Source organism: Lonchura striata, chromosome 3 (genome assembly GCF_046129695.1).
Source record: "Lonchura striata isolate bLonStr1 chromosome 3, bLonStr1.mat, whole genome shotgun sequence".
Lineage (NCBI taxonomy): Eukaryota > Metazoa > Chordata > Aves > Passeriformes > Estrildidae > Lonchura > Lonchura striata.
In genome coordinates, this window is record NC_134605.1 from 42,566,451 (window position 1) to 42,708,270 (window position 141,820).

General features: G+C 42.7%; 7 protein-coding genes and 1 long non-coding RNA gene across 11 annotated transcripts in view; 4 read left to right on the plus strand and 4 right to left on the minus strand.

The window, feature by feature from the left end:
* Positions 1 to 15,470: 15,470 nt before the first annotated feature.
* On the minus strand, positions 15,471 to 22,361 carry PSMB1 (proteasome 20S subunit beta 1). The gene is made up of 6 exons (XM_021527204.3): positions 22,193 to 22,361; positions 20,851 to 20,958; positions 19,331 to 19,412; positions 18,755 to 18,884; positions 17,082 to 17,188; positions 15,471 to 15,747 (listed from the first exon to the last, which is right to left on the minus strand). Exons 1-6 carry the CDS (start codon positions 22,294 to 22,296, stop codon positions 15,562 to 15,564), a joined length of 717 nt encoding a protein of 238 aa, XP_021382879.1. The 5' UTR covers positions 22,297 to 22,361; the 3' UTR covers positions 15,471 to 15,561.
* Positions 22,362 to 24,173: 1,812 nt separating this feature from the next.
* TBP (TATA-box binding protein) lies at positions 24,174 to 33,858 on the plus strand. Its single transcript, XM_021527165.2, has 8 exons — positions 24,174 to 24,269; positions 25,849 to 26,085; positions 26,752 to 27,083; positions 28,148 to 28,235; positions 30,177 to 30,268; positions 31,425 to 31,592; positions 31,887 to 31,981; positions 33,194 to 33,858. The coding sequence occupies exons 2-8, from the start codon at positions 26,032 to 26,034 to the stop codon at positions 33,271 to 33,273; spliced, it is 909 nt and encodes a 302-aa protein (XP_021382840.1). The 5' UTR covers positions 24,174 to 24,269; positions 25,849 to 26,031; the 3' UTR covers positions 33,274 to 33,858.
* On the minus strand, positions 33,080 to 40,367 carry PDCD2 (programmed cell death 2). 2 transcript variants are annotated; one of them, XM_021527164.3, is made up of 6 exons: positions 40,031 to 40,367; positions 39,708 to 39,959; positions 39,166 to 39,294; positions 38,006 to 38,121; positions 36,674 to 36,790; positions 33,080 to 36,149 (listed from the first exon to the last, which is right to left on the minus strand). In XM_021527164.3, the coding sequence occupies exons 1-6, from the start codon at positions 40,329 to 40,331 to the stop codon at positions 35,985 to 35,987; spliced, it is 1,080 nt and encodes a 359-aa protein (XP_021382839.1). In that variant the 5' UTR covers positions 40,332 to 40,367; the 3' UTR covers positions 33,080 to 35,984. The 2 variants fall into 2 exon arrangements, with proteins under 2 accessions (XP_021382839.1, XP_021382838.1); XM_021527163.3 differs by having other exon boundaries at positions 39,166 to 39,342.
* Positions 40,368 to 40,577: 210 nt separating this feature from the next.
* GNPAT (glyceronephosphate O-acyltransferase) lies at positions 40,578 to 60,448 on the minus strand. 2 transcript variants are annotated; one of them, XM_021527159.3, is made up of 16 exons: positions 60,212 to 60,448; positions 56,715 to 56,906; positions 54,189 to 54,365; positions 53,210 to 53,339; positions 50,920 to 51,047; positions 50,419 to 50,494; positions 49,669 to 49,820; positions 49,448 to 49,578; positions 48,553 to 48,776; positions 46,107 to 46,352; positions 45,619 to 45,698; positions 43,784 to 43,924; positions 42,769 to 42,868; positions 42,582 to 42,675; positions 41,551 to 41,612; positions 40,578 to 41,258 (listed from the first exon to the last, which is right to left on the minus strand). In XM_021527159.3, exons 1-16 carry the CDS (start codon positions 60,446 to 60,448, stop codon positions 41,215 to 41,217), a joined length of 2,214 nt encoding a protein of 737 aa, XP_021382834.3. In that variant the 3' UTR covers positions 40,578 to 41,214. The 2 variants fall into 2 exon arrangements, with proteins under 2 accessions (XP_021382834.3, XP_021382835.2); XM_021527160.3 differs by having other exon boundaries at positions 56,715 to 56,903; positions 60,212 to 60,312.
* Positions 60,436 to 67,050, plus strand: FSAF1 (40S small subunit processome assembly factor 1). Its single transcript, XM_021527162.2, has 7 exons — positions 60,436 to 60,570; positions 60,729 to 61,006; positions 63,057 to 63,113; positions 64,155 to 64,250; positions 64,947 to 65,033; positions 66,030 to 66,082; positions 66,715 to 67,050. The coding sequence occupies exons 1-7, from the start codon at positions 60,447 to 60,449 to the stop codon at positions 66,842 to 66,844; spliced, it is 825 nt and encodes a 274-aa protein (XP_021382837.1). The 5' UTR covers positions 60,436 to 60,446; the 3' UTR covers positions 66,845 to 67,050.
* A 3,119-nt stretch (positions 67,051 to 70,169) lies between these two features.
* On the minus strand, positions 70,170 to 110,341 carry TRIM67 (tripartite motif containing 67). 2 transcript variants are annotated; one of them, XM_021527157.2, is made up of 10 exons: positions 109,397 to 110,341; positions 104,157 to 104,252; positions 100,210 to 100,332; positions 98,852 to 98,962; positions 96,504 to 96,663; positions 88,893 to 89,038; positions 85,945 to 86,083; positions 84,017 to 84,320; positions 77,095 to 77,257; positions 70,170 to 76,111 (listed from the first exon to the last, which is right to left on the minus strand). In XM_021527157.2, exons 1-10 carry the CDS (start codon positions 110,306 to 110,308, stop codon positions 76,046 to 76,048), a joined length of 2,220 nt encoding a protein of 739 aa, XP_021382832.1. In that variant the 5' UTR covers positions 110,309 to 110,341; the 3' UTR covers positions 70,170 to 76,045. The 2 variants fall into 2 exon arrangements, with proteins under 2 accessions (XP_021382832.1, XP_021382833.1); XM_021527158.2 differs by having other exon boundaries at positions 96,510 to 96,663; positions 109,397 to 110,323.
* LOC144246058 (uncharacterized) lies at positions 109,770 to 114,133 on the plus strand. Its single transcript, XR_013339709.1, has 2 exons — positions 109,770 to 109,883; positions 113,659 to 114,133. It is a non-coding gene; the product is annotated as an uncharacterized LOC144246058 (long non-coding RNA).
* A 23,295-nt stretch (positions 114,134 to 137,428) lies between these two features.
* Positions 137,429 to 141,820, plus strand: part of FAM89A (family with sequence similarity 89 member A) — a 6,129-nt gene continuing 1,737 nt past the window's right edge. The window contains exons 1-2 of the mRNA XM_021527203.3: positions 137,429 to 137,683; positions 141,571 to 141,820. The exon at positions 141,571 to 141,820 is cut by the window's right edge and continues 1,737 nt beyond it. Of these exons, the coding sequence (XP_021382878.1) occupies positions 137,429 to 137,683; positions 141,571 to 141,729 (414 nt within the window). The 3' untranslated portion in view covers positions 141,730 to 141,820. The remainder of the gene's footprint in view (positions 137,684 to 141,570) is intronic.

Genomic DNA, 141,820 nt, shown 5'->3' on the forward strand with positions numbered 1-141,820 from the left:
GTGTTTCTTTGTGTTTATAATTGATACTATACAGGAAGAGATAACATTCTCTGTGTGTTTTGACCTTGCTGTTTCATTGTTTCAGGTGAAGTCCATTAGCATTTTTACTGTGAGAAGTGGTGAAAAACTTGTTGCCTATGTTTGTCACAATGTTGCATACCGCTGCTGTGGCTCAGTTAGAGTCTGTGTGCTCAGTCTCCCGTTTCTCAAAGATCACCTCTGCCTTTAAGCATCTTTGTGCAGCTCTTTGTGCAGTTCCCGTGCGGCTGGGCTGGGAAGGGCGGGCAAGTGCCGGGCCGTGCCCTGGTCCTGCGGAACGTGCCGGGCTTGCCCGAGCCACGAGCAGTGCCTGGCAATGCAGAGGGAGCGGAGGGAACGGGCAGCTCCTCCCGGCCTCTCCTGCAGGAGTGAGCGCCAAACGCCTGAAACTCTGCCGTGCCAGGTGGAAGCACGCAAGGACAAATTCGTGTGATGCTGCGCCACGGGGACAGCTTGCCAGGAAAGCCAGCGCACGTCGCCTGAGGCTGGGCATAAACCTCTGCCTTCCTCTTGTCGGGAAGGAGTGCAGCTGTGAGTTCAGGGGCCCCGGGGCAGAGCCCTGTGCCAGCTGTGAGTTCAGGAGCCCCGGAGCGGAGCCCTGTGCCAGCTGTGTGCCAGCTGCGTGCCCGGAGCCGGGCGTGCTGCCGCCTGCGAACACCCCGGCCCAAACCTCTCCCTGGAGCTGGCCCCAGGCTATGCCACGCGTCTGGCTGCCAGTGCCTGCCCCACATCCCCCCCGCCCTGCTGTGCAGCAATTATTTATTTCTCACCTGAGAGCCTTAACGAACTAATTACATTCTAACTGATGGGATGATTTTTTTTTTTTTTTTTTTTTAAAGAAGGTGAGTGCGCAAGGATCATCTCCCCAGCTAGGCAGGCGTGCACTCATCCTCTGTGGAGCGTCCAGCATATTGAAGAGTCAGAGTTGTGTTGGGCTTAGCTGAGAAATGTGATTGAAAGCACACAGCAGCTATGTTCCCAGCCCAGTTGATTTTTTATGGTTCCCATCCCCAGCAGAGGACAATAGCTTCTGTTGCTTGTACAATCCATGAGAAGCTGGTGTTTGAGAGTACACTCCCAACACTTCAGTTTTGTTTTTCTGTTTGGGTTTTATTTTACTGTCATTAGGATTTTAGCTCTTTTTTGTTGTTATTTTGCTTTCCTTAATTGCTTTCTCCCCTCCTCCACATTTCATTCTTTTGGTATAGGACTGCCACTCACCAGCTGTTCACAATTCCTTCACCCCGTCTGTTTTTCAGTACCACACCACCACGACATAGACTCAAAGGATATTTCATTCCTTGCAGGAGGTTTTCCACACCCACTGAATGCATTTGATAAAAATACTTTTCTCTCTCTTTCCTACCTTGGAGAAAAGATAATATATCCATACTACTCACAAAATTCTTGAATGGTTTTAGATCCTTGAATGACTTATTTTTCTCTCTTCTTGATGGAACAAGCTTAGCCACAAAGTGAGTACGCACTAAGTACTTTTCAACAAATTTTTGCTAATCCCCTCATAAATCTGATGTCTAATTCCCTGCTCTTTCCATTTTTCTTTGTGTAATAGAATTTTTCCTAGGCTGAAGCATGCCCAAAAATCAGCACATTCACACATATCAGCAAATGGTACCAAAAAGAGGAAACTGGGATGACATTGTGAAGCAATCAGTTACAGCAGAGCTGTCTGCTGAAGGGAGAAGAGGTATCACTGGGCAATGTGCAGAGCATAGTAATTCCCACTGTTGCTAATGGGAGAAGAGGCTGCTGAACTCCTCTCAGGAATGTAGTTTCAATTTCTAATTGAGTTATTTGTTCACTTGTTAAAGAACTCATCTCTTAGGACAGTGACTCTCTAAGACAATAATAGTGGCTGCATGCAGCCACCAGGGAATTCATTGCAGCCACAAGACAAAAACTTGCACTGGTGTTTCTGTTGTTTTTATTTTAGCCGTCAAAACCACCATCAATTTATTGTGATCATATGTCACAGCTGCTTGTCTGAGAGTTGCTGCTTAGTCCCTCTCTCTTTTAGGCTCTTGGAGTGCCCAAGGTGAAGTTTATTGGACCACATGAACTCATCTGCAAAGCCATTCTAACACACTTCACGTGTGTTCTATCCCACATTGGCATTGTGTCTCTCATGCTTGGAGGAGCACGGACAGACTGCAGGGTGCTCTGTGGCTCCAGAGGAAGGGGGGACACATGACACTGACAGCTCATGTTTGCTCTCAGGGCAGGTGTCTGTCAGTCCCTGCTTGCAAGTGACCAGTGCCTTCTTCTCTCTAAGTTCCCTGTCCCTGGTTTGCATGTTCCAGGCACATCCTTTGCCTGTGGAGCAACCTCACAGGTATCAAAACAGCCCCAAAGCCTGTATTTCTAAGGAAACAGCCATGCCAGACTGTGTGTAAAAAAATACGCTAATCCAAGGGTCTCTCACAGCGAGACCAACTCAGGCATAATTCACTTCAAAAAAAGATCCTACTGATGAGATGGCTTTTCTTTTACTGCTGATGGACAACGACACAATTAAACACATGATACAAACATGTTTTCCAAAGGAAAATTTGCAAAATTTCACAAAAAAGAAGCACATTATTATTATTAGTTTTACTATTTTCTTGGTTTTTCCTTTGGTCCTTGGAGAAGCCAGTGCACAAGGACAATCAGGAGCATATTTCTGTGATGGAAACTGAAGGGCAATATCTTCTCTGTTTTATTGCGCAGTGTACTATGCTGTTCCCTTACCATATCTGTTCCTCACATTAAACAGTTTTCTCTCCTTTAAATGTTCGTTTTTGGTTTTTTTGGGTTTTTTTTTAATTATTTACCAGCATAACATCAAACCCTCTGTTTTAACAGCCTCTATCTAAAGCCCAGCTCTAGAGAAAGCATTTGCTTGTATGGCTTAACAAAGGACTTAAATGTGTTTCAAGATCTGTAAAAAATAACTCAAAAGAGCAAAAGTAACTCAAGAACTTTGGCTTTAAGGAAACACATTGACTATGGACAAATATTAGTAATTTCCTAACAGTGAGATAAGAAGGTATTGACTTGCTACTGTATGACAGCAGCTTGCAAAAGGAAAACAGGGAACCTCTGAAATTCCTGAGACATGACCAAGCAGTAAGTTGCAAACACTTCTTACAAAAACTGCAGCCCAGGTGAAGTGAGGCATCCAGGAAAGGCTGCAGCTGAGTTGAATAAATGTTGATGAGGGAAAGTCAACAACAACCTGGGTAGGCCAGAAACAGCAGTGGGAAATGGATACTGCTTCTGGGTTTGGGGTTTTTCACAGGGGGAAGCTGGATGAGACTCCCTGTAGAAGAGGTGAAGGCTCAGAACCAGTGGAGCTTGGATAAGGAGATGTCAAAGGCTGGCATCTGGATTGCTGTGTTTTAGGGGGAGAATTTGATCTTTTGTGCACTGTGAACTCTTTCAGTGTTTGGGCAGATAGTCCAGGTGCATGTGCACGATCCGTGTAGGGTGTTTGCAGGGGGCTGGATGAGCTCTCCCTGCACAAACCTGCAGTGCAGCATGCAAGATGTATCTGTTGCTGCTTGAACCTCAGTTGGTCCTTGCCATGAATGCTGGGGAGTCCCCAGGGTAGATGGGGTGACGATACCCAGGTCTGCAGCATCTGCAGTGGCCAGTAGAGGTTACTGTCTTGCCTGTGGGTTATGAAATGCTCACAGTACACCAGAAGAAGGCTTCTGAGAAAGAGAGGTGCTGCATTTGTGGCAGATATCCTTGTTTGCTGGTGATGAAGGAGCATGCTGCCAGCACCAGGCTGCTGTGCGGGCCTCCAGCTGCTGACAGAGCCCCTATTCCACTGCCTGGTAGGTGGTACATGTCTGCAAAATGCATAAGTGGCTTAAGTCCCTCAAAGTCTCACTTGCTCCTCCTTGATGTGTAGAGGCTGAGTTCAAGAGATCCAGAAAGATACCTGGGGCCAGATGGAACTTTGTGCCCAGACCCTCCCCAGGGATAAGGAAGGCAGGCCTTCCTTCTCCTTTACTCTCTCAAGCAAAACAAAAAACAGGGATTACTCTTTTTTAAGGGTCATGTGTGTTAAGACAGCCAGCCTAGTTGTGTCTGACACTGTAAATAAGGCTAAAGAAATTTAGAACCTTCTAAGATGAGGCAGCAGCTAAGCATATGTTTTATTTTGTTTTGTTTTTTGGGTTTTTTTCTCAAATCATTACTTTGTTTTTATTTTTTTTTTTTTAATAAAGGAGCCAGTTTTCTCCAAATCACAATCTCTTTCAGTTCACATCCTTCCCCCACCGCAAACAGAATGTAATAGAATTAAGCTGGGTCAAAACACCTTTGTGAAGCTTCCAAAAATACCACTGAGAACCCACGTCTTCTAGAGCAAGTCACTTTAAGACTGAGATGTGTATCTGTTTTGTGGGATGATGTGGGCTAGTATTTGATGGTGGATGCATCCCAGACCACAGAACTGCAGATTCAGAATCTCCCACTAAGCAAGTCCACCTTTATCCAGAATAGTTTCTTCTTTCAGCAGTGAAAGCAGCTTACATACTGTGAAACTGCTGAAGGAAACCCAAAATCTTGAAGGTTTTTTTCCCCTACTAATACTTCAGTTCCAAAATGCACCAAGCCAACAGCAGCATAAGGGCACTGAGCAGTACCATGTGGTTGCAATATAGGGCATTTTCAGCTCTGGCATGATCTCCTCTGTTTCAGAAAGGATAAAGTTTTCTGATATTTTAAGCTCAAATCTGATTTTACTAGATCTGTTTATCTTGAATTCACTGTTTAGCACCTATTTCTAGTAGCTGTGCAGGAGAAACCAATGTGCAAAATAATCGTGTATGCTGGCTAACACTGGGCACAAGGGAGAGGCATGGCAGCTTGCTTCTGAGCTTATCCAAATCCTTTTCTCTCCAAGAAGTGCCAGTGGTCAAAGCTGGGCTTCTTCCAGGTGAGGAGGGCACTGGGCTATGGACCAGCTCTGCCAATTCCCCAGGGCTCATCTGCACAAGCAAAAGGGCTGCAGCAAGCATGCCCTTTCACACGAGGGAGGGAGCTGGGGGGTGCAGCCTCAGTGCTTGTCAATCCATAGCCATGCAACAATATTTTATGCTTCTCTGGCAGATTTGATATGATCAGCTTTGTTTTCAAGTACTGCTGTGGAGATTTGTCATCAATTTCTCCATCGCATCCTCACTCTGCCCTCCTCCCCTCCCTGCCCTCTGCCCCCTTATCGGTGCCCCTCCACCTTCCCCCTGCTCAATCGCACTCGACAACACATTCTGAATTTTCCATATCTATTTTTTTTTTCTTTTCCCCCTCTTTTGTCTTCTGGTAACAGCGTTTGGCATTTCCCGGACAGCCCGTACTCCATAAGGCCTCAGTGTCTGAATACGAGGACGGCTTGAACGTTGCCTGCTGAGACTGAAGAAGAACTTGAGTTAAAATAATCCTCTCTTTTGTTCCGCTTGGGTTGCTTTTTGTTTGCCTGACAGATGTTCGGCCCCTGTGCGTGTGCAAGGAGCGGCTCCTTGGCCGGGCCCTCTGATCCGCCAGCTTATTGATTTCTGCCTATCTGTGCGGCTTGTCTCCAGCCCTTACAGATGCGAGGGCTGGGGTGGCAGCCCCTCTCCTTCTCACACAAATAGGGCAATCCTCTATTGTCAGGGGGCCAGCGGAAGAGAGCGAGCCTCACTCCCTCTTGAGCCATTGTGACAAATTCAGGCGGGTTTTGGGGGGCAGAGGGGAGATTAGGCACGAAGCACGGGTGCTGCGTTCTGACAGCTTGTGACGCTACTGCACAGGTGCTTGAGGAAACGGAAGGAAGGAAGCGGCCCGAGGGCATGAAGGCCTCGGAGCTCTGCGCTGTGCCTGTGTGTTATCTCAGTTCATATATCAGTCATTTTGCTGGGGAACGTAAGGATCAAAATTGTGGCTAGGGAACATGTTGGAAACTATAGTTTTGCTCTGCTCCTCCTAAATGGCCTTGCTGTCCACTGCTCCAAGTTTCACTGACTGGACTAACCGTGCACTGCGTGCAAGACTTCCATCTTGCAGTTAATGGCCTTGTAAGCCACATGCAATAGTCTTCTTCTGTCTTGCTTTGCTTGTTTTGTTTTGTTTTTTGACTTGATTTTCTGCCTCCTGAGAAGTGGTGTCAGGGTGCTCTGCAAGAGAAGCACGCTGCAGACCTGCATCCACATTTTGGTATACAGTTGCAGGCTCTCTTTGCTGCTGACAGCAGCTTGGCTTTTGTTTAACCCTTGACATAAGCCTGCCAAGGTCTGACCTGTCACCAGCTCTAGTGCTCTGGATGGAGTGTGGAAAAGGAGGCAGTTGTGTAGCACTCAGCTGTCTCTCCTCGTTAAGCCCATGTCCTGGAAAGCAGTCGTTGTGCATGCTGCCCACCACATCCCTGTGACAGCAGCTCTTCCCTGGTATCTGTGATGCACATGTGTGGAGAATGCACTCACACAGAACACCCCTTTCTCTGGGGTTGTGGCAAAGGCCATAAGAGCAGCTCCAGGGTGTGTATCTCCCACCCTGCCAACCTTTTGCAGCTACAGTGGGCTTGCTGTCTGCAGAGCAGCTATTCTACTCTGTGCCAAGTTGCTCTGCCTTGTCTTCCCTCTCTCTGAAGCACATAATTTTTTGCTGTGCATATCAGAATCTCCGGAGCTATGACTCTGTGGTGGCCAGGAATGGCACATCCTTTGGCTTCACTGATGCTACCAGGCACTATGTTGTCATTTACTGCCATGGTAGCTGGGTACCAATTTATTGAAAACTACCTAGCTATGTATTAATGACCGGCTGCTTGGCAGAATATTTTACCTCACAGAAACAAATATAGACACGTTAAGTGTTGCTCTTTGCTCACAAGGGTTGGGGTAGCTCAGTTTGGACTTGTTAAGGCAAAATTTCCACTCTGACATGTTGTGGTCTGTTGGATCTCACTGAGAGGCTGTCAAGAGCTGACAGAGGTACTTCACATGCTGTCAAGTGATTTATACTAACATGAAAAACAGGCAGATAGTTTTGAGCCTGTGATGGCCTGTGCTGCAGCTCCAGCTATGTTATAGTTACCAGATCTGAGACAGAAACCACAGCATGGTGCCTCAGTCCTTGGTGGATGATTCCCACCAACAGCTTACTGGGACAGGGCTCAGTGAGAGCTGATGGCAAAGGAGGTGGCTCTGTGAATAATGACTAGCAGTAGGCTGGGAAGAGAGACTTGGACAGTGTATATGGGGCAGAACAGATGTTCCACACAGTCACATGTGGCCCTGCTGCCCACAGCCCTCTCAGTGTACTACAGCATCACAGGGGTCCCTTTCACTCTCATGAGCAACAAGAACAAAGTGTCCTCTCATCATCGGCTCAGGTCTTGAGATTTACTTTTATGATCTGTGTGTCATGCAGTCCAAGAGGGGTGTGTTTATGGGTCTTTAATTTAGGGAAAATAACTTTGACAAGCCACGGTGAATTCTGGAGCTAGCAACTTTCATTACTCTCTTCGTCTTAGATCCTCATTGACAGATATTTAAAAATAAGGCAAAGTGGCTCATTTGGAAAAAAGAGCTTTGTAAAATGCTCTCTGGTTCGACAAGCAGGACCTTGCCATGCCTGTGGGACCTTCTCTTTGATGTTTCTTTCAGCATCAGCAGAAGAGGATTGTAACCACTGAGAACTGCTCAATGCACACTCTGCAAAGGAAATTTTAACTCGGAAGCATCACCCAAACACTCCATTGATTGGATTGTGTCCTAGTGACATTTAAGGTGTTGGCCTCAACATACTGAAAACAAGTGAGACCTTGCCTGTAGCAAGTTGTGGGGATGGCCAGACTCCTAGTTCAAACCAGGAGGGACAGCATGTGATGTATGAACTGGTACCCAAGGGAAGAGGAAGAGACAAAATTCTAACATCCATATCCCTTGATCCTCTGCAGGGATCACACCTGCAAGTCAGGGTGTCGTGTGTGAAAAATTTCCTCTGGCTTTCAGATAGGAAATGCCTTGTGGGTGAAGGTGGATCAATGAATACAGCCCTGTGTATCAGCTGGTATCTGTAGGACAATGTAATGCACTGCCTGGAACAAGTGATTTTATATATGTCATTTTTGCAAAGGCCATGCTATAACTCTCTGTAGGCTCTGTTGGGCCAATAATACAGTGGGAACTATGTACAGCAATTGTATTTCAGAGATGGTACCTGAAACCCAACCTGTGCCCATACTGAGTGTTAGAATGGGAAAAATCAGTACTTGGATTAATTCCCTTTCACTTGTTTCTACTTTACTCTCACCGCCCTTCCCCTCGCTCCACAGCCTGTGGGTGATATTGTTGTTTGCAGAGCTGTGTGCGAGCTGCATACAGTGACTTTTCTTTAATAGCAGTTCTTTGAAATTCTGCTGCTCTTGCAATGGGCGTTGAGCGCAGTTGCGTCACTGTTGTGATGGTCTGTCAAGCCATCTAATTGGTTTGTCTCATTAAAACTTACAATTGGCATTTACAAGGCAGCAGTCCTGTAGTCCAACACTGTAGCTGGAGCCACACTGGCTGACCAAGTGCTTGCACGTGGGTTTGGGATGTGGATGGAAAACTGTGTTTCTTGTGAATTCATCCCACAGCCCCTAAGATAAATCTTGAATGTATCAGACCACCTCTGATTTCACCTTCTCTGTAGTGAGACTAACTGGAGGAATTCACTTAAAGTCAATAGCTGGCTTTTAATCTCCAGTTCGGTGCCAAGACTGCTGGGATCTCAAACAGGACATTCAAGGACCATCCATGAATTGCTGTTGGATAACTTGGCCTGTTAGATGTTCTTTTGTTGGCAAGTGTTTGAGGAAGAAATGGTGCGAGAAAAGGGCAGATTTGTGTAGCCTCTGATATAAACTAAATTCTTGGAGTAGCTCCAAAATGCATTTTGGCTTTGAATGGAAACATTTCTGAAAACAACCCTCTACCTGTGCAGGTCAAAATATTAGTTAAAACACTGCAAATACATTATCTTATGAGAAGTCTATTTTTTATTTTATTTTTAATCTGAGCCAACTAGTCAAAAGGACCTCACTTACTTCAGAAGTCTGATTCATTGTCCTTTTTTAATTTGAATTGCAATGATGACTTCTGGCAGCATAGTTAAATTTATCTGAGAGCATGAATTAGTGTTCAGAGCTCTAGGTTTGTGCAGAGGATGAATATCAATGTAGCTTTTCTGCTAACACTGGGCTTAAACTAAACCATCAGAACCTCCTGTTAAATGTTTGTCCAGGAGTTTTACAGATTAAATTTAGGCATGTGAATCCAGCACATAGATACTGCTTTGGCCACTGTAACTTCCCAGCTCCTTGGAAAAGAGCATCTTGTCTGCTTGGTGCTTTGCTGTGTTTGATGGAAAGCATCCCTTTGATAGAGAAGCATCTTAACAGAAGTGAAGGACACCACAGCCACTGACTTTAACGGCTGTAGAACCAAACAAAATACATTGAGTGGTTTAGATGTAACAGCCGGCACTGAATCAAGAGTCTCTCTATTCAAGGCTGTAATCTCAACAGCTCTGCACTGAGAGGCTGGAAAAATGAGGAGGAAATGAGGTCCCCCGTTTCCTCTGGAAATGCTTTTGTCTGCAATTGAGCTATGTACCAGCTGAAAACACTTTGCATCGCCCTTTAAAATGTTTTCACTTTAAATTTTGCAGGTTAGCTCAGGGTAAGTACTTCTCATTACTTTTGAGAAAAGCCATAAAAACCTAGACTTTGTGACTTATTTTAAATCAGAGAATGAAAACATATTGCATGGCTCTTCCAAAGACAAATTGTCTTTAATTTTTAAAAATCTATATTTTAAAAGTACGCTGCCTATCTAATAGTCATTAATCAAGCCATCCCCTGTGCTAATAAGATGGAGGCAGGGAATGGAATGCCATTCCAGCTCAGGCAGCTGTTGTGCATGTCAACCAGTTTCAAAACGCTTGGCAAAAGTTGTAAATGCAGTTCTAATGAGATCGGCTTGTCTGCAACTAGCAAACACATACCAGCCGCACCAAAATGTTTGTTTGCCGTGGGACTAAGCGGAGATTGTATTAACTGTTCTGCTTTCAAGGGCACATGTCAAGAAAAGTTCAGATCAAGCACAAGGCAGTGACACTGGAATGCAGCTTTCTCCAGAATGGTCACTTATATAAACCCTGAAAAAAAGCCTCCACCTCAGTTCCTGTGTTTGTCGTGTGTGGGGGGTGTTTTCCCATCACGACTCTTGACTTTCTGGTATCACAGTGCACGAGATTCTCTGCAAAGGCTGCATAAGCAAGCTACAAACAGAAGTGTGTTTCCTACTGGGATGTTTGTGGATGGGCTCCTGGTAGGGGACCAACTTCCAAGGCATTCTACAGCATCTCTCATCTGCCAGGCACCCCCAGCTGCTTATGCCTCCATCAGCTGCCCAGGATGGAGTGGAGATGCTCAGGGGCTGAGCCACCCCAGGGCTCCAGCATAGGAGTGTAGCCTTAAAAGAGCAATGACCAGCTCAACCCTCCACCCAGCCTGACTACCAAGCTCATCACAGCCAGTTCCACAAAGCCTGGTTAAACAGAGGATTGATCCAGAGGGGCTGCAATCCTGTTCAGCTAAGCCACCTCAGTGGGCCAGGCACTGTGGGTGTCACATACCCACATCTGGGTGGGCACCTAGGTGAATCAGCACATTGGTGACTTCTTGTAGAACCATCAAGGAGATCACCAAACCTGTGCAGCTGCACAAAGCTAAGCAACGTATGTTTCAGAGAAGCCAAGTCTCAGGAAAGTCAATAGCACTTTACCTCAACCATCTATGTAACACCGCAAACTTTGACACCTTGTTCCCTTTCCTCAGCACAAAAGGGAATCCTGTTTTTTGACTTTCCTTTTATGGTTCTTTGAGCTAAAGTACAAAGGACTGGTTAAATTTCTGGTACCGTGACTACTCTCTTGCCAGTAGCCCTTTAATCTGTGTCTTGTGCCAAAGAATATTAATTATTGTACGATGCAGTGAAGTCCATCCCTACCCCCACTTGAGCCTCTGAAATGAACAGTGAAGATGAACTTTGCCAGCAACTGTTAGGAAAGGAGCCAAGAACAGCTTAACAGGAAAGATACTCAGGATTTTTTGTTTTTTCTGCTAAACCATGTTTTTGCAATTATGAATACTTTGTTGAAATTGCTTGGAAAAGGAAGTACACAGAAAATGGTCCATACAATTAAACTAACTACATATTAGTGTTGAAAGAATATAAAACTGGTCTCACTCTGTTGCACTCACACAGACAAAACCCCTTCTCAGAAGGAACTTGGCTTGAGAAGAGAGATTTGGAGACAAATCTTAGTTAACTTCAGGCCCATGTGCCTTATTGTCTGGTTTACGACTGCCCCAAATGGCCTAAAAGCAAAGGACATTCACACTAAACAAAAGCAAGGGCTGAAAGAAAGAGAGGAGAGGAATTTGAAAGCTGTCATTTCCAAATCCCTTCTACTCAAAAGTTGATTCCTGACTTTCCATAAGGAACCCTGAATAAGGCAGCAGTTACTTTATACTCCTAAAAACTATCTTCAACTAGACTGGAGAGAAGGACTACTTTATTCTGCTTGGATTCACGTGAATGCTGCTTTAATCAGACCCCACTTGCTTCTGCCACCTTTCCCCAAGTTTAGATTTATAAAATCCTGAATTTCTAAACATAGAGAAAAACATTGCCAAAACAGCTTTCTAGGATGCATGAGCACAGGGTATCAAAAAAGGTTTATCAAATGTCAAAAATTACAACTTTGTCCCCTTAAGTTAATAAATACTTAAGAATATAAAGGAGTAAGATGCAGTAGGACCACTTCAAACTACTGTACTTCATATAATGTTTTATAATTTCCATTTAAATGTTTTTTTCTAGTCAGCAGCCTGGTCCTGGCTCCCATCACACTAAGGCATACATAGTGTTACAGACATATCACAGTGTAAAAGAAAACACATCACCCTACAATGAGAAAGCTTTGTACTTGGTTTATATAACAACATCTTATGAGTCAACCTCAAGAAAATCTTGTTTTTAGTTAAAATAAAATTAAACTTATTAAGCTTAATAAACTTAAACTGACTGATATAGTGAACTAAGCTTTTAGAAGCACATATGCAATATTTATGTCCTTCAAGCACTTTCACTTTCCATAGTAACAAGCCCCCTCTTTGGTACATAAAATGGATTGAATGTATAAACAATGTTGCTGAAAACACGTCCAAAAATCAGTAAAGAAAACTTTGCTTTACAAATCCATTTTTTTTAAGTCTGTGACTTTGTACAGTCCCTTACACAAGCAAAGGTACACAGCCATTTGGCTGAGATCAAAATAAAGCCTCCCATCTTCTCAACCAACAGTACCCCAAAGCGCATTACAGGGGGACACTGGGAAGTGTGTATGGCTATTTCCACCCGCCCCGCGGGGAATTGTGCCGAGACCTGCGAGAGCAAGTAGCTATTGCCACCTTAGGGCAGCCCTTAGTACTGCTGCAGGTGAAGCAGAGCTGCCTGCTCCTGCTCCTGTTGTACACCCTTACAACTGGAAGTGCTCGCTCCAAGGTTATTCCAATCCTGCAGCGCAACCCTCTCTCAAAAGGTACACACGTTTAAAATCAATAAAAGGTTTTCGAGATGAACATTTTCGCTCTCTCTCCTTTCTCTTACATGAAATTGTATTAAAGATGTCTAATCCCCATCCAAGTTTAGATCTCCACACCCAGCCCTTTGCTTCTAGCACCTCTAAGTGGCGTTGTTACAATTGTTTTGCCTAGCTACACCTCTGTAGCCAGCCTAGACAGTTCTGTAAACACGTAAGGCTCAAAATGCTTCATAAACTGTCAATTTGGGCTGTAGACACAGTGCTAGATGAACACTAAGCTGATTTACACATGTGAAGTACAGGCATGGAACTAAGGAGAGCTGCAGACAGTCAGGGCCTTCCCACCTTTCATCCTGAGGTGATGACAATCTTCACAAACCAAGCTAGGGAATGTGGTGGATCAAAAAAAAAAAAAAAAAAAAAAGCCTTTAATCCATAATATACATCTGACATTCGGGATGTTTTAATATGAATAAGCAAGTAACTTCTAGCTGAGCAGCCTGTGAATGCTTTTGTACTAACACATCTCCTGTCACTCCTGCAACTCCTCACTCAGAGCACAAGCAGTGATGGCATCAGGGTAGGGCATAAGTGCAAAGTTAAAAATGTGGGAAACAAGCCTCCCCATCTCAGTGGTTCCAAACCGATCCACAAAGGGAGTGGACACAGTGCTACATTATTTGATGAAAGAAACTTGGTATTTTCAGTCCAATGGGCCTGTGAAAAAGCTTCCTTTCCTGCTGTTTCTTCAGCTAGATGTAATTGGCAGGGAAATCTGAAAAGGAGACAAAATGGCCATCTCACATCGGTGCAAGTGCAGCAACAGGATGGCACAGAGTCAAAACAGGTACCTGCTCTTATACCTCTTCTGAGACTGCAAATGACACCTGAAAATTCTAATTACCTTGTGCTTCTCCTGAAAGAACTTACAGAGGCAAGCCTAGCCACATCAAATTGAAGACAGGAATTCCTAAAATCTGTCAACACGCATTTATTTTGGATGTAAAATCCACCCTTAAATATAAGAGCAGCCAAATTTATCAAAACTTTTGAGTTAAATTACTGCAACTCTCCTATATGACTAGCATCCTACAAGAACCTTGAATTAGTTAATGTAGAAATTAGATAGCTCCCCTTGTTTGCTGCTCTTCACTGTTTAGACCTTATATATTGCAAACAGACCTGTCCAAAAGGCAGGCATGCAAATTTGTTACCCTCTCCTGCTTTTCTTTGCAACTGAAACACTATTTAGTTTCAGTAGATATCAACCGTTTTCCATAAAACCCCAATAGCCTATTGTAAAATGCTTGAGCAATTCAGCATAAATCTGGTATCAAAGACAGGTGATTTTCAGGTGCTTTAACTTAATTTTACAGATGTAACAGAGCAGGTATTTAATTCGGTATTGCTGATTTGTATTTTAAATAGGCACAAGCTTTCTGTTTCTTAGAATTATTGCATTGTGTGCCATTTGCTCAGTACACAGCATACAGCTACAGTCATTTATACAATCAACCTTGTCCAGCTGAGATGACTTTTGCAAATATTAAAACATTCCCTTAAGACACCTGAACACTCCTGGAAGTTCTGACTTGCGTGGCCAAGTGACTTCAGCCACAGCGTTACTCAGACTGAGGCACTGTGTGCCTTTCTTAAAGCCCAACTACCCAGGAAGGAGCTGCTCCCTCCCTACCCGGCCCAACACTGGCACCCAGTGGTCGCGGGCCTTCACAAACACCTCGGGAGAGCTGGTGCATTTTCTGGACACAGTCTGTTTAAAAGCACTAGTTGTTCCATTACTGATGTTCAAAATGCTACCCACTATCTAAACCATCTACAAAGCCTTAGACTGTCCTCTCTGGTCAAGACCATCCAGAGCTTAAGAATAAAGCACTGCACCCAAAATGCTGCACTGAAATCAGCCAGTCACATCCAAACGAGAGACAATGTTACAGTAGGGTCAAGCAAGTCAGAAAAATTGTTATTTTAAGCAACTAGTATGCCACTTGAAGCAACGAGATATTTTGTATGTCCATTTTTAAAGAGCTACAGACTGAGAAAGGACTCTTGGACAAGAGAAAACTATCTTGCCCTTGATGATGCAGCTCTGTTTTTCTGAAGGTCCCAATACTGAAGCCAGTTTCCAGGACTGTGATACAGCACATCAAACAAACTACACTTGATGCAATTTCCCAAGAATCAAAGGCAGCAGTAGGCCTAACAAAGGACCCAGGCATTAAAAGGCACTCAGGAATCTCCATTCGAAGTTATTTTCCATCAGTAGCCACAAAGGGACAATGCTTCAAATTCAGGGCATTAACCAAACAGAAACATGCAGAGGTGAGCCCAGATGCAGAGTCCAGGACTAAACTTTGAAAGACTCCATTTAACATTCTTCCCTCTAACATAGTGATACTGGTTTCAGATGACCAATAGAGTCTTTGCAAATACGTACACCAAGTCAAATGTCAGGAAAGCCAAGCTATGGAAGTGTAGAGAAGGCAGTATGAACAGAGCAAATGTTTTACTCGCTAAATCAAGACTGAACTGAAAGAATTATCAGAATAGTTTGTGAGCCTAAATTTTAATACTCCCCCATAGTTCAGCATAAGGGATTGTGAGAAGGGGATTATACTTCCATTAGAATTAGCCTTATTGATAGATTAAGATATGATGAAGGAAACTGCCTTGTAACTTTAAGCTGCTTCCTCACCATGAACTGCTCTGGTTTCTAGAAAAAACAACTTCTAGCAAAGACAGAAAACACTCAGCACCACAGTAGCTGAACTTCTTGAAAAAGATTTAATTGGACAAATGTCTTCATTACACAGGTAAATTGTACATCACAGATAAGTTGCTTACACATGAACTGATTTAGTCTTTTCGTAACTGGATAGTTTGCTCTTTAATTCCATCTTTTGTGACAATGCAAATCTTTAGTGCATCCCCAGTGTACACATCTCTCTCGGCAGCAGAAATGAAGACATCCTTAACCAGCTGCAAAGCCTTTTCCAGGGTCAGAGGTACACGCTCCACATTTTGCATGTTCTTGAAGCCAATCTAAGAAAAGATGGAAAAGTATTTTATCCATCTATGAAAACTGATTCAGTCTCTGCACTAGAATAAACAGATTTAGATTAATTTAAAAGAAGAAAAGGCCCATCTATTTTAAAAACGCCAAAGCTGAAAAATCATTCCTCTACATAGTTTACAGTTAAGAGCTTTACCAATACCAATCTCTGAGAAAATTACCTAGAAGCAGATCCAATATACAGCCAGCATAGCTCCTCCTGCTCATTCATCATGGACAAGATCACAATGAACATTTGGATCTCATCTAACTCTTACACACAAGGTTGGCAGTACCAGAACTGCACGAGTGTTTTTTTCTCTGGTCACTTGCAGTTAGGAACATTTCTTAAAAGCAAACATTCCCTGAGATACCTAGACTTCCAAACTAAGTCTGTATTGGAGCATACTTGGTCCTACCAAATAGCATTAAGTTAGCTCATAAATACAGGTGTCAAGCATCAGAACAGGTAAAGGGAGTCCCATGTTTTGCCTGAAACCCATAAGCAGTAAAAAATTACTTATGACAACTTGGTTTTTGCAGAACATATTTCCTTCAGTTTAAGGAAAAAAAAAAAGAAAAACAAGGAAATATTCTATTCCTTTCTCATCTGGTAAGAGTCAAGAATGCTTACCACTTTTCTAAGCACAAATGCTGTGTTGGCATCAGGTTCAAGTGACTAAATACCAGCACCAATAAAAAAAACTTAAAATGAGTAAGATATGCTTTGGTATTTCTCCCATTCCATTATTAACAGCTTCAACTAAATATGAAAATATTCTTCAAGTACTTCAGACAGATTTAACTGAATGAGTTTTCAGCAGTTTTATGAAAGAACACTCTTACTAAAAAATGGTATCTGAGTGGTATAAAACTGAAGACTTAAACAAGGGTATGTTAAATGATAAAATGTATGTATTAATTCTATCTTCTTAATTTGGTATTATTTCATACTAAGTAACAGGCACATTTATGTTATCAGCCAAGAAAAAACTCACAAAACCCAGAAAAAAAACCCATCCAAACAACTTCTAGGATAAACATAACTCCCCAATTAAAACATTTCTGTCTTCCTAACAGGCACTGCAAATACAAATAATGTATTAAAAACCTGAACAGATGTCAAAGCAAAACTGATTTCCCCTGAGAAAGTAAAGCCACATAATTTATAAATGTATGGACTACCAGAGCCTACCTTGGTAATAGATTTAAAACGTCTCTCAAAAGTAATATTCTCCAGAAGTAAAGCTATGTCACAATTGAATGTCAGAAGTCTTTACTGAGATAAGGAAAAAACCAAACCAAAACAAAAGCCAACAATAACCTGGTTATCCAGCAAAGGCTGCAACATTGCACTTGCTGATCCACCTGCTTTGAAACTCTCTCTCTCATAGGAGCCCACTGGATCAAAGCTATAAACTGCTCCTTTCCCTGAAAAAAAAAAAAAAAAAAAAAAAAGAATTAGTATTTAATCACAATTCAGAAAGCTACCCAATACTGACAAGCATCTTCAACAAAACCATCTCTCTGGATAAGCAGTTATCTGGAACACTTCAGATTCCAGTAAACCTTTTCCAAACACTGAGTATGTTCAGATGATGCTTTTTACAGAAGATTCACTATGGCTGCAGCCTGGTACAATATCCAAAGTTATTGTCTTTATTTAAGCCACAACCATGCTTCAACAGATGTTTCCTACAGTACTTACCACAGAAAAAATGCTGATCAGAGTAATCAAAGCAGAAAAATTAACTAGAGTGTAGTGCTGCACAAACAGCCACAGGGGTTCAAGGCAAACACAAACAAGCAGCTCAGACATCGTTCCTGAATGATACGTTTCTTGAATTACCTCCAGAAAGCATGCCTGGATGCCTCTGCATTGAGCTCCCAGAACCATGGATGATGCTCTGGTCTCTTGCACACTTCCCTCTGAAGCCAGACCAGGTGGTGCAAAGCTTACTGGCTTGCACCAACACCAGAGGTACAGACACTGTAGCTCTGAAGCATCAGGGTTTGACTAGGACATGCCAGTCAGAATGCAGCAGCTGGCCAAGCACAGCCTTTCTGTTCAGACAGGCTGCATCCAATTCAATTAAATGGCCAGTGCCCTTGGCAGCAGAGCACAGGAGCTGAACAGCTCTGAGAAAGCCAGCCATATCAACAATCAATCTTGCTGGACCCTAATTTAGTCCATGCGAGCAAACCTACACCCTGATTCTTATCAGCTACTACAGCACCCTTATAATCTGACATTTACCATTATGCAGGGCAGACTAATCCCCTGCCAGATCCCACAACTCAGAGACATGTCTTAGCAAGACTGTGAAAGCAGTGTAACTTACTGGTAAAAACAAACTGCAAGGAATGGCTAAAATTATCCAAACAGGACCACCTCTGAGCTCCTTCACAAAGCCATACAACACAGTATTTCAGCAACTCAACCAAATCACTGGGCAGGAACCCAGTAAGTTTTGGAAGGGCTGTACATTAAACTGCAGCTTCTGTGTAGAAGTCATTATTTTCATTAGAGATTAGTTAACATTTAGAAATAACTTTGCAGAAACCTGTCTCTGAAGTAAGTCTTCATAGTAAATATTCTTTACCACACTCACAGGTCTGAGTGAAGCATACAATTTTACTGGTGACATCTACTTTAAAGATGTAATTAAAAAATCCAGCAAAACAGTTGTAAAATTTTCCAGTCCAAAGTATGAATTATTTCACTTTAGAGATTTTATTTGTAATAAAATAATTATAACATAGCTTTTAGACTTTCAGACCTTCAGAAATAAAAAATCAAGTGAATAACAAAAACTAGGAAACAAGACAGATACACAGTATGTATTCAATCTAAGTACCATAATGCCTAAAGGCAGATGTTAGGAATAGCAACACAAACTTTGTTATTCAATCAGTACACCTGAGATGTAAAGGAATAGCTATCCACCCACAGAAATGCAGTCTCTCTTTTTCCTTTTTCTTTTTCTGAAGTCTTACCTTCTTCATCAAGTCCACCAATTATATTGTAAACGTAGTAGGGAAAGAAACGTCGGGAGTACAGGATAGTAGACAGCATTGCTGCAATAGCCCCTGTAGTCATGGTCTTGTTGTTGGAATGCTTGTACATCTGCCAGTGGTAGAGCACATCCAAGAAGAAAGTCAAACACTAAAGCTGACATTCAACCAGAATTACATTTCCTGTAAGCTTGCTACAGAAGAATCTGACACTAAGCAAAATTATTAACCAGCACAATTACTGAAAACACGCTGGTCTAAAAGGTAAAGCCTCTTTACAAGCCAAAGATTAACATATCTTCAAATTTTTGTAATTAATAGGTGTTGCCTCATTTACAATATCCTTTCCAGCTCTTCCATTCTATAAATTTGTGGTGTCACACTTAATAAGAACACAGCACCAATTTTCCCTGCCAGATCTTTCACTAGCAAAACAGTTATGATACAAACACTTAGGAAAAAACAGCAGAAAAGTTTTATATAAAACGTATTATAGTATTGGTCTCAAGTATAATATTAAGAATCTAAGTTTCTAAATACAGTAGCATTCGTAGTTACCTTTAATCTGGCTTCAATAATTTTAGTAAGTGTAAGGCAGTCTCCATGGAAACCAGTGCATCCAATGACAGTTCGTTCTGTTCTGAAAAACGTAAAATTTTGTTGCAATATTAGGCTTAGCATGAACTACAGCAATTTCTGATACAGCAGCTTATTATGAAAACACCAAATGTATTTTCAGTTTTTCTAGTGCTGTCAAAAACAGTTGTCTAAAATGTAGTAACAGATCTGTGGTGTATAAAAGGCACCTGCAACCTACATCTTGAAGAGGACTCAATAAATGCAGGACCACGCAGATGTCTTTCTTCAACTACTTCCTTCTTCAGCTCTCAGCAGGACTGACAAAAAGAAATTCTTCATTTCTTTATGCACTCCTGACTCCAGCTGTAGCAATTCAGTCTTACTAGAAGATCTGTTATACACTGGGGAGCCACAGATCCTATCACTCAGTCCAATTTTTACTCCATCAGACCAGAGGGCTGCATTAAGCTTGTACAATGGTTGCATGACATTTATGGTTTTGGTGGCTTCTCACAGCACAAACAGAAGTTACCTGGCTGCAGATGCACTACAGAAGCTTAGCTCTCTGCTCAGTTTTGAAATGTTTTATGAACACTAACCATGGGAACACACACTTGAAATTTTAATTGTAGGAAACAGAAAAGAGTCTAGAAATATTAATACACAGTGACCTACCCAAAGCAGTCATTCAGAAAATATCTTAAAACAAAATCTTCTCTCAGCCTGTCACTAGAATTACATAAAGCCATTGTGAGCAATATGTATACTGTACCAGACTAATCTCCATCTGGACAGTATCAGAGAATCAAATATGTAGTAATAACAAGTTAGCCAGGAGAAGCCAAGTTATTTTGACTTCATGTCATCAATCTAGAAAAATAAACAATAACCCACACAAAAAAAAAAAATATTTATGTAGTTGATGACAGCCTACAAGGCAAGCACCTGCTGCAGTAAAATGAACATAAATAACGTGTAGCTGTAAACCAAGAAGATGCTACCCAGGTGAGTCAAACTAAGCATAAAATGAGACTAGAAAGTTCAATTCTGGAACTACTAATAGGTTTACCTCCCCTAAAACAAACACCTCTCTAAGTGCCAGGTAGAGAGATACAGTACAACTGGCAGCAGTGGGCACACTTACATACCACCACCAGATCTCCTGATGAAGTAGAATGAGTTACCATATAATTAAGTTTTGCTATAGTTAAGTTAGGAATTCTTCTGATTATCCAGCCAAAAAACTCCATGTTTAAGTTTGTTTCATGCGAAAAATGTTCTGTTCTCACTTAGCTTCAAAAGCATGAAACAAGAAATCTGGCTATATTTACAACATCACATCACATCTTGCATTACAGCAAAGGTCACCACAACTCCAAAATCTACGGTGTTACTGTGCTTTTTCTTCTAAGAATTCTGCTTAAAGCAAGAGGCAGATGATATGGTCAGCAAAACAAAAGATTTTTCGTCTTTTTCAATCCTTGCAGATCTGGACTTACAGCTTGTAGCATTTTGGGCTGTCCCGGGAGTGAATTGAATAGCCTTCACTCAGACGCGTGTCAGAGGCAACGATACAAAAGTCTTCTCCAGCAATCGCCAGCACAGTCCTTAAAAAAAGAGTACGGGTAAATCATGGCCTTCAGCACAAGCATCTTCTCAAGTAACACAGAAACAAGCTAGATAGTAATTCTACACCCAGACTCATGTTCTGTCAAGTATCTTATTCTCCTTGCTATGTTTCCCACTATGCACATCCCTACTCAAGCCAAAAAGAAGAAGACACTAGACAGACTGAAGAAAATATATACATGTGGCCCTCTACTCTGATTTAAATTGTAAGGCAACTTGGTAAAACAGAGACTCTACACCAGGCAAGAACCAGACCAAATGGATGAGGTATTTTATATGCCTGATAAAACAAACAAAAATCCTTCTAAAACAAGCAAAGTACTGAGCAACTGTATCACTACACTTAAATAAACGTCACTTTTAAAATCTGGTGTTATTACTTGCCAACAACCAGTACTGTGATCACCACAGGTGTACTACCATTAAGTAACAAATTACTTAATTTAAAAAGCAGTAGTCATTATAAGAAAAAAAGCTTACCTGGCCAGATCATGCCACCAACTCAGGTGTGTTAAAACAGTGTTAAAACATCACTTGCCTTTAACAGTTTACAGCAACGTAGCATTCAACCCAGTAACACGTTTACCAGCAGCATGGTAAAAAGCAAAGGCCATAAACTAAAACACAAGAAATTCCACCTCAACATCAGAAAGAACTTCTTAACGTTGAGGGTGGCAGACCATTGGAATAGGCTGCCCAGGGAAGTCGTGCAGTCTCCCTCTCTGAAGACATTCAAAACCCACCCGGACACGTTCTGGTGTCACCTGCTCGAGGTGACCCTGCCTTATCAGGGGAGTTGGACTGGATGATCTCCAGAGCACCCATCCAGCCCTAACAACTCTGTTACAGGATTCCGTAACAGGACCATTACCTGGCTTTCCTAAGCCACTATAAAGAAACAACCCTGCGGGGAACAAAAGATGCGTACTTTAAGACCAGTCGAAGTTTAGGGAGCCCGAGCGTTCCAAAAGCCACACGGACAGGCAAGAACACCCCGAAAGGCTGCAAGGCCTCAAGGCAAGCCCAAGCCTAGCTCCTCCTTGTGCTGCCGCCCTCTCCCTACGAGGAGGAGACCGTGGGGGGAGGTAAACCCGCACTGGGCACCGAGGAGAAGCGGGAGTAAGGCGAGGCAGCGCCAACCCGGCGCGGCTCTCCGCTGGGCCCATGCCCGGGAGCGTGCCCGTCCCGCCCGCCGCCTCCCGCGCCGCTCACCCTCCGTTGAAGGTGTACGGCGAGAAGCGGTGGTGCTGCACGGGCGCCTCCAGCCCGTAGCCCGCCTCGGGCCGGGAGAGCCCGCGTCCCGCGGTGGGCAGCATCGCGGCCGCCGATCGCTGCTGTCTCACGGCGAAATGGCGGCACCGGAGGCGGAAGCGGAGCCGCCCTGGGCGGGGCGCGCAGCGCCGCCTCCTCTCGGTGCTCTGCCGGCCGGAGGGCGGCGGCGCCGCTGCGGAGCGGAGCCCGGCCCGTGCCGCCTGCGGCGCGGTGTGTGCCTGGGCCGGCAGCGCTTGGACGAGAGCCGTGCCCGCTCCTGGAAACACGCAGGCTGGTCGGGAGCACCAGTCGTGATTGGGCGGGTGGGCAGCAGCGTGGCTCCTGTTCTGTAGGGAGAGCGCCTTTGGAACCACCGTGAAGAGAGTGGGAATCAGAATCATCAGATGGCTGGAGTTGGAAAGGACGTCAAAGATCATCTATCCTGTCATGGGCAGGGACACCTTTCACTAGACCAAGCCGCTCAAAGATCCATCCTGCTTGAACACTTCCAGGGATGGGGCACCCACAACTTTCCTGGGCAACCTATGCCAGTACTGCACCACCCTCACAGCAAAGAACTGCCTCCTAATATGTAATCTAAACTCTCTCTCTTTCAGTTTGAGGCCATTCCCCCCTGTCCTACATGCTCTTGTGAAAAGTTCCTCTCCACCTTTGTAGTAGGTCACCCTGAAGCCTTCTCTTACCCAGGCTGAATAATCAAAATTATCTCAGCCTTTCCCTGTGCTTCATCCCTCTAAGCATCTTGGTGGCCCTCCTCTTGACTTGCTCCAACAGGTCCAGGTCTTTCTTGAGCTGGACACAGGACTCTAGATGGGGTCTCACCAGGTCCTCGAGGTGGGCCATGGGTTGTGGTGCCAGGCACCATGGCGCAACTGGAAACAAGTGGGAAGGGCTGGGATAGAAGCTCGAAGAGGTACTAGGGGAGAAGGACAGGGCGGGGACAGTGAGATGCAGGGGACACATGGTGCTCCTGAGGAAAAGTGTGTTGCCCTGCTCAGGAAGCACAGCTGTGGTGGCTGCAGTCTCCATGGGCACTGTGCAGACACAGCAGCAAGACCCGCAGGTGGCTGCACAGCAGTGTGGAACTCTGTACAGCTCCAGTGTGAGGAACCATAGCTCCTGTGAGGGCCTGGTGCACTGCCAGGGACCCCCACAGATCCACAGAATTTGGAAGGGACCACAAGGGGTCATCTGGAGCAACCTTTTTTGCTCAAGCACCTGACATACGGTTGTGTCCAGATGGTTCTTGAACATCTCCAGTGAGGGAGATTCCACAACCTCTCAGGACAATCTGCTCCAGTGCTTGGTCACCTGCACAGTGAAGAAGTTCTTCTTCATATGCAGGTGGAACTTCCTGTGCATCGGTATCTGCCCATTGCCTCTCGTCCTATTGCTTGGCACCACCAAGATGGGCCCAGATGAATCCTCTTCACACCCACCCTTTAAATATTTATTCACATTTATGAGGTCCCCTCTCAGTCGTGTCTTCTCAAGGCTGAACAGGTCCAGGTTCCTCCGCCTTTCTTCATAAGTGGATGCTCCAATCCTTTATCATCTCCGTAGTCCTCTGCTGCATCTGCTCCAGGAGCTCCATGTCTCTCCTGCCCTGAGGAGCCCAGAACAGGACACAGCACTCCAGACGCAGCCTCTCCAGGGCTGAGTAGAGGGGCAGGATCGACCTGCTGGCAATGCTCTTCCTAATGCACCCCAGGACAGCACTGGCCTTCTTGGCCACACGGCACTGCTGGCTCGGGGACAGCCTGTTTGCACCAGGAGCCCCAGGCCCTTCCCCACAGAGCTGCTTCCCCGCCGGCTGGCCCAGCCTGTGCTGGCGCCCGTGGTTACGCCTCTCCAGGTGCCTCTCCTGCCCTCGCCCTCGATAATTTCCGACGGTTCCTCCCTGCGAAGTCTTGTCCCGCCGGCGGCGGGAAGTGACGCGCCGGGCGCGCCGGTGGAGCGGGAGCGGGGGCGGGGCGCGGCCGGGCGCTGAGCGCGGCGGGAGCGGAGCGAGCCGCAGGTACCGAGTGCCCGCCCGGTACCGAGTGCCCGCCGCTCGCCCCTGCCCGCGGCCGGGCTGGTGGGGCGCGATGGTGTGGGGCAGGCCGGGCCTGGAGGGCGGGGACGATGCGCGGGCCGGGCTCGCTCCGCACCTCCGGGGCGGCCTGAGCCGCGGCCGGGGGAAGCGGAGGGGCTCCCGCGGCGCGGAGGCGGCGGCCGCCTTTCTCTCCCCGGCGCGGCTCGGGAGCGGGAGGCGGCCGAGGCGCCGGCCGCGGGATGGGCGCGGGCAGCGGCGGGGCCGGGGCCGGGGCCGGGTCGGGTGGGGAGCGAGGAGGGCTGGGGCGCGGGCAGGCTGTGGCCGCACGCCGAGCGCTGCTGCGTGGCTGGTGGCGAGCCCGAAAGGGCCCCCGGGGGTGGGTCGGGGCCTCCTCCGGGCTGTCTGCGGCTTCTGGACTCTGTTCCCTCGACCGAAACGTCGCCCGACGTTTGTAGTGGAGATCCGAGCAAGCCGCCTTTAGTGGGTAGAGGAGGGACTTCTGCGTAGACCGTGCCCTGGGTGCAGGTTTTTGTATGCCTGGTATCCAGCCTTTTTACTAAATAGCTGGGCTGTCGAGGAGTTGAGTTTGTTTCTTCCAGGATAATATTTAGGCCTCTAATGTTCCCACGTTGTAAAACCTGGGTGGTCTTCTTGATACCTTTGGTGATATCTTAAGGTCATGGGTGGAAAAAAGCAGACCTTTCTAGCTGCAGTGTAAATATTAATGTAGTTCTGAGTTCTCATATCTTAAAAAAAAGAGAGGCTGCATAGGCTGTCTTTGCATTTTGAGGTGGCCTACGTCTGGCCTGATGTATTTGATGACCTTGAGTATCTCTTAGCAATAGTTAAAAAACTTAAAAATTAATGGGATAATATTTTATATAATTGGTATAATAAAATTTAAATCATCCACTTCTGTTTATTTCCATAACAGAGCAACAGAAGTGTAGTTAGAAATGAAAGAAAACCATTGTATGTCTCACTTGCGTACTTGAAATTTGTTTTCACATATTTCTTTTTTCCTCACAAAATGTATGTCATTACAGTTTGAAATCTGTCAGTGCTTTGTTTTATGGAATTGGATGGAAGAGGTTTTCCTAGCTGTGATTTGAGCTGTGATGCTCTTCTCATAGAAGAAAAAAAGTCATTTTTGAAAGCACAAGCCTTAAAATAGCCAGGAAGAGACTACAAGCAATGTCAATTAGTAGCCAAGGGAATTAAATTCTAAAAAAATCAGTGCTTTTGCAGCTGAAGCGAAGCTTGGAGTAGAATGAGCATCAACAGCTTGAGCTGTTAGTGCAGGAAGGTTTGGTTAGATAGAGGCCTGCTCGTGTGAGTCAAGTGACCTGCCAGGGACTTCAGCAGAATCATACTGCAAAGTTTCTATGGAGTGTGCCTGAAAAAGGTTATTTTTATGGATTGTGCATGTGTGTGTGCGTGCGCGTGAATGTTCTTATATGTATTTGTACGTGGGTGTCTCTTATCTGAGTCAGCAGCTGATAGATTTGCTTTTGGGTTTGTGTTTAGATATTATTCTCAAGATATTACTTTTTTTTTCCAGGCTCAGGACAGTGTTGTAGATCCATATTTCTCTGAAGCTGATGTTTTCCTAATACTTTCAGCTTGGCTTTAAAAGCTACTTCGCTGGAATGTTTTAAACGGTTAAAAAACCTCTAGGATTTGAATTTTATTTAAATTAATTGAAGGAAATACTTCTGGCCTCACCAAAGAAATAACTGGAATCATGGATCAGAACAACAGTTTGCCACCCTACGCTCAAGGCTTAGCCTCCCCTCAGGTAAAAACGAATTATTTAAAATGTAACTGTGATCTGAATTTCCTTTATGAAAGTGCTTTCTCTTTCTTATATCTACCTTCACAATTTTTTTTTTGTTAACAGATCTGAAAAATTCTACTAGGTATCGAATAATACTAGTATAAAGCAGAATTTTGAAACCATTGATGTCTATATTCAGAAGTATAAGAAACACATGGTTTTTTATACACTGACTGTAAGAATATATGTGGGATTTCTTAATGGGGTTCCTCTTAAGTGGAAACATGACTGACAAGTTGGAAAGATTTAATTTAATTTAGGTGGTTGCTGCTTAAACTATGTACATAATGGATTATTGCTGGGCTATGAGTGCAGTGGGTACAGTGAGCACAGTTGGTGTTCAGGCAGTTTCAAGTTAAATTGTGGGTCAAAGTTGAGACACACTTGCAAGGTAGTGTGAGAAGCACATCATGTTCCCTAGATTCCTTTGGGTAGTACTTTATTCTGTAGAACAGCTGCATTTCTGAGGATTTTCTAATTTTAATGATTTACTACTATATGCTTCAGGTTTGATATGAGCAACTTGGCTAACATAGATTTATTTTTGACTCCTCCTGAAAACTTTGTCTCTTAAAAACAAAATGGAGTAATGGATCTGTGGCTTTTGTGTCTTGTTTTCTTCTGCAGGGTGCAATGACTCCAGGAATTCCAATTTTCAGCCCGATGATGCCATATGGCACAGGACTGACACCGCAGCCTGTCCAGAGCACCAACAGTCTGTCCATATTGGAGGAACAGCAGCGGCAGCAGCAGCAGCAGCAAGCAGCACAGCAATCCACGTCACAGCAAGCGACACAGGGAACATCTGGTCAAACCCCCCAGCTCTTCCATTCACAGACTCTTACCACAGCCCCTTTACCAGGAACCACACCTCTGTACTCCTCTCCAATGACTCCAATGACTCCCATAACTCCTGCAACACCAGCATCAGAGAGCTCTGGCATAGTGCCACAACTACAGTGAGTGCCCCATGTGTTAGTGCATCATGTCTTCTCTCAGACAGGCTTTTAAAGACTTAGGACCAAAGTCACATCGGGAATTAGGTACTGCATTTTGGTGGGAAGGGAGGTCCTGAGAACTTATGAGCCTCCTGTAGCAATATGAGTAATTTTTACTTTTATTTTTAGCTTAGCTTCATTACTAAACCACTTAGTAATATAAACAGTTTCTTAGTGATTTGTCAGTGGTCCATCTTTGGAGCATACCAATGGCAGGTTATATATGTCTTCATTTAACACCACTGTAATTTTTAACTTCTTGCACTTCAGGAGTTCAAGATGTTTCCTTTTCCAGTGCATGGCTAACAGTGAGTTTGTGAGAAGGTAGAAATTCCCAGAACTAGTTCTAAGTTCAGGTATGGAAGTATTTGCAGTGAACTTCAGTTTTAAAGAGACTACTTCAGAAATTCATGGAAGGGACGACGAGAAATGGATGATACCAAGAATTAAAAGAGTAGTTTCTCGTATTTTTCTTACTTTTTTTTTTCCCTCATTGAGGACCATTATATTTCAGGTTTTTCCCAGAAAATGAAATCTTTTATCTAGTAACTTTTAAAAACTTTCTGCAGACCTGCTATTCCATCACGTGGCAATGCATTTACCTCCTGGGTCATTCCCACTTAGTTTTGCACCCTCCTCCTTGAAGGGCATAGCAAGGAAAATTTCAGATGGTACTATCTCATTTTCTCCTGTTTCTAGCAGCTTTTGTGATTATGGTGAGGACTCTCAGCATCAGTAATTTTTCCTGCCAAACTGAAATAGAGATTCTTCTCATGGGATGCTTCTCATAATAGCTGACAGATAAGGAGGAATCAGCAATTATGCCTTAGGAGCTTCTGCCCTACAAAAGAGGTTCCTGAGCCAAAACATTGCTCAGTGCTCCTGTTAGTAGGAAAGATGCCATTCAAACTTGATTGGAGAAACAAAATAATAATAAAAAATAAAATTGATTAGGCTTGATTAAAAATGAAGAAGATGCATGAATTCCTCATTTTTTAAAATATATTTCTCTGATCTATCTTTAGGAATATTGTGTCCACAGTGAATCTTGGTTGCAAACTTGATCTAAAAACTATTGCACTTCGTGCCCGAAATGCTGAGTATAATCCCAAGGTAAGAGAAATGTATTAAGAGTTCATCCTATAACAGATGAATTAAAGGCACAGGTTGTGGCTGCAGGCTGCTGCAATAGACTGAAAAACCTACCTGCTATGTATGCAGTTTTATACTGTAGTTAAAAGGGAATTTTAATTAACTTAGGATGTTCAAATTAGTAAAAAGCATTTTTATGCTGAGGTAGCTGTGATGTGCACCAGGTTGTAAGTTGTTAGGTTTAGAAAAAAAGTAACCAACAGTGTAGTGTACTGGCTAAGCTTTTTGTGGTAGAGGTGGCCTCTGCTGCTGTTCATATGGGCATATTTGTTTGTAGTGTTCAGTGAGCTCTTTTTGCTTATTACTGTGAAACATCTGATGATGAAATCTTGTTCCGTATCTCCCAGCAAGGAGAAAGGAAAGAATTAAAATCTTGGTCTCCTGCTAGAGCTGTGGTTTCCTCCACCTAGCTGCCCCTCGAATTCTTACGGTCACAGGGCATTCGCTTATTTCTTTCATAGCCTCGCTTCCCTCTGTTCTCTCATGTTCTCCAGTACTTCTGCCATCTCATTGTTTCTGATGGCTGAGTTTGGTGGAACATTAAAATGAATAAAAACAAAATCAATTAAATTGATTTTTTTGCATACTGACTTCAAAGTTGCCTGCTGCTTCTTAATAGTAGTAGTGTTCTAAATAAGTGGTGTCTTTTTAGCTTGGGAAATCTGAACAACCGCAAAGGACCTGGAGCATTAAATAAAAAAAAAAAATAATGTTGCTTCATGTTTCTTTCGGGTGGCTCCTCTTGAAAATGTTGTCTTTGCAACAACAGTAGCTGGACACTTAATTAAGTTTAGATGTTGCATTGTTGAATTGGCTTGTCTTGGAAGGCTTCAGTTTTCCTGGGGTGTGTGTGTTTTTCTTGTTTTAGCATTTAATATTTTGCTGCAGTTGACCTGAACTCTGCTCTCAAAGGCTAAAGCACACATGCAGGCATATATGATAAATGACTTTTCTGGAAGTTTATACCAGTGATGCTGTTACATAATTGCCAGTAAAATATTAGCACAGCAAAAATTTGAGCATGCCTTGGTAACTCCTAATGTAGGGGGTAGATGGCTGTGTAAAACTTGTAGGCTAGAATAATCAATATGAAACACTTGTTTTCCATGGCAGAGGGATAGAAGGGTTATGTAACACACTCCTGACATTTAGTCAGTAGATACATCTATCAAAGAAAGCAGTTGCTTGGCTATATTATTTAAGTCATATTTTGACAAATGTACTGTTGGGTAGCCCACGCTACCGCCTTGGTTATGTCAGCAGAACAATTGTTGGGACTACAGGGTGAGCTGTTCCAAGTTAAATATAACAAAAAGGGGTTTTTCTGTGTGTGTGTGTGTGCCCACCTCTGTTTCCACTATCTCTTGCTTCAAGGAACTTAAGAATATTTGAAAATGTTTAATGAGAGTAAAAAGCTAGAGCTAATCAGGCTGCTGTGTCCTACAGTGGTAGCTGAGGTACTTCTGTTTACACAGGACTTTGATCTCCAGCTGTTCTGTTTGCTGGAAATGTAACACTGTCCATTTTTTTTTGGATAGTCTTCCATCCTCCATGTTGGAATTTTATAAGAGATAAAATTCCAACATATGGAAGAATTTTTTAAAATTTATTTTTAAAATTGTTTCTATTGCTCTGATGCAAATGTGTTATTTATATGTTGAATGTATAGTAATGAGAGATGAACAGGAACGCAGTGGTAAATACCCTTCCTGCCTGGCTGTACCTCTCAGTGGGTGTGCTCGAAGGTACTTATGGTTTGAGCGTGTCAAGTAAACTTTGAGTGATCTGTGTGTTTGACCTTAGTTTGCCTTGCACTGCAGTGTAACTTAGATGATGCAGGTTTGGTTTTAATGTAATGATGACAGCAGTATGTCACTAACAGTCTCAATGCTCACACTTCAGCGTTTTGCTGCTGTTATTATGAGAATAAGAGAACCACGTACTACTGCACTGATATTCAGCTCTGGAAAAATGGTGTGCACAGGAGCAAAAAGGTATGTTTAGGCATTATGAGGAAACTTATCTCAGGCTGTCTTTTCTCATGTACCATGATGCTTGTTTATATATACATATCAAAGCTATATGGGTACTACTAATCTTGCTTCACAGTAACCTCAGATTATACACAGATTTCTACAGAAAATGCCTGTTTATGATTGAAGGGACTTCCTAACTTAGGGGGAAATGGTAGTTCTATTTCTGAAGTGCTTTCATTCAGTCTGATAAACTGGTTTGCAGAGGTTATGATATTCATTTTTTGGCTTTGCAGTTACCTGCTTTTTCTAATAATTTTAAAAATTCAGCAACTATGCATTGGAACTGCTTGAACTGTAAGGATGGTGACAGAAGGATTTTGTATTTGAATAACCTCATCCATCACAACACGAGAGCTCCAAATCTCTGGTTCCTGTAGTCTGATCATGTAGTGATCATGTAGTTCTTAATGTGACCATTGAAGCACAAGAATTGAAAACTAAACATAAGCTGGTGGGCAGGAGAGAAATTCTGCTCTGAAGAAGTCTGGTAGGAATCCAAAAGGAATAAACTAATAAGCAGAGATGAATGAATAGATCTGTACAGGGAACCACTTTCTCTGCCTGGTGACACTTGAAATTCAAGTTGTCTTACTTTGCATTGGCAACAAACAGATTCTCAGCTGTTTACAAACCTGAAGCAAATGGAATTCTGCAACAGTGGGTAAGACTGTGCAGCTGTAATAAACCCATGTTTGAATGTCTGGGCTGAATCAAGCAGAAGATTTTGCCAGTTGACAGATTTTTATATAAATACGTATTTTCTAGCAATAGTAATTCAAGGTTGTTCTAAGATGAAAACTTAAGTAACAATGTCCCATTAGAGGGACTCCGGTCAATATTTTAAAAATGTAAAATGTATGGATTTATAATTTACAGTTTTATGTCTCATGAACAGTGAGTGCAATACTAATGCTGTCCAGAAGCCTATTACTAAAATTGGCATGAAAACCAGTCAGTGCTAGTTGTTAATTTTGGATGTAAAAGTTTTGCATGTGAACTCCCCTCTCCCTTCACACAGACTTTTTTCCTCAGTTAGGTATTTGTGGTTTAATGCTGTTTGCTTGAAGTAATACTTAACTGAGGCAGTAATATGAATATCTTTTTCTCACTTCAGTGAGGAGCAATCCAGACTGGCTGCAAGGAAGTATGCAAGAGTTGTTCAGAAACTAGGTTTTCCTGCAAAATTTTTGGATTTTAAAATTCAGAATATGGTGGGCAGCTGTGATGTGAAATTTCCCATCAGACTGGAAGGATTGGTACTCACACACCAGCAGTTCAGCAGGTAAAAAAAGGCATGCTTATGTTTCATTCTTGTTGCATACTATCTTAGAAGGTGACATCTGTTTAGATTATTCCCTTGCACCACAGGGAAACCTGCATCTTTGTTCCCATCTCTGCACTGCCTCAGGTGTAACTGAGGCTGCCCAATGTGAACCTGTCAAAATTATGTTCCCTGCTACACTCCCCAAGTTTCAGGAAAGTCTACATCTCTTCTGCCCAGTCCTAGACTGGGCCCAGAAGATAGGGTGGAAGATGGGTCTGCAAGCACATTTAAACACACTCTCTTCTCTTACAGCTACGAGCCGGAATTGTTTCCTGGCTTAATCTACAGAATGATTAAGCCAAGAATCGTTCTGCTTATTTTTGTTTCTGGAAAAGTGGTTTTAACTGGTAAGTGAAGACAGTATCTTACTCCAAGAGGTGAGATTTATACTGTATGACAGAGAACAGACAGGGATACGTAAGCTGCCAGGTACTTTTCCTTTAGAGGTGACAGTACTGAGAAAGGAGATTTAATAGAGTATTCCAGGGATGGCAATGTTAAGGAAACTTTCCTGTGCAGCCTAACAGCCACTCTGGCAGTCAGAGCCACACCAGCTGCAGCAGGACCAAAGCCTGTTTGCAATGGGCAGCTCCAGCAAAGCCAACAGGTGTCCTGCTTGACTCTACACACCTCACTCACACAGTCAGACCAGGTTTTCTTGAGGGCTCAGCACCAGGCTTTGTTATGCAAAGATTCAGCAGTTCAGGCCTTTTGCCTGGGTGTCCTTCACCTAAAGCTCAACCTGCAGCTCAGCACTGCCACTGCATACACAGCTACCTGCACTGTGTTCCTTAACAGATGGGAATGCACAAAGCAACAGCACATTTGGTTAGATCAAAGGAACAACCATAATGAAACACTAGTCAGGTATGCAGGTGCCCAAAAAGCTGTAAGAATGCTGGTGGATTTCTGGCACAATCTGAAAGACTGTTTCTGTGCTGAGCATGTGACTGAGCTAGCTTTTCTTTGGCAGCTTGGTTGCAGGCTGCTGCAATGCTCTATGATACAGCAGCCAAAGAAGGGGAGATAACTGAGCTCTAGGACCTCCTCAATCTTGGGTGCTCAACCTACTCCCTCCATTTTTTCTCATGCTGTGTCTTACTATGAAGAAGAAACCAACAAGACCCACAGACAGAAAAAGGATCATGTCCCTCCAGTGTGGGGAAATGCATTTCTCTGCAGTGGTCTCCATTGCCAGGCCTTCCTCCCCCTGATACTCTCTCAAAAAAAGCTCCACCAGTTAGGCTGTTCTGCACAAACATCCTACAGGCCTGTGCTTTGTTGTTGGGTCTCCTGTGGAAATCATGTATATGAAAATTACATTTGCAACCTAGCGTTGTCACAGAGATGCTAGTGAAAGTTCTAGCAGTTGTCAGATTAAACAGAGAAGGCTGGTAATGTAAGTTGTCTATGAAATGAGTTAAAAAGGATTGTAGAAATAGAGATTTGTGGAAACACATAGGTTTTATATAGAGTTGCATTCAAATACACATTCTAAAAGATAAAATTAAGTATTTGGCAAAAGGTACAAACTAATTTAATCCCTTCTCTTTTCCCAGGTGCTAAAGTACGAGCAGAAATCTATGAAGCATTTGAAAACATTTATCCTATTTTAAAGGGATTCAGAAAGACAACGTAACAGTTTCAACACATTTCAGAGAAATCAGGGGTATATTTTAAAAGGTATTGTGTATGGCACAGCAGTAACAAGAAACAGACTTCAAGTGCAACTGCAACACTAGGACTTGGACTATTTCCCAGTTAGTGCCTACTTCCCTGATGCTCAAGGGGAACTGTTTTCTTGAATATGTCTACTGAGTTACTGTGAGTTGCTTTACTGGGCTGTTCCTGGAGCAGCCCCTCCAACTTTTATTTATATTCTAGCTTTTAAATAGTTTTAATGCCAGTTCTATTAATAGAAAATCTGTAAGTTGGTTTAAAGACAAATGCAACTGTGTCACTCAGTGTATAAACCACTTTAATTGCCATGTATATATGTTTTAAGTTCCTTCCATAAGACCATGGTTTTTATAATTTTCAGAACTTAAGCTTTTAAATTTTTTCAATTTAAATTTCTTTGGTGCCAGACACATTCCCTCTTTCCAGTATTAAATAAGATAGAATAAATTTATTAATTAAAATGGCTCACTGTACATATATATATAATATATACCTTTCTTCTCTTCTTCAACTCCACATGTACAATAAACCCTGTTTATACAAATATGGGAACTGTCTTAATAAATTTTAAAATTACCCAGCTGGTAGGAATGAAATACATTGAATTACTTTTTTTATTTGATAGATTTTTTAATAGCAGATGCACTGCTGTAACTGACACGTTGTTTTGAGAGAATCTTAGCAGTGCTCTGCCTTGCATACCAGCAGTCACATCCTTGGCAATGTCTACCTTGAATATTTCCAATATGTTAAAGCAAAAGAGATGACTGGTTAAAGCAGCTTGTGTTTGAGTATGTGTTGCCTTATGTTCAACAGATGGGATTTAGGCAAGTCTTAAATAGCTGCACTTGAGTGAAACAGATCCCTGCTTAGCTTCTAGAATTTCTTTAAATTACTACCTTTGTATTTTACCAGCTGTGACAGCCTCACTATATTAGTGTTCCTGTAAAATGTCAAAGCCCTTTCAACTGGAGTCAGTATGTACATAATCTTCCTTCTGAACGATGCTTGAAGCCTAATAGGCTCAGAGCTAAAAATAAACTTTTTTTCTTCTTCAGTAAATTTCCAGGAATGATAACCTCTCTATGACTTGCATATTATTTCAAACAGCTTTTATCTGAAACTAACCCAAATGTGAACAATGGTTTCATTACTAAGTTGGTGTTTCATTCCAGACAAAATTAAGTTTTGGCTGGCTTTGATACTGCTCCATTTGCAAGTCCTGAGTGACTTTAATCTTCAGTCTTCTCTCTACACCAGTGTCTCTCCAGGTGTTTTAATTACTGGTTTCATGGATCTTACCAGAAAGATGCTGTTTATTAATGTAGCTGTGCATGATATACTCAAAACACTGTGTTGCCTTCAGTGCTGTGCCACTCTGTGCTGTGAGCTCATGCATGTTCCTGAGAGCTCTTGGCTATAACTGTATGGCTGTCCATGCTTTTGCAGGACCTAACTATTACCAACTTATGTGCAAAAATCTTCAACTCTTCAGAAATCTTGAAGTCTTAAGAAACCACAGGACAGTTTTCAACAAAATCAGTTGAGCTGTACTACAGTGACTTAAGACAGTTTGCTCCTTCACAACACAGACCAGAGCTTCAAACTACCCTGCTAGAAATTGTTCTGTGATAACAAAACCACTTCGAGGTACAGCATTCTCTGCCTGCTTATTTGAGTACTTTCAACATCTAAATGATTTCAAAAACCCCAGAGTCACAGATAAGCAGCCATGAATGGTTGGAGCCAGGTAAGGGAATATGTAACTGAAGTCAATTCCATAGGGAAATGCACAAAAGTCTTTTTTGCAAATACCACGGTAGCCATAGGAGTAGTTAAGCAGCTGTAAAGCTCAGCTTTATGGTTTCACTATTGTTTTGCTTCAGCTATATGGCAGTCATACAGGTGAAGAGTCCCTACAGAGGACACTTATTTTTAAACCTCACCAACCATGGCAGACTTAAAGCACAATTCAGCTGAAAATCTGCTGCTACAGGCACTGTGTTCTGGTAGGGCTGACTTTGTTTAAACTGCCTCTGCACCAGGTAATGGAGTTAAATTACTTCTGTATGGGGCTAATAGTTTTAAAGTCAGATAAAACACTTAATTTTTGTGCATTTTCTCTCAGATAACCACTCAATCAGAGCACATGACAAACTCTCAAGTTAGGTTTAGTGTACCTGTTGAGAAAGGGAAGCAGATTTAAATTCCACAGCAAAAGGCTATGCAGCTTTGTCTTAGCTGTCTCCTGTACAGCTCTTCAACATAAGCACTCAAATGGGTTTACAGTAGTCTGCTTTTCTTTGAACGAATGTTAATTTTTGAGTAGCCCAATGAAAATTCTGACAGACTACAATCTTTTTGAAGTTTTTGGAGTTCCGTTACCAACAAAAGTTGACTTCACCAATCCAAAGGTTTTTAATCTTTATTAAATAAACTTCCAGAAATGAGATTTGAAATTAAGCTTTCTGAACAAATTCATCTGGCTTCATCACCAGGTTGAAGTAAAAGCTCCTCTGGAGCACAAGGGAGGCTGTCAAGGTCTAGTTACAGCAGTTTTATCACTGTTACAAGATGCACAGTTATCAGTGACTTCAGTTCAAGCTACCTGTTTGCATAGTGCAGAGATGCAATGAAACAAATGAAGTATTCCATTTGGATGACACAACTTCACAAAGTACAGCCCATGGAATAGTCTTGTTTCCATATGAATTCTTCCAGGTATTCACTTCCCCCACCGCAGCTCTCGGCACAAGTATACACCACCAGTGTTCCCCAGTCAATGCTCTCTCCAAGGCTGTCAACCTGAAGGTGATTCAGGAGCTGTGGCATAATCTTCAAGGCAAACCAAGAGGTTTAGAAGCAGATTACAGACTTCTCCCCTCTCCCCACTTCTCCTCCTTAAAAACAGTCCTACGTTTGGTGTAAGAATTTATATTCTCTTACATCAACATCCCAGCTGAAGCTACTATGTATAGCTCAAATAAAACAAATTTGGAATTCTAAGTAAGTTTTATTTGGCCTTGTAAGATTTGCCTGATCTGTGAGCCTCCCACCGTTTGAAATTCCATTAGTAACTATGTTTTGCCTTTGCTTGACATTAAGTGTATTCACCATACATACACCTCTAGCATTCAAAGTTCCACAGCTGAATGCTTCCAGCCAAACTTTATTTATAATGCACATAATAAAGTGAAAAAGCACTTATAAGAGTAAATAAAGGTTCTGTACAATCATTTAGCATAATTAGTTCGTTGCAACTTCAACCTTCTTGCTCAAACTACAAAACAACACCCTATACAGTTAGATTTTGAGCTGGAAACACATTACCTGTGTTATTTTTAAATGATCTTACATACCTGGAATTCAAATATCCTTTTGGCACCACATACACAATTTGGGATATCTTTTTCTTCAGGCCTGTTTTCACCTGACACCCAGAGTGGACCTTCTCCTCCTCTGCAGTATCTAATTATCTGAAATACAGCAGAAATTTAAGTTCTCATGACTATCGTTTCATCTTGGTATAAAATAGGTGTTTAGTGACACAGTCAAAGCTGTAGATGGAGCAGAAAAAGGTCAGTTCTTTGAAGTAATAACCATGGCAAAATATTTGCAAATGTACCATTCTAAATAAGATAGGTTGCTTACATGACTTTTCTTAACTATGTGAATCATGCAAGTATTCATACCACATTTTTTCAGTGATCTGCAGTGATTTGTAATTCCCTAACCAAGGGTCCCAGAAAGCCCAGAAACCCAAGGTTGTGTATGCTACAGTCTTGAGACAGAGAAAAAGCACCTGGATAATTAGCACACAGACCTGCACAGAGTCAGGAATGCAATCCAGATCATTCTGTCTGCAGATCTGCATCTAAATACAAGCAGACTATCCTATTGTTCAAGAAGGTATTTTCAGACATATCCTTTGTTTTTCAATTACTAGCAAATCACACATTATCAGCAAAAGGACACTTGGACAGATCAGTCAGTACACAGATGGTCAGAGAGTGAGGCACATTCCTAAGGCAGAGAAGGGAATAGACTCAAAGTCTCCTACTTTCTGAGTGTGTACCTTAACCCCTCAGCTACCAGGCAAAATATGGAGAGAATTTCTTCTTCACCACTTTGATGGATTTAGGCTTGTGTCTTCTCTAAATGAAACCAGGGACCATGGTTTTGTTTGACATTGTAGCTTTTTAGCCTTCTGCAGTAATAAGAAATAGCATGGGGAGAAAATTTCTGTTTTAAATAGTAGAAATTCTAAAGCCATCTTTCAACCTTAAAAAAAGCCAAGCCACCCCCCAGTGCAGCTGGTGACAGTGACAGAGCTCTTCTCTGCAGTTTTTGTTCTGCTGGAAGGAAAGCCAACATGGCCACAGGCTGGGGAACAATGCAGTGGTTCCCCATGTCCTTTGGTTCGAACCACGTTGCAGGATGGTGGCTCTTCCACACTGTGGGGGATTCAGCACCCTTGTGCCACCTCATCCTGACCAGCAGCTGTTTAGGATGGATGAGCAGGTCCTAAACTCTTACTTCAGCATGAATGAAGTTCAGCATGTAAGGAAGATGAGTGTGGGTTAGGTGTGTGGAGGATGAAGAGGCATCCCCATTTTGAACTAGGTACAAAAGGCATTGAAATGCTGCAGGTGCAGCAGGATGCTATGTTCAAAGGCCATCCCATTTCTGACCTGCTCTGGTTCAGCAGCTGTTTGGTTTTTAAACATTCGGAAGATCTTTTCTTCTTCAGTCTCATGTTTTGCCATTGCTTCCAATGTCTTTTCATCTAAGGACTGAAATGCTTCATCTAAGCAAGAGAAAAATAACAGTAAAACTTACAGGCTGATACAAGATACTAAAAATTAAAAACAGTATTAGCATGTGTAAATTTATTTTGCTTCATAAGTCATTCCTGGCATAAATCTAAGATCTTTTTTCTTTTCCTGGCATGTTAAGATTTGGTCACACCCAGGTCCATATACTAGTTTTAGCTGCATTTTAAACACAGATGTCAGTACTGGAATACTGGAAAGGGAAGGAGTCAATCTACCAAAGTTCATGGCTCCCAGCAGGATCACTGAGATTACAGAACTTTCAGGATACGACATTTGAAAAAGGCCCGTGTGCTGCGCATGTGCCAGACTTCAGTTTTTAGCACTGAAGAGTGTATCTGTTACACTCCAACAACCACAACAACCACATCAACTGGGGGCATTAAACACTTGTGAGATAGCTTTGGACCACAGCAAGGGAGCACCAGGAAATCCAGCATCATTCCCTGGCACCACCACAAACTCTACACCCTGGGTGTGCTCAAAGACAGTGTGGTTGCAGCAAATCCATCATGAATTTAGGGGGAGCAGGGAGGAAGGAGCCTGCACTTCAACTGCTTCAAAGTCAGTTAAAATATCCTCAAACCAGTTTTCTGCTAGCACAGAGAAGGAAATTTTCTTTTCAATCAAGACAAATTGAACTAAGTCAAGCCAAGACAATCTAACAATCTCCCGATTTCAACAGTATCCAGCAGCAGATGCTCAATCCTATCCTTCTCACTTGATTTGTTCCTTACCTATTGGAAGCAGAAAGGGACACAGTGTAACTCCAAGCTATCTGCAGCAACAGCTGCTTCAACAGCTGGGGGGGGGGGGGGGGGCGGCAGGTGTCAGGTCTCTCCCATAAAAGCAACTTATGGGATGTCTGCAACAAACTAGCATTGCAAATGACTGCACATGTAGCTTTTTTTTCACCGGTAGTTTACAAGGAACGCTTAAAAATCACAGTATTTGATATTTTAAAGATGTGATAACAGGCATAACTGGGAAAAATTACAAGGCAGCACTTTATTTCTGACCTGCAGTGCCTGCAGCTCCAAGTTCCTCTTGTTCTTTTGTGTCCTTTGATGTATCTTCAGCTTCTTGTTCATCATCAGTGCTGTCAGCAGGAAATTCTGGTTCCTCAGGTTCTATCAAAATTTCATATTCTGGAAAAAGGAATTCATTATGCTCTGGAATTGCATCTGCCGAGTCATCTAGAAAACAGAAGAGATACCACTTCACAACGTCATCTTGTATTTCACGCCCTTCTCCCCAAAAGCTACACATCAAACTACATAGCAGAAACACTGCATGAGCAAGCTAGATTTACATCACTGCTAGACCTGACCTGAAGGTAAGAAACACTGTTATGTTAAGGACAGTGGAAAACTGCAACAGGAGTCCTGATGCTTTGAACCTCTGTAAATCCAAGTGGCGCAGAGGGCAGACCAAACAGTGCTAGCAGCAGCATTTAAGGACTCAAAAGCTGCGGCTCGGCAGCTCGGCGCAGCATTAACCACAGGCTGGCACGCGTGCCGGGATCGCCCGTTCCAGAGGCCCCCGATGGCCGCGGACCCACCTCCGGCGGCGTGCTGGTCGCAGGAGCGGCGGTGCCCGCGCCGCCAGTCCAGCGCCTGGTGCTCGGGCCCACAGTAGGCGGCGCGGCGGCAGCGCCCGCAGCAGCGCGGCCCCAGGCAGCCGCAGACGCGGCAGAGCGCGGCGCCGCTGCCCAGCCGCCGCGGGGGCGCGGGGGCCGGGCCCGGGGGCGGCTCCTCGGGGGGCGGCTCCTCGGGGTACGTGTCGTTCCGCCGCGGCAGCTGGCTCCGGAACACTGCGGGAGAGACGCGCCGGTCAGCGGGGCGGCGGCCCTCGGCCCGTCCCTCCCCCCGTGCCGCGCCTCACCGCGGAAGGGCCCGCGCGGGCCGGGCGGGCGGTAGCAGGCGGGGCTGCGGCAGGCGAACACGAAGAGGCTGCGGTGGAAGGCGTCGGGGCGGCCGGGCAGCGGCGCGTACAGCTGGAGCAGGAAGGCGCAGGGCTGCTGGCAGCGGCCGCAGCGCAGAGCGGCGGGGCCCGGCAGCCCGGCCTCGCCCAGCCACGCCGGCCGGCCCCCGACCTTGCTGGGGAAGTAGGTGCTGCGCAGCCGCCAGGCAGCGCCCGGGCCCTCCGCCGCCGCCGCGAAACCCAGCTCCACGCCGGGAGCCATGCCGCCTCCGCCGGCCGCCGGGCCCCGAGAGCGGCGGGCGTGCGCCGGCCCCGCCCGGCCCGGCCCCGCTCTCCCCGCCCCACCAGCCCCGTTCCGGGCTCAGCCCCGCCCCGGGCCCGGCTCCGCCTTGTAACGCGCCAGCACCGAGAGCACTGGGAAAAACAAAAATCCTGGAAGACAGGGCAGAACTCCGCCGCCTTACGGGACAGCGCAGTCAGCGGCGAGACGGGGGAGAGACGACAGACACGTAATCGACGGTGCTTTAATTCAGTGTTTAAATATAACATTCATTAAGTAATTAAAATAATGCCAAGCTGCCTTAAAAAAAAATCAACAAAACCAAAACCAACCTAAACACAAAATACCAAAACACAAAACCCGACACGTTTATCAGATCTAGTTATTGCCCAAGGTTTGATTTGTGCTCTTCATTCATGAGGGCCTTGCCTCACATTTAGAAAGCCAGCAACATTTTTTCCTAAATATTAATTTTAATAGCAAGTATTTTAATTCCCTGTTACATTTTCACATCCATGAAATATTTGAAACCAATCACATTCCTTGTTACAAGCCTAGAAAAATGTATTTAGGTAGCCATTGCTGTGCACATCTCTTTCAATCTTTAATAGAAAAAGAGACAATGTTTAATTTGTTTTAAAAAAACAAAACACAGTGAGAATGTACATACACATCTAAGCCCCTCAGCAGCAACTCCTAAGTGGTAATGGAGAGCTGTGCAGCTGAAGAAACACTTCTGTGCCTCCCACACTTGCAGGCTGGCTGGGCAAAGGGGGAACCTTGTCTGTTCCTATCCCTGCTCCAGCAGGGCAGTGGTCCATGTTCTCAGCGGAAGCTTACATCCACTCACAGAATCAGGGACCATTTAGAGTCGTGCAGCCACAGGTTTCTGTACAGGTATCCGAGCATCTAACAAAAGAAACCACATTTCTGATCAATATGTTGTAAACACCACGCTCATAAACTACTTACTTTAGTGCCCTCAGCCACTGGATTGCACAGTATGTGACATAAAGGAGGGAGATTCAAAGCTGCAGCTAATGATACCAGAAAAAGCACTGAAAAAAAATATTACTAAGATTTTTATGCAGTTAAGTCTATGGAATTACTAGTTAAAATGCACTACATCTAACATATAAATTACTTTGGACAATGCACATAACTTGAGAAGCTCTCTTCAAATTAACTAGAGAACACTTACCAAACATGTCCAGGATTTTACTAACAGCCTCTTGATTTACATTGTAAGTGAATCCATTGGGCCTACAATTACAAAAAAGAAGTTTACTCAACAAATATTTCCTATTCCAGTAATTTCTACACAAATAATCATAATTAAGCATTTTCATTATTACATAGTATTTTTCATCCTGCCAGCATACATATCAAACTTAAGGACATGTTAGACTTCTACTCAAGAACAGTCATGGTTTCTTAACCTTTTCTCTTGTTCAGAGTCCCCAAATTCCGTTGCACTCAATTTATTCCTTTTACTTGAAGGGGAATTTAGCTATAGACATTTATCTTAACCTATTCATGAACAGAGGCATAAGGAAATAGCTCAGGTCATCAGCTGCCAACTATGTGTTCTGTTGAGTGTTCTGTGAAACACTCAAGACACTGCAGGGACTTGTTTTACTGGGGACTTCCATGATCATACTTATAAACACAGTAATAAGTATCACCACACTAATTCTTTTGATAACAGAATAATGCACAATACAGCAACAAGTGCATTTTAATCTTAGGCCTGTAAACCATGAACTGTGTAAAAAGACTCGAATGATTAAGCTTTCAGTTAAATTCAGTTAAACTCATCTCAGCTTTGAGATGAGTTCAGTGCTGAATTCCCCAAAACTAGCAGTACTCCTAATTATTGCTTGCATTGCCTGACAAGGCTTACTGTAGCACACAAATAAGCAGTGCTGTTCTTTTCTTATCAGAGCCTTGGGAGGACAGTTGAAAACCAAAAGGTGAAGGGAATCAGAAGCAGCCTAATAGTAAGTTAATGAATTTTGTTGTTAGGTCCCACAGGAGTCTTTCCACTATGAGGCCATACCATTACACTTCCACATCATGTACAGAAAGAATTATTGGGTTTTCCCTATGACTCCAGTAAATCCAGTCAACCTCTGGTGCTCAGGCTGTTGGGGTTCTGCTGTTCTACTAGGAGCTCAGACATTAAGAATTGCCATTAAAATTTCTATACACCAGAAATCTAACGTTACTTACATTTTCTTCTTCTTCACTGCACCCAGTTGCACAAGAGCTGATAAGGCATTTTTCTGCATGTCAGAAGACAGCGCTTCATAACATTGTGTACTCCCTATAGAGAAGGTAGGAACACAATTAAAATTTTTATAATTTTCAATTAACAGGCTACTCTTGTAAAATCATATTGAGTAACAGCTGTACACACCCTTTTCGAGAAGTTGAAAAACAAAGTTGCGAACTCCGGGTATAAACTGCTTCTCAGTAAATGCTTCTTTCATTTCCTTTGAGAGGTATCTGAAAATTAACTAACACGTTCAAGAAGATGAGCATTCCTTTCTTTTAGATTGTCAGTTTGTAACGAGTTATAAACAGATGTGTCATTATACGTAATACTATTCCACTTTGAAAAGCATGGGAGAGGAACTCAAAAGGTATCATTGCATAGGGCATCTGAAAGTTTTATTATTGTTTTACACATAAGAGAATCCCAATATTAAAATAAGACTCCCTATTTCTGTAATAGCTACCTTAGACATTAATTTTACATTCTTGTTCTTACAACCAAAAACAGTTAAACTTTTTTAAAGCAGTACCTGTTTTGAAGATGAGAAAAAATGGACACATCAGTACAGTTCCACCCACCTCACACATTAGATCACTAACTACATTCCTCTATGTTAAACACTTACAGTCTCACCAATCCTATACTGACTTACCTGAGATTTTAGCCCTCTGGGTTTGTATGTATTACTTACTACAGGAATGTAAATGTTTAATCTTATTAAAACCTTGGAAAAACCCGAAGAATTTAAAGAGATATGGATAGAATTAATGACTCCTATAAAAGCTATCAGATAGGAGATGCAAACTCATTTCCACACCTGGCAGGACAACCCACATAAAATGAATTAAGCAAGAGCTCCTCATAAAAAAAAACAATGAACCTGGTACCAGCACACTCCCTCTGAATCTTATAAACCCACAATGAGCCGCCACATTACACAGTGAAGTAAAGTTACTGCCTTAGTAAATTGGACAAGTCTGAGCCAAAACCTAAAACTGGGATCCTTGGGGGAGGGTGGTGTTTAAGATTCATTACTGCTATTTCTTAAGTTTTGCATTTCTCAGCCTATTTACACAGAAGTATTATTTATAGCTCTCTTGCTTTCCCTGTAAAACACAGGAAAAAAAAAGAGATAATTTTCTGAAGGACAACATACCTGATAACCTTCCACAAAAGGTCTGAACATAGCTGACAAGAAAGACACTGTACCACTTCCTTTGTCAGTAGGGTAAATCTCCTGTTGACTTGTTTGAATGGCATCACATTTGGTGAGTAGAAAACATCCTTCCTCAAAATCCTGGGCAAGAAATGCATAACTAAAATTCTAACATTTACAGAAGTGCAGCTACCATTTCCCAGAAAATCAACAACAGAAACCACAATAGGGCACCACTTTCATTTCTGAACTCAGTTGCCAAGAGACTTGAACCAAAATTTTCCTGTGTCCCAGAAATACCCATATAAAAAGGCAGTGGGAACATGTTCCTAAACACAGTAGTTCCTCAATGCACAATAGACCTTGGCACAAAGAACGCGGCTGTAGCTGCTATTGCTACAGCCAGCCTGAGCTCCCTCAGGATTTTGCCAAAACAGGGTCAGGTTGTCCAGTTTGGGATTTTTTCCTGAGGGTGTTTTTTATTTTTATCTCTTTTTTAAACTAAGGGTTTGCCTTTATCTCACGTCCAGTGTTTGTAATAAATGATAATACAGATCACTCACCTGCCCAGAAAACAAATGGCCAAAAAGTTACGAAGTATGGAAATGTCAAGGTCAAAACCATTTAATGCCAATATAGGCAAAAGGGTGGAAGAAAGACATGACAGACAAATTAATGAATAAAGTGGTGAGTGGGTGGCTAAAAGATCCCTTAGCATCACAACAACTATTTCATCTGACTCCAGCAAAGTCAGTCATAGACAGCCCCCTTCCTCCTGCTCCCTGCTACTTTCTGTTATTTCAAGAAAGCTGCAAGAGGCAACAATTGTCAACAAATAAAACTTAAAAGTGCCAGTCAGCCTTTAAAAAATGCCCAATTCTCCTCTATATAAAAATTTATGAGATTTTAATACATTTGCAAGTCTTGAACATTCTTGTGAAAATTATACTTACCTCTTTTTTAATGCAGGAAAGATCATAACTATCACCGTCATATATTTGTCCTCAGCATTGATAAAAATAACATGCAATCAGTTTAAAATCCAATTAAAAACTACACATACCAATTTATATTTGCTGTGAGGCTGAACCAGTTTTTTTTTTTTTTTTTACTGATAAACTTGTTTTCACCTGCATTTCAAGCAGGCTGGACCAGAGCCAGCTCTGACCCAGCAGGTTTGTGTACAAGCTGACAGAGCAAGTCCTGCAGAGAGCCAAGGGCTGCTTGCAGTTTTCCCAGCTTGCCTGTATCCAGCTGTGCTAGGGGTGCACACAGGCACACTGAGCCTTGGAATAAGGCAGTGTGCAGGAACAATACTGGCTTTGTCTGAGTGATGGTAAAATGAAGGGAAAATCTTTTCAAGCAAAAAAGGATGCAAGTAAAGCTTCCAAAGACTCTAAGAGGGAAACTATTATGCCATTAGGAAAGCTCTCACTTCAAAAATCTTCACAGGCTGTATCCCTGACAGCATTTACACTTCATTGAAAAGATTGTTTTAACATGGATTTTCAGATCTGTGCTGGAAGACACTTAGCTTTATGCTAAAAAGCCAAACTTGTGCTACAGTTCATTTTAATAGTTCAGAATTGAACAATTTCATGATTTTTAATATTTTTTACTGGAATGAAGAAAAAAATTGCATTGGCAGCCTTATGGATTCAGACAATATTTTGCAATCAACATAATGACCGCCTTTGAAGCTCTCCCTCCCACTTACAGATCAAGGTGATATCCCTGTAGGTGTTTTTCACAATGCACTTTTTTGGGAGAGCCCTGGAATCATGCTATTTTAATTGGTTGCACTACAAGTATTTTTGTATAAGGGATGTTTTTACCTTCAATGAAATGCCAGGAAAGAAGATGAACTCATCAGAAAAAACATCTCTCAAGAAGTTGAAGCAGCTATAGACTTCCTCTGAAAAAATATTGTAAATGCAAGTGAGGAGCCACTTACTCCTTATTTAAGAGTACCTACTTCAAATAAAATATGGACTTGACATTTGAAGCATACATACAATGACAGAAATCCCAACAGAACAGCAAGTACTCAAAGCACTTGATTCCACTGTTAAGAAAAGAGCAGGGGTTTGCAGCTTCTCAGAACATGCATTAAATGCCACAATCAAATCCTACAAAAGGATCAAAGGGTAAACAAACAAAAAATAGGCAAGCAAAATATCCCCATGCTATCCCAACACATCCACCTTATCCCAAGTATAACAGTCTCAGAGAGCTCCCACTAGCAGTCACAGGAGCTTGATGCTTGTCTCCCAGCTGATGGCACAAGGAGCAAAGCCAGCAGCTTCTCAGAGCCCCAGCATACCTTTTCTGAAGCTGGGTGCCATCTGCAAGGTGACTGCCACCAGGGCCGGGCGCACAAAGACGTTCAGCAGCTGGTTCCTGTACGTGGCACACATGAGCACAGCCAGCGCGTGCCTGAAGACGATTTCCCCTACGGCTCCATCTTCTGCTCCCTTGTCATTCAGGACCACGTGGCCATCGACAAGGCGAGCGATGTTGGAATGCAGGGTGAGGCCAGACAGGACTGCTTTTTTGGCACACAGGTTATCTAGAAGGAAAAAACACCACTTAGGAAGTTGCAAAAGGGAGCATGACTCTATTAAAACAGCCTAAAATGCACCAGTATTTCAGACACTACGCCAAACTTTCAGTTAGAGAGATGTTCCAATATAATCCATACCAGGAATTGGCAAACTAGGCATAGTATGATATGGAGAGAACAAACTTCAGACATTTCTATAATTAAAACACTTTTAATTCTTCCAGTTACTAACAACTGCAAATGGCAATTGTTCCTTTGTCTCTGGAACAAATATTCTGAGCCTCCAAATAGAAAAAGGATATATCTGTTTGATGGAAACATTCATTAGTAAAGAAGTGGAGACTATATTTCTACTTAAGCATTTCCGACACTACAAGTTTTGAATCGGGGGTACAAGTCTTTTTAAACTTTTTCATCAACTCTCATACATAAGGAAGGCTTCATCCCAAATTAAATTTATAAAAATTATTAACATAAATATTGTTACATAACATACCTTCTCAATGAGAAACATTCCCTACATCAAATTGAAATCAATGTGACAAGCAAGCAATAAAAACTTCATACTGAACGCTTCAATACACTTTACATGTTCAGAGAGAGCACCACAGGCATATCAAATCACTATAGCCTCTGACAGAAAAAAACCCTTCATATTCCTTTCCTTTAAGAGAGATTTCATGTAGAGTCTCCTTGCATCTTATTTACTCTTTCAACCTACTTTATTTGAATTTTGCTCAAGCTCCCAAGTTTCTCAGTGCAATAGGAAGCAGAAGTCTGTGCAAGTAATTTTGCAGTTCCTGTTTTGAATATAAAATTTTGCAAATGTTCTGCCTGTAACAACCAACCAGCATGATAAGGGCAGAAATAACCAGCTGTTTGGAGACTGAAAAATGGAGAGCGTACATGCAGTTGCTGGCATCAACAAATTGGCCTTTAAAATTTATTTCTTCTTTCAAATTGACAATCCAAACCAAAACAACAAACCCAGTATGCAACTGATGCCTTGAGCACAGACAGCACACTCCAACAAAATCCACTCAGCTGTTTTCACTCCTCCATTTCATTACCATGCCTATTTGCTGTTCCCTGACTACATCACAACTCTACTAAATCAAATGCTTACTCCTTGTTGCTAAGAAAATAAACAAGCAAACCTCGATGTGGTATGTTTTTCAGTTTACTGTGTAGTAAGATCCTAAATGTTGTTTAAGTATTGCCATGAAATTCTTGCTTTTACCAGTCTGGCAGAAGCAGACCTTGCCTGCATTCCCTGTAGTGCCAATCCCTGAAAGAAGTATTTTTTTTTTCCAAAGGTGACAGAGTTCTTTTGTATCAGTAGCCTGCTCCTATTTCTTTATTGTAGTAGTGAGAGGGATCCTCGATTATACATAGGACTACAAAGCAAAGATCCTTGGTTAAAGTCTAAAGCAGAAAGGTAAATGTACTTGCATTACACAGTACTGTTCTTTGCTAGCTTTACCACTTACATCCTGAGGCTCTAAAATTGCCTGTGTCACTCTGGCTCACAGAAAGAAGTTTCAAACCAAGTTTGAAAGCACAATCAACATTTCACCAGCCAATATATGCACTATACATAAATACATACATACATATATATACACATATATATAAAAGGGGATGCGTATACAAGTACATAAATAAAACCACCAAAGTAGCCTTCCCTTCAAAAGTCAACATTGTTTCTGGAGATAAAGTGAAATTTAAAAATAAATAGACAACTGAGAGTTTTGATTTCCTCCACCCATTTGTTTCTGCTAGTTCTCTGCACCAGTAAAAACTTATACTGTAGTCAGTACCAAGCAGGAAATGTGGTATTACATGGAGTTAAGTGGTGCAGATCAGGCAACTACCTGTGACTTACACACAGTTCAGAAAGACAGATACTACACAAACCATAGTACTCTCATAAAATACCTTCTAATTTCCCCCTCACATGATAATTTCCCTCTCTTTATGATACAACAGTAAAATGTCTGTTCTGTTTCCACCTGTTTTTCAAAGTATTATCTTCAACAAGTTAAGTCAAAACTTGTCAGGTTTCAGCATGATTTTTAGCATATCCTGAAATCCACTTACAACTCTAAGAATTCTGTAAAGCTGTTACCATACATTCCTTCCACAGAAATATAACTTATCTTTCATAAGCAATAAGAGGAACAGAAGTAACACCTTCTCTGCATACCAGGCCATTCAATGAATCCTCCAAAAGTCTGTGTTAAGCCTTTAAGCCACAGAGTCTTTTCTATTAGAAGCTCAAATTCCATGGCTGGCAAATTCTGGAGCAGAACAGCAGCAACTAGCACCCATGGGCTCAAAACCATGTTTTCTATTTGCAGGAGCTCCATTTTATAAGCTACGTCACTGACAAATTCTTGGATATCCTCAGATGGCTTCTGGGGAAGATGCCTGAAAAAAACAACACAATTTAAGGTAAAGAGCTCAAAAAGTCCAATATAAACAACACCCCTCTTTACTTCTTTCGTATTGTTCCCAGATCTGTAACTTTACAGCACCTAACATCTGCAGAATGATTCTATGTGCAATGTCAAACAGAAGTATAGAGTGAAGCATCAGTAGCTGCATGACAGTACCTCAAGCACAGACCTCTGTACCGACACTGTACATATGCTGTCTTCAAACAAATTTCAAAAGCATTATGTGTTATAGAAAAATTGCAAAAGCAACACAATCCAGTCACAGCTACAGCTCTCCCTGATATATGGTCACTTAACAGCTTGCAGGAATAAGGCAAGAAGTGAGAGAAAGGTGAAAATTTTAAGTGGCAAAAGAACCACATTCTCAGAAAACAGAGTTTTGCCTGGTTCATGCATCTCCATTAAATTTTAAAGTGGCGTCTTCTTAACAAAGGTAAAGCCATAAGTAACAATTCATTTCAGAAACACCCAGTCACAAGCACAATAAGCCTCTGCTCAGACCAAATAGGCTCAGCAGTCTGAACAGTCAGATGGAAGGAGGTGAGAGAAAATGAAAACAAAGTACAAGAAACACCTTAGTTCACATAGGTGTAGACTAAACAAATGTTTTTCCTGTGCATACACCATGGAAAAATGTGGTACCTGGGGACCAAATTGTATGGGCACCGACTGATCCTCCCAGATGCCAAGGTTCTAAGGGATACTGGTTGGCCAACGTAGATATGTATGGTACCAAAATTGTCACTGAGGATTCTCCTGGCTTTTAACAGCCCCTGTGAAAACAGGAAGAGGAAAACTTAAATTCTGGTGCTACAGTAGGTGTATATATCCATTTATGTTCTGTTCTTAATGAATTTACATACAGATGTAGATTCTTTGGGCTTTGGGACTCCTAGGAGTTCATATGCATAGAGAGATTCTTCTAATATCCTCTCATAGCTGATGCTGATGGGAACAAGGTATGTGTCAAAGACTTCACGTTTGAAAAAGGGTTCCATCACAATGCTGAGAAGACCTGCCAATTGGGAAGAAAAGCATGAATCATCTGTCTCTTTCAGAGGGAGAAACAACTGCAATTTAACTTTGAAAAGGATATCTCTGCATTTTAGAAACTACTCTGAACAGGCGTGCACTCTGCCTGTTCTCTCTTCAAGCAAGCAAAAGCAAAAGACATTGCCCAAGCCTTAAAACAGAAGGTAAATGGAAGCAACACTCCTGCACAGCTGTTTGTGCTCTTTTCAGCAGCACTGCTCTGTGCTTGCACAGCATCTTCCTTCTAAAGATTCCCTGTTACTTTTACAGTTAGAACTACAATATTTCTCTGCTGGCCAGGGGATGCCCATTGTCTAGGAAGAAAATGGTGAAGAGTTATTGAATTTAATACACAGTGGGGCAAAGGGAGCAAAAGCAGTAGACTGCAAGTGAAAATGTATTGCTGTTCTTTGTATGACCTTGGAACCCAGGCATGGTGTTTTCCATGGTGTTTTCCAGGACAGACTTCCCTGATTTCCCTCTTGATTAACATCCCTTTCTATCCAAAGAACTTACAAAGCACATAGCCACTAATGAAAATGCTAATAATATTAGAAGTTCCAAATATTAAATAAACATACCAAATTTCGGAGTCAGAGTCTTGGCAGTGCGGCTTCTAGTCCCCTCAAGGAAAAATTCAATTGGGGCATAGCCACTCTTCAAAAGTAAAACAAACAAAAAGCTAGTCAGAGAAAACATTATTTATTTATTGCCCACAAACAGTTTTAAGTACTTCAAATGTAAGTTGGTTTTTTTAATGCAAGACAAACATATCTAACTTCAGTAATCTGTAACTTCAGTAATCTACATTCATCCATTGTTTAATTAATGAAAATACTGTGTCTGTCATGAGATATGGGCACACAATCCAAAGCAACTGATGAGCAGTAATTTATCACATAATAATAGAGTGCACACATGGTGCTCAGCTACAGCAAATCTGAGGTAAAAAGCACTTAATCAGATCATCATTTCATTGTGACTTTCAATCACACAGCCAAGACATCCTATATATGTCACAAGAGTTGTTCCAACAGAGTATTACTTAAGTATACACTTTGAGAGCTCAGCAAGTTATTTACCCTTAACATGGTTTTTACATATTCAGCAAACACTGCCCAGTAGAGTCTGTTCCCACCGAAGGAACGTCGCATAAAAAAGGCACCTGCCCTTCGTAGCAGCTCACCAACTATTTTCATTCCTAGGAAATCTGAAAAACAATCAAAGAAAAAACAAAACCATGCACACTAAATTTATTTAGTATATATCAGCCAGCAGAACCAACCACAAAATTTCTAGCAAGCTGACTACCAGAATACAGAAGATCTCTTTCAAGGATTTCTTTGTTGCCAAAACATTTATTTGCTTTCAAATTGTCTAGCAAGACCTATACAGACAAGAATGGCATAGCATAATATGCTTTTCATTTTTTTTAAGCTGCATTCTTAGAGCAGTTTATTTTCATAATTTAGATGGCCAGAGTTCAGCCATAATAAAGACTGAGTTTTTGAAGTACATTGTCTCACTCATCTTTACAAAAAAGTTCCTACTGAACATATTCCTGAAGACACAGAAATTAGGCAGCCAATTAAACTATATTATACCATCTATGATCCTGACTCATCATTTTGGGAGATGTACACCAAATCAGCTAAAATTATTTTATTGTTTTTCAGTTTTAAGCAATGATAGTCAATGCTTAACTTGTCAAAGGCAGGAAAAAACACTTAATGTTAACAAAGTTTTTATGGAAGCATTTAAAACAAATCCACTGGCAACATGCCATTCCAACCTCCTTGCCACCTAAATCCATGAAACACTGGAGAACAGATATTCACTCAAATTCACATTTCTAGTTGCAACACTGACAATGACTGCGCTGAAGATGTCACAGGTGTCAGAAACATCATCCCAACACCAGCTAGATTCCTGCTAACGTATGAGGGTGTACTGGCAGCTGTTTACCTTGCCTTAGCTAATCGCTACAGATCTATCTGTATGCTTGAAGCCAAGAGATAACTAACAAAGCAAAGGCACTTACCACCTATATCAGGATAGTCTCTCCACTCAGCACAAGAGTTAATTTGAGAGTGACTTTGTAAACCACATCTTGTGAACCTCTAACATGATATGCAGTTATGAAATACAGATACAACCATAGAGAACTGTATTTTCTCCAGAAGAATTTAAAATAATACACACTTGCAGGCAGCATCAAGCTAAAAGCCCCTAATTCTTTAGGAGAGCTTTGACCCTGAAGCACACAAAGCATTCAAAAAATGTTAATCATAAAAAAATCCTTGTAAGCTAAACTAATGGTACCTTAAGATACTATTTTGAGGTCCAAAACTCAAAAATACTCTAATCCAAGTCAACAAAGGATTACACCAACAACAACATGTGAGCAGATTCTGAACAATACACACAGGCAAACTGCAACACCTTGATCAAGGCAGCTGTGAAACATGGACATGTGAATGTAACTTGCATCATCCAGATGTAGCAAATGCAAAGACCAGGGAAATCTCATCTTCCATAGCAAGCACATTCTCACAACTTCTATTAGTCTTGCTAACTTTTTGATCGGAAAATCAGACTACAGTAAAGCAGAAGGTTCCAAGATCTCTGCTAGGTTACCTTATCTGTGCATATTACAGTGCTGCACCAGACCTGAGGTGTTTTTCTGCCTGCCTAGAAGACCTGTTTGATACTAGTGACTTCCAAGATCAGGTTTCTAAGTTAAGTGCTGACAGCATCCAGATTATCAAAAAGCACATTAACTTGGAAAACATTTACTGTTCAAGAGCTCAAGAATCATTTCCTACAAATATACTGTGGTATCATCTGCTTTACAACTAAGTATGCCCAAAATCCTGACCTCTGATATGCTATATCACTTCCCTGACAGCTCTGTTCTCAGCATGCCACAAAGTTCTGCCGATACTTCAATGGAATCAGTCACATCAGAAACAAGCATGAGGTGTCTGGTGCTTTGTATCTGGCTGCTGTGACTGCACTTTAAACTTCATGGAGCATCACAAAAAGTTCTGCACCCTCAGTAGCACCTGGCCAAATTTTCTTGCCTGTTACCAGGTTATGAAAGCAAACAGAAGTATTCTTCACAACCCTTATCTTTGCCCCAGCCTCAGGTCTACAGATGAAGTACTTCTGGGTGAACTTGCTTTGAAAAAAATTCACCTTTGGCAGGACTCAGCACCAACGAGAAGCTTTCAGACACTGTAAGCACCTTACCCAAGGAGGATTTAAAAGATATATTTGGAGCAGAAGTTAAACACAACTACTTAGAGTTCAGCTACCAGAGAATGCTACCAATTCTCTGAATCCCGAAAACATTGTTAAAAACATACTTGCCTATTCCTGCTGCAATGACAGGCAAGGCCAAGTCATACGTGTATAGCAAATAAGACAGCATCAAAAAGTCTACATAGCTTCGGTGGCTGGGCAGCAGCACCACGGGATGCTCCTGAATGGCATGTTGTAACTGAAAAAGAACAGTGCAAACAATATTGTCCCAATATTTACTGACTGTTGAAATTTGCAAATGTAGACCTGTACAGGGCTTAAGGAAAACACACCCCCATTTGCTTGAGAACTGTTTCTCTATCCACACAATCAATACCTCTTTCAGCACAGAATCCATTGGAAATTTGGAGCTGTTGTTTCCAGAGTAGCAACCTGAGGCTCACAAGCATCACAGGACTCAAAAACTAGGGGCACCCCATCATGGGATACTTTAATTCCAATCCCTTTTGATGGGGATGGGAAACCAAATTGGGGCTGTCAAGGTTGACATTGCTTAATTCCAGGGAAGGCCCTGCACCGTCCAGAACAGCAATATCCTGAAATGAAATAGGGGGACAATGGTTCCCAGAAACTGAGGAAGACCTAACACATCTCCTGCCTCAGAGGTGCAGAGTGTTTCACCACACTTAATATGAGGGTTTTGCTGAGCAGCCAGTCCACTCAGCCATGTAATATTACCCCCAATTCAGCTAAATGCATTATTATTTTATAATATCAGATAGAAAACACTCTCAGTGGCTGATCTAACATAATTACAGGCACATGGTATTCCTTACCATAGGAAGCATTTGGAAAATATAAAAAAAATCCTGATAGCTGTTCGCCTTTAAAACACTTACATATGATCTTTCCTCCCACATTTACTAAGAAATGCACTAATAAACAAAAGTAAGCACAAGTCAGTGCAGTCTTTTTTTTTTTTAAGAGGGTATTTTTCACATTCGTTATTTGTGATCAGAGCTCTTGTCCAAGTGACTGGTGTGAAAACATGAAAACATTTTAACTTTTTCCTCCCAACAGTACTCACTCTCTGCATTCCTTCTTCATTCACACAAACTCTCTGGAAAAGCTGTTTAAATATTTTGCTCAGAGTGAAGGCAAAAAATCTGACAGCTCCTAGTTGCATACGGTGGCCCATCTCATCAAGGATTTCTGTGGCTTCTTCTTGAATAATATCAGGTGATTCTCCCATTTCTTTTGCTAACTAAGAAGAAACAAAACAACAGTGACAAGTTGGTCTCTTTTCTTTGGCCATGCACACTGTTCTAATGTGCCACAGCTACTATGGGAGAACTACTGCAATAGTCCACAAGATTTTGTTTTATGTGGTAGGCATGGATCTAATCAATGTCTGGTGCCAGCCAACATGACAAAGCCAAGTTAAAGCTGCTCAAAAACCAAAATAACCTTAGATGTCAATGGCAGGGGAAGGACGTACAACAATCCTCCCCCCATATGAATGTTTTAACTTGCAACATATTCAGAGGATATTTAAGTTAAAAGAATATTTCCTATATTATCAGTCTGAGGAAGACAATGTGCTTTTTCTTTCAATAGTAAAATGAAGCCTATGTTTGTAGAGACAAAATGTAAATATTTTAAATGCATTTGGATTAGAGTTTACAAAGAACCTCAGCCGTATCACACTTCCATTTCTTTTGATATATTCCTTTGGCAATGGAGAGCTGAACTGCATACAAAGCACTATTTCTACTAACTATGCATATCAATGATTTTTCTTCTATTGCCATGCACATTCCCTTTTGAAGTTCCTCAAAACTGATTTACATAATGGCCATCCCTCCAATTTGGTATTTGAATCTAGAAATATTTAATTGAAAATTAAGCCTTTAACTATTATGGAATAAGGAATATGACTTTTACTCAACACAGAAGAGGAAAGGAAAGGCATGCCAGAAGAAAAAGCCTCCAAAAAAGCACAACTCTGTTTGGAAGCCAGTGCTGCTTACCTATTATTTCCATTTTGTGACATATAAGAAACTCCATCTCCTCCAATCTGTCTTCATATACCTCAATATTACATCTACTTGGTCAAATGTGTTTTCTTAAATGTATTACCAATTATCTTATGTACTTCCACATTAAGTTTAAACTGATTATTTTAGCTGCTTAAAGAAGCCAAAAATTGCTTCAACTGAAGTCTGTAAAAATCAGTCTTGCTTAGGAAGCCAAAGAATTCTTCTTGTTATTCAGCAGGAAGAGACTCTGTTCTCATTCACCAGCAAAAGGCTTACCATACAGTTCACTTGTGTGATTTAAGGGCAAATCCACTATGGAAATAAGAACTTCCCAAAATCAGAAATTAAAAACCCAGACCAGTTACATATAGCAATAGAAAACAAACTAATGACCTTTACTTCTCACGCTGAACTTTAGTAACTGCAACAATTTGGCACAAGAACAAATTCAAGTACGCCTGTGTGAAGCTGTGCAAACCCTCCCTGCCCAGGCGGGAGGGACCCTAATCGTAGAGTGCTGGGCACATTGCCCAGGACACTCTCAGTTTGAAACTTCCAGTAACGTCTCGTGCAAAGCTAGTAACCAGGCTGCAATGGCAGGTCTGCTAACTCTCTTCAACCACTTGATACAGCCAGAAAACAGCCATCAAAATAATCTTCTATCAAAAAAACCTTTCTTTTTCAGAAGAAAACATCACGCAAACATCTTTCTGTCAAATCCTCTGTAAAGTACTTTCTTTCAGTAAATTTTTTAGTGTCTCTAGATTTGAGATTTTTTTGGCTTTCATACTACTTAGCAATCCATAATGGAAACAGAACTACTTTGTGGTGTAGAATGACAGACTTTACTTTGTCACATTATAACACAGATCACAGCCATTAAAAGAAACAAATAGAAAAAATTTACAGTAGTCTGTCAGTCAGAACTAACCAAAACATCTCACATATTTCTACACACTTGCAATTATTTTTTATTGCTATTGAAATTAGTTACCCTGCTAACTAACACACACACACATATTTCAGGCATTTAAATACAGTGCAAAGTATCAGCCAGCCTAACCATAAAATACTTTATTTGTTATAAAGTAATAGGTGCCCTTCATGTTAGAACAAAAAATATGGTTACATCTTAAACGGTGTTTCTAATTCAAAGAATTATCTGTAAAATAGAACTCTCATTTTAGTGAAAGTAGAATTTAGGACTTGTTCATAAATGCATCATTAACCTATAAAATTCCTACAAGACACCCTCAAAGTACAAAAACGTCTGCTAAGAAGGAGAGTGCTAATGTCTTTCACAATGTTGTTCTGTGGTGAGAACAGCAGAGTATGAGGAGAAAGAGAAAAAAAGAAGAAGTCAGGCACACTGCATAAATTAATGAACCTGTCAGTTTTAGTGGCAACTCCAGTATTTTTTTTCCTGCCAAAAGAGTTATTTATTTACTGGACCATCTTCAAAACTACAAATTACCATTTTAACAAGGTCAGCAACAATCTCTTTTTCCCTGCTGCCACATGAAGGTTGGCTGTGTTCAGTCCACCTCATCTTAGAGCTCATTGTCCAGACTCACCTGCTTGATAACATACTGAACTTGCTCTGACCGGAGAACAGCACTTTTGATGGCGTTTGGCTTGCAAGGTGAAAGGCCCTTGTAGATCACCGGGGTGTAACATTTCATGGCATATCTCAAGTCACTGGACAACCGTCTTTCCTCCAAGATATCCTCAAACTCATCTCTTTTCTTCGATGTGAGCTCTTTCTGCTAGGAACATACAAATGAAGAATGAGACACTGTCTTGAGCTATTTGGTGACTGCTTGGCTAGAGCACCACAATAATGATATGTACTACTTCTGCAGCATTTGGGGCTTCTTAGCTTCAATAATGTCTGCATGCCACAGTCTGTGACTGCAGGAACCAATATTACCTGCTTGCAAGAGTGAGCCAGAAAGAAACTAAAAAACAAACTAAAAGGCAAAATAAACACACACACTCTCCCCCCACCAAAAAAAAAACCCTCACCCTAATTCCTTTAAATTGCAAAGATCCCCAAATCACCCTATGCCATATTACTTAATTCTACCTCCCCCCCTAAAATCCCCTCACCCTAATCCCTTCAACTGCAAAGATCTTCCAATTGCCCTATGCCACGTTACTTAATTCCACACAACAGGAAGAAACTGAGAGAAGACATGGGCTTTTAAAGCTAAAGTGCCTTGCCTCCAGCCTCTCCATGATTAATAAGGATTAACTAGAAGACCTTTGATTCCAACTCTCACAGCTTCATTAAGACAATGCCATGATTGACATTATAAAAACCCAGTCATCAACACACAGATAATAATCCTTGCTACTTAAAAGTTGCATCTGGAGCCTTGGTGACTTGTGGCTCTCACAAATCTTGGATGTAAGCTACAGCAAACATTACCAGGGAGGAGGCTGGTCTCACTGTCAGCCACATGATTGCAATATGGTGCACACACAGGTAAAAAGAGAGCACAGCCTCTGAGTAATTTTTCACTGCTAAGCAGGAAAAACACCAGGACATCAAGAACTAATTGCAGATCCATCCTGCTGCAAAAAATTCAGACAAAACTCTTCCCTTTGAGTCAGTAGACCCTTGCACTGGAGAGAGCTATCTCCTATTATCTCCTATATCACTACAGTTTGTATGAATGACCCCTCAGTCTTCCCAAGAGTGAAACTGTATTTCTCCAAGCTTCAAACCAGCAGCAACAGCCACCAGGTAAGACAAATGGAGTAAGCCTCTGTTAAATAAAAAATGTATTAGTTATGACCAAGCATATTTATTAGAAGATCTTAAAAATAAAAATGCTTATGTCTTCCTCCACAGTTCCATTTGAAAGGCAGCACTGGCAATCTTTTTATTCATTCCACCTCCTCTTTCTATATATGACCTCTGCAGAACCAAACTGATAATGAAGGATAAAACTTGCTTCACGAGCTCCTTCAATGACCTTTTCTGGTGCTGAGCAGAAAGCCTGGCCAGCAAACACAGGGGAAACACCAGCAACAGATAAACAAAATCCCCAGCAGTGGCAGCTGGGTTTTTGGGTTTTCAACCTTGGGAGAGGAAGTCGGGTTTCACTGCCAGCCAACCAGAACCACATCAGCAACACTGTCAGAGCAGCTGACATTTAGTAGAGAGTAAACCTTTAGCTCCTGTCCATTCAACACCATAAGAAAATTTGGTGGAACAAAACAAAACAACGCAAATCAGGAATATCTCCACTTAAGAATGACAAAAAAATCCTTCAAAGCCTCATCTGTATCAAAAGTCAAATTTGTTTTATTGGAGGACGCAAATCCCACTATAACATTTGACCTTCTCAAGTTCTTTTGCCCAAAACGACAGGCAAATTTTGAGATCATCCCTCTACTATAATCGCATTTAGTAATTTTATAACTTTTCTTTCCACAGCTGCAGTTCAACGAATTACCTCACAGTAACTGCAGAATAAAGCAGAAACTTTCAAAACTATTCCATACAGGTATTAAACCCAGACCTCTATTAATATAAAACTTTTAGGGGTTTTTGTCTTGTATGATTTAGCATTACAGCTTTCAACCTCTCTTCTTTCACAGCTTTCAATTGGTTAGTATTTTGCAAGAGCTGAGTAAGCTCTGTTAAGATGACTGAAAATAGTTTTTATCAGCCATCTGTTGCTGTTAGCACCTTATATCAAACTCCTTGATTAAAATAAAACAGAAATAAATCTCTTATGTTGTATAATGGCAAAAAATATAGCTCAGAGTAGTAGCAGAAAATATTACTTATCTCTAAGTATCACCAACTCAGATCAATATGTGACAAGTCATTGCTCACAAAATCTAAGCAACGTTTGTGTCAGTTACAAAAGTTCAAATCCTGCAATCTGCAACTACATGAAATCCAGACAAAGAAAGCCAGCACTCAGCACAGGCATTACCAGCCACATCAGCAGTCACCACACTGCTGCAGCTGTTCCCCAGTGCAACTCTGGTGATCAGTCTTGCAAGGGCCATGGCCCATTGAAAAATCACCTTTCTGCCTCTGCTCTTTGTCTGAGGTTTTCAGACTTGATGTGCAACTTATTTCTCTCCATGGAAATAGTTATTGTCACGCCTTGTTCTGAAGGAGCACTGAGGGAGCCTAACCACACACCTTACCAGACACTAAAGATTTGCAACTGTGCTGTTACACCTCACAGCCAACTTACTCTTCCAGCTTCATTTGCCAGCTGGTAGAGAATACACTTAGAAAACACACTGCTGGAAACCTGGACATCAGAAAATTCAGTGACATGTACTGGTACTGTGACAGTGGTGAAGCATGGAATTTTAACAGCTGGAGTCCGGAACTCCTCTGCTTCCATAAAAGTAGGATATGCAATGAAACACGGGGCTGGCTCCCTCTCTCCCTAATCCCCTCCTCCAAATGCTTGCAGAGAGGTGGGGTTTAGCACCCCACACCCAAACCTCCTTGTCTGAGACTGCCAAAGGAGCTGCAGGAAACGAACAAGGTCAATAAAGTAATTTTCACTATGTAACACGGGAAAACCCGCTTCGGCCACTCCATCCCCACGACAACCTCCCAGCGCTGAGCTCCCCGTGGCTGGCAGGAGCGGCTGCTGCGGGGCTGAAGCCGCGCGGAGCGCCCGGCGCCCGGACAGGTGCCACGGCAGGGAGCCGCCCCGGGACACTGCCTCCGTAAGGAAGAGACACTTCCACCTCCCCTACCCGCCGGGCCTGCCGCAGCGCTCCGAGGGGAGCCCGGCGCCCGCGCCGGGAGCTCTGCCTGTCGCGACCGACACGACAGACTGCGGGAGCAGCCGAGGCGGGAAGGGGAACCGGTGACGGGAAACGGCCCGGTCCCGCGGGGCCCGGGAAAGGCCGCGCCCCTCCCTCCGGAGCGCGGTTCCCTTTCGCCGGGGACACAAAGCGGGGCTAAGGGATGGAGGGGCAGACTGCGCCAAGCGCCGTCATTCCCCTCAGAGAGAGCGGCACCGCCGCGGCGCGGGCGAGGCGAGCACCCCCTTCCCGCGGCACCGCTCCCGCCGCCGCCTACCGAGTACATGGGCGACCCTCGCCGCGCCCGCCCGGCCGCCGCCGCCGCCGCCGTCGCCATGGTCCTGCGAGCTCCGCCGCGCCGCCCCGCGCCCCGCTCGCCCGCCCTACCCCGTCGCGCTGCCCGGCCGCCCGCCGCCGCCTCCCGCGGCGCCCATGGCCCCGCGCCGCCCCGGCCCGGCTGCCTGGTGCGGCGCGGCGGCGGAAGGCGGGGGCACCGCGCCGTGGGCGGCGCCATGCCGGGTGCGACGGGAGCCGCCGGGGGTCACACGTCGGCCCGCCCGCCCGCCGCGGCAGCCATGGGACCGCGGGAGCCGCGCCGCCGGCTGGAGGCGGTGCTCGGCGCCCTCTACGACCTGGGTGGGTGCGCGGGGCCGGGACGAGCGCTGCGCCGGCACCGCGGTCCTCCCCGGGGGCCGGGGAGGGAGGGGAATGGAGGGGAATGGAGGGGAATGGAGGGGAGGGGGCCGGGCGTGGGCGCTCTGGAGCGGAGCTGACCCGGCTTGTGCTTGGCACAGGTGAGGAGCCCGGCGGTGCGCGGCGCGCTGCACAGGACGGCGAAGCGAGAGCAGCGCCGCCGCCCGCGCACGACCGGGAGGAGGAAGAGGGGACACGGGAGCCGCAGCCGGCGGCGGGCGGGCGGCGCGGGGCCCGCGGCTTCTTCGGGGAGCTGCGGGCCGAGCTGAGCGCCGCCCCGCCGCCGCCCGCCGCCCCGCCCGCCGTGGAGGTCGTGGTGTTCCGCGGGAGGAGGCAGGAGCGGCGCGGCCCCTCGGCGGCGCCCGCCGGCGGAGCGCAGGTAGGGCCGGGACCACCGCCCCTTGCCGAGGGTGCGCGCCTGGGGCGGGAGCGCTCCCTGGCCGCGGCCGGCCCCCCAGTGTGTCCCTGTGCTGACACCACTGCCTGGAAACCCGGATGCTTTGGCGATCCGCGTGTTCACCTCGATGGCATCTGGTCCTGCTGATTCCCTGTGGGGCTGCTGGAAACGGGCAGGATGAAGCAGGGGAGGGGGCAGGACTTAAGACCAATTTTTTCAATTTCAGATCTCTGGATAAGAATTCTATGTTTGAAATAGGCGCATTTCAGCAAAATAAATTGATTTGCTGACATGCCTGATGTTACCGCAAGAAGTGAAAGAGATGGAAGGCCCAGGATTTTTGTGTGCTGCTCTGTTCCTGTCAGTAGCTGTGGATGTGTGGTGCCAAAACTTGCTTCTCTGGCATCGCAACAGCACTGGGCCGTTGACAAGCAGCATTTGTTCTTGGAGGATCGGTGTTGGGTAGTCAGTGGGAGAAGGCATGACAGCATTACACCTCAGTCTTCTAGTTTGGTTTGTTGCTGCTGAACTGCTTTGCACTACCAAAAACTGTAGCTGAGTTCCTTCAGCAGAGAGGTCTGGATAGGTTTGACTGGAAGCTGAGCAGAGCGGTTGATTGGTTTCCAAATTTTATAGCTTCACTGGTTGTTTTCAGTTGCCTTTGTGGCCATAGCATCCAAAGCCCATTCTAAACTAAGCTCTGATGGGCCGACATATGGCTGTCTTGAATTCAGAGAGACTTACTGATATTGGGGGGTTGATTGCTTGGAATTGGGGACTTAAGAGACTCAAGCAGTTGTTTGAATCCATAAACTTTTGTGCTTTTTCCAGCATGTTTTCTTCTACAATTGTTCTTAAGTTTTTTATAGCTGGAGTTTTTTACCTGAAAATACTGGTGCTATGCTTGTTAGCAAAATGTTCTAAAGATAACTGGCTTTATTTTGTGGTTGAAATTGCAATTCTCTGTAGAAGCCTTTGCAGAGCTGGGAGGAGTTTGGCTGTGGTGGATGCAGAGGGAAGCCCTGGTGTAACCCTTGGGCCTGAACCTGTGATTCACTGTGCCCTGAGGTCCTGGAGAGTGAAACAAAAATGCATGAAATCTATTTTAGTTCAGCTTTAACACTTATGTAGTACTCCTGTTTCTCTGAGTGAATTGTATCTTTGGGAGCAAATGGGGAAGGTGAACAGGGTAATCTCTTGAACAGATGGCCATTTGCCTGCCTGCATCAGCGTGCTTGGGAGTGGGCAGAGCGTCCACTCAGAGAGGTGGCTCAGCACATCTTCCCTGAAATCAGAAAGCAGACAGTCTAAAATAACCCTGGGAGATTTGTAACTGCTCCACAGTGTCCCATACGGGACACTCCTGTAGCAAGCAAGCATGGAACTCTCTCCCTGGGAATTTTGTGCTTCTTTTTCACTCTAGGATACAGTGTGTTTCCCCTGGAGAGTGCCTCTCCAAACTGAGAACTGCTGATGGAAGGTGTCTGTGTAAATCATGGAGTAGGGAAGATACAGTTTTCACTGAGCTCATTTTGAGCAAGTCCTTTCTTCAGCCTGCGCTAAGTGGGTTCTGCTGTTCACTGGCAGTGCACCCTTTGGAGCTGTTTCTCTGGCATTAGTGAAGCTGGATATAGACACTAATATATGTCCATGCAGTTATGAGGAATTAAGCTTATTTTACATATTGCCCCAGCTGTGAGTACATGCACTATTACCACTGCACTGTCTCAAACAAAATGACTTAAAATTTGTGAGCTATCCTACATTAACTGTTTTGTATGGAAGTACAAATATGAGTGATACATAGCTCACATGTGGCAGTTTTTCTCTTACTTACCTAGAAAAATGCCACTGAAACTATCTCTTTTAACAGCTCCTGGTAATAAAGCTAGAAAAAGATGCTGCTGGAAACCTGTGTATTACTCCATACAACTGACTTTGCATTTCACTGCTTTTCAAAAAGCTATTCCAGTCAGCATTTAAACTAGTGTTACTTGTCATATTAATTTGAAATGTTTTGTTTTGTTTATAGACCCAAATAGTGAATGAAGAGAAAAATGCAGTCAGACAAGAATTTAACTTCGAAAAGGTAAGTCAGTGGGATCAGACTAATGTCACTAGTTTAGTGTACAGTTATGTGTACATGTATGCTTCAGAAAGTTATGGTGGGACTGATGGGAAACCCTTCCAGAAATGCTTAAGTGAGGATTGTAGGTGAGGATTTCCTAACAGGAAATCTTTCTTGTAGCTGAGGATTTCCTAATAGGTAATTCTGGCTACATGCCACACCAAAGGAGGAATAGGCTGGCAGCAATCAGCTGCTCCATATGGAGAGAGGTGTGTTACAATTTCATGGCTTTCTTTCTGATCTTGCAATTTGAGGAGGATGCCTAAAGGTGCTTGAATTTCCATAATGTTTAGCATAGTTCTTTCAGCTCTATAGCGTTAAATCTCTGACATCTCATGTGGGAAGGAAAAAAAAAGTGTATTGGCATCTGTTCTTGAAACAACAAATGACTTTTTGCATTTGTCTTTTTATTTTCATCTGTTCTTATATGAGCATAACTAGGATTGGCCACCTTAGCTACTAATTTGTTTATGGATCTATGCAATTTATTTTATGTGCCTAATTGCTGCTCAGGGATGTGTTATGATCCAGTGGAATCTCTCTCTGGAGATTCAGCATGGAGCTGTCTACTGCTAAGAAGGGTGGGGATTTAATCACTGAATTGAAAAAGATTATGGATTCATTAGTGGTTTTGCCAAGGTACGCTCGTATAGTGTTAACCCTACCTATGTGTGTAGTCCAACCACCATCTGCTCATCCATGCTTCTCAGTGGTTAAGTGCTCATTTTCTACATGGAGGAAATCTGTTCCACATGTTACTTTATGTGAAATGAGGAGAATTGAAAGTTGTCACCCTGACAGCCCTCACCATCCAGAGATTTAGTTGGACAGTGGTTAACTGCTCTGCAGTATAGCTCTGAACTCAGTTTTATTTCATAGCACGCCAATTTCCAGTATTAGCCAGGATTTCCTCAGGTGTATGACTTTGTTGCACTCTGTCAGGCATTGCTTTACAACAGGTTGGACATTATGAAATGCCTGCAATTCTCTGCAATGTTCTAGGCTCGCCTGGAAGTGCACAAGTTTGGAATCACTGGCTACAAGAAGCAGGAGCAACGTGTTTGGGAACAGGAGCGTGCTATCATGCTGGGAGCCAAGGTAATTGTCCCTTGATTTGTGCTGGAGGTCACCCAGCCCTTACAGTGCAGAAAAGCAATAAACAATGTAAGGGACTTTGGTATTACCCTTCTAAAACACAAAATCCCCTGCCTTGACCCTTCTTCTACTTTATCCTTACTTTTACATCATCTGTTCTGTCTTATCTATTTTCTATAGCTGATTGGAAAATTGGTATGGTTGTGTTATAAGGAAAGTATTATAGATGAAATATGACTGATCAGGCTGAAAAACAACTAATTTTAAACAACAATTTACTAATTTTTAATCAGGCCATTCAAAAATAAATAATTGGAGAGTGGGGCTCACTTTTTAAATCTTCATTCTCATAGTGAGATAAAGATGGAGAAAAGTTTTTAGTTCATTATAACTAGTATAAAAGAAAAAAATGTTTTTGGTGTTTTTTAGGAAGTGGCTTGGGTTTTTTTGCTCAGAGTGTGTATGTAGACCTTATAGGACTGATAACATTATTCTCTCTCTCTGCTGTTCTCACTAAGAAAGAAACAATTTGTGACAACCTGATGTCTCTTAAGTCCATTCCTCTCACCCAAAAGGAAATTAGGATTTCTAATGTTCTGCCATAACCACGTGAAAAATGTTGTCTGTGCAAGTGTGTGAATAATTTTTTGACCTATTTGAAAATTTAATCAGCAGTATCCCTCCCAATCTTTTTTGCAGCCCCCCAAAAAGACGCATGTGAACTACAGGACTTACCAAGAGAAGCTGAAAGAGAAAAAAGCAGCGACAGATGCTGATAAGGAAAAGGTTTGTATGAAATTTTCTATAGAAAAAGGCAGTGTGTAGGAGCCAGCCCAAGAGCCTGACAGATAACGCCTCAGGTGCAAAGGAGTGCCCAGGCTTGACACCTGCTGCTCCCTGTGGATTGGCTTCCTGGCTCCTACAAGATTAATCTCATTGGTAAAAGCTGGTTGTGTGCAGTATGAAGGTGCAGAGTTAGACTTGTGTTGTGGTTGGTTTCACTGCCTCACCCTTCCAGGCTGATAGACTAATGACACAAAATCAGCAGTGTTTTTTTTTTTTATCCTTTCCTCTTAAGAGAAAACAGAATGGTCCCCAATTAAAGTTTGTTGCATGTTGTCTAACCACAGAGAGCCAGATCTTCAACTGCTTTTTTATCAGCACAATTCCATCTAGGATTCTACTCATTATTTAAAACAAGGGTGAGGCTTCTGTTGCATCCGTCCTCTAGCACAGCCCATTTGGCTCTAAGCCTACTCTCTGCCTCCCTATGGAGCCTTCCCATGTAGGTGGGAGCAGGCTGGTAGGGTTGATAATTGCTCTTTCTGTCAGTTTCCTGCCACCCTCTTTCCCAAGGACCTACTTCTCCTCCTCTGTCATGTGGCTCAAAGTGCATGACCAGTCACAGCTGAACCCTGTTATTTGACAGCTGCCCTCAGCTGGGTGACAGGATGCACCTGCCTGGTAGCAAGTCCATCTTCTGACCCTGGGATCTGTCACATACCCGAGAAGGAAGCCTCTCCTTTTGCACGTGGCAAGGACAGCACATTGGTTGTGAGTGGGCTGTACTTTCCATAAGGCATTAGGAAGGGCTCTTGGCGCTCCTGGCAGTGGCTCCATAATGTGTTGCATTACTTGTTCTGTCAGAAGGTCTCCCAGCTTGCTTTAAGTACCTGCTGCTCTGTGAAGCAAAAGCTATTTACTGAATGTTCTTTGTGCAGGTGGTTGTTTAACCAACGTGCTCTGTTCCTTTTTCATTAAAATATGCATCTTTAAAAACAGGAACATAAAGGTGATTCTATTAAGAAGAAGAGGAAGCAGAAAGAACAGGAGAGGTGAGGTGTTTTTACCATAGTCTCCCTAGTTTATCTCCCCTGTGTAACTGCACAGTCTTACTCCAGAAATCATGCACATCACAGCACAACAAAATTCTCCAGGTGCTGAGCTCCTCAACAAAAGGTGACACTGCTCTGTGCCTAGCAGTTCCAGAGGCTTCAGTTCCACAGCTTTACTTGAAAGTATGTCAGTTCTGCCCCAGTACGTCTCAAGGCTGCAGCTGGAGGTCAGAGGGATGAAAATCCCTGTGTGCAGACTCATGAGACACCACTTGCTCAGAGCATTTTCCCTAAGAAATCATTTCTGCAAAGCACAGGCTACAGTATACAGAGGCTTGAAAGTGAGCTGACATTTCCTAATCGTAGTGCAGCAGGTTCCCTCTGTACTCTGTCTTCCTTCTCTATCCAAAAATCTTCATGTTTCTAAACAGTTAAAAATGTAAAGCATGCTGTAATGTGCTGTTAGTGCTGCATGTCTATGAAGGAAAAATGGTCTGAAGTCTTTGCATGCTATGGTTTGATATTTCATAATACCAAACCCTGCATAGATAGGTGACTTTGTCACCATATTAAGTGTTTACATGTATTTCTGCTTTTTCTTTTAAGTTTTGTTTTTCCTCTTCCTGTTTCAGGAAGGCCAAAAGGAAGAAATCAGTGCCTAGCATTTGGCCTGCAGGACAAGTTGGAAAATTCAGAAATGGGACCTTGATTTTGCAAAGCCGTGACATAAAGAAAATTAAATCATCTAAAGTTAGCAAATGAACTTCATGGTACAGAGTGAAATGGACAATATGCATAAGAGAATTCACATTGCTACGAACACAGACTTCTGAGGCCTGTTGCCTATCCACTGTATCCTATTTTTTTAATATTATTTGTTATTATGGGATTTTTATGTACCATTCTGCCTTGGGATGGATATTAGAATTTACCATTTTATAAATAAAGATTCGAGTTCTTACTAAGAAGATTATACAGGCTATTTTTATTAGTCAATATGTGCTAAAGAAAACATTTATTTTTGTAGAATTGGCTTATTGGCTGTAAGTAAAATACTCATTTAATCCATAAATTAATGGATTAATACATATATCTTTCATTCAGAAGGAATTTGGAAAAAGCAGGATCTTACACTCTGAACTGGAAGTAGGTGTTCTCCACACATTTATTGGACATCTGTTTTTTTATCCTTATGGATTATTGGTGGATAGTGGAACTGCACAATAATTTTTCTGTCCTGCAAAACCTCTTAATGTTTCAAAATTACCTGCTTTGGAGTGAAAATAATACTTTTCTGAAGTTTTGTCCCAGGCAAGCATTACACATTCATATGTCTCTGTAGACATCTCCAAATAAGCACTTTGGAATAGTGGTTTGGTGGCTTGGTTGTTTGGTTTTTAAAAACAAAACCATGTAGGACTGAGCCAAATGAGTATGGACACTCAAAAGCTACTGGTTGTTCTGGTTAATCCATGTTTGTTTTGATTCCATGCTTCTTAAGGCTTTTCTATGAAATCTTTACCAAAACTGCTTTTTAGTGCTATTTGGATTTCAGCAGTCTGGTGTTTCTGGAACAACATTGATTGTCTTCTGTAGCTAAATATTTTATTTTGTTGCTTTTAAGGTCCATCCATAAGAAATGGCAATTGTTAGTAACACATCCAAAATGAAAGTTCAGTATTTTAGGGGGAGACAAAGATAAGGATAACTTAAATGACAGAATTTTTTCTGTGTTGTAAGGAGATGTGGAGCTTGTTGGAACAGCTCTGGCAGTGAAGGATGTGTACATGGTAAGGAAAACAGCCCTTACAGCAGAAACTTGTTTTAGGTGTACTGGTACCCTTGTGGGCTGGGAGCCTGAGCAAGGTGATCTGTGACCCCGCGGTCTGCCAAGCTTGCAGCACCATTGGGAGCTGCTCCCCTCCCAGGATGGGAAAGTGTTCTGGGATAGGGAGAACCACACTGTGGACAGGGATGCGTTCTGGCACGCTACTTCCCCCATACCTTACCTTACTTGCATGTCCTGGAGACATGTGTCTGCCAGCACAAAGAGGACCAAGAGGAAGGAGAGGGTTTGGAGGGATCAAGTGCTAGATAACAAGCAGAAGGGAGTGTTTCTGGAGCCATGTAGAATCAGAAGGGGTATGCAGAGTTTGGTTGCTAAATGCTATTATCACATTTCATAATTGCATAATTTGATTTCTTACTCAGTATTGATTGCAGATTCAGCCTGGAATTAAGATTCCTGTCTGGTTACAGACTTAATGACTTAACTTGACATTAGAGAAATGTCAAGTCAGGATGGCGTGTGAAGGTGTAGCCACTAAGAATTTAGCACAGAGCATTGGGACTTGTTGAGGCAACAGATGGGCTTTGGATGTTGTAAGAGAACCTGTATTTTACAATTCCTGATTAATCCTTGAGTTTAGTTTTTACTACTCACTTCTTGATAAAGTTTTGTTTGTCTCACTTGGCATATAATGTGGGACTTCATGTTCTACATCAGCTTTGGTAAGTTAAAATGTTCACTTTCCACCTCCACAGCTCCCAAAAGCTATTTGGGAGTGAAACTTAGAATGGAGTGTAACTTCTGCAGTCGAGCTTGTAAAATCTGTAAAAAGTTGAAAAAAAAATTAGTTCTTAAACTAAAATGCTGAAAACTGAAATGCCAAGTTGACAATGGAATGAGAAAGTTTTTGGGGGAAGGAAACGAAAAGTTTATTCAAAGTTTTGCATTTTCACACTTGTTTAATGTTTGTATGCACTATGAAAGGCTTCTGTTAATGGAGATAGGTTTGCTTTTTCAAATCATGTCTCCAAGGTGTTTTGAGCTGGGCATGCTACATTTCTTTTGGAATGCTATGCTTAGGTAAGCATGGTACTTTCAGTTCTGTTTTGTTACTAGATGCATCAACAACATTGGCAAACGAGTGTTGAGAACCCGTTGCACCTAGTGGTTCTGGGCTGACGTGTGTTGGTGATGAACAGAGTGCACAAGTGTACCAACAGCAAGCTGTGTTGGTTTTGGAGCACACATTGATATATGAAAGCCACTGTTGACTGAATAACATTGATTATGGGAAGAAGACAGCAGGGCACATCTTATTTTGCCCTTTGCCGTTGCATAGAGGAATGAGGTGTAAAGGAAGAACTCAAGGATGTCTCCCTGTCTGCTCTCTTTCTCATGCCTTTTGCTATTGCAGTTACCTTTATTCCCTGTTTCCCTGTGTGTTATTCCCTGTTTCCCTGTGTGTTAAGCCACATGTGATTATCTTATTTCCCAGTCAAACCCTTTGCCATAAAGGAGTTGATGACAAGATGTATTTTTTGCAGGAGGAAAAAAGAAAGGCTGTGATTGATGGTGTCTCCACACTGTTGTCTGTACTTTCTCCTGATTGTTTTGGCTGGGTTCCTGTTTCTTAACCCCGGCACTGCTGTCACTGTGTCAGAATGCTTTATTCTGCCTTACTGACAGATGTCTGTGAAGGTTGTGTAGCACTGTGAGTGCCTTTTTGCAGGGGCTGGGTGTGCAGCCTCTGAAGTGCTCTTGAGTCCCTCACAGGCCATCTGTTTGATAGAGGTGTGCAGCTCCAAGACTGTCGGTCATTTCAAACCATCTCACAAAGTCTATGTCGTCCCTGCCCTGACAAGCTTTCTGCTGCCCAGTCTTGTGCCCTTACCCAAAGGGCTTACCAGTGAGAACTTACTGATGCTATGGTTCTTTCCAGCCTCTGCTTATTCCAGTGTTAGAACCTTCTAGGGACTGGGTGATTTCCCAAAGTGTCTAAGGTGGGTTGAAGCTTTCCCAGGTGTTCTATAACCAACATGAGTCAGAGCTAGCAGAATGCTGCCGACAAAGAGAGGTGTTCCATGCCGCTGAATCAGGACATGGCTGAAATTGAGGCACAAATGGTAGCTCTAAGGAAGGACACTCTTGGCTTTCTCCATTTACTGGAGTATTGACTGTGAAGTAACAAAGCAGTATCAACAGTAGGAGATAGGCATGCAAACTGTATGAATGCCTCATCTAAGTAATCATAATTTGTAATAATAAATAGGGTATTGTAATAAATAGGGTGATACTGGATTTGTTGGCAATGTTATAAGAATTTATTTATAAACTGTAAACAGCATAAACTTATATGTCAGGTTTTCCAAAAGGGTAATAATAGTAATAATACACAAAGTTTTAGTTGGACCAAAAGACAAAAAGCAGTTTGTTTCTAATTCAAAAAATACAAACATTTGCTACAGGTACAAAATTATAAAAAGTTTGTATTTTCCTCTTGATCTGGTGAGAGACACATATAGCAGAGATGTGTATTTCACCAGCTGCAAATTCATATAAGCTATGGGAAACGATAGTAAATAAAAAAAATGTTGTAGTTAAGAGAACATAGAAACAACTTCTTGTCTTCCATTTGACCAGAATTGAACACCATTTTCTTATTCCTTTGCAGTATTTTAGTTGCCAACATTTAAATTAGTGTTACTCATGCTTCATATAACAATCAGAAAGAACAGCAGGTTTACCTCATGCATTTATTTTTAATATTCATCACATAATGTCTTCTCACCATGCTACCTAGGAAAGGTTAGTGTTTTTATTGACAACATTTAAGGGAGGTGGAGGATAAGGAATGCAATCAGGATCAAGGAATATTTCTATCTACTGCTTCACAAGATAATGTTAAAAATTCTCCAATTAGCATAAAAATATTTTTTTCATTAATTCTGCTTGGAACTGTTTGCAATAACAAATGTAACAAAAAGGTTTTTAACAGAGGGGAAGATGCTGCTGAGTGACTCTGTCAGTGAAACACACGTCTGTCTCCTGTATTGTGCAAAGATGCAGGAGCCCCACACATCTCTGAGGTTTGCATATGGGCTTCTTTCTGCACCTGAGAAGACCCAAGTGTGTCTTAATAATGATGGATTTGTGCTTCAGGCTGCTGCTCCACCTGGCTGTGTGTGTGCAGCATTCAGTGAGCTGGGCAGAGGAACCACCAGAAATGTTGTCATTAAAAACTAGAAGGAGCTCACTTTTTTTTTTCCTAAAAAAAATTAAAAGGACTCTCCATCTTTGCCTGGTAATTTCCAGTGACAAGTCCCCTTTACATTTGCAATGTGGTTGATCTGTAACTGTAATCTCACTTCCAAAGTTGATCTAGCCAAGATGTTTGGTGTTTTCATATTACCTTGCCTAGTTCAAAATTGAATTCTTGGTTTTGCTATTTAAAGCAGAATGCTGCAAAGCTGGTAAGGCCTAAGGTAAGGTCTAACAACTCTCCTTTCCTCATCTTTCTGTTTGTGACCAAAGGACGTACTAGATGGCACCAGAAAGTTGCTGTTCCCAGGTTGTGGAATTCTGCGTCCCTTCTCACAGGGATGGGTGGTCTGAATTGTGGTCCAGAAATGCACTACCTCTTCTTGGCAGTTGCAAACACAGTGTTTTTCATACACTGTGATGGTAGTGGTGGCAGCTTAGCCTTAATCTCATATCTCTTACCTTAAGAAGTATTATCATGTAAGGGAAAAAAAAAAAAGCCGCATCTCACATTTCTTCTTGCTCTAGAACAACTGGGAAACCAGAGTGTGGGGTGGTCTCTGCCATCTTTACTAGCTATGCTTTGAGGGGAAAAAAAAAAAACAACTTACACAGCACTACCACAGAACTCTATCACCAGTCAAGAACAAACTACAGCAATACACTATCATGGTGTTATTTACAACATGATGGAATGTTATGCATATAATAAATTACATTTAATACTTTTTCCTCTTAAACTCTGATAAATGTAAGCTCATGCTTATTTTATTTATTTTGTTCAGTCCAATATATTTTTCTCTATCTTAAGTGCATAGGCAAGTATAGGAGGTGACAGTGCTGTTTGCCCATCTTTTCTATGTTTTTAGAAGTCAAATTGCTTTCCAAATTTGTAATACATCACAGTATGTTACTGTCCTCACTGAGATTTATTTTATAGCACATACCTTTCCACAGCAGAAGGAGCAAGGGATTGTCAGCTACATGTGTGCTTATATTGACATAAAGTCTTACTAAGAGATCTTGTGAGCTCTTTTCAAGTTGATGAGGGAAAAGGAGGAAGTGGAATTTGTATAGCATTGCATGCCTTGGGAAATCTGACAGTGCTCCTGAACTTAATGGAAATTTGCAGAGGAAAGAGCCAGGAAGAAGGTTTACAAAAGGCTAAGGCTGGGGCTGCCAGGGGTAGGTGAAAACTGAGAGTCCTTTTTTGCTCTGCAGGACAGAAATTTCGACTGCTGTATTTATTTTGCAGCTGTTCAGAGGTTCCATACTGGTGTGTGCAGAAGTCAAGCTTTATTTGTTAATAAGGGGAGGTCCTGCTTGTGTTTTGGTGGGTTTTTTAAAATGTTAAGTCAATTTACAGCTACCTTATGTGGGCTCTTTAACATAGTGGATGGGATTTATCCCAGTGCAAGAGGCTTTGCTCTCCTGCTTATAAGAAGCAACCTGGCCTCTAGGAGCTGAAGAGTCTCATGACGGCAGCTTTGGGTGGGCCCAGGTGCCAAAGGAGCTTGGAGCCCCAGAGAGCTGCAGAAATACTCTGAGGGAACAAAAGGAAGAAGAGCACACTGGTCCCCTTGGGTATCTGTGCCACTCTTCTGTGCTCTGGGTTCTCCCTGAACAGTCAGCAGCACAGTTTCTGCAGGGACTAAGGGCTGACTCCCTCCTAAAGAAAGGATTTGGAGGAAATAAAAACTGGCATAAGAGATACTATAGATGAAGAATGTGCAAACTGCTGGGTTTATAATGAGATGGACCTTGGGGAAGTTGCCTGCAGACAAGGAAACTATCTCCAGCCTGACCAGAGCAGTGGGAGTGCCCCACCTCTCCCCACCTAATGCTGTTCCGCAAGGGGAGAATTCTGCTCTGCTTGTGTTCAGATTGCACCTGCATGCTCTGCTTAAATATTCATGTGTGGAGTTGTTAGTTTCCTAGAGTAATTTTAACTACTTAAGCATTATTTTTGTTAATCAAGCTATGAAGATGTATCCAGCTGAAGTCACAAGAGTGCACTCTATGAGGATAGTGGGTTTATTGCTACAGGCCATGCCAAATGTAAGTCCTTGATTGTGTACACAACCAGCACATGCAAACATTTTGTTTAGTTTTTTACCTAGGGTAAAGTAGTCTTACTAATGCAGGTAGCCTACTTCTAACTGTATTCCTTTTAATCAACTTGCATTTCTGCTAGGTTAAAAGACTATAATGGTAGCTACTCTACTTTTGTGAACGTTGGAATGCGTAGAGGGTAAAAACTGAGCTCTTTTACTCACTGTTCCTACCTACTCTCCATATATTCATTAGAAATCAATAACATGTCACTCAATGTGCTCTCCCAAAGATATAATACACCAGGAACCGACACCAAAGCAACTATGAAAATGAAAACTGAGTACTTCAAACACGTCTAAAACCCATTCAGAATTAATTTTAAACATCTGGCAATGGTTGAAGATTGGAAAGATGTAAATTCACTTGAGTTTCCTTTACAGAAGTTGGGAATAAAGACAAAGGTTCTGTCCCAAAAGAAACAGAAACAATGCTCTGTCTTTTTTAATACAAGTGAAAGTGGAGTGCCTTCCATAGTAAAATTATACTGGATGTTTCCCCATATAAAAAACTATGTGCAATTTATGTACAATATTTTCATACACTACTCTGACTGGCAATACTCAAAGCCAATGCTATGATTGCAACTGTTAGGTTCATAGAAGAGCACACAAGAAGAGGAAATTTGGGGTCTGGTAGCGTTCTAGCTGAGGTAGGTTAAGACAGACCTGCTAGTTAGAAAATCTTGCATGAGTTCATATGGTATTGAATGAAACCGAAGTTTTTAACACAGTTGGTCTCTGATAGTCTTTACAAAACCAAGATAAGCATAGCACAGTTATTCCATTGTCTACAAGTTTACTAATACAATCCATCCCAGACTCTAAAGGAAGTGCTGTTGCTTCCTCACTTAATAGCATATGTTATTTTTTTTTCCATCATTGATTTTATTTCCTGTTTCAGTCTTGATGTTGCTGAAGGTGCATTGCTGTCCTGCCGGAGAGGTGGGCTAAAGGATGCTTGGTTACAGGCAGCAGGATGGCAGACTGCTTTGTGTCTGTGCAATAGCCCAGTTCTGTTCTGGGCTGCCTTTCCCTTCCCACAATGGCTGTGAGGTGGGATGACCCATGGGAGAATTCTGGCTGTTTGCCACAGGGAAGCCTTGCCATCACTCAACACTACTTGAGTGATGTGCTCCAGACAGAGACCACAAGTGGGCCTGCAGCAGGATATTTGGGGGCTGGCAGGCTGCCTGAAGGCAGCCTGGGCTGTTTGTCCTGTGGCTGTGCTTTAATGCAAAGCAGTAAGCTGGATTTTGATTGTAATATTTGTTTTCAGGTTTAATAATTACATGCCTGATAAGAATATGCATGTGCGTATACGTATGCTTGAAGAGGAAAGTTTGTATAAGCAGCAGGATTTTAAAAAAGAAAACAGCACATTGATAGGATTTGAAAGTTTATGCTTTTCTTGTTTGATAGCACCACACTTCTGTAGGGTTAGAGTGACAAGAGTCCAAGAGGCCATGGGCTCACCAAGCCTGCTGCATCTCATCCTCACGCATTGCCACTATACACACACACACGCTCGCACACATTAACCAGGTTCAGAGGGAGTGAAGCACACAGGCAAAACAGTGTTTCATTTTCTGACAACTGCATGCAGGTGACAGTGCCATGGCTGTGAGAAAAGATCACTGTCAGTCAGATGCCAGTTGTCATGGCCAGCACCTGAAATGGCTGCTCATTTATGTGGGAGATGCCAGGCACAGGTCAAGTCTTGCAAAAGATTTATGTCCCAATCCAGAAAAATTCTTAGGGATGGGCTTTGCATTACTGCTATTAATCTCTTACAAGTGTTTCATTAGGATCAAGACACAGCTCACAGTAATCTAATAGAAAATTAAGGCTTCAGATCTCAAAGCTACATTGGAACTACAGCTGCACAGGTTTTATTAGGCTCAAGGCTGGAAATCAGCATTTCTCAATGTGGGAGACTTTGCATGTGCCATATTTAAATAAATCTCATATAATTTCTGACCAAAGTAATCTCCCATGCACTGTTTTTCAAGAGTTGTGCTGATAACCACAATCAGATCCTCTGTAGGATCTGCAGTGTCTCCGCAGTCCTGCCTAAATAACAAACACTAAATGCATCAAGGATGTTTTTCTTTCTACTTTCTGTACCTGAATTCTGCATATATCATGGTGTTAGCTAAAATGAGCCTAGCTATTTCATGGCAGCTGATCTTGTTCTCATTGCATATAATAAATTCTGCCACTGAATTCTAAGGGAACATTATCTTATATCTTACTGTAGTCTAGAGCTAGAAGGAATAATCCATGGTCATTTGAGCCCCTGCATGTAATTGGCAACCAGGAATTCTTGAGCATATAACTCCCGCTTCAGTTGTCAAAACATATGCCTTCTTTATTTAAGGACTTCAGGTGGCAAGGGAATCCAATTCATTTACTGCTCCAACATCCATTGTCCTAGAGTCTCACCCATTTTCCAGCATATTTAAGCACAAATCCAACCATGAGAGAGAAAATACACTCATTTAACCTTTTGCTTTACAGATGTGTTTGTGTGTGTGCACATGAGTGTACCTATGTATGCAATGCAGAGTAGATATGTTCAGGTACCCATCTGCAGTCGAGTGCCAGTCCAGTGGATGTGCTTGCTATGGCTGTTAAATTGAAAATGGAGTGTCCTAGCTCTAACCAGCTGATTATTCGGTGAGCAGCATGCTGCACAGTGTTTGAAGTCAAGGAAGAGGATGCTTTTTTACTGACTTACTGAGAAGTGCCAAAACACACTGAGAAAGCTTACAGAATCCAGCACAGTGTCAGATGGGGGCTTCATTAGTTGTTGGGCAACTTGGGCTGTTTTACAGATTGTGGCACCTCCAGTCCTGTGTGCAGGGTCACCTGCATGAAGAAGAAATAATGTTAGATTCAAAACTGAGACATCCTCAGCAAAGAGCATTTGTGAAGGCAAGTGCAGGCAAATGACATGGAAAGGGCTTCAGGACTGCAGGTCCAAGTTTAGATCTAGACTATTAATGGAGATGATATCTAGCCTTTGAAACAAACAAGTCTCCTTCCCCCTTCCCTCCTGAATGCTTTGGGACTGAGAAGCCAGGTGTCTGCGTCTTTTCCCAAATCTATCCACCAGTTGTAGGTATCCAGAAGTGCTGCTTGCTAGATACAAGGTGGATGGGATGTCTGCATGAGGGACCCCAAGTGCTTCAAGACAGAGGTCACATAGTGGAGCCCGTGTATGATGTTACACCCTAGCTGTCCTGGTCCTGCCTGACTTAACCTGACCTCCTTCAGTCCTCAGGCTCCTGGGTATTTCCACAGGTTCTCTCTACCACACCTAGTTTCTAGTCATAAGCAGTGGTCTTGAAGTAAAAATGCATTATATTTAAAGACAGTTCCTCCAAGAGGAAAACCTCTTGTACACAGAGCACAAGAATGATGAGCTGACTGTGCTCTGTTGTGCCAATTCTCTGACCTATGTTGCCTTTTCTCTTTTTACCACTGTGTTGCTCATACTTCAGCCATTTGCCAATGTTAATTATCTCCAAACATGAGATCTAGGAGGAATTAAGATGGTTTTTAGTCAAACTAGCAGGGGAGAATCTTAAGAGACACTTCTTTCTAAGTGGAGCATCACAGGGAAATCAGAGCAGGAATTAGTGCATGCAGGTACTTTCACTTGTTTTACAGCATTACTCTTCACATTGGTTAGGCAAGGCAGAAGGTCAAATGTAGTCCAAGTAGTGTGAGTAGCCTACACGTAAGCCTGAGAAGGAAAAGAGCCCCTCTCTGTACTGACTACCCATAGATGATGCTATCAGCTCCTTTAGTTGGAAAGGGTAAGTGGGGCTGGACTGCGGGAGATTTACCTGGACATTTCGATTGAGGCTCAATGCAGGCATGAAGATGCCCTCGATGTTTTCAAATGCTGGAGGCCCCTGCTGCTGCCCGTTTATGTAAAAGGTCAGGTTGTGCTTGTTCAGATCCAGGAGCACACCAACAGTGGCGCCCTTAGAAACTCCTCCTTCAGTCCTAAGGTACAAAGGGCACATTGTTGGTGAAGGCAGAGCACACTGTGCTGCTCTCTCTAGGACAAGCCAGCCTTACTAAGCAAAGAGAGCATGGAGCAGCACAGAGAAATTATTATCCCTGAGCCATTTGGTGATGACTGAGCCACACCTGTATCTGAAGCATACATACCACATCCTTGGGGGCTTAATGAAAGGATCCTAAACAGAAATTAGATCCACCTCTCCTGCAACTGCAATTTAAGAGGTGAAAATGGGGTCCAGAGCTAACAGCTAATGACAGACTGGGAGGTGAGCCAGTGGCGTCCTGGAGACATGGCACCTCTGAGTATCACTGTTACAGTGAAGTGATGCATGGCAGGAAAAGAAAAAGCAGGAAGCTGTTCTGCTAGGCATTCATTTCTGATCTATATGCCTGCTAACGACTCCAGAGAGAGACTTCCAGCTCAACTACTCCTCTTGGCATGCTCTAAGGGGACCCAGATTTCCAGAGCCCAGGGAACCAGCACAGGTAGAACAGACAGTGGTTTTGGGAAGGGAAGTTGGGACCAGTTAGGCCTAAGCGTAGCTTCTGATTGACAAGGTGCTCAGCTATAGGACCGGGAGCTGTCTCGAGTGTGCAGGCACAGTTATTAATACCAGGGATAATTGGTTGTGTCAGGAGCAGCTGCTGAGAGCGACTGCAGTGTCAGGGCTTGCCAGGACAGACTCAGCCAGCCATTACACGCTTGAGCGATTTAACATTAATGCACTTTGACTTGGGGGTTAGTCAAACTCAGTATTACTTTAAAGGACACTGAGCAAAAATACCCACTACATATGCAGATTGGCCACAGGCACTGCTACTCCACTGATATCATGGGGCTCTACGATGGATTTACAGCCTGACACAATTTGTTCAGGGTAAATCAGATTTCAAATAATTTGCAGTAGGAAAGGAAGCAGCTGTCTTTTGTCCCAGGTACTCGCCTCAGGCACACAGCATTCACAAGATTAATGGTATTTTATCATCAAATTTATCACAATAGGTAGGCAAAACGTAAAAAATAAAAAAGGAGAGGGGGACTGGAATATGATTAGGAAAAATACTTAGTGCAGGGTAAGAAATTTTCTTCTTGTCCACTAGGTGTCACAAACTCTTTTCCTTTAGAATAAATGTGGCACGTGGCACTTCAACTGAAGGTAGATTTAATGCTCTTCAAACAACAATAGTATAGCTAAGAATCATGGATTGACTCCGAGAGGTGTTAGATGTGAAAAATCGCTGTTCTCAGATGCTTTTTATTTGATTTCTGGTTCTGTAAGCATTAACAGGTTTCTCTCTGACCTCTTCTCCAAAACCACAAAATAAATAATTTTCTATCAAAACTTAAGATGCTTACCTGAGTATCTCACTATATAGACTGTTTTTATTGAAAGCCTTCAATCATAAAACTCACTATGAGATTGTGGGAAGCAACAATATTATGATTTGGAGCTATTTACAAGTAGATTAGGGTTTTTTCTCTGTTTAGGAACAGTTTTGCGTGTAGGACACCACATTTTAGATCCTGCTTAAAATGGATTCTATTACATCCTTTTAAATGGCATCCATTCTCTTAGGGAAACAGAAACAACAATATCACATTTTTGAGATGATGATGTTCTTTCCTATATGACAAGCGAATTTGTTTCTTGTGAGCTAATTAGCTGTGTGCTGCACAGTGACATGAGTGACTCCTCTGCAGCACCCAGGGACAGCCCCAGTGAAGAAGAGATAGATTCTGCCTGCAGATTCCATCCAGGCAAGGGCAGGACCCAGCTGAGGCCCCTACATGAACCCCAGGGGTGTGGGGGCAGAGCAGAAGGATAGGGACCTTTTCTCTTTGCTCCTGCCCCAAGTTCTGCAGGAATTCAGCAGGTAGATTGCCCCACTCCTACTCTGCCATCTCCCCACAGTGAGAAACTGGCTCTGGCAGGATTTAGGGAGGACAGAAGCAGGCAGGAGCTCTTCACCACACTGCTACAAGGGAGGCTAGACTTCTCGGGCTGAACAGTTGCTCTTACTCAGCATCCCATGCTTCCTTGGGAACAGTACTTTGAGGACTCCAGCACTTTTTGGACTATTTTCCTGGTTGCTTTCTCTAGGAGGAGAGCTGGGAGAGTCTGTTTTATGAGAAAACTTATGCAATACATTTCCTCACTCTTATGGACACCATTTAGACATCATTACAGGATAATTTTTCTAATAAATGCTTTTGTTGTGGTAAAAAAGCCAGATAGCTCAAGAGACTCAAAGTGATGTTGCTCCCTCCTGGAACACATCTGTGGCACCGCATAAAAACCTGCTCCTTTACTGTAATGCATTTTTAAGCTACTTAATGACACTTATACCACACAACCCAAGTAATCTTTCATGTAAAAGGAAAATTACAACTTTTTTGTTGCAATGTTCCTTTAATAAATACTTAGTATTTAAAGGACAATCCAATTCATGATATAGGCAACACTGTTTCATTTTTTCAAGCAAATAATTTGAACATTTTGATTTCTGCATGCAACACTAATTCCTGAGCGCAGAAGTGCTGTGCAGAAGCCTGGAAGGTCAGAGTATAGAAAGGGGAATTTGGCTACCACGAAAAATGCAGTTGCCTGTGGCAGTAGAGGCTGTTATTCCAAGATGCTGTCAGTAATAGCTTGGACAATGTGCAGAATATGATTGCATGAACTGGCTTGAGGAATTAAGAAAAATAGTTTCACTATTATTTAAAAATAAATATTAACAATTTATAAACAATTTAATAAATGGAATAATTAATTCAACTCTCCATTACAATACTTTGTGTTAGCTTTACAGCATCTTAAAAACTTTATGATATCTATTGCCAATGACAGCATTTTTCATCCAGTTGTAGCATTTTTGTATGATGAAAAAACCTGCTCTTGAGATATCTGAAGTCAACAGAGACTCTCCTGATTGCAAGGGACTTTTAAGACTAAAATACAAATACTCTAGATTTCAACTTTCTGTTATTTTTCTGTATAAAATATTTTGATATAAAATATTTAAAGGAGATCTACATCTCTTTTTTTCCATAGACATGTAGTGGCTGTATTGCCTGTAGCACCTGGTAGTCCTACTCTTGGGAACTCTGCCAAGGAATAGATCTATTGCATTGAATGTCAGTGCCTCTTGTTAATGGGCACTCAGCACCTCTCAGAATAGTTTAGATTAGAAGGGACCTTTAAAGGTCATCCAGTCCAACACCCATGCAAAAAGCAGGGACATCTTCAACTAGGTCAAGCTGCTCAGAAGCCCATCTAATCTGACCTTTAATGTTTCTAGAGATGGGGCATCCATCACCTCTCTGAGCAACCTGTTCCAGTGTTTCACCATCCTCATTGTAAAAAAAAATGCCTTCCTTATTTTTTACAATGAATTTATCCCCTTTCAGTTCAAAACTACCTCCCCTTGTCCTAGCACAATAAGCCCTGCTAAAAAGGCTATCCCCATCTTTCTTATAAACCTCCTCTAAGTACTGGAAGACCATGGTCAGATCCCCCTGGAGCTTTCTCTTCTCCAGGCTGAGCGTCTCCATCTCTCTCAGCCTTCCTTCAAAAGGAGCGATGTTCCATTCCTCTGACAACTTTTGCCCAGGATACAGTTGTCCTTTTGGGTTGCAAGTGCCCACTGACAGACCATGATCTGCCTCTCAGGCACCAATATCCCCAAGTTCTTCTTGGCAGGGGTGCTGTCAATCCCTTCACCCTCCATCCTGCCCTGACCCAGATGCAGGACTGTGTGCTTTGCTTTGTTGAAGCCCATGAGGTTCCCATGGCCCCACTTCTTGAACTTGTCCAGGTCTCCCTAGGTGGCATCTTGTCCCTCAGGTTTGTCAACCACACCACGCATCTTGGTGTTATCTGTGACCTTGCTGTAGGTGCAATTGATGCCATTCTCTATGACATTGATGAAGACAATAAATAGAACTGGCCCTGCTATGGACCCCTGAGGGACAGAACTTGTCACCAGCCTCCATCTGAACACGTAGCTGTTGACCACTACCCTCTGAATGAGACTATCCAACCAATTCCGTATCCATCAGACATCCAGCAAATCCACGTCTCCAATTTGGAGAGGATTTTGTGGGGGACCATATCAAGGGCCTTACAGAAGTGCAGATGGATGTTGCCCATAGCTCTTCTCTTGTCCACTGCTGTAGTCATTCCATCACAGAAGGACTTGCCCTTGGTAAAGCCGTGCTCACTGTCTTCAATTACCTCCCTGTCCTCCATGTGCTTTAGCATAGGATCTGTTCTATAATTTTCCCAGGCTCAGATTTTTGGGAACAACAAGACTTAAAGGTGCCTCCTAAACCTATATCTCTGCCCTAAAGTATTTTCTTAACCAGTTTCCTCAGCCTGTTCTCAAAAGGATCCCTATGTTTCTGGATGCATTGGAGTCACCTGTTCATGCCCCTTCCAGCATTACAGAAGTCATGCTCGATCAAATTTCGCATGCTGTGAGTGAAAGGAACAGAAAAGTCCTCTAAATGTGACAGGTCACACAAATTAGTCTTTCAAACTCTGTCTCAGGTTATCCTTGAAACTAGTCATTTATTAATAACTCTAATTTATTTTCATGAAGATTAGGAAGAAGGAAACTATTACTATGGTGTAACTTTCATCACAACAACATCCCAGAGGCTAAAAGTTGACAATGAATTTGCTTTGGATTGTGACCCTGTGCTGTCATGCACTTGTGTCCAGTGGGGGAAAACAAATAAGCAGCAATAACTGTTTCAACAAGAGTATTACAGCTAATGAGTTAAAAAACTGACCTAGTTGACTGTCACAGTTAAAAATATAATGCCTAGACCTAATTTCATTGAAGCGCATGTGATTTCATAAGACTACATGCCCTTTGCGAGTGTACTTCCCTTGAACAGATATTCCATGGATCTATCCATGCCTTGCACATGCCTTTGTGTTTTATCAGGTAAAAACTGGGAAACTATCATCAACAGAAAGCACTTTGTTCTCTTGATTAAGCAGGATGATTAGAAATCCTAAGTGTTTCCATTGCTTGTGTTTCCCAGAAAAAAGCTTTTGCTTAGCTTGTGTGTTGCTTGCCGGGAGGAGCATGCCGAGGACCAAATCCATAAAATAGGTTTCTGGGACAGTGGTGCACAGAATGGTTGCCAGCTTTTTTCCAGAAAACATAAGCTGTTCCACAGAGCATTAAAATTAATACAGCTTAACATTACTTCCGCCCTGAATCGGATCAAGATGTTAAAGGGACAGAGAATTTTTTGGTATATTTGTTATATTGATGTTATTTTACTCTATATTGTCTTAGGACATGATCTAAGGTCTTTGGACACATAGAAAACAGTCCAAGCAACTTCAGATAGCTTTTGATCCAGCTACGAGGTCTTTCCACCTGTCTGTAATGAACTGCAAAATCAAACCATGTTTCAAACAAAAATACCCAGCAATTGCAGTGTAGTTAAAGCATAGGTGTGCTGTAGAGTATAAGTGAATATTCAGTAGGAGACATTACAACCTTAGGATACAGTGCATGTTGACACAACATTATGACTTTAAGGAGAACTTGCATTTTGGTGTTTTAAAAATCACTATAAAACTTTGTTTAGATAGTTTGGTATAAGAGAATGAACACCTGAGAGTGGAAGACCTGCTGGGACAGAAAACTAAACAGAAGCTGATTAAAGCTCTGTCACAGACCTGCTACATATCCTTAGTCAGTCACTTTACTCATACATCAATCTCCCATTCTGATAGAACAAATATATGAATAGACCATTTTCCAAAATAAGCAAAGGACTTCAGATCCTTTTCAGAGGAGATCTTCTCAAGGGTCTCAGTACCCAGCTGACCTTCAGCTAAGGCTGATTCTCATGGGACACAGAAAGAGAGCAGTGCAGTTCTGCTCTGATACCTTCAAGCAAAGGTAACCATGTGTCCCCTGCACAGTCTGGCATCACTTCAATGAAACAGAAGCCAGCACTAGGCAGAGGTAACTATCCTGAGCACCGAAAGTCATGCAACCAGGTCAGCACAACACAGGATCTGTGCTGACAGTTGTTCTCTCTGTGTGATCCATCCCTGGAGGTACCTGTAGCTAGAACATGTCTCTCCACTGCTCAGTAGCATTCAGAACACAGAGCCTCTGAGCAGTGGGAGAGAAAGGCTGGGTAACAGTGGCTCGGGGCATTCTGAAATCCTCCTCTGTCTAAGCTGGCTGTACTAGTTGAGGTGCTTTTCAAATCTCTTCAGTACAATGGCGCAGTAGAATGAAAGTTGTCACTAAGTCCACACTGCCAAACAGTCCCTTGTATCAAGATCTGCCTCAGTGTGACCTACAGCAAAACTCTTAATAGCTGTCAGAACTGGAAACAAACACCTGCAGCCTAATTATTGTACTATCTGCAGCCAAGATTCCTGCTAATGAAGAGAATCAACCACCTTTCTCCCTCCAGCAATGCGAGAACTCCTGCATCTCATTGTGCTGTGCCCCTGTCTGCTGACGTGGGTGGGACATGCAATAATGGGTTTAAATCACAGCAGGGGGGATTTAGGCAAGAATTAAGGGAAAAGCTGATAACCATGAGGATAACAAACACCAACACAGACTGTTAAAAGAAGGAATATAGTAAGTACACTGAGCTGTGAGCTGGACTAGATGGCTTGCTGAGACACCTGCTTCTGATACAGGGCAGAAGAAATGTCTGTGAGGAGCAAAGCCCCAGGCAGCACTCACCGATTGGTGTGGGAATTGCAGTGCATGAACCAGCTGCGGTTGTTGTCCACGTACATGGCCCACGCCTTGTCGTCCTTGCCCAGCATCATGTCCTTGACCACGTTAATCCTGGCAATGCCAAAGGCCGGGTCCGGGTGGTTGTCGTAGCGGTCCACGTGCAGCTCCCAGTAATGCACGCCCTTGGAGAAGGCGGCGGTGCCCAGAACCACCCGGTCGTCATAGCTGTTGCAGGTGGCAGTCTGGTTGTCATTCGACAACACTATGTCTCTGTGAGCTGAGGAGGGGTCAAAGGTGAACCATGCCACTGGGAAATGGGAAAAGGAAAGGCAGGATTAGATCAGGAGGGGCTGTGCCCAAGAGTTGTCTGCTTTCCTTCAGAAAGAAGGATAGAATTCTGCCTTCGTAATAACTCCATTTATGAGTTTGTGGGCCCCAAGTTGGGTAACTCCTTGGGGGCTTCCCTGGCAGGGGAGACCCTCTTGGAGTAGTTCTGTGTCAGGAACAAGACATGCATTGGATTTTTTCATCTTCAGCTTCTGTTTATTGTTATCAAAACTTCAGCATGCTGTCTGTGCCCAGACATTGCATGTGTGAAAACAGCACAAAAATGGCGAACAACCTTGTGCTGTAAGGTCTTTTTAAGTCTAATCAAAAACTAAACTACCCAGTTAAGAAGTGACACCAAGATTATTTTCCTTTCTAACCCAACAACTGACCTCTAAAGACCCGCAATGCAGATTTTTCTACCCAATTACAAGATACCACCTAAACCCAAGAAGAAAGAGGAAGAAGAGCAGTGGAGAAAGGAATTCAAGACAACACCCTATATCCTCCATCTTGAACCCACCTATAACATACTAAAAATCCTAAAACCTAAATTTCTCACCCATGTGACATACTACACTACTATCTACAACCTCTACAATCTATTTCACACTTTTGTGGTTTCTAGTTTACTTTGAGGCTTTGGAAGTCTTCTCTATGAATGAGGGTCAAAGTCAGTGTTTTCCTGGGAGTCAGAGCACCTCAGGGCAGACGGGGATATTCCCCTTGCCCTGGGTTCCCACACCCATTGTACTCTGAGGTAATAAAGACCGTCTTTCCTTGTTACAGTAGGCAGCTACACAAGATTAATCTGAGCTGGTACCCTGCTGTTCTTCAGCTCAGAAGTGCTTTACATAATTTGCACTTGCTCCTCTGAAATTTAGCTGCTAAGGGTAGTGACATTCTGTCCACACACAGTAACAAGAGAGTGACAGAGGAGACAAAAGATGCTCCATGACATGGAGACTGCAGATGTAGGTGAATTGGTTCAGGACCACCTTTAATGGAAATGGAGATTTGTTGTGTCTATACTGGTTACGATTGACTTCACTAGTTTATCAAAGTGAAGGAGTTTTTATAAAAAAGGAAATAAAGGCCCCAAAAGCTCTTAAAGTATAAATATTTTATACTGGCCTATTTTGGCAACACAGCATAAAAGTGGAAGTGATAATAGCACGCACTTCTCAATTCATTACAATATCATTAATGAAGATGAACTTCCTGTAATGTCCATGTGGATGTCAAGTATAATTACAGAGGAACAAGCATGAGTTCCCATTTCTGTATTATCAAACCTTGCAGGGAAATTGAAGCAGCAGTGAAAAAAAAAGGCAAATCCCAAAGATATATGTAGAAAGGGAGACAGAGCAGAACAAAAAATGCCCCACAAGTTGCGTAACTGTATCTGTATGATAAAGAAAGTATCTTAGTTAGTTCCTAGACTTTTACAGCCGACTAAAATCACACAACTTGAAGCCTGAAGTGTTACTAATAATGGAAAATGCCAGTAGGTGTCAAATACATTAATGGGTGTAAAGGGATGAAAGTGTCCTGCCACTGAGACCTGCAGCTTTTCATTTAGAAAGTGGCAAACCCCAGCTCACCGTCCGACGTCTGTAGAATGACTGTCTTGCTGTAAGGACCGATGCCTGCGGAGTTGAAAGCTTTGACTCTGGCATTGTAAGTGCTGTTGAAATGAAGGCCGTCAATGGTGCAGAGGGTCTCCTTGCCAACATATACTTCCTAAACATTCCAAAAAAAATGAGAAAGAGAGAGAGAATGAGTGACATAATTTAACACAGTTAAGACTTCTAAATATAAGCCAAAAGTGAACAGCTTCTCTTTGCTTCCCAGGATGAATGAGTTATGCTTTTATAATAGGCAGCCACAGCATGGGAGACATCAAGGATGACTAGCACTGGACAAATTAAGGTGAAGTTGAAGCTAGAAGGGTAACGCAATAAAGGGTAACACAAAAAGATCTTCATGTTCCTCTTATCCTAAATATCTACTCCAAACCACTTTTTTTGGACAGTAGTTCCATTATCTGACATACTATGGCCACTATTTTATGTAAGACAAAAAAAGTGGGCATATAAGAATAAATAAAATCAAGAGCATTTTTGTTCTATTGGAAAGGTTCTCTCATGCCTAGGTTAAACTGTAATTTTGAAACATGAAAACACAAATCCAGCAGAAAATTAACCCCTAAAATTAGGATTGCATGCACCACATGATGAAACAGTATCTAGACTACAGAGACATCAAAAAGGTCTTCAAATATTTATCATAAAGCAAGTACTTCTGTAATGTGAAATATTTCAGAGGGAGGAACATCTAGGCAGAACAATGAAGAGGATCAGATTATGCAAGCTACAATGACCTGAAAGAAGCCTAGAAAATCCTGTCTTGGCAGCAGGTTGAAAGATAATTCCTTTCCACTTCTGATTCTGTAAAATCTGTAGGTTTATGGTAGGAAAGGCACCAAAGTGTTTAAACCTGTCACTAAGCAAACCACTCAGATCCCAGTTCAGTTAAGACTTTAGTAATGTCTAGGAATAGTTCTGATGGTTAAGGTTCTTTCATATTAAAAAAAAAGGATGTGATGAGTAAGAAAGGAATTGATTAAGTTTATAGCAGGACATGTGTTTGTCCTCTTTGCTACTTTGGTGGCTGCTACAAACAACAAAATCTATTGGGCCCTGAGTTAGCTGATGATTGTTCATGGAAATAAAGTTTTAACAGAATAACTTCATTTACCTCCATGTCATAAGAGATGCTGACTGTGAAAAGCTTTTTATTTGTTTCAAAACTCTTGCATTTTCTGATCCACTTCATGTTTACCACGGTTCACTGCTTTGGTTTATGCAAGTTGATGCTCCCTGCTTCTACAAAGATGTTCTTTAAATCCACCCATCAAATACTGATGAATTGCACTCAACGTCTTTGCTTTCAGTTATAGAATTCTCCGTTTAAAAGGTCAGCAAACTCTTATTGAAATGGCACTGCTGAGAATGAGTAAAACCCAGGATGTTTCTACCACAGCAAGCAGAACATTCCCTATAGAAGTTATCACCTAATATTTTTAAGGATTGAGATGGTTTTGTATCTTTTTCAATCCAAAACCTTAACATGGCACTGCTGGCAGTCCTAAAAACCTTTGTTAGTACCAAAACTCACCCACACAAATGAGCTTGGATACACACCAGCCTGAAATCTTGTTATTCACATGTCATGAATACCACTTTAAAAGGTTTATCCTGGATAAACTGGATAAAAGATACTGGAATTCTAACAACTTATTCTAACTCTTCATTCATCACACACTGATAAGCCTCTTACCTACTAACATTGACTATATTGGCAGCTCTCAGCAGCCATTCACAAAAGTATCTTTTCACAATTTCAGTAGCGGAAACCAGGCTCTTCAAATCTTTGTGAAATATTACTGGGACAAAGGAACTAAGGAGACCTTCCAAAAACCACAATGCCCTCTTCAAGATGCCCTGCCAATACTGCTGCCTCTTCTAATGAGGAGTGTCCACCAGGTACCTTTGCTGGCTATGGATGTAGTGGTTTGGCGGTTCCTTAGGTGGATCCATGCCAGGACATTTTTAGCTTGAGAAATCTTTAGGTTTCCAGGGAGGAGCCAATTTGCAGCTCCCGAAGAAATGCCATCACATGTTTTTGGCAAAATTCCCCATTTGTGAAGAGAGCAGCTATACTACACAATGATGTCCAGATGCTTTAGAGGCACCAGCCCCTAGGGAAAGCACTGGGCTGGCTTGGTCCTGAGCAACAGGAGCACGAAGCCTGCCTGAGGTGGAAGCCACAGCTTCTAGGAGGACATGGCTGGAAGAAAGCTGATTGAATATTTCTCTAATTTGTTAATCAGAATGTGTTGAAAAAGTATGGGAGCCCATAAGCACCCTGCACCTTCAACCAGGAGCATCACATTGTGGCATCACCCAGAGGATCTGGAAGGACAGCGCTTGGGAAGCCTTTCCATATTTATCAGTTCCATCACAGCGTGACAGTGGAAAAAGCTTCCACCAACCTAGTCTCATCCACTCCCAGGGGAAAGATTTAGAAATCCTGTATTCTTATGCAGGATCATATTTTTACTCAGAAAATCGGGAAAGACTGAGTTGCATTTCTGGGCCAAGAATGTCAGCTGTTGAAACAGGGTGAAATGCACAAATAAGAGTAGGGGCATCAAAGAAATTTCTGGTTTGTGCAATGAACTACTTCCAGCTTCTCGTATTCAGCAGGCTCATATGTGATTTTCTACTCTGGAACGCACTGGGCATATCTCAAGGCCCTCTTACCAAGAGCCCTGAGAATAACTTCAAACAAATTTCCTACCTAGGCCAGTGGTCCTTCTATTAAGCAGCATCTGTACTGCTTTCTCCACCAGCACAATCAAATTAGGGATGTTTTGACAACCTACATCTTCCCTACCCCTCTCCCCACCCTCAGACAGAAACAAATCCGTATCTGGAGGAAACTCACATACAAAGAAACACAAATAAATGCTGAATGAAATTCTCACTCGGAATTGGCCACCATCTCCATCATCAAGTTCCAAGATATAACCCTCCACTGGGTTATGGCTCAAAGGTGGCATCCTCCAGGCCAATGTCACACTGTTATTCCTGGTGCAACACTTCTCCAGCTGCAGTAATGGGACGGGTGGCACTGAAACAGGAACTGGGTACAGGTTAGTGTAGCTCTGCCCTACCCAATTAGTCTGTGTTGTGAGCAGTATGGCAACTGCTCACCTCCTTCCCCTTGCAGGGGAGACAGTGTTTGTTAGGAAGAGAGTCCCTTCTCTTCCTTGAAACAAAATGCAGTAAAATTACATAACAAAATGTGGTTGCCCAGTCAGACAAATAATTTCACTGAAATATGTAGACAGAAACATATCTGGACTTGATTGTCATGTCTCATAAGAACTAGAGTCTGGGGAATCCATGTGTGGTTTCCTTCCCAAGAGTCACTGTCTGGAAGACTTCTTTTTCACACCAGAGCACACACTGTCCCCAAAAGGAGGGGCAGGGGGTGTCTCAGGCCATAGGGTGGCATGGCAGAGGCAATACTGCCCAGTGTATTAACAAAGAACTTGGTTGTTAACAAGCAGAGCAGCCACTCCTCCCAACAGCCTGAACTCCAACAGCAGGAAAACAATTCTTCACTACAGTTGGGGGTTGCAGGGGGGGTGTTAAAAATCTAATTCACCCCTTCTTTTCCCCCTAGTTTTTCATCAAAAACACCTTGGATATGTAATCTTTATGTCAACCACACTTAAACTGTTCAAGTAAATTGCTCTGTTTGCAGACTTTATCTAAATCCCATGCTTCAGGTAGCAAAATGAACTTCTGCAACACAGGAGACTCCTCATGGAAATTACAAATGCAAATTTTTCTACAACATGCCTTTTCAGTGACTTGCTCAGAAGAAACACCGAGAGACTGTTTACCAGACCAGCATCTTAAAAATAAAAAGAAATAGAATAAAATATTCAGCTGCGTCTCTGTGGGAAAGAGACCTCTATCCAACCTCTTCTAAACAAAACTAAGCTCTCAGATTGCCACTCTTTGCTGGCAATTATAATTTTAACCTTTTCAACCTCTGAAAATTTAGTCTTCTGGATAGAGCTGGCATGCATCTTATGCACTGTTGAAACCATGCAGGTTAAGTAGGATGCAAGTTATGCACAAAGCCTGCCTGGTCTTCTGCCCAAGGCTAAATTTTACCATTCAATATCTCAAGATAATTTCTCCTGAGCTCAATCGTGCCTTAGAAGAAATTGAGTGCTCTGAGAATTCATTGGCTTAATAATATCAGTTTGCTCTTCTTTTATGTACTCTGCTTTGACCCTCTAGTTTATTTTCCTCCTTCTGTCTCCGTGAGAGCTAAGCCCTTGAGCTGTTCCTTTCATCCTATTTTATGTTTCTGGATAAAAGAGGACTGTTCATGTTCTGTGTACCAAGCAGACAGTGGGAAAATGGATGCTACTGTGTGACAGGGCTGAGGCTTCACCCCCACTTTGGAAGTGACTTGAAAGTCAACATCACACTTGTGATAAACAGCACAGAAGCTACCACAGCTTTCCGCTGGCATTATCCATCACCACAGTGAACGCAGATGGTTGGTAGCCCAGAAGAATGAAACAAAAGAGCTTTATAAATTAGCTCTTGAAGGTTTTTCTGTGAAAAGGAAGCCTTGTTCCTATTCCTTGATATTTAAGGATGATTCAGAGGGCGTCATAAATAAAAACCTGCTTGTTTTCTCACATGGAAAGTTCAGACTTTTCTCTAGGAGACACTGTGTTTGGAGAAGTCACAGAAATGTGACAAGAGTCAAAAACCTGAAAATGAGGAATTCAGAGGTAATGTCATTTCTTAGGTGAACCATTTTAAGTTTAGTTTTGTCTGTGTTTGTTAACCTATGTATTCCTGACTGATGAGCCTGGGAGAAGATAAGGCTCTATCTGCCATCCACACTCCTGACACTTTTGCTAGCTGGTTAGCCCTCTCAGGAGGCACTTGTTGGCCCTCTCCATTTCTGAGACTCCTCGTAGCAAGACTGGATGAAAACCTAATACCTGAAGTTTATAACATGCAAAATAGACAATGCCCATTCACTTCTGAATAAAAACTAGCCTTTTCAACCTCAAAAAACAAACCTCCTAACTCCTAGGAACACTCATAGAAGGCTTTCAGGAACTGTTCATGTTCAGCACAATGCTGAAAAAAAGAGCAGAATTTTTTGGGGAGGGTATGTCTTTTACAATTCCCTATTAACTATGTAAACAGGAATGCTGTCTAGGAATAAAATATGTTTTCATGCAGTAGAGTGCTGTTGTTCCCACTTCCCAGTGGAAGAGTGAATTTTGGCCCAATGTGTGAGAGTCTCACATATTATGGGGAATTGCCTTGGCTCCTTTAATGTGCTGCTGGATATTCAGGGCTTTGTGAGTAATCCATATCAGCCTCCTGCTCTCTTTGATCCACCCTGTGGCTTGAACTGCATGACTCTCCTGAAGGAGAGGCAAGAAACTTCTGCCAAGCAGCTGTGCAGCTTTGCTGCATGATGCTCTCTGTGCCTAGCCTGCTGCTTTCTCCACTGGATGTGGATGGGCAGAGTTTGCCTTGATCTCAAATTCCCTGTAGGAGGAGAAAAGATGAATGCTTGTAAAAATCATAGGAAAGTGCAAAGTGAGTTGAATAGTCGGGACACTGATATATACTTCACAGCAACAAGCAATGGAATAGCACTAAGGAAAGAAAAAATACCAGGAAATAAAAGACTCAGATGTTAAATTGCAGTTCTGTCCCATTTCCTGACCAATTTAAAGCTCTCAAGAGATTTTTTGGAAGGAAAACATTAAAAACATAAGGGGAGAAATGATACTGCATTGACACAGCAGGACTTACTAATGAGTCTGAATGATGTCCTGCTCTTTTAAAAGTGCTTTGTGCAGGTCACTCTTTGATAAGAAATGTGACACTAACTAATGTCTCTAGTCACCTGAGCAGTCTCCAAAACACACTGCTCAATGCATCTCATGGCTGATCAGGGTAGTCCCTTCACAGGGTACAGCAGGACTTCCCTAAGATACTGTCTTTTGTCCTCTTGACAAGCAAATGGGGCAACGATATCATCCACCTTCCCAGACTAGTTTTTAAATGACTAAATGCACCAAAATAATAGGACTCCCCAGAAACAGGAAATCTTGGACTTTCTCCAAAACTGCAGTACAGCCCTGGAATAGCTTGAGTCACTGCTGTAGCAAGTGCCTTACAGTGTTAAGAGAGGAGAGACCACAAGGAGCTGAGTCCATGACATAGAGCAGAAAAAAAACAGAGGTAAAGCTTAAGATGAAAGAGTTGTCCTTTAATTATCAGGGCATACAGCTCATGCCTGGAGAAGCAGAGAAGATTTGTGGCAGACATTACTGGGGAATCTTCATGATTTGCAGACGAGGGAAGGAGTCATCAGGACAAGGAGAAGGGGTATATGAATGAATGTTCAGAGATGGTACAGAAAAGTAGAGTAGCTATATATTTTTCTATTTTGTATCTAGTCCTGTTTTTCAGCTAATGAAGACTGCATGCCAATTACAGCTGTGTGAACAAAACAAACCCGGAATGTGCATTTGCCTGTGCCAATAACTTCAGCTGAGAATATGTGAAGTACACATTAAGCCAGGCATCAGAGGACAGGAATTTTGTGACAAGGCATTCAGTAAAAGCAACAGAGAGAAGAAAACATGGACAGTGAAAATTATCTGGGAAAGCTCAAAATGCTGGCAACTACTGGAGCTGTGTGAGTGTCTCACAGGTCAGCTGGCCCAGGGAGCATGGGACTCAGTGAGACCCTTTGATCAACACAACAGCCTAAGCATTACTTCTGCACCTATCACATCTCTGCACATTTAATTTGTTCTCAGATTGCTTCTTCTTTTTGTAAAAAATAACCCTATGATCTTTATTTTTTGAGATCTGTGCTTATAGAGAGTGCATCAGTAATGTAAATGAACATGTCATCAAAGCAAATGCAATGTGATTTGTTCTCATTTTCATTCTTTGTCTAACACAGTGAATCAATGTTTACTTACAAGCGTACTTTCACTCTAAATGACCCATGCAAGTTCAATGAGGTTGAATGAGGCCAGAGTTTGAAAAAAAAAAAAAGAAATTCAGTCATGTACTAAATGTACTAAGCACTGATAATAAAAATACAGATATTACATTGCAAAGCTTTTGGGAAAAAAAACAACTTATAGTTGGAAAAGTCATGCTTGCCCTGTTCTCCTAGATCTCCCTCAAACTGCCTTTACAGATCACTGATATCATTAAAGCATCTGCTCTTGTCAGATCAACCAGTAAAACTATTTAATAACACTCACCTCAACACCAGCATTTGGCAAAGACTGATGGCTTGTTGGTGTGCTGGCGTAGGTTGGATTGAAGAAAGAGGAGCAGATGTGAAGAGACATATACATTTTTTCTTTGTGAAACTGGATGCTCAGAAATATGGAAATCACAAAATCACAGAACAGGTCATTTTGGAAGGGACCATGGGGGGTCATTTGGTCCAACCTACTTGCTCAAGCAGGGACTTCCTAGAGCATGTGGCACAGGATTGTGTCCCTACAGTTCCTGAACATCTCCAGTGAGGGAGATGCCACAACCTCTCTGGGCAATCTGTTCCAGTGCTCATGGTGATAAATAGCAAAACATCACCATGCAACTGCAGCTTCTCCTTACAGTCAGCAAAGTGGTGTTCCAAATTAGTTTGGGTGCTTGCTCCTCAAATGCTGAGTTTATTACTTTGTAATACCTGTATTTCTAGATGCAAGACCACTCTGTATGAGAAAACACAAACAGTGCATCTGAAGAAGGGAAAATCATGCCTGGCAAATTTGGTGGCCCTGAATGACAGAATAACAGCAGTGGCAGATGAAGGGAAAGGATCTGGTGTCACCCACCTGGGACTTGTGCAAAGCATTTGACACTGTCCCACATGACATCCCTGTCTCTAAAATGGAGAGACAAGAATTTTAATGGATGGACCTCTCAGCTGATAAGGAATTAACTGGGAGACTTATGGTCAATGGCTCCATGTACCATGTCCATCTCCAGGGCACCAACATAGGAAGGACATGGAACTGTTGGAGTAGGTCTGGAAGAGGGCCACAAAGGTGATCTGAGGGCTGGAGCACATCTCCAGTGAACACAGGCTGAGAGAGCTGGGGTTACTCAGCCTGAAAAAGACTCCAGGGAGATCATATTGTGGCCTTCCAGTACCTAAAGGGGGCCTACTAGAGAGCTAGAGACGAGTTTTCACGAGGGCATGCAGAAATGGAACAAGGGAGGATGGCTTCAAACTGCAAGAGAGACAGTTTAGATTAGATATTAGGAGGAAAGCCTTTACTGTGAGGGTGGTGAAGCACTGGAACAGGGTGCCCAGGGAAGCCTTGGATGCCCCATTCCTGGAAGTGTTCAAGGCCAGGCAGGATGGGTCTCTGAGCAACCTGATCTAGTGAAAAGCGTTCCTTCCCGTGACAGGGGGTTGGAACTAGATGATCCTTAAGGTTCCCTTCCAACCCAGACCACTTTAAGATGCTTAAATAATGCAGAGTTGGTTGAGAATAAAGTTTCAGGAAAAGAAAAAGGCCAAAGTGTCAGACGGAGAAATTCAAATGGAAATAGGCTTGGTGTCATAAATGGAGAAAGAAAAATACATGTCTGTATACTAAACACTCCCCAATACCTATGAATGCTAGCTTGGAACTGGTCAGTGGCTTGTTCTGCCTGGGCACACAGAGGTGAGAAGGGGAACAATGCCATCCCTGATGCACCTTAAGGAATGGTGGCCCTTTCCACTATTCTTTGTGTGGTGTGTGCATGGTCACACTGGTTGTGCTGACCAGCCTGATGGGACATGCAACAGATAATCCCTGGTCAGAACCAAGACAGCTCAAGCAAAAGCCCTTCCTGAGGGCTAACCCTGCCTCTGGGGAGCAAAGCCCAAGGGTGTTTGGAAGCTCTGCACAGGTTTGGGCTGCAAAATCCTGTCTTCTTCTCTGCCCCTCAGATTGTGTTGAACCAGAGCTTCCCTGCCATCTTATGAAAAATGAGAGCTTAGCAGGAAACACTATAATTCAAAAAGCACAAGTGAATCTGGCTCCATTAAAGTTTTGTAAGTCTTCAAGCTTAAAGCCAGATGAATGTCCACAAGCCACAAGTACTTAAGCTGCTCTCACCTCAGGTAACCTGTGGTTAACTAGCAATCTATGTGACTAGTTTAACTAAATTTTTCCTATGTTTGTAAAGGAGAGTGGTGGTAGATTAGTATTAAATATATTTCACAATAAATATGGCTAGCATTAAATATAAACTGATTTTTAAAAGACAAGTGTAGGCAGCATTCAGAGGAGTCTTATCTGTGATATTGACTCCACTTGCCTGTCTGATAACATTTCAAAGGAGCAGCTCACAAATATTTACTGAATAACTTAAACACAGCCTGTTTATGCCAAGATGCAAAGCATTATTGGTGAGCAGACTCCGGCCTTTAACTGTACATTGTTTCTTCACATATCTGCCAAATTATCTACCCTAATTACTTCATCCTGGGTGTCTTAGACGCAGAATTAGGCCCAGAGAGAAAACACATAAGAGGAACAAAGTTCTTTATGCTTGCTCAAATCAAAAGAAACAAAGTTCATCTGACATCACTACACGAATATCTTTAACTCATTCTCTGACTTCTGGCAGCCTCTATCCTGTCACCCACATGTATAATTAAGGCTTGAATCACCACTGAGAGAAGCTAATGACATCATTCCCAGGGACCACAACAGCTTTCAAACCCAACTGTTCTATGGATCTGTCTAATTCTGATGCAGTTCTCATCCTGCTCCATATAAACTAACCCCATTACAAGCTCATTATGTTTCTTTTTTTTTAATGTCAGTGATATGTCCTGTTCATCAGCTTCTTCTTTCAGATACATTTTTTAATGTCAGTTCCTTCTAGCTTGTCCATCAGAATTATCCAGATACCTGGAACCATGGAATGATACAGCCATTGTGTGGTACAGCCATGGAGGTACTTTCCCCTTGTGAATTTTTTCCTCATGATTTTTTTTATTAAGATGGGCAATGTTTGCAGCACAGTCCAGATACAAGTCAAAGGTCAAAAGCTAGGGTTTTTTTCCCTATTCAAGCATAAGTTTGTGTGTAATATTTATTTTCTACTTCAGCTGTTTCTGACAAGATAGGGGCAACTGGTATTTTGAATTAACCATGTCAAACCTAGGAATGCTACAAAATGGCATAAAGTTTCATGCAGCTCATGTCTTATTAATCTTCAAAGCCCTTCTTGAAGAAGTTATCTTTACAACCTTTAAGTGCATCTGGTATTTCTATCTGAGCATGTTCAGCTCAAATTCATGCACTTAAAGATTATATATGAGAGGGGAGCACACCTTTCCAGCAAACACCCAGTAGCCTGAAATTTGCCTGAAAACCTTTTCAAACAATCCAGCCAATTCAAGTCATTCGTCCTTCTTCCTTTGGTGTCCTCACACTTCCCAGAACTGTTTCAACATAGGCATGAAAAACAGGAAAAGGAAAATCATAAAAGCTCACCCCTACATTTCATCTGAATAAAATCCAGCTGGTGAATTGACTGCAGTAAAGGTTCACTATCCAGAGTCAAGTCAAACTCAGCAGATACTTTTGGCTCCAAGGCTCCTTTGACCCACTGTTCCTGAGATACCTGAACTCGCTTGATTAAAGCATCTGAAATCTGAAAGAGAGAATCAGGTTTATAATGACATGGAAGATGCACACAAAAATGACAGAATGCTTGTGAGATACAGCACAAAGGAAACAGGATTAAGACAGCAAAACAGATGAGATAGAATCTGGTCATTTTGGGGTGAGGTCCATTTATGTTTGATCCTTTCATCTTGTCTTTTCAAAATAAATCTCATATGAGGCTAGGAAAGTAAAAACTGCATTTATAAAGCCTGTTAAGATTATGTTGTGCGTCATGCCTTTGAATGCCACATATAATTCTGTACTCTGCTCTCTGATCTGCATGGTCTACTTCTGCTCTCCTATTTAAACAGAAGATGCACAAAGAGAGGCTTAAATGTTTGAGTCTCTCCATTCAGCAGAGACGATTCAGTGGATGAAAGCTGAAGGATTAAAAAAAAATCAAATGGTAAGGAAGGTGTGTATTACAGTGAGGGTGATAAATTGTCAGGTAGATTTTCACATATATGATGGATTTTCTACCATTACATCAAAACTGAACTTAATTTTTTAAAGATTTGCTCTATCTAAGCCCACAGAAAATCAGACCAAAAGTCAAACTAAAATGATCACAACAGACACTTCAGGAAGTTAAATCCTGGCTCTGTGGAAATCAATGAACTCAATTGTCCTTGAGTTCAGTGAAGCTGCCATTTGGATATCTGGAGTCCCTGACAGTGAACTTCCCGTAAGTCACAGGGAGTATAATTTTTTCTGGGTATAACAGAGAGAGTTTTCCTTTGTTGCAGGAATTTGGATACTTTTCCTCATTACTTTTACTGAGGACACTCCAGTCTGAGCCTCTGCACCAACAGCTCCTAATCAGTCTGTGCAGTAGGTGGAGGAGCATCCCACAGCCTCCTGCAACCTTGGAGTCACTTACTGGGATGCTGGACGGATCCCTTGGCCATGTCTCAATATCCTGGCTGCAGGAGTAGTTGCTCAAAGTGTTGCAGTGCCTGAGTGTCTGCTGGCTGTCTTGAAAGCATCATTAGATTAACCAGGAGAAAGTAAAAGCAAAAAATGGTTTCTTTTTTTTTTTTTTTTTTTTCTAAATAAAGGAGGCTGAAGAAACTGAAGCCACAGAAGTTACAGGGAAAGTAAGCTGAAAATAAAGTAAAGCAGATATCTAAATAGCATGTAGGTAAGACCTAAAGGTTTTGTTTGTCCTATAGTGCCCAACCAACAGCCTGTTAAAATCTGTCCAACCTTGAGATTAATCTACACCATGCATTCCCCTCTCTTGCTTGAGACCAGACATGACAGTAACAATCAGTCTGGAGTGTTAATAGGTTTAGGTTGGCTAATTCTCATCCTGTTTTTTAGGGATGCTCTGACAAACTCCTGACACTTATGCATTCATGTGTGCAGGTCATTTTGTTTGATGTACCCTTCTTTTTAGGCAATAAATAAGGTGACAAAACTACTAGGGCAAAATAAAATTATTAATAAATATATAAGAATAAATTAAGCAAAACAATTTATGGGGAAAAAACACAGTTATGTTTTGTCTCATCAATAGACATTTTCACTGTTTGCACCTAAGAAATAATATCCTACAACTCAAGGCAATTATTGGCTAGGCCATATTTTGCAAAGAAAAGGTACCTGAAGCTGCCACAGGTCGTGATGCAATGATCTCAGTGGAGCAAACCTGCATGCAGCCCCTTCAGACTAGATTTCCTTACAGGGGAGGTGCTGAAAGGACTCTTTTACACAGGAAAGCAAAGGGGAGAAGCACAAGGGGGAAAAATACTACTCTGCTGAGTCACTGACCTCTCCAAATTAATCAGAGCATTCCGTGGGGCCCTGTGTTGGGTTTCTCAGATGAGAATAAAATAATATTCTGCAAAAAGCTATCATTAGCTGCATAGCATCTTTTTCTCAGCCCAGAAGGAAGGGCTGGCAAGAGGAAAGACATCAGGAGTTCCGGGAGTTGTGTGACCACTGACTCTTCACCTCAGACAGGGTGCAGCTGTTAAAGCCATTACTTTGCTGGGACACTCATGCAGTCACCAGGCTCTCTGAGTCTTTAGACAGTACGTACAGGAGTCAAGGTGAACCTGCCTTGGAGGTGGAAGGGGCTAAATAACAAAACCACACATTTTTAGACTTAGCTTTAATGTATTTTGTTTGGGTTTTTGTTTTTTTCCCCAGAACGTTAGGAAGAAAAATACCTGTAAAAACCCAGAGGGATCATTTTCTTTGATAACTTCTAGGCAGTATTCCATAAGCCCTGTTGACTGGCGTAGCTTCAGTGTACAGTGATTTATCTGGTCCCAAACAACCTGGAAAGCAAACATCAGTACTGTTCTATGACTGCCTCAGCTTGCAGTCAATTGTATAATTATTTCAGTAGAGACAGGGAATGGGAGAGTGTGTTAAAGCTGTGCTTAATTTAGCTGCCATATGGCTATTGCCATATCTCCATCAGCTTCACTCACTTTCTCTGTATTGTAAATAGCGATAATTAGCTTGGCAAAATGTTGTGCACAGGGAATCTCAATTTTCAGAGCAGATTAATTTCTCAAAGATTAGGCTTGCTTGGGGCAGAGAGGGCACAGAACATGTCTGCATTTGCAGTGCTCACATTTTCAGTCACACTTTTCACTAACATCTGAGTTTTTAAAACGTCCTTCACTTTAGAGGCAAACTGCTGAAGTAGCTTCTCACAGATAGTACCCTAATATTCTCTTCACACTTTATCATTGAACTTGCTCTGCTTAAGAACACATTGCTGGAATTAAGAAATAAAATAGCTGCATTCAATTTTTCCAGATTTTGGCCTTGATTCTGCTGCCACGTGTCTGTGAACTAGGTCTAGTAGCACTGTGTTCTGTAGGACAATTTGTGACAACAACAAACTGCAGAGTTTGCTGTCCTGTCAGCAGTATGTCCTGAGTGCTGGCTCTTGTTAAGCAAGCTGAATGCTGATCTCAGGTGGATTTTGTTAACTAATATGTTAGAGAATCCATTTCAGTTTGTCCTTCTGTTTTAGATACTTCTAATGTGAATGGCACCATAGTACCTCAAAATCACATAAAGATCAGCATTTTAAGAAATGTGTCTATTTAAATATTTCTTGACTGCTGCTTCATTCAAACAGTTTAGATTTCTTCTTGCCATCTCCTTTTACTGCATTTCTTTAATATATTTTGAGTAGCTCATGTATTTCTGGAGGTAGCTTATCTGAATTTAAAGTTTTGAGGAGATATCAAAATCATAACTGTTTACTTGGGCATAAGGTGCCAAAATCCACACCACACACAGGTTTTGATGATAAGCACATCTCAATAGATAGCCCCAAACCATCAGATAAATAAAGATTGATGGCCTGATTCAACAAACTGCTGAAGTATATCCATAATTTAATGTGCATAGACACAGTTCCATGAAACTGCTGAACTGGAACTGGCTAAAGGAACATTAGAATTTGGTCACCAGGAGATTTCATGGTGTAAAGGGTTGGGCAACTTGACAGACCACGCCAGGTACCTATCAGCAGCTGTGCTGAGCTGATGAGAGGAGTGCTCACCTTCAGCTTGTGCTCGCGTTCCTTGGTGACCTTTGTGAGCAGTTTTGCCTTTTGCCGTGTTAATGCGTCCACCAAGGCATCGCACTGAGCCACGAGACAGGCTTCGTAATCCAGCCCGTTCTCCTACAACAACGACACAGTCATACCCATCAAAGAAAGCACAGTTTGCAGCTTAAGCTACTGCTCATACCTGCTTTTCTGTTCAGAAAAGATTACCTTTCAAGACCCTCAGCATTTTTGTTGCCTTTCTGATTTCATTACAGCTGTACCACTAATAGCTTCATGCTGCAAAATGAAACAGTAACATGCCATGCCACAAATGATCTTATTCAAAACCATGATTTACTGGCACTTTCCTGACGACAGATGTAGTACAACATAACATAAATGCTAAGTGTAACATACAGAGTGCATACATACATAAGAGGATTCTGCTCCAATCTGTTTTAATTATCCCACTGTAGCAACTTTGAAATCACTGGCTCTGTACCACAGCAATTAGAACAGAATTATGGACCAGAATCTGGTCTACTGGCTTATTACAAGGAAATTAATGAGGTACAAAGCCCTAAGGTTTGCTTCGAGTACTTTTTTAAAATAGCTAGCACTTGGCAGTGGAGCTATGTACTTGATTAGCTTTTAAAAAAAGAGACAACTTTCTATTCACATTATGGTAAAATTCTTTGCTAGGCAGAAACCAGCATGAGGTATACAACACTGAGCCTTTAGTAGGCTCTGGGAAAAATTTAGCATTAATAAATCCCTGGAACTGCTTCTGTAGTACCCGTTCAAAGGAAGACTCTCCCTCACCTCCTCTGCTCATGAGACTAGAAGGAGAAAATTTTCAAGATCCTCTTCCAAGGAGATGTTTAGGTGTGTTATGAGCTTTCCTACCAGATACCCCAATTTAAAAAAGAAAAAAACATCCTAAATGTGAGAAAATTTTAAACATGTACTGAAGGAGAAGCACTTCTTTGCTAAGACATTGTACTCCCCTAACTCATTACTATCTCTTAGCTCTTTTGCTTCCTACTCATTTGCTTTGTCTTCCTTATTTTGAGTTCAAATTTTCCAGCACTGTACTCCCTTCCCTCACTGTGTCCCGTGCATCCCGTTCTCCAGCTGATGAATGCAGGGTCAGTGTTCCCTGAGAAGCCCCCACTGCAGTCCCAGACCTGCTGGTGAGATGTGGGTGGGGGTTTATCTGGGGGTGGGGAGACACCAGACGGCTCAGCTCCTGCTCACAGGTTTGTCTTGGACTCTTCCTGTCTGCATCTCTCCCTCCTGGGCTGGGTATCACACCAGCTCCCCCTTAAGCCCATTTCCATCCCATTACAGCTGAAGTGCTGGTTTGTGCACAGAGCCTGAATCAGTCGGTGGCTGTAGTGCATCATTTCTCTCCTCGTTTTCTGCTCACGCATCAAACGGGTGTTTGGCGATATGCCTCCTTCAAGTGAGAAAGTATGAAATTGTTACAGCAGATGGGAAAATGGGAAAATCAGATCATGACAGCAACAAGGAGAAGCAAGGAAGCAACAGGAGCAATGAGTATCTGAAAAGAAAAGACCAAGAGATATAAAAGTGACCTCAGAGAAGAGAAAGGCAGGAAAAAAATGGGGGAAACATCAGATCTGCAAAGCAGGGAAAGGAAAAATAGATTACAAATTTGCAAATTACCCCAGGTAAGATGAAAGCATGGTTCCTGGTAGCTCTGGCAAAATCAGAGAGGAAATAAAGAGTGTGGATGGCTGCCTGGTCCACAGCAAATTGAGACTGGATAATAAATTCTGCATATTTCTTTCTCCTTTGTGTAAAAGTATTACTAAAATACATTTTTGCTGAGGGGTAAATGCCCATATGCGAGTGCAGCAACCATCATAAGATTTCTGCTGTAAATAGCCTGCTCTGAGATATGTGTGTCTGGCGATAAACCCATGCACAAAGGCTACATCTGTTCCCCCACAAAGTAACAGTACAAGAACTGGTTTTTGTCCAAATGTTAAAAGGCACAGACTGGCTCATGACACATCTAAACCCTTTCCCCTTGAAGATTGTGGTTGTACCAAAGCTGACTACCAGGAGCATTCCCTGCTATGTGCTAGCATCAAAGGCAGCTCGAACATCGCATGAGAGGAGTGCAAATTGTCAAGGGAGAAAACCATTCCAGGGAGCTCCTTAAGGGTTAAAGTGTGTGGGTGATCATCTTGGAGCCGTGTTCCAGCCTTGTTTTACTTAGGAATACAATATGCTGCTGATTAGTCCTGCCATTTTGATTTGCTGAAATTTGATGTTTCATTCAGGCCCAGGATGAACACGTGAGGGTCAGATTCAGACTTGTGCCCAGACTTGGCTAAATGTAGAGGATACTGCTGGATGTAGTTTCCTCTTCTGAGCTCTCCTCTAGCATTTTAAGCAATGAGCAGCATCAAATAAATGGCTTGGTCTTTTGATCCAACTGTAGCAGCTCCCTTATGCAGAGCAATTTGGCAGTGATTTTATTGAAACATATTAAAGGATTTTACAGCATACTCATAAATAGTCATAATAGGCCACTTCTAGGTTTCAGGAGGGAAAAATACATTTGTAATGGAGCTAGATGACTCAAAAAAGATTGGTGATAAACTACTGTTTTGGATGGGTTAGCCCATCCTAAAATAGCTGTTCATACCTACAAGAAGAAATGCTCTCTAGAGGTGCCTGTCTTTTCTCCTTGGACAGTGAAAGAAGTCTAAATGAATAGACTACATAACTATGTGAGCTACATAATTGTTAAATGGGTAAGTCAGCTGAGAAAAACATCACACTCTAGCCAAAATACAGCACTTTACAAGTGCCAGTCAGCGACTTGCACTGGTTTCTTTCAATTAAATAACCCTTAATTTTACCAGTTTCTCATTTTGGTGCGCTCCCTTCCCCACATGGCTGTGGGAGACTGTGAAGGTGCATTGTTAGGCTGCCCTGAGGCAGCCCAAGAGCTTGGGCATCTCTTGTACGAATTCATGCTCTGAGGTTTTAAGTGGAATACTTTAATGACTAAATAATAAACTTTTTGAATTTCTGCTTTGGTTTTCTGTTACTAACAAGCACAGGACTTGATGAAAGATGAGAAAGCAGCAGAGTGGGCTACTGAAGAGCAGGTGATGCATATCCCATCGCTGTTGAGCATTGCTGCAGCGGAAAACAAGTGTCCCCTCCTGGACACTGTGCAGCTCAAACTAGAGTGGCACATTTCCAGGTACATTCCACAGGGTGAGAAGGACCTTGAGGATCATCTGACCTCCAGCACTGGTGAGTCTAAATTTGATTGAAATTAAGGCTTGTTTCATTTTGGGTTTGTGCCCTCAATTACTGCACTCACTATGAGCTCTTTTTCTGACTATTAAATCTGGACAATTACAGGCATGAAAATAACTTACCCTCCAATAAATGACACATTTATTTAGCAGTAGTTACTTCTTTTTTTTTTTAGTAGAATATTCCTCTATTTTGGAGTATGTATAGGACATTCTTACAAACACTCTAATAGGCAGGCTGACTGGATTTTTTTTCAGAAATTTTTGCATTTTTAGGAAATGTAAGATGAAAAGCTAGCAGTAAATTTTGAATGTGTTAAAATGAGAATTTATCCTAAATGCCAAATTCAAGCAATTGCAGTCAGGGAAGAGCCTAGAAGCATGACTAATGGATTAAATCAAACACTAATCAATACAGCTCAGATGTACAGTATTGAGTATCAGCTTTTTGCAACAAACAGCAAACAATCTAGAAGCTAAGAGGGGGCTTGTGGGCATTATTTGATGAATAATTTTACCTAGCAAATCCATTAAAGGAAGGTCAGATGATTCCAGGAAAGATGAGAGTAGCATAGGAGACAAAGTCATCAAATAAATTATTCACTCAGTTCTATTGATTACTTATTATCAAAACAGATAATATTTTACAGTTACCTGGATCTGCTGCAATAAATTTTTCAGCTGAACCAAAAATTCTTTAGCTTCCTTTGCTTTATCTGAAACACCATTTAAAGCCTGAGACAGCTGCGCCTGCAAGAGAGAAAAAAGGAGGAGAAAAAAGAAAAAGTGATAAAATGCAAATGTTTTTCTTAGTAATCCTTGGATTTGATGATTAATAATGTGCCAAAAGGTTTGCATGTAGGCTTAATTCCACAAAGTGTTTGTGCTAGAAGAGAATAGTTAAGATTTTTACTGTAATCAGATATAATGAGGGTGAAATATGCATGTGGGGGCAGTCAAGTATTGTGTCTGCACATTCCACTTTATTGCAGTAACTTGGTAAGTCAAACACCTTTTTATAAAACAGCTACCCACATGCATAAGGAGGTAGTAGTCTTACACTTACACAGTAGAATCTGTCATGCTGAAAAATCCCCAAGTGCTTTCCAAAATGACACTTCTTTTTCATCCAAGTCTGAAATCTTTATAAATGTGGTAGATCCTACTAAACCTGAGATACACTAGGACTTTAAAGACAAATCTGTCTTCTCAGACTTCATAGTAATGTCCCTTTGGGGCTCCAGTTTCCTATGCTCCAACTCAACAAATGGGTGAATATTTCTGCAAAAGCTGGGGAAAACCCTTCCTCTAACTTTTGACCAGTAAGGCACATAGAATATATCTTTTTTAAGTCCACCCTCCAGGCCTGAACTTCCCTTTCCTCATCTAACACCTGATATCTCTAAGCAGAACCAGAGGCTTATCAATGAACTTTGAGGACAGGAAGGAAAGAGTGGTTTTGCCCCTGGCAGACCCAGTGATGCATTTTGGGGTCCCAGTGCCCTGAGATGGAGGACTATGACTGTAAGAATGATTAACACCCAGTTAACCCCAAATTTCTGCAAGATATGCTACTGTAGACAGATCCCTGTAAGTCTAGGAGTCCCAACAGAATTCACTAAGTGTACTCAAAGAGCTGGCTGATGTCATTGCAAGGTTCTGCACCTGGGATAGAGCAACCCTGAAAGTATGTAAGACTGGGGGAACAAGAGGCTGGAAGGTGGCCCCTTGAAAGCACATTAGTGCTAAAATCAAAATGAGAATATGCTTTACAAAATTCATTTGTAACAAATGTAAAGGGAAGGCACATTATTATGCCTGTTTCTCAATATTTAAATCTTTGCTATTTTCCTACACAAACCCTTGTTAATGCACGAAAACCTGAAACGATTATGTTTGATATTAACACTACAGGAGGCCACAGAAGCAAACTCCAGGTCCACGAAAAAAATCTCTGTTTTCTGCAAGATCAGGCAATCAAGACTTGAGGTCAGCTCAGCACAGACTGATCATGTTTGCCAAAGTTTGAAGCCCACCTTTTTTGATCACACTTTCTGTCCCACTCACAGGGTACATCTGAGCCTCTGATTTGTCAAGATGACACAGAACAAGTTTAAAACAGAACACAACAAAGCAGCTGAGGTGTAAGCAAGAAAAAAATAGGTGGCAGAAACACTATATTCTCTGCCATTGACTGTCCTGACCAAATTGTACCAGGGAGTCAAGGGTTCCATTCTTTCAAATCAAAAACAACAGTTGGTCCCGACAAAAGTAAAACCTCCACTTTCCCAACATCTGCCCCAGCCCTCAAAGTGCATTTCACCAGATCAGAAGAGACAAAACCAGTCTGTGGCCATCATAGCAGCTGCAGAAAACCACCACAGGTGAATTGTAAGCAGCATATATACCAATGGCAATGGGCAGTCACTCCTGGCTCCTGGCACACTCCCACCGCAGAGAGCTGCAACAGAATCTCAGCCATGTCACTGTCTAAAGGGCTCATAAGCAAATTGATCTGTTCATTAAAACCTGTGGTTGCATTAACTCGACTGCAGCATGAAGCAGAGTAGAAGACCAGATTTCCATTTGTGAAACCCACTTAGAGATAATAGCTTTGTTTTTCCAAACATTTCTAAAAGATACCTTGCAAATCAGAGGAATTTAGTCATGTACCTTTCATTGAAATCAAGTGGAGCTATATGACTAAGCCCTCAGTAAACCAACCAAGCCATAAAAAATGCCCTGTACAGCCAAAGCAATCTTTCATACCGCAGAAATATTTATTTTAAGCCAAACGGAGATGTAACAAGCTCCATTGACTGGGACAATTAATAACTCCTGACAAACGGTATTCCAGCTGGTGTTATCCTTACTTTAATACCTGGTATTGCAACCAATAATCTGAGGGCTGGAGATGGATACCAAGTTTCTATTTCCACCAATTACAGGAACACAGAGATCACAAGGGTAAGTAATTGAACCCAAATGGGCAGGGAAGACCTCTGATTTCAGAAAATGAACCAGATAATGGCCATGTCCTTTTTCAACCAAACAGCTCATGCTCATTTAGCTTGTCTTCCCTCAATCTTTCTTTAGCAGCAGATTAACTATTGATTAGACAAGCTTGTCCTGGTGTTGAATTTGCACAAAGCCCACATGTTTTTGGGAACACAAGTCTTTAGGTCAGGAAATAAAAGCAGGCATGTGGACTCCTACACTTGCCTGACTGCCCTTGGGCAGAACTGAAATGTGCCCCCCATCATTCCTCATATTCATAGGTCAGAAGACCTACCTAAATGTGATTACAATACCACTATACTTGCTAAGAAGACATGAAAGGATTAAACTTCAACAGAAGACTAAGAGTTTTGTTAATAACCTTGAACTGCTGGTCCAGATGCACTTTTTAGGCAAGTGCATATAATGAAGTCCAGCTAAACCAGGGGATTTTCATAGATTTGTGCCATTGAAGACTTGTTCTTATTTTACACCAATTTTACTTTGTCTGTAGGACAAGTTACACACAGCAGTGCAATGGGGAACCTGCACCACTAACAGGGGCCAACCAGTCCAGTACAGCTTTGGGATCAGCAGTGCAGCTGAGGGTGAGTGCACATTTCTTTGCATGGCCTGCAGCACTTCCTGGACAAGATTATACACTCTGTAATTTGCCACTAGTCACTGTAATAAGACCCAGACAAAGGAGGAGGCAAACAAAGGGCTAACACAAGGAAGGCTTCTTGGTCTAAGAACAAACCTTTCAGCTGCCTCTACCAGATATGCCTGGAGCATCTGGAGAGAACACATAAGCCTTAAATTATGTTTGGCATACCAGCCAATGTAAGTAATTTATGGTTTGGCCAAAGTAACTGCAGGTAATAAACTTGTAGAAATTGCTGTATCAAAGAACTATTTCTAAGCAGAAGTATCTAATTCCAAAACAATTTATCTGAATGAATGTGAGATGATAATTTAAGCTGCCTGGCTATACAGTTCCATTATATTTATTTTGTGCCAAGCACATTTTTCTGGAAAATATAATATTTACAGGAGCATAATTTCAGAGTCCCCAAATCATGTAATTTCAGGGTTTCTTTTCGTTAGAATTTTGACATTGATTGAATATGCAAATCAAGAGAAAAATCATGTTCCATGATACCTCAGTCGCAGAAAAAAAATGCAGTAAAAATACAAGCCAAAAGTTTTTGGGTTTTTTTCCACATTTGACAGTAAGAAAGAGAGAAAATAACTGATTCTGAATTTTGATTACACTGGACTTGTCATGTTCCAAAAGACATCAGTTTTAACTCAAGGTAGACCATACTACATCACAAGCTGATCTCTCCCAAACATTGAACTGCAAATTCAGACCCTGCTCATCAGAACAATTCTGCTTAGAAGTGTATTTTGACACTGGGATATATGAACAGCAGCTGCAAATGTTTAATCTGCTGCTTCCCGGCCAAGAGAACTTCTCTGTACAAACACTCATCGTGTTAGAGAGTAATGATGGCTGAGCTGCTGGCAGAACATTTAAACTGAAACACCTCCAGAAGAAGTTTGTCTTTCTTCTTGGATGGATAAACAATGCAGGTCACCCCAAGAGACATCTTTGGATCTTAAAATAGAAAGCAATTTTTTTGTCTTGCCAAATACTTCAGCCAATCTTGTGCTCAATCACTCCATGGGTGAGGGTGATGGCACTAGTTTTGATTTTGACGTTTTCTGAAAGGATCTCTCTGTGCTTTCTTTACTGCTAGCTGCAAGCAGAGAGTAAAAAGAAGGGAATCCTACAGCCAGCAGATCTGGTCAAGTTCTCTTTGCATAGCTGTGGGAGAAATCCTTTAACCGCAATACAGCAGGAAGCTCCAAAGGAATGTCCTCAGCTCTCAGGTATTGAAGTCCCCTCTCTAAGTTCATACATATGAACTAATCATTTTTCCAGGGTCCATCATTCTCAGCAAGAAAGAACTAGCTTCACACATATTTTTTAACTTCTAAGGCTATGTCTTGCTCTTTATTCACATGGTTGCAAAGCCTTATTTTTAGCAAGGAAAGCATGACCAAGTGACCCACCAGCTCCACCAGACCTCACTAAACTCCTGTGTAGCTAAGCAAGTGGCTCTGACCTCTCCACAAAGGAATCCAGGGAGGGGTAAGGAGCATCACTTGCAGGGAAGCATGAATCACACAGTGACAATACATGAATCAGAAAAAACTTTACTTGTCCCTAGTCCCCATCTACAATTCCTTATTTATCTTTGTATCATGAAAGCCCTTCCAAGCCATTACTCCTAGCTTCTTTGGGAACTGAGTGGGAAGAGACCTCTTTAAGACCCAGCAGAACACCCAGTGTCCATGATCATCGGTACCACCCTTTCTTGTCTAAAACATTTGGGTGGGTGTGGGCCACTCTCCCTCATTGACATACAGTTGTAACAGCTTGCAGAGTCCTGGATGAAAGAGAGGTGGTGAAAAGAAGGAACAACCACCCTGTCACCGCACAGGTAGCTGCTGCCACTGTGAGAGCATGGGAAAGCTGAGGACAGGATGGCCAAGGACCCTGTGGAAGGCAAACAAGTTGGTGAGATGGACTTGCTAATTCCAGCTATCTGCCTGAGACCTCACTGGTCTAGGTGAGGCCAACATGAGAGGGAGTCTGGGTTTTCCAACCCTCAGCAGAGGCTGCGGGGTCAGCAGGAAGTCAGGAAGGGCCAAAAACCTATGAGCACCATTCTGAAGGGAGAAAAGTCTGAGAGCATGGTGGACACGAAGGACCTCATGTCCCACAAACTGCACCCACCGTTGGGGCACTGGGATGAACAAACCGCAGTGCTGAGCATCACCCCAGCTCTGGGCATCGCCCCAGCTCCCAGCCGGCTGCCGGGACTCACCTTGTGCTGCTTCCACATGGCTCCCAGGGCCTTTACGTCGTGCTTGCTGTGCTTGCCCTCCTCCAAGCACTGGTAGCAGACAGGGCTGCGGCAGCTCACGCAGTACATGCTGTAGTTCTCCAGGTCGTGCTCGGCGCACGTCGGCAGCTTGCGGCCGCCGCCCGCCCCCTTCCCGCCGCCGCCGTCCCCGCCGCCGCCGGGGGCGCCCAGGTGAGCGGGCGGCGGGGCCAGGCGGTGCTTGGCGAAGGGCCCGCGGGCCGGGTGGCAGCGGAGCTGGCATGCGGCGCAGTACAGCACCTCGCACTGCTCGCACAGCACGGCGGCCGGCTCGGGCGGGCTGCGGTCGCACAGCTGGCACTTGGCGGCGGCGGCGGCGGCGGCGCGGCCCTGCTGGTAGCGCTGCACGATGGCCTCCAGCAGCCGGTTGCGCTGGAAGCCGCGGAGCCCGCGCTGGTCCAGGGACGCGCTCCGGTGGCACTGCGGGCAGGTGAGGGAGGAGCTGGCGGGGCCGGCGCCCCGCGGAGCCGCGGCCGCCCCCGGGGGCGCGGGCACCAGCGGCAGCACCCGCACGCCATTGGGGGACTTGAGGCTGGGCGTGTAGGAGCCGTAGCCGCTGTCGGTCTCGCTGTGCAGGCTCAGCTTGTCCGCGTGGTCCCCGCCGCCGCCGCCCGCCGCGCTCTCCGAGTCCGGGCAGGCGGCGGAGCCCGCGGCCGCTCCCGGCCCCGCTCCCGGCGCGGCGGCGGGCGGCGCGGGGCCCCGAGAGTGGAGCAGGGGCGGCAGGTGCTGCTCGCTCTCCGGGGTCTGCACGGCGATGGTGCGGGCGCAGGGCAGGCAGACATTGTGCGAGCAGGGCAGGATGATGGGCTCCCGGAACAGCGAGCCGCACACCGGGCACTTCAGCTCCTCTTCCATGGCCGCGGCGCGGCTTTGTGCGCGGGCTCCTCAGGCGGGCGGCGCGGGGTCGCCGCCGGCTCCCCCCATCCTCCGCGGCGCCCCCTCCGCCGCCTCCCTCCGCGCCGGGCGCCGGGGCGAGGCCGGGAGGGCTCCGGGCGCCGCCGCCGTCCCGCGCGGTTCAGCACCCGGCGCGCAGACAGCTCCGCACGGCCGCGCCGGCCCGCGCCGCGGGAGCCGCCCGGCGGCCGCGGGCTGCTCGGGCCAGGGAAAGGCTGCCCGCGGGCAGGCAGCGCGCCCGGACTGTTGTAACGCTGGTGTGGCATAGAGTAGTAATATATGGGGAAGGGAGGCGGGGGGCGGAGGCAGGGCAGGAGTAGGAAGGGGCGGGAAGAGCCCTTTCCAGCAAATAAAGTGGTCGCTCTCTCTACGGCTGGAAAAGGCCAAAACATTATTTAAAGGATCTCTACACAGAGATGTCTTCATATGTTTAAATAAAGCCATTGTTTGGGTAGCAGATTGAACGCAGGCGGGGTTTCGTTATCTCTAGTAGCCCTCTCTCCCGTCCCCGAATTAAAGGAAGATGCTCGCCAACAAACTAAGCTAGTGCCTCTCCTTCACACGGCTCTCACCATGCTGGAGCACGACCAAGATACACAAAATGTCAGGCATTGATAGAGGGAGGGATGAGAAAGGGGTTAAAAGGGAAGAACGAACCCCGGCTACGAGGGCTGTGGCTGGCAGGGGCGGCAGAGCGCAGCGAGCAGGGGACGTGCCACATCACCCCAGCTCCCAGCCCTGTGACCCCAACAGGAATCTGCTGCGAAGATAAATCATTAATGACAGCTGAGAGTTTATGAACTGAAAATAACCATCCTTAGAAGAAAGAAACCAGCAGCGGGAAATCCCCCATCTGTTTTGTTTACATATGCTTAGCGTGGATGTAGCACTGGTTTATTTCATAGTGAAGAGATTATATGTAAGAGTGATTTCACTGATTGTTATTATTGTTATTCGTCAATCTTGTTTAACAGCCACTACCATATTAAGCTCAATTCTATAAGTAGATACTAATTTTTTGTTTTGGTTTTTTTTTTTTAAATGCAAACTAGTCTTTTCAGAACAGCTGTTTACAAAATGAGGAACTAAGTGGTATTGAATGAAAAGAAATTTTAAAAAAGAAAATATCAAAAGAGATAACATATTAAAACATCATAACGTTTCTCAGTAAATGACAAGGGGTTTCGTGACACTGGTTAGGAAAGGGTTTTCTAGTTTCAGGGTTTGCTTTTGCCAGACTGTTAAAATGGTTGATGCACAGAAAAGGAGGAATGGGGTCAGAGAGTAGGAATATATTAAAGCTTCAAATTTTTTTCAGTCTTTCCTCTCTGGAGTTCCTTTGTGTATCTTGCCCAGCCACTTTCATGACAAGCTGAAAGGAAAAAATACTCAAGGGCTTTAAAGTTTTGTAGTTCCCCATTTCAGGGTGAAAAGCAGCAAGTTTGGCACATAGCAGAAACAGCCATGACCCACATAAACCTGCCTGTCATCTGGCCAGGTATCTTCTTCTTGTATGTGACCCCTGTGCTGAGATTGAGAGTTTCTAGACTGTGTGTTTGGGCTACCTCCAGCCAGAAACCTCAGTACTGCAAGAAGTGTTCTGAAACACCACTGATTTCACAGCTACCTTATGCTACTACATAGTAAGAAAAACCCGTGGGTGAAATACTGTTATCTTCATAGTGGCTGTTCTCTGCTCTACCATCTGTCAGCAGCAGGAGTGGATGTACTCTAAAGATTTCTTGCAGACCTATAGGGTAATCCAAGTAATAAATTTCAAGTCTATGTTGAAAGCCAAAATCCTAAAGGTAATTATGAATCATGGTAGCTTTTTCATGGACCTTTGACTTCTTTCTCTACCTGTCCTGTGTGGAAGCTGGCAGTGATCGTAACATGCATATAGTAGCATCCAGTCTGAGACATCAGAGAAAAAAAGGACACACAGGAAAATGGTGGAAATGTAAAGGTATGAACACCAAACCTGACCAGCTACATTTTATAGCTGCTTTTTAGCTGCAGATTGCTATTTCCAGAGTTCTAATACACTGAATTTTACATATCTATTTCCAATCCTACTCTAGAGTTTATTTATTGTTGGCACTTGACACAGGAAATGGCAAAAAAGAAACCATCTCAGAAGCACATTCTTTTTCATACACAACTATTCCTCTCTCCCCAAATCTGACTTCACCTGAGTATCACTACAGTAGGTGACATTTGAAATGGAGATTAAAAAGGTGATCTGTTCTTCTCTGTTTCTGTGGTGTGACTTTTACATCATTCTGAGTCTTTTTTAACCTGCTGAGTGAGTCTGAAATGCTAGTGCCCAAGGGAGGTATGGCTTTGAGACCAGGCAGAGCTACACATATTTACCTGTCCTACTGGTCCCAGAGCAGCCCTTGTTGCCAAGGAGTTGTAAAGTTTCAGTGCAGAAACCTTCATCCCTATGGCACCAGAGACTGCTGCTGGAAGTAGCACCTACCTTAGCAATATTTAGTGCTCTGATGAGTTCAGGTCGCACAGGACAGATTCTTCTCCTTATAAAAAGTATTTCTCTATATAACTGTGTTGCTGCTGATGGAAGTGAACAGTTAAAATATCACTGTAACTCATACTATGCCAGGAGTCAGAATGGAAACTGGTTTAAGAGTTGAAAAATGTCACTGAGCTTGAGCAGACTGACCTTGGAAATCCTTACGCTTGGTGAGGAACATATCCCACCAAGATGATTCCACTGATTTTAATCAAATGATTCAGAAAGAACTATTTGGTGTGAGCCTGAAATACTTGAGCCTTTACTATGTTTTGTAATCAAGGCTTTATTATAATGGTTGTGATCCTTATGATTTTTCATCTTTTTATGTTCAAACGAGTCTTTAATCTGTTAGAGCTGTAGCAGTGTATGGATAACCTAGAGACCCTACACTGGCAGTCCTAGCTTTGATCTTAATTTTAATACTTCAGTATTACTAGTATCATCCCCTTAAACTATTAACCTTTGTAAGAACTTATTAGCATCTTTTATATCCCACCAGTGGGGAAAAAAAAAGCCAATGAGGTTTACTTATAGATTTACATTAAAAAAAAACATAAGGCAAGTTGTGGTACAACCCTGCAGAAAGGAAAGATTTGATTAATCTTTCCTCTCTAGCTTTATTTCTTATGCCTTTTCATTCTGCTTGTTGTGACATTTTTGTTGACTTCTCTTTCCTTTTCTTGTATTTTTTTATATTTTATATTGCCCTCACATATTAACCCATTTTCTGATCCTTTTCCTTCTTTCTTTTCTCATTTTTTTTTTCTTTCAACAGCTGTCCACCAAGGTCACTTCACTTTATTCAGTTTTCTTCTTTTACCACTGCTGTTTCTCCATGGGGAATTTTTTGATTCCAGTATTCCAACATCGCTTCCGCTAATGGGCATCACTCCAAGCGCACATCCTCTCATCTGAAGGGCAACAGGGAAGAAAAAGGATCTTATCTCCACAGGTTCTTATTCTATTGAAGAAGGAGAACAGAGAAATATTCACAAGAGCAGAGAAGATGAAATGCGCTTGGGCTAAAGCCAGCAGTTTGTGTGGTAGTGTGAGCTGAAGAGTTCCACTGCCTTGTTAAAAACGCAGGGTGCTCAATTATCAGCAGAGGATGCCCTCAGCAACCACAGTGGACAACACAGCTGCACCTGCTGCCCCTCTCTGAATTTTAGGCTGGATTCTAACCAGTGGCTGCACACCCCACACACCTCAGCATTGCTCCTATGCATAATAAAAAACAGAGCACAATGTAATCTCTCCTGTCTGCTTGTTCTTCATCATGTTCTTTACCTAGACTCATCTTCCCAACATTACCAGCTCCACTTGGGGCTGACACTGCATATTCTGTTTGTGGGGTGATGTGGCAAAGAGGCATAGGAAGGCAGACTGCCACTGTGGCTTAGAGGAAAAGCTGATCTATATGGTCCATGGGTCAGGGAGATTTGGAAATGGCAGCTGTGCTCCTTGGGTTTGTAGATTTGCATTAGGTACATTATGTAGGTGTAAGAGTTTTGAAATTGATTTTGTTTGGTGCTGTTTTGGTTGGGGTTTTTTTGAGCATGTATTTAAGTAGCTATTATATTATTTAGGGTTTTCAAATATTTTCACATTGATCTGCCCATGAAAAGAGGGATGGCAAAGCTTGGCAGCAGCCCAGAACAGTGCCACAGCAGCATGGCCACTGATAAAAAGCTTATCTGTTGGCTAGCAGAAGACTGTATCTGTAATAGAAACGCAGCTACATATTGAATTTTCTCTGTCAGGGGAGTAAATCTGCCATGAAAAATGTAAATCACAGCTGAGGACAACTCCATTCAATGGAATTTTATTCAGAATGTCTGCTAAGTATATGTTTGTTATGATGCTTAAATAGCAAAAAATGGTGCTTCATCCTAAATATTGCTCAACAAATACTCACACTTCTAAATCTGCTTCAGCCATATAAGAATGAAATTCAGTACAAAGAAAAATAGTGCTTTAAACATATATGCCAACAAAAAGTGGTAGGTTGGCACACTCAAATCTCAGTAACAGGCCAGTTTCAATACTTCTTAACAAATTCATATTTAAAAGAAAGCACAAAGAAAGCACAAAAGGCACTAACCTATAATCAGGACTCTTGAAAAACAAGAGCTCATGTTTCTGTGATGCTGTAAAAATACATCAGCCTGCAAGACTTTGGAATTACTCCAGGGACATCTTGGCTTTCCTGCTGTGCCAGGAATCCTCTCTTTCTTGCTGCTTTTGTGCAGTGGAGTGAGATACTTTTCCTTCAATGCTACAGTTCAACTTGCAAGCAGCATCCTCGGGGGTGGTTGCTCTTTTGGGATGTGAGAGGATAAGAGCACCAGACCCTGAGCAGCTGCATGTGAGGGACAGCAGGGAATGGGGCCCTGCTGTGGGCACATTTCAGGTCAACAAAGAGTTAACATCCTCACAGTGTGATTGTTAGAGTTCGTGTTACATTTGCTGCCTTTTTAGAAAGTAACTGTAAACTTCTTCTAGAAATTATTTGGTTTCAATTGTATAACAGCATAGACTGGGTTAATGTTCCTCCTTTGTTCCCTAAGCCAGTTTGAGGAGAGAGGGTTGCAGGAAGCTGATCTGAGCATGGGTTTGCAGCCTGCCTCAACCCTCTGCACCTGTCCTGACATGGTTCCCTGATCCCTCAGCTGTTCCTATGGTCATTCTGTTCATGCCTCTAAAGAAAAGTGTACAAGGCACTTTAAGAAAGTCAAGGATTACATAAAATCCAAACCCGTCCCAATATCCTCTTTTGGCAGGAAGGCTGGAAGCAGGAAGGAAAAAGTAATGGCATCCCAAGCATTGTGGAGTGGGAGGGAGTAGACTAGGGACAAACACCCCCACAAACAAAACAAGGGATAAGTAATTTTAACATTGAAGCACCAGTGTTTCCTAAGAGCAAAGGAAGGGCTGAAGGAAAACATATTTGGAAAAGAATCCAGACTGGGTTAGGCACTTGTATATACAGCTGTAAAGTGGAGGTGAATTGCCACCATGTGGCAATCTCTTCTCATGTAAAGAAAACACACAAAGGGAGTAGGGCAGTTTGGTCCCTGAAAGGGTGGGCAGTGTTCTGTGAACTGGGCTGGGGAACTAAGCCAAGTGTGACTCACTGAGAAAGGCTTCTTCTCAAGAAGGGTGGGCCAAGTAGCTTTTCTCCTTTACTAAATGTAAGAAAAGACAAAAAGCACTATCCTTGTTTAGCAAGAGACTGCTAACAAGGAAATCTCCCTGAGCAATGAACAATCTATAAATACCCTGAGAGATGGGCTTTGCTCTTCTATTCTGCAAGTAGCTCAAGTGAGCCCTGAACATGTATTTGGAAGAACGAGAGACCCGTCAAACCTGCCTTCACTGTAGGTACTCGGACAAAATTTACATGGAGTTCTAGAGGGTTTGACCAATGCCTCCTCTATGTACTGTAATGCCATGCAGGAGCATCAAAAATGGGGAGCCTTGCAAGCTGCATTGAGAAATGAGGGGTAGGAGCCAAGAAAAATGTAGATTATAACTGTGAGTGGGGCCAGATTGACAGTTTGCAGAAACAGAGGCTGCCTTGAGCTTCCCCTTCTCTTTTCAGCTTTGTTTCTGATAAGTAAACAAGAACTCCCACATTGCTAGGCACGAGAGAATCAAAACAGGAGAGGCCTCTAATGTGCACAGGGACTCAGGTCCTGCCAGTTGGGGATGAGATGAGCACTGTAATCCAGCATAAATCTGTGTCACCGCTGTACAGGAAGGTTCTTTCTGACACCACCCCCAGCTGCCCGTTCTCATCACCTCCCCTGCACTTACAGCAGCTTTCAGAGAGCCACAAGCATTAATCCAGACCAGGACAATTAGCTTTCAGCATCAGCATCTTGATTCAGAAGTGCCTGTGCCTCCACAAGGACAGGGGTGAGGAGGAATGGCCCTTGCAGCACCACTGAGAATTTGTACGAGATCCAAAAAGCCATGTCTGTGGTCTGAGACGTCAGCATCAGTCAAGTGGGGAGGCAAGTCCACCAGATGCCAAGCTTTTTTCATCAACACACCTCACCTACACGAGATTTATGCATCCTTCTCTTCAGCAGCCCATTGAGCTGCCCAGTAGGAGGGAGCAAACAGACGTCAGCCAAATCAATCACACTCACACCAGCAATGTATTCTTTAACTTCATTTAGTATTACGTTTCCTGATTTGAAAAACATCTTCATTCTGCTTTTGTTCTCTCTTTCCCTTTGTTACGTTTTCCTTTTATCTATGACAGCATCTTTGAACACTGTTATATAAGCACAGAGATTCTGCTTCCCTCTTCCTTATGTTGCTTTCCCTTGCTACTCTTCACTACTCCTTGATGTAGAGAAACTCCCTTGATCCTTCACCTTCCCCTCCTGACTCCTTTGCAGCCTTTCTGCCTTTCTCCCACTACTTGTCTCACAAACAGAGGCCTCCTCCTTCCAAAGCTCTGCTTGTTCCCCACTTCACACTGAATCCAGCCCTGGCTGGGGGTTAGCCCCATGGACAAGAGGGAAGTAATCTAAGGAACATGAATCCTACAAAGAGGTGGGGTTTATCCCATCACTCCTCTGTACCGGCTATGGCAAGAAACCCTTATTCAAGAGAAGAAAGATGTGTCTGTCTGTCCCTTGGGCACAAAGGATTGTCCTTTTCCTGCCCTCACTGCAGAAGGACCATCCTGATGATTGGGTATGATGCTGACCAGGAGGTTTTCTTTGTCACATTACTGTGATACAAGAGGCAGAGGATCCTCCCTGGGGAGAGCCCCTTACATAAGAGATTTTATTTGTCAGTGTGCATTGCCAAATGCCAGCCCAAAACAGAAGCACAGCAGAGAGGTTTGTGTAAAAATAAAGAAAGCAGCATCACTCAACTCCTGTGCAGCTCCAGCAATCTGGGTCATGGAGGGAAGCTGTCACCATTTCGCCTACCGAGAAATTCTAATGTAGAAGAAATGCAAGGCCATCTCTGGTCTGGAATCAAAAGGTAATCAAAAATCAAAAGAGCACTATGAATCCCACAGACACACCAGGCAGTCTGGTCCATATTCTAAGTCTTATTTACATCAAACTTTGCACCATTGCATCCACTGATTTCAAGTGCTTGAGCTTTTTTTTTTTTTTTTTTTTTTTTTTTATCATAGCCTGTACATATCATGAAGCATGCACAGAATCAAGTATAAACACCAGCTAGTTCCTCTATATGCTTCTGCTATTGTCCTGTAGAAATGGCTAATACACTTTCAGGCCTCCTGTTCATTCCTCAAGCTTCATAATTTCCCAGTACACATCACATGGGAAACCAGAATTCATATATTGCACTCCTCAAAAAAAACCCCCAAACCATTACCAAGCTGATTTCAATTTTCTTCTTGTACTTGCTTTGATACCCACTAAGATAAATGAAATGGCAATATTTGTGAAATACCCAATCTACTGCATGTGTATTTAAAATCAAATCTGTCAGCACATTACCCCAGCTGTAGAGATTAGTCAGAATGTCCCTCCTCAACTTTTCCCTCCTAAGTCTCTAGCTGGGCTCTTGCTTCTTATGAGTTGATTCCACTTTTAATTTTATGTTTCCATCAATAGAGAAGAGTAAAACAGCTGGAGGGAACAGATAAGGGACTTAGTCCACTACCACCATCATCCAACTCCAAATTGGATTGACTGGCTGAGTGCCCCCAAATCCTCCATGGATACACAATTTAATAGAAAGAAAAAGACTCCACACACAAAGAAAAATATGCAGAAAATAATAAGACCACTTTATGAAACATAATAGTTTCAGCAATGTGCATATGATTATATCCTTAATTCAAATGAAAAGCAACAGACATCCTTTTATGTTAGCCATGGAAGAAAAAACCACAGCTGATGATTTCATTTGTCCTTTTACTAAATTATTTAATTTTATCAAGCTGTTATCCAAGGAAGAACAATAAAAAGGGCCATATCACATCAGCCTAACAATGAATCTGGTCCACCTTATCTGTGACAGCAGCCAATAAAGGGAACAGGGGGAAGTGCAAAAAAACAGATGGGCAAAAATGCTAAGGAGAATTTGAGGAAGATGAAAAATAGGATAAAGCAGGTGGAGGAACTAAAATAATTCCTTTAGTTAGACTGAGGCTTTACTCCCATGGATGAGCACACATGGATTTCTAGAGAGGCAGCTCCAAGCAGGATCAGTGCTCACAGGGAGCAGTGCTCTGGGCTGTGCATGACTGGTCCCTTACCTGATGGCAGCAGTGGAGATCAGCTGTCCTGCCTGCACAGGCAGAGTCTCAGGGATTTGGCCAAACATTAATTTTTAATTTGTTTTTCCTTTTAACTTGAGATAGTGCCCCTAAGATTCAACCAGTTTTAACTTCAAACTGAAATTATATATCTTCGAAGTATGTGTTGGTGTCTTCTATAATTGCTCAGTTAATGAGAAAATTAGGATTGTAATAGTCCTACCAAACTCCTTTGTCCCAAACAAGGCATATCTCTGCCCTGCTGCTATGTTGTGCTGGGCCCATCTCTCCCTCTCACTAGCCTCCTTTAAATTATTCCATTTGGCTTCATTACTTGCTTTCCCTTTATCTCCTAATAGGATGGTGAGCCCCTGACCTCTTTCCAGGAACTCCGCTTGAAACCCAGCCTTTCCAGACTGCCAAACTTCCATTTGCTCCTCACTTCTTCCTGCTGTGCCATCAGTCTCATCAGCCTCTTTCTAAAAATTGAGATTTTGATTTTCTTTCATTTTTTTTTTTTTTCTGTTAGGAAAACTCAGCTTAGCCTATTCACTGCTCAATCACCACAGTAGTTGCTGAGTAACAAAGAATCAGTGGAACATTACAGCATTTGTAGTGGCTCATTTAACAGCACCACAAATGTTTTGTATAAGGAGAGCACCGTGATTTCTATTTGTTCCTGATATTTGGAATATCTCCAGCTCAAATGCTTCTGCGTTTGGATTTTTTCTTTTTTTTTTTTGGCTGATTTGGTAGAACAGAGTCTCCATTCATGATATGTGCACAACACAGGTTCCCATGCAAGAAATGGAGAGTGGGAATGATTACACGTGGAGACCGTGGCTCATCCCTCCACGGGGCAGGTGCCTTCGGCTGCAGGGATCTGCTGCCCACTGCCCTGCTGTGCCCAAGCTGCCCCAGCAGCTAGCAAGGTTACCCCTGACATCCCCCTTCAGGTGGGTCAAGCTGGCTCCAGGTGGGAAATGCTGCCTGCAGGGACTTGGCTGCCTGAATTACAGCAGCACCTGCAGTGGGGGCTGGAGAGGTACTGCAGATGTGAGCACAGGAGGAGAAGGGGTGCAAGCATCATTCCCTGGGCAAAAGGCCAGGTTGCACAAGAAGTCCCCATCCCCACTCACTGCCCTACCTGATTCTGGGTGTCAGGTTATTCCTGGCCTTGCTGGCAGCCCTCTCAGTTCCTACGATGGCTGTGGGTAGTGATGTTAGCTGACATTCACTTGTAATTGGCCCTCATCCCCAAGGACACAGAGCAGAAATAAGGAAGGCTATACTATAAATGTACTGAAATAGGCCACACACCCTTGTCTGGAGGGCCCTTCATCTCTCCTGACACTGTCTTGCCCAGGGGGACAAATGAGACTGCAGGTTCTCCGTGGTGCCTGTCCCAGGCACATGGCCAGGAGCAGCCTTCCCCTTGCACTGGAGATAGTCCATCACTGGCCTCAACGTGGGCACTGATCTTCTCTATGGCCTCTGGTGCCTTGAGGAACATTCCCCTGGTCCTTCTCATCACCTCAGTAACTCCCTAATACCGGCTGGATCACTTTGGGGATTGTTGTGCAGGGCAGTGGGTTCGACCATTTCTTCAGTGGAAGCCATCATTACCAATATTCTAATCTGAGGTGCAAGGGCCTGTGACAAACACCCCCTGCTCAGGCAGAAGGCTGGACCTTCTAAGCTTAAAACCAGGTGATACACAGGTTGGCTTGTATTACTACCTGTGTGTAGTGGCATCATCAGTGACATCATTATTTGAGACAACAGAGGTCTCAAAAGAGGAGTAGAATGTTTTATCATGCATGTAAATTTCTTGTGTGGGTGTATGTACATAAGATGTACCTGTTGATCATCTCTGAGTAATTACAGGTGGCTTTTCTGTATTTCCATCACAACCCAGATAGGGTGTATGGGAATTAGGGGTGAATGAGGTCTGCAGGAATTCTAGGAGGGGCTTCTGAGGTGACCCCAGTGAGATAAGAAAGACACTCACCTTCTGCCTGCCTCTTCCTCTTTAATATTTAAAATTTCAAACAGTTTTACTTGGCCGATTTTCAGTCCACTAATAATAATTACAATGACAATCGCAACATCACTGTAAGCCATAAACAGTGGGTTTGTGATGTTCTAAGACACTCCATTAGTTGAATGGTATTATAAAAAAAGTTCAAATTTTTTTCTGCATTTTTTTAAATTGTACATGTCTCTGTAAAAAGTAAAGACAGTATGCTTTGACTCTGTAATATAAGAAAAGCAGCTGCCTTGACCTTCCAGCAACACAAATAGAGCACAACAAACTGTATACATATACACACCACCCTCGGTCTGCAAAGCTGTTAAAAAATACCTATTTTACATTTAGTCACTAATTGCTGTTCAAGGTTTCTCTCTAGATGCCCAGGGATGAGCTAAACATCACTTTGATTACAGAGTGGTGCATTCCCCATATCAAAAGCTAGCAAAAGTAGTTCCTTTGATAGCTAAAGAAACAGCCAGTGGTGATTAAAACAAGCAAATGTCCTGGGGAAGTGTTTGAAGTGAACTGCAGGCCCTGATCAAAGCACAGGTACTGTAAGCACACAAGGCTAGCAGGAAGAAATCCTGTTTTATTAGACCAGCACACACTACTGGAGAAAATGGGCAACTTTTCATACAAGAGCCTTTCTTCAGCTCTGTCATTTGGTGTAATAAAAGGTGTTGTGTTTTCCTACCTATGTTGTCTCTCTTCTGTTCGCAGACCACTGCTGAGCCAGTACTCCTGCTGCTATAGCAGAGAATAGTCTTGCTGGCAGACATGATTGATGCCACACAGTCCCACACTTTAGGGGAATACTCTCAGAGTTTAATTATTCCAGTAGAGAAATGCAACGAGAATTTATCTGAATTATTGAAAAAGAGCTCTCTTAGAGAAAAAAAAGAAACAAGCAGCTGAAAGATATATTTTTCAAAACCCAACAATTCCATTGCAACAATAGCAAAAATCTATTTTCAACATGATTCAGGTTTCCACAGAGCAAAGCTGTCTATAGTCTCTGTCTTCTACAATTGCTCTCTGGCTTTGTTCAACTTTATTCCAGTGGCTTCAGATACTTGTTTCTTAATCTGTAGCTATGCACCCCTCTGCCCTACCTGTCTATCTGTTTGCCAAACTGAGGCAATAAGAGCTCTTCTGGCACTTTCTCTCAAGATCTGTGAGATTGACAAGAAGCACATCTGACGGCAAGTAGAAAGCTGAGAGGAGCCCTCTCCAGCTCACATTTGCAAGGGGTTCATTGCTTCTCAGCGTTTCCTCCTCTCTCAGCAGCAGCTTCCTCCATCCTGAGGCCTTGCAATCTCTGCAGGGACGGAGGCTGAACTGCTGATAAGAGCCTGAGCCATGTGAATGGCAGAGGGACAACAGTGAGATGGGAAGAAGAAGGGAAAAGTGATTAACTAGGGTGAGAATTCCTGCAAATGCAGTGCTTGACATTGAGGTAGGCAACAACTTGAAGAAGAGCAAGCCTCAAGTTCATGTTTTGGCTACAGAAGGACATGAAACAGATTTTGGGATTGGAATTAATTTCTCTTGAGCAGATAGTTGGATGCCCTAGAAGGCCGTGGGATAGGACTGAACAGGGGGAGGCAGGCACTAGTCCTGGGAGGTGTGTGGCTCTTCAGTAAGTAGCTTGTTGAAAACACCTCCCCTTCAGTGGGCTGTGTGAGAGGTTCATCCAGGGGAAAAAGAAGACAAGGCCAAGAAGGACAAAATGTTAATCCAAACTTTTATTTTTTGTGCCACTAAACTAAATTCATTAGTGAAAAATTTTGATTGAAGGTAATGCTGATACATGCTCCAGCTGTAAATCTGCCAGTTTGCTTCCAAGCCGTCTGTGATCAGAGAAACATTTTCCCCATCCAGCTCTGCTGCCAAACAGGCAGGCAAGCAGGAGTGACACAGGGTGGCTGACTAATTTCCAAATGTCAAAGTTTGCCTTTAACTGTGTCCCTCTTCCCCACAATTTTAGAGAGGTAGAACTACCTGTTTGTAATGGCTTGGGCAAAAGAACTGTTATTGCTCTTGGCACACTGGCTACCAGTGCTGACCACTGCTCCTGAAGTCTCATCACACAGTAATCCCTAAGGAATGCATCTTCATCTGTTTCTTCAGGGAATTTTTTTTCTCAATCTGTGCAATATTTTGTGAGCAAAATACTACTGTGAATTCCTGAGTAAATGTCACTTGCACTTTTCTTGTCAATAAAGAGTGAGTTCTTGCTACAGATCCTGGCTTTGTAACGTTTATTTATGGCTTTGTACATGTTTATTCCTCTTACAGACAGACACAGTACCCTGTGTAAAAGACTCTCTCCAGAGAGCAGGTAAATAGTTTAACAATAACACATCACCAAATGTATTTTGTCTCAGTCCAGAGGCAGAAGAGACAGTATTTCCCCAAATAAACACAAACCTTCCATATTCCATCAGACAAACACCTGGGGAAAGAGATGAAATTGTAACCTTTCCCTGAAAGCCACTGAAAGTCCTTTTCTGTCTAGGACATGGCACAGTCATGCAGACATCTGTGACACATTAGACCTAGACCATGGTCTGTAAATCCCCAAAAGCTCTTAATGAAAGATTGAACTCTGCAGCAGTCAAAAGTCAAATGCTGAGATGTGTGCTGAAGAAAACAAGGAACCTCTCCAACAGCTGACAATCAGAGTGGCAGCAATGTCCATCAGCTAGTGCCCATCATCAGCTCACGCTGCAGACTGTGAGATGCGTGAGATGCAACTGTGTTCTGCTGAGGCTGTAACACCTCTGAAAACTCTCAGAGTGATGTAAAATTGGATAACCCCATCTGTAAATCACATCCCAAGATAAGAAAGATATTAAGCTGCTAGAGAGTGCCCAAGGGAGGGCTACAAAGATGCTGAAGGTCCTTGAGGGGAAGACATATGAGGCGTGGCTGAGGACACTTTGTTCAGCCTGGAGGAAAGGAGGCTGAGGGGAGACCTCACTGCAGCTACAGCTCCCTTGTGAGGGGAAGAGGAGGGACAGGCACTGATCTCTTCTCTGTGGTGACAGTGACAGAACATGAGGGAATGGCCTGAAGTTGTGTCAGGGGAGGTTTAGGTTGGATATTAGGAAAATGTTCTTCACCCAGAGGGTGCTTGGGCACTGGAACAGCTTCCCAGGGAAGTAGTCACAACACCAGGCTGACAGAGTTCAAGAAGCATTTAGACAACACTCTCAGGCACAGGGTGTGACTCTTGGGGTGTCCAGTGCAGGGCTGGGATTTGGACTCAATCATCCTTGTGGATTCCTTCCAACCTGGCATATTTGTGATTCTGTGATATATATCCATAAACATAAAAAAGTTATGTGGAAAGGTGCAAAGAAACATGTGAATGGAAAAATAAGAGCTCTTCACTGCATGAATTAATAGAAGCTTGAGAAAAAAACAGGAAGGAGAGCTCACTCTCCCCTACATGCATTTCAGCATAAATGTTCTTCTTTTTCTCATTTCTCACTTCGTTTGGCTTCTCCTTTCACTATGCTGACAATTTTACTTACTGTTTTAAGGGTGTTATTTTTCTCCACATGGTTTCCAGAAAACATTTATTTCCTTTTTCCACATCTTTCTTTTATTTCGTTATTGTCTCACTGGTTACATGCTTCACCATACCACTGGAGCAGTGTCCTCCAAATACACACTTCAAATTTGCCTATTCATCCTCATTATTTTTGCTCCAGCAAAAGGCCCAATGACTTTAAACTGAGCTCCTCCTTCCCTGCTGAGAACCTGACCTCAAAAGAAGCTTTTCTTGTTTCTTTACTTCTTTCTTATTTCATTGCTTCTTTTTCAATGTCATTGTCTCTCTTTTCCACAACCAAAACAACCTCCTCAAAGCTGCCCCTGTGTTTGTCATCTTCCAACATGTCCCTCATTGAATTTCCCATAAGGAGCCCTGCGAAAATCATGAGACCCATAGAAACCCCTGCCACAGTGATGAAAAATGGATTGGCTCTACCTGTGCTGAGAGTGGGAGAATAATTCAGCCTCTCACATCAGTTGTGAACTCTGCTGCTCACGTGGTCTTTTACAAAGACAGTAAACCAAGTACAGACTCCTGTAGAGAAAATAAAAGCTGGAAGGGCTCCCCTGGTGCTTCACACCATACTAAAGCTTCAAAAAGGTAGGAAAAAATACATTCGACCTTTGCAAGACAAGGAAGCACAAGAAAATGTTGCAGAATGACTCATTTAAAAGAGTTTGAGAAATGTGAGGAAATAGACAATGCTGGGTTAAGATGCAAATGTGATACAGAGCAGGGTGGTATAAAACACAGGAAACTTCAAGAAAAAAGAAGGGGACTGGGAGGAATTGAAGCCGGTGAATTCAAAATTAACCCAAATGTTGCATATATGGAAAATCACAACCAAGTTGGATTAGAAAGGCTTAAATCTGTCTCAGCACCTTGCAGCTCCAGGTTCTCTAACAGGGTTTGTCCCTGGACTACAAAGACTTTGACAATTTAAACTCTCTGTAGCTTTATTAGTTCTTTGTCCCATTTTGCTGTCATCCTAAACTAGGTCTAGCACAATTTAAGTTGCAGAGGACGTCATAAGGGAATATTCTTGCACACAGGGCTGTAGTCTTTTGAAAATTGTAAAAGCTTAAAGTAGTTAGCAATTTCCCAACCACTGACATCAATAAATTATATGAGGAAAGAAGGCTGAAGGAACTGAAGTGAACCGAGTCCCTGGATGAAGTACAAGAAAAAGAGGACAGGCACTTCTGTTGGATTATCAGAGCAAGGGCAGGAGAAAATCTGATCTTCTCATGGCTCTTTGGGCAGGTTATGAGGTACAGCCATGGCTTGCTCTGAGGCAAGGGTACTAAACTAAAGATTTGAGCTCTTCCTGCTGCTCGTTCGTGAGGCACCATGAATGAGCAGCAGTTCTGGTTGGATCATGAATGTGTCCCTCTTTCACTGAATAGCTGACCTGGTACATAAAAACCTGTGACACCACCACTGACATTTATGTATGTAATTAATTTCACAATAACAAATTTTCCAGGTGAAGCTTTTGCTCAAAACCAGTGGATTCTGTTACAACTGTCTTAACATGGAGCCTGTTTTCTCTAATGGTTCATTAAAAACAGTCAGTTCTAACTTGATTTTTGCATTGTTTTTATATAACCATTTGCTTCTATACCAGAGAACAGATGATGCCAGCTAAACCCAAATTCATGACCTCAGATTACAGTGAGGTTGAATTAAGTGATGCATTTAGCCTAGCTTGGTAGTATTCTGTTCCTTCCGTTTCAGATAAATTTACCAGTGATGATCATGGAGTATTAATAAACTGATGAGGTTTAATTTCTTCATATAGTTGTGAGCTTCCTACCTGATAAGCGTAAAAAAAGACTTGTTAATGTCATTATTTTTAATCACCTTTTAACCTATGTTGTTCTTGTTTATATCCCACTTATTTAATTTTTTATCGATCTCCTCTCTTTTATGCCTAAATACCAGTAGAAATGAAGCAATGTGTGAAGGCTGAGAAAAATTACCATACAAGCAATATTTAAAAGAGTGTGGTTGTACAGTACTCCCAGTGTAAACTAGGAGGAGAGGAAGAGCCAGGGGGATTAATTGTTTGTACAGGCTGGGCTGCCTCTGTCATTCAAGAGGACAAAATAAAGACAGTAGGGCATTGCCAGGCTGCACTTCCACCTCCATCTGAAAAATGCCCAAGGGGAGTTATGCTGTGCTAGCTCAAGCTATTTTCCTTCCCATCTGCTCAAGCTGATTTAGAGAAGTGCATTACACAACCTAACTGCTATGCTGAGGTTCAAATGAACGTGGCAGTGCACTTAACACTTCTGGGAGATATTTTGAGGAAAAGGAGTGATTTCATAAAACCAGGCCCTTCAGTCTGAGATGGTAAAGGTATTGCTATATGGCTATTAGAAGAAACAAACAAAAACCTAGCAGGAAACCCCCACAAAACAAAGCAGAAAGCAAAAACCAACCCAAAACAAACTCTTAAGAAGATGAAGATCAGAATTGAGAAAGGCCGAACCACACTCAAATGTATCAGCAAGATGGAGCAATAGTGTGAAAACCAGTGAGGATGAGAGTAAAAAGCCCTTGCCTGCACAGCTTGGGCATTTGGTAGCAAAACACATGTTATCTCACAGCAGTAATCCAGGACATGGTCACCTGCTGTTCTTCAGATCGTCTCATATCACTACCAGTATCAAAAGTAGCATTTATAAATCATACATTAAGTTCTTGCCCTCACACTAAAATGAAAAAACCCTACACATTTAGTGTCTGTTTGTGAAATGTGATGGAACTTGGTTATTAATAGTGCTTAATGAAAGCCTTCTTCAAGTTCCCTACATTTTCTCGTATAAAACTGATTGCTTCCTTTACACAGGCTAGTATTACAAATAACACCATCTTTCTTCATCCTTTTTTACGTGACTCTTACGCACCTCCCAGGTTTATTTGGTGAATCAGTATTGCTCTGAAGACTGAGGTCCCCTAAGGAAAAGCTTGACAGCAAGATTGTTTATCAGCTCTCCTCTGAAACATCCAACATGCAGACACCAGAGGCATCCTGCTGTTTCAGACATAGGCTCTAACACAATCCTCTCTACAGCTGAAGCCAGTGGACAGACTGACACTGAATTTCATGGGATTTGGATCAAGCCTCGTGGGGCTTATTCTAGGAATTACAGAGATCTCCAGAACATATTATGAAGCATCTTCCTATAAAATTTTGGAAAGTATCTTTAATTGCACACTTCTCACAGTTTTAGCTAACTGTGGCTTTGTTGATACTTCACTAAATGAATGAGAATTAAAAGTAATTAATTTTCAGAATCAAGTCAAGAGCAGAGACAGCAACATATTTCAGTTCTGAGATTATTAAAAAATCATGGTATTTATGAGTTACTGTTTATCTTCTGATCTATGATAGTTCACCAAAGTGATTTCAAATTATCATTTTACCTCTTTCTCTCTCTACTTCAAAGCAATATCAGAGAAAACCATGACTTGACAAGAATAAAGTTGGTAAATATAAAGGTCTTCATCAAAAGAGTGAGTGCCACAGAATGCAAGTAACCTATTTTCAAAGCACTGACAAAATTATTCTATTCCAGAAGTTTTCATAAGCATTGAAAAATAGAAGAGATGGTTCTTGATTTCTTTTCTTACAGTTGAATTTTGACAATAATGATGAGATATCTAAAAGTTATTCCAGGTCACTGGTTTTCCAAAAAGTTCTGAAGACTCATAATTAAGGAGCAATTGCACTCTGAAAGTGATTTAAAAACAGTAAGTTGAATTCAAAGCGTGCATACCTTGCACTCCACATCTTATTTCTCATAGTATAGGAGTTTGTGGCTTTGTATAAATGACATTTGTTTATGCTGTCACAATTTTAAAATAGGAGCTAAGAGAGAAAGGAGGCTAAGAAGGAAGAAGTTGCTTGTGCCTGTCCAATCTGTAAACAAGATCTTCAGAAGGTTTCCACCACTTCTAACCCCTTAGCATTCTTTAGAGGTGCAAGTGGAAATAAAATCATTGATGTGCCTTAAAACTGACTTTTATTTTCATAGCAAGTGTTGGGCTTGATAGCAATCCCATTTTTGATGGTTCTTATTCAGGCAGTCTCTGTAGGCTTCCATCTTCCCTGGACAACTCAACAGAGAAAAGCAAAGAAGCCTTTAGATTATATTTGCCAAATGGAATTACTCTTGTTTTTCCAGACTCACCAAAAATACTTCAGAAATCCTTGTTTTTCCCTCCAACTCATTTGTATACCTGTTTGTTCCTGTCAGTGGCTGATTAGGGATCAGCTTGAACTGATCTTATTTCCAGCTCTGATGTTTGGACTCAGCAGCTTCCCCTCTTTGCGGATATTTGCTGTCGCATTTCCCCCTGCAGGGGTTTTAGCCTTTTGTTTTACTTTTAGGTTTTCATTTCCTTTTGCAACCTCAACATTTACTGCAGATTGCTTTTTGGGTGAGGCTCTCTGTGTGCCATGCTCCAGATGGCACCAAGTTGTAAAATGACAAAGAATTGACTGGATTATTATATGGTTTGATCCTGTCACATCTGTGTTGTCTCCAGTGTTGCAGCAGGTGCCTAAGGTGTGTGCAGGAATTGCTGCACTCCAGCACAATTCCCACCTGGCAGTGGCAACTGTTGGCATTACAGTTACTCCTCAACGTCTCTCCCAATGAAGAACAGCTCTGCAAAGCTGGAGGAACTTCAAGTAGGGAAGATGAACTGAACCGTTCGCTCAGTCCACATGTCAGCCTGGGACAATTGTGTCTGTCTGTAATAAATTGAAAAGCATGATTGTGTTGAGAGGTACGTGAGCTCAGCACATGCTGATAAGGATCACCCTTCCTCCTGGCAGGCACATGCAGTTCTTGGGCAGGAGACAGAGAAACAACCACACAGTTTGCACTGCCTGAGAGGGGCTTTTCTAATAGAGAAGGGGAAAAAGAGGGGTGGATTGCTTTCATACTATTTGAAATGTAAACTGCTTTGATACAATTTCTCTGCCAAGTTCACATCAGGTAAAAATCTGGTATCATGTACTTACACCAAGAAGCTATTTTCAAGCATTATGTTTGCTGCATAGAATGTATTTAATTTTAAAATACTGTCAGTATTTAAAAGATATTCCTTTGTCTGTACCATTAAAAAACCAGGTTGCCCATATTAAATAAGGCCCAAACTTGTTGCTGTTTAGGTACTACATACTAAAATGTTGCAAGAAGCAATGATCATAGTTCAGCTAATAGAACATCTGCCTCTGAGTCAGTAATTGCCGAGTGTCCCTGCACTGAATTTAGGGGTCACTGTGGCTGCTGAATGTGCTGTTCTCGTATGAAATATGAAACAAAAATTCTAGTGGCTTGTTGGCCATTACACAACTGATGACAACTTTCATCAAAGACTCATAATAGCTTTGCTCCTCTAACTGTGCCAGGTAATTACATTCTCTCTACCTAAATGAACTTTCAATTACGTAGAGTACCTTTCTCCTCTAAACCATTTAGAAATAATGTTACAGACTGTTAAATGATTTCCCCTGTCCCATCTCAGAGGTGGCTCAATTTCAGCACCAGACCAGGAGATCCAAGTCCACACGAGGATGCTTGCCTCAAGCTCTGGCCTGGCCTCAATTCTGCTGGCTGCTGTGCTCTCAGGTACCACCATAGCCTCATCCATCCTGTGCAACCCCAGCTGTGCAATGAAAAGGCCCCACTGAAATTTGCTCATCACTCTCCCTTCTGAGTGCCTGCAGAGGAGTGCAGCCTCTTTGCAGCACAGGCAGAGCTCCAGGCAGTATGGGACAATGGCATTTGGCACAGCTGAACTGAAGGGTATGAACTGGGGCTTTTTACAGCCTCAGTCTTGAACTGAATTATTCAGCAAGTCGGTTCAGGCACAAATCTGTCTTCTTGCATTGCAGCAGAGGAAAGGTCATGTTACAAGAAACACAGGTACATCTGAATATAAAATTATGCCCCCACAGCCAGCATTATAGCCATTTACAGCTGAAGAGGAATGTTTATCTCCTGAGCAGTGTAATCTACATCTATCTAGTGAAAATGTTATCTAACAGACTTCCATATTCAGCCTGGAAAAAAAATCTCATATACACATTTGCTAAGGGAGAACACAGAAGAAAAAAAGCAAGAAACATTATCTCTTTGCTAACATCCCCTGATATAATAGCACATAGAAACTTTCATGTTTGTTCCAAATTACCATTTCACAAAGAAATAAAGAATTATTTTTTTTAAATTACCAATGACCATTCCTCACTCAAAAAGGCTTTGAGGCAGATACAAATTGCTGGAGAATCTGCAATATACTGCACTCTGCAAGCAGAAGTCCTTCCCACTTCTGGGCACCTGCAGCCATTCCTGCTCAGCAGCTTGATTCCCGCTGTGCCGTTTTGCCTGCAGATTTACAGCTCCCATCATGTTTACCTCAGGTGACCTCAGCCCAGCTTAGACAGCATCCTCCAGATCTGACCCCAATGCAGATCTCACTAAAGGAAAGGGTCTGCTCAGTGTCACTGGGATAACAAGACAAATACCTTTAAAGCCTGTAGCTCTGATCCCCTGGTGATCTGCTTTCAGTAATCAGATTCTGGAAAGCTGTTACTGCAAGTCAAGTCAAAGTGTTGAGAGTAAGAAGTGAGTTGTTGTGAGGCTAACAAACTGAACTAACCACAAAGACTGGTAATAAATGCCCCATCAAACCATCTTTTGGAAGAGGCAAATGCTTATCAGAACTATAATGAACTAATGGGAAAGAGGAAAAAACTATCCTAAAGCACTTTTAAGTCATTTTTCTTTTTTTTTTTTTTTTTGACACAGCAAAAGGAGATGTAGGGAAGATGTTCAGAGCCACTAAGAGCTTTTGGCATGAGGCTAGTTTATTACACAGTTACCTCACAAAGTCTGTTGGATTCTTTCATGGCTATGAGTCTTCATATAATACTGAAATTATAAATTCCTACAACCTACCATTGTTTCTCATTTGATTTTGGGAGATTTATTTTCACCAGCTGATAAGAAATACTAAAATGGCTTGCTTTCTTAATTACAACAGAAATCCTGAAAAAAAGGATACATTATAGGATTAGGAATTTGGTGTGGTTTAAATGACAACTGTTTTTTCCTAGAGTTCTCATAATGGGGAAGAATGTATGAGGCTGGAGAGGGAGGGAAAAAAAAAGGCTACACCTAATTTAATAAAATGAGAGGACAGAAAAAGGAGATTTTAAAACCAGTGTTGCAGTGATGTACTGTGGAGAAGATTTATAGTTTGATCTAAAGTTGTACAGAGATATTAACAAACCATATTTCAGCATAATCACAAAAAGAAACAGTTGAATACCTCAACTAGAGGTCCTATCAGATCCAGTCCTTATTTTTCCTTAGCATGATCCTTCCTGTGATTCTGAACTGGAATTTTTGATATTAAAGTACATACTTTGAGTCTTTTTTCCCCTTCAGAACACAGGACTTGGAACTGACTGCAGCGTAAAAAAATACAGTGAGAGAGATTAATTAGACCACTCATCACTGCAGAAATGTAACTATTTGCCATGTGCACATGCTCTTCAGATTTCCATACTGCTCCTCACTGTTTAACTGATGGGCATAAATTAGTTCAAAAATCCATACCATCCTCATTGAGAAAAGGAGAGAGGAAAGAGAGCTGTACTCTCTTTGAGTTGCTGCCACTTAAAAAAACAAAAGCAAAGCAAGCAAAGCAACAACCCAACAAAAACAAACAAACAAACAAAAAAACCCAAAAGACAAAAAAAACTAAAACAAAGCTCACAAGAAAAACAAAACCCTGCACATGCATTATTGCCAGCTGGGAACTGCCACCAGTGATGAAACCATTATTAACACAAACACTCTACAGATCACTCTCTGTAACATCTGATTCCTGCTGCATCTGTTGCCCTTGCTTGGCCCAGTCCTAACCACCTTTCTATCACACCTACCCCACTCACCCTAGGTACATTTTCTCTCCTGCTCTCAAAATTTTCTTTTTTTTTTTTTTTTCTGCATGAAAAAGGAAGAATCAACAGTCTGACTTCACTGCAGCAGGCTAAAGGGTAGCATCAGATATGGCAGAAAAGCTGAGGAAGATAGCAGAAAGAGTGCTGAAGAGTAAAATAAGTTTTCTTGTAGAATATTAGAAATTAATTGTGTAGGCATAAGTTTAACTGTAACTTGCTTCCAGTTTAGCATGGGTGGGTCTGCTCAAAAATTAGCATAGGTGCACTCTAAATGAACTCTGCTTGCTAATATGAATGGCTAAGCAGAGGATAAACAAAGAGTGGTTATCTTCAAATAAGGACTGAGACCCTGGAGGGCTCCAAGGCTGGCCCAAGCTGTAAGATAAGAGCTGCCTACCTGGGCCTGGAGAAAGATTTCAATGAGGTGTTGGTGGACCCCATCAATCACCAATAGACCCAGAGGAGCAGGGCAGGTGAAGATCCGGTGCACAGCTAGTGAGGGTATAAAGGGCCAGGGATTTCTTGGTCCAGGATCCCTCTCCAGAGAAACACAGACTAAGCATCCATGTGCAGCAGCTGAAGCAAGAAAAGGCACAGATAGAAACAATGGCATTGTTTCTATAGCTAGGGAATATTGCTTTGGAACAGGGTCTGTGCCAGGACAAGGACAGGATCTGGTGAAAAACCAACAAGGGTAACAGCAGCAGGCTGAGAGAGCAAGTGGTGTGTACCAGGGTTTATAGCCGCAAGAATACATTTCATCAAGAACTTTAAGCTGGAACCTGGATCCCCAAATCTCCATATTTGTGATTTTAACACCTTGTTCTGAATCCTGCAAAGGCTGAAATGTCTTTCTTGGGTATCTATGAGGTAGCAGACCTGTAAAAATTAAGAGCCCTTTATGGTTCCTGTTTACTCAGGTAGCTTAAATAGGAGAATCTATGATCTAAATCTGGGATACCACTTTGACAGGGGCCTAGCTGGCAGCCTCTGTGATGTGTGTTAGAATATACTTGGGGTTTCATCTTTTAGGCAGAGATACAAAAATATACCTGGGAAAAAAGTGGCAAAATTAGGACCCAACCAGTTTTATTTAAAACAGATGAAAAATGATGCCTAAGAATTGAATGATCTTTTGCTGAAAATCTAGTTTCTGTTTGGGTATACCATTATATGGCATTATATATCAGGTTCCAATTATACCCAGCAAATTCTGAATTCTCCTGCCAAGTGGCTGAGATTCACATCATTCCCAAAGCACAACAGAAGAGTCTGATCTCCGTTCCTCCTTATCAGTCATAAAAGCCATAGGCCTCATGAGAAATAGAGTGTGTTCAGGTACTTTAACTACAGGGGCAAATGGAGGAGTAAAGCACGTGTAAGTAATTATTAGTTTGTCTTGCTTATGCCCAGATTGTGATATCTGGATCCTGACTGGCCTTTGACAAGTAATTGTGACTGCAAGTTAACCCAATGAGAGGCATCTTCCCAAAACAAAAAGGATACTGACAGAGGAGCTCTGGTGCACCTTGTTTTGCAAGTTTTAGGATATCCCTGATGCACAGCTGACAAATGTGACACGTGCTGCATTGCTGCAAACTCTGGACTATAAATTTCTAATGAAGGTTACTTTAAGCAAAGGTGCTGCTCTGCGCAGGGTAGCTTGAAACAGAGGCCCATGTTCTTCTGTCAGTTCTGTTGGGTGGAAAGTCATTCCTAGGAATCGCAAACCAGGCATTTAAAGTCAGTGTTTTTTACCATGACCTACCTTCAGCTCCCTGTGTCCTTGTTCCAATGTGGATAACAATATTACCTTCTAACACAGGGCTGTCATAACGAGGAATTCCATTAACATCTGTGGATAACTCAGTTATTAGAGGGGAAAACATCACACAAAAGGCTGTAGGGAACAGTCTTAATGTATCAACTCAAGGTACGCTGTAATGCATATAGACCACCACATTTGGAGAGAGGGTTGTTAGTAAACAGGGATTTACATTTGAGGGATGTACAAATGATACCCAGGCATTATGTATCCTCCTAATGAATTAGGAAAGGAAAAACATCATATATGAACATGTAAATTAAACCCATGCCGTAATGCATAAGGAGATGTTATGGGACACCACTCTTCTGAAACTTTCGAATTCTCTATGGCACAGCAACATGTATTTTTAATGTGGGGTTTTCTGAGGTAGCGTCCTTAGCAAAGATCATTTTTGACAAGTAACATGTTTCTGTAGTTCAATTCTGGGAACCAAAAAAGACCAAGAGATCTATAAAGCTAACAAAAGCTTGCTTCATAACCAAAAGACATAACTGCAAAAGACTTCAGCTTCCATTATCACCCTGTTATAACTATGTTGGAATAAAAGCAGGAGATTTAGATTTTAAAGGATAATTATGAATTTACCATGAATGAAGGCTAGATAAGGTTGCCAGTTGAGAGAAAGGTTACTGAAAACCCAAAATGTAGGTTTTTTTCCTTTTTCAGATTACAAAGCTGAGCAGTAAAACAACATAAAGATCTGTGCAATGGTAAACATGAAAACAAGGTGCCTAAAGGACACAAGTATGAAGAAAATTCAGTCAGAATTTAATGAAATCAGGCAAACTGGAAAAAAAAAAAAAAGACAAGGTTGTCTAGATAAAATAATACAAGTTTTTTCAAATAGCCGTCATCTGGGAGAAAAAAAAAGGGGGTGATGAATGGAGAACAAATAAATGCAGTTGCTAATAAGCAGAAAAATAGTAGAGTGTATACTTTGTTAACAAACCAAAACAAATTTTTTGCTGTCAGGCACTCTTGGTTGACACTTTTAATCTACAATAGGATGGTTTAAAATGCCTTTATATTCATAAAAGCTATGAGCACAACTTTATTTTTCACAATCAACTTGGGCAGAAGTAGCACCATGCCTAACAGGGGGAAAAATCTTCTTCATTCCAGGGCAAAAAGCATTAAAAAGCACATCAGGTTGTCTGAAAAATCAATCCCTAAAATGGCATGCAAAGATTGGCAAAAGCTTCCTCAACTGTAAGCAGTTTGAAAACAACTGTCAGAGAGTCCAATGACATTTAAACCATGAAAAAAACCATGCGAGTCTGGGAACAAAACTGAAAGTATGTAGAGGCTTAACTCAAAATCACAATATCTGTGCATTTCTTGAAGAGAAAACCCCACAAACAATGCAGGGTCATGGGAATAGGAATGCACCTCTAAACAATCTGGCTTTGCAATGGCAGCATATTCCCAGAACTCCAATTTAATACCCTGCTTTGGTTTGGATTTTGAATAATCTAAAACTGCCCTATTTTTTTTTTTTTTTTTAAGAGACTCCAGAGATGTCAAGGAGAAAGGGAGGAAGCATAAAAGGCACAAAATCAGAGTTGGCACATTGAGGTTGTGTTGCTGTGGCCTCACTGGTGGCTTTGGGGGTTCCCGTGCCCCATCCCCGGTCCTGGAGCATGGCTCCCTCTGCACAGCCTTCTCAGGAAAGCACCTGGGTATTTCTGTAAAGCAGAGCAATAATCCGCTCTGAGAATAACGCCGGAAGACAGGGAGCGAGCTAACTCTCAGAGAAATTTGACTCACAAAGCAGATAGACCTAGGTTAGCGTAGCTGCAATGCTTGGAGATAAAACACTTTTGGTATAAAACTTGGCCGTGGGCATGTGAAAGTGTCGTGGATTAAGCCCAGCTGGAAATTAAGCACCACAGCTGCTCGCTCAGCCACCCCGCTCCCCCACCCCCTGCCCTCTCCCCCAGCGGAATGGGAAGGAGAATCGAAGTAAAACACGTAGGTTGAGATAAGAACAGTTTAATAATTGAGAGCAAAGTACAAATAAAAAGGGTGAATATCCTTTTGGCCAGTTTGGATCACCTATCACGGCTATGCTCCCTCTCAGTTTCTTTTGTATACCTTTTCCCCGGCAGAGTATGAGACAGACACATAGAGAAAAACAAAAACAAAACAAAAACCAAAAACAAAACAAAAAAACCCCAACAAAAACAAAACAAAACAAAAACAACAAACAAACAAAAAAAAACACCCCCAAAACCCCACCGCTTAGCAAATATCACAGCATCAGTATATTATCAATATTATTCTCATTCTGAATCAAAATCACGGCACGGTGCAGGCTGCTGAGAAGACATTCACCCCAGCCTAAACCGGGGCAGAAAGAAACAGCATGATGGAAAGGGTGAGCAGTGTCGCGTTATCCAGGCGACTGATGTAACACCATCGCCAAAGAAGAACCGGTCACCCTCCGCCTGCAGCAGCTAATCTGCTTTCATGCTCGCTTTCACTGCGCTCCATCCCTCCCCCAGCCGCAGAGCCGAGCCCGAGGCTCAGCCCGCTGCCGCGGGGCTTTGCTGTCCCCCCTGCCCGGGGACGGAGCGCTGCCGCGGGGATGTTCCTGCGGGGCTCGGGCTGAGGCCGCGCCCGCGGGCTCAGACAAAGCGGCCGTGACCCGGGGCACCTGCGGCGCGGCTCCCGCGGCTCCCCCGCCTCCGCCGGCTCCCCCGCCTCCCTTCCCTTCCCTCCGCCGCCCTGCTGCCTTCCCTGCCTCCCTTCCCTCCGCCGGCCCCGCACGGCGCCCCCGCCCCCGCCCGGCCCGGAGGCGGGGCGGGCTCCGGGCGGCGCCTCCCGCGGCGGGGCCGAGGCGGCTCCTTCCGTCGGTGCCGCGGCTGCAGCATGAGCGGGCCGGGGCTGCCGGGGCCCGGCGGCGGCGCGGGGCTGCCGCCGCTGCCCAAGAGCCTGAGCGGGCTGCTGAACTCCTCGTCCTCGGGCGGCGGCGGCGGCCAGGGCGGGCGCTGGCGGGACCTGGAGCGGCTCTACGCGCAGAAGTCCCGCATCCAGGACGAGCTGAGCGGCGGCGGCCGGGGCTCGCCGCGCCCGCCCAAGCCTCCCAACCTGGACGCGGCGCTGGCCCTGCTCCGCAAGGAGATGGTGAGCGGGGCGGGCCGGGCTGGCGGGGGCGGCGGACGTGGCGAGCGGCGGCGCCGCCGCCTCCCCGGGGCCAGAGCGGCGCCCGGCTCCGGCCCCGGGTGGGCGCGGGCGGCCCGGGCCGGTGCCGCCCCCGGTACCGGCGGCCGGGAGCGGCGGGGCCGGCGGCGGCGGGGCAGCTCCGGGCGCGGATGGGGAGCCGCTTACCGCGCCCTGCGGTGAGGTCCCTCGGGACCCGGCACCCGCGCTTAAAGGCTGGCGTTAAAAAATACCCCAGTGTCGGCAGTGATTCCTGCAGCCCAAGTGGCTGTGGTTCGACGGAGTTTTCGCCAGGACTCTGTTTTGATCTGTAGCGCGGAGTTATTATAGCGAAATTATTCCGGGCGACCTGGCGCACCTTTTGATTAAACACTAATTGGGTGTTGGTGCAAGATGCAGCTGTAATGACTAATAATAGCCTAAGCCTCGCGCGCTGAGGATCCTGTAGAATCAGTAGAAGGACAAGGAGCTGCTGGAGAGGGTCCAGCAGAGGTCCAGAAAGATAGAGGTCTGGAGCATCTTTTCTACCAAGTGGGACTTCAGGGGATGGGCCTGACTGGTGTAGATAAATGAAGACTGAGAGAGAATCTCGTTAATATATATAAATATCTGAAAGGTGAGTCTCAAGAAGATAGTGCCAGACTCTTTTTGGTGGTGCCCAGCAACGACATGAAGAGCAATGGCCATAAACTTAAACACAAGGAGTTCCACCTCGACATGAGGAATAACTTCTTTACATTGAGGGCAGCAGACCACTGGAACAAGCTGCCCAGGAAGCTCACGGAGTCTTTTGTACAGAGGCATTCAAAACCCACCTGGACACAGTTGTGTGTCATCTGCTCGAGGTGGCCCTGCTTTGGCAGGAGGGTTGGACTGAATGATCTCCAGAGGTGTCTTCCAACTCTAATAGCTCTGTGAAGCATATAAAATATTATATTGCTGAAAATCTGCCAGGACTGGTTTTTTCAAGCTAAAAATGTGCTTGAGGACAAAAAGTTCTTTTGAAAGGTCCTTCTGTGTGTTTAGAAGGACAGTGTAGTGTGCTGAAATCTTAGGCTGCCTCTAGTGTTTCAGTAGTTAGAGATAATTCTTAAAACTGTGTATTAGAATTGCCAGTTTGTATTAAAGCTCAAGGCAGGATGTGTGTCTGTCGACTGCTGGGGCTTTCTTCTGCAGTGCTGTAAAAGGAAACAAGGACATATGGCCTTAGTCGTCTTAAGCCTTTCCAAAAAAGCAAAGATAACTCATTAGGCAAGTCTAATCTATCTTTTTCCTAATTGAAAATCAAAATACATAGTTCTTAAAGTAATTTGATTACTAGACTTCCCCTTTAAACTTTAATACTCTGTTGTCCTTGATGATGATTTGATAAAATACTTCTGAAGAAAAAGATACTTCTAAACACATCAAAGACTTTCAAGCAACATGGGCCTTGGTTCCAGATGTACTTGTTTGTGGCCTGTGCAAATTAGAGAGACACTTGTGTACCAACAGGCTGTCTTTCATCAAGAAGATAAAAGCACTTTATTACTGATACTGAACACTCTTGCAGCAGAGATATTTTTATTGAGTAATGGGTTTGCTTTGAATTTTCCAATGTGAGTGAGGAAGAAATGCACAGAGCATCTTTTCCTGCATGATCAAGCAAGGTACTGTGTATGTAAATATTTAAAGCTGAGAAAGTGATGAACTTGGATGCTTTGGAGAGGGAGGGAGGAAAGGAGAGGTCATTTCAGAACTGTGATCGTAAGGAACAGAGTTATCACATGGAATTGTGCACTATAGGTTGGCTTATCAAGAGTCAAACACAGCTTGGCTGGCATTAAGAACTATGCTAATGCTATCAGGGTTGGACATTTCTCCAGGCTTTTCTTGCCTCAGGGATCATACTTGAAAGTTTTGAAGAGGCTGCATTTTTCTCTGTAGACTTCTTGTTTGATTGCTTGATATTAGTGGCAGCAACAACAAAAAAAAAGATATTAAACATAACCATTTGGTTTAAAGACCTATTATGTTAATTTTGCTGAGCAATTTTTCTCCTGAAGTTTGTGCTTGGCAGTCAGTAGTATTGAACTTCACAGAAGGTGCTGAAGTCTTTTATGGAGCTGAAACAGGAGAGCTGCTGGTGGCAATGCTCCCACTTTCCTTGGGAGACAAAGGTCGCCGGTCTCCGGGTTGACATTTTTGATTCACTCCTGATTGCTTTTTGAGCAGCTCTGGACTGCAGTCTTGTCTCTCAGACATTTAGCTCTCATGCAGGTCTGCCAGGTGGATCTCATGCTTGTATGTCAGAGCGTTAAGTCCAACTTCACAACGTTCTTTCTTACCTGAGGTGAGCTGTTTGGGTTATAAAGGAAAATGGGTGAGAAAGGTAGCATAGACCTGAGGTGGTGGAAAGATTTGCTGTAATATCCTGGCAGCTAGCACAGTGTTCCATGTCTTGTCCTAAAGTCTTCACATTTAGCCTGTGCTGGACTTTATCTTTTGGTTTATGATGTGACCAAGTAATTTGTGTTGTTATTGGAAGATGCTGTATCCTGTTTTTCTCAGTGGCATTGTGGCATATGATTTTCTTTTCTCTCCACTTTCAGAAAGAGCTGGTGGTAGTATAGTTCAGCAATGTCAAAGTAAGGTCTTCATGGTAGCTTCTTGTGGTTTTCTTGTGTGCTGTATTGTCCTGAGAATTTAGAAGCATAAGGAGAGGTAAGAGTTCCCATTCTGAGTAAAATCAGCCTGGTGTTCAGGTTGCAGTAAAGGCTGCTAACATTATTTATTTATTTATTTCCTCTTGACATGAGCTGTGGCAAAAACTTTTTATTTGATGAAACTGAGGTTCACTTGGAGCAGTCTGTTGGCTTAACACTTCCTTGAAAAATAAGGCTGAAATAGCTGTTTCTGTAGAATCTGTAATTGGGTAGTGGTTAAAATTTGCTGCAAGACAACACCTAGTTTTAATTTGATCTGACTTGGATAGGTGACAATGTCAAGTGAACTCACCATTTTGTTGCCAGAGAGGGAGACTGAATTGAGTTAAATGAGTAGCTTTATTTCAGTTTGCAGAGCAACATACTGGTTTTGTACCTGATATAAAGATGCAGACTTTATTTTAATGATTCTTCAAATCTTTAATTTGCTCTGGAACTAATATTTGGACGCTTAAGGAACAAAATATTAGTTCCTTAATTATAATCAAGCCTATGCTTGAGTGACACATGAAAATACTCTGAACATTTGCAAGATATGACGTTTGTCCTTGTGTCACTTCTGCTTTAGTTTTGCTACCAGGAAGTAGTGTGCTGTATTGTGCTAGACATAGGTGGCTTTGTCAGATGCCTATGTATGCCAGTATAGAAAAGAAAATTAGAGCAGAAATAGTTAGCTGGGAAGTGGGAAAACCAGCCAGAGTCCCGTTTATTTCAGGCTGTTTCAGACAAAAGCAGAGCACCTATGATGGTGTGAGAGAAAGATTTGTGAAAGACGCATAGTGTACGGTGTTTCTGGAAGACTGTCTCCTTTGCATAATGAGGAATATAGACTTTATGAATTTATCTGCTATGGCTCTGACAGCAGTGAGCTGCTTATTGGAAGTTAAGCACATCATTGTAATACATTTTGAAGAACACTTTGCATTTGTTCTGTACTATTGTATCGCATCGTTCATTGTTCTTTTGTCCAGTTCATCCCGAAGGGGGAATCTGTCACCTTAGAAAATGAATTTTACTTTCACATTTCATAACTGTTCAAGGTGGAAAGAAGTTTGAACCTCCTGTTTACCAACAAAAGATATACAGCATTACACTGCCACAGAAAGACAATTGTAGTAATGATTGTTTGAATTGTTCTCCCTTCAGGTTGGCCTTCGGCAGCTGGATATGTCATTGCTGTGTCAGCTGTACTCCCTGTATGAATCCATTCAAGAATACAAAGGTGCCTGCCAAGCTGACTCTAATGCAGACTGCTCGTACGCTCTGGAAAACGGATTTTTTGATGAAGAGGAGGAATACTTCTAGAAGCAGAAAGATTCCCCTCAAGGCTGACTAAACTGAAGTTCTTTTGTCCTTCTCTCCCTATATTACACCTCAACAAGAACAACTGGAATTT

Excerpts from the sequence above, each read along its gene's own strand:
- PSMB1 (XM_021527204.3), bottom strand. The coding sequence starts at position 22,296 with ATGCTGCCCACCGCGGGACGCGGGCTCTCCCGGCCCGAGGCGGGCTAC. Across the intron at positions 19,413-20,850 it reads AGCCCAAAATGCTACAAGCT|AACAGAACGAACTGTCATTG; the intron begins GTAAGTCCAGAT and ends TACGTTTTTCAG. Across the intron at positions 18,885-19,330 it reads TTATTGAAGCCAGATTAAAG|ATGTACAAGCATTCCAACAA; the intron begins GTAACTACGAAT and ends TACCACTGGCAG.
- TBP (XM_021527165.2), top strand. The coding sequence starts at position 26,032 with ATGGATCAGAACAACAGTTTGCCACCCTACGCTCAAGGCTTAGCCTCC. Across the intron at positions 30,269-31,424 it reads GTGTGCACAGGAGCAAAAAG|TGAGGAGCAATCCAGACTGG; the intron begins GTATGTTTAGGC and ends TTCTCACTTCAG. Across the intron at positions 31,593-31,886 it reads ACACACCAGCAGTTCAGCAG|CTACGAGCCGGAATTGTTTC; the intron begins GTAAAAAAAGGC and ends CTTCTCTTACAG.
- PDCD2 (XM_021527163.3), bottom strand. The coding sequence starts at position 40,331 with ATGGCTCCCGGCGTGGAGCTGGGTTTCGCGGCGGCGGCGGAGGGCCCG. Across the intron at positions 39,960-40,030 it reads CCCGCGCGGGCCCTTCCGCG|TGTTCCGGAGCCAGCTGCCG; the intron begins GTGAGGCGCGGC and ends TCTCTCCCGCAG. Across the intron at positions 39,343-39,707 it reads CGACCAGCACGCCGCCGGAG|ATGACTCGGCAGATGCAATT; the intron begins GTGGGTCCGCGG and ends TCTGTTTTCTAG.
- FSAF1 (XM_021527162.2), top strand. The coding sequence starts at position 60,447 with ATGCCGGGTGCGACGGGAGCCGCCGGGGGTCACACGTCGGCCCGCCCG. Across the intron at positions 60,571-60,728 it reads CGGCGCCCTCTACGACCTGG|GTGAGGAGCCCGGCGGTGCG; the intron begins GTGGGTGCGCGG and ends TGCTTGGCACAG. Across the intron at positions 63,114-64,154 it reads AAGAATTTAACTTCGAAAAG|GCTCGCCTGGAAGTGCACAA; the intron begins GTAAGTCAGTGG and ends GCAATGTTCTAG.
- GNPAT (XM_021527159.3), bottom strand. The coding sequence starts at position 60,448 with ATGGCGCCGCCCACGGCGCGGTGCCCCCGCCTTCCGCCGCCGCGCCGC. Across the intron at positions 49,821-50,418 it reads GACTCTGACTCCGAAATTTG|GTCTTCTCAGCATTGTGATG; the intron begins GTATGTTTATTT and ends CCCAATTGGCAG. Across the intron at positions 43,925-45,618 it reads TTCCTGGCATTTCATTGAAG|GATTTTGAGGAAGGATGTTT; the intron begins GTAAAAACATCC and ends TTTCTTGCCCAG.
- TRIM67 (XM_021527157.2), bottom strand. The coding sequence starts at position 110,308 with ATGGAAGAGGAGCTGAAGTGCCCGGTGTGCGGCTCGCTGTTCCGGGAG. Across the intron at positions 98,963-100,209 it reads AACGCGAGCACAAGCTGAAG|GTTGTTTGGGACCAGATAAA; the intron begins GTGAGCACTCCT and ends TTTGCTTTCCAG. Across the intron at positions 76,112-77,094 it reads GCCTCAATCGAAATGTCCAG|GTGACCCTGCACACAGGACT; the intron begins GTAAATCTCCCG and ends TTCTTCATGCAG.